This window comes from Theobroma cacao, chromosome 3 (genome assembly GCF_053813885.1).
Source record: "Theobroma cacao isolate CCN51 chromosome 3, ASM5381388v1, whole genome shotgun sequence".
Taxonomy (NCBI): domain Eukaryota; kingdom Viridiplantae; phylum Streptophyta; class Magnoliopsida; order Malvales; family Malvaceae; genus Theobroma; species Theobroma cacao.
The window spans coordinates 2,396,391-2,539,204 of record NC_142641.1 but is presented as its reverse complement, the minus strand read 5'-3'; the positions used below and the strand labels follow the sequence as shown (position 1 = coordinate 2,539,204).

The following is a 142,814-nucleotide window of genomic DNA, read 5'->3' as shown; positions in this document are numbered from 1 at the left end:
ACTTATTTTCTCCTCAAAACTCTCAAGGAAGAAGGAAAGAGATGGTCCTTTCTTCCTTGTTGCTGCTTCCTTAAATACAACTTGCCCTCCTTCAAAAAGGTTTTTGTCTGATACCAAGTCAAGGGCCCTTGACAGAGAGCATGCATTCGGGGGAATCTTCCCATTTTCTTTCCAGACCCAGTTAAATCATATGGGTTTCCAAGAGCTTTTGTCCTCATTCAGCTTTTTCATCTCATTCGAGGATTCTATTGTTTTTTCAACACTTTTAACAATTAATCAAAGTTAAAAATGCAACACATTATAAGGGAAACCATCCCATATGAAAACTAATAGATCTGTAAATTATTAACAAGTCTTGATCGTGGAATTATTCCACAAAGTGAGGCACAGTTCAACAAAGGACATACTTGAAACTGTCCAAAACAAAAAAATTTACCCTATGACCCAATCTCCATCTGCATCAGATATTTATTTACCATACAAAAGCAATGCATCATCCTGATGCATGCCCCTTTAATTTCAGTCCTGTTTGTGGTTTATGACTGATGTTTCATTTGTGTGGATTTTTCTCCTTTCTTTTCAATAGGTATTGGTCAATTATTTAGCAAAATTGCTGTCATTCTGTCAATCACATTGTGAAAAGGAATTTTAAATAAAAATAAATTTACCTATTCTTGAAATGACTTTAAACTACATTTACCGTCATCCTCGTTAAATTTTAAATAAATATTTAATTTAAAATCAATTAATATTTTTATAAAAATTATTATCACCTAAATACTTTCAGTAACGTATAAAGATAAAATTTTATAGAGTGGCATGAGAAAAGCTTGACGAAGGAACCAATAAATAAGAATAATGTCACTGATGTCACGTTAAAACAAATATTCAATTTAATAACTGTTTTTTCTTTTTATAATTGGAATCATGCTTTTTAAATAGAAAATTATGTATCCACTAATGAATTAAGTGCTAACAACCGCCTTACCACTTACAGCAAAATGTTTAATTTTTAAACAAAGAATTAATGATTCTGTCATGGAGCTGTTCGCCACTTCAATAACAACAATCCAAACAAATACAAAAGCAAGGTCTTTGCTCTCCTAGCATGTAGCCTACGTTGCTGTCTGAGGTTCATGAAATCTTTGAAGAGATTCAGCCGTACCATATTATCTTCATTAGATTCACAGTTGCAGCGCTGGAAAACAAAAAGATTTCTCAGCCTTTTTCCTTCTTTTTCATGCAAGAAGACAACCGAGACAGTTATCAAAGCCCAAAAGGGTTTTCCCTGATACACCCTTTGTCCACAGCATTGAGCCAAACCACCCCCAAATGAAACCCCAGCCGTTTGATTCCCTCCCCAACATTGGTTCAATATGGATGGTCTTCCTCTCGTTTTGAAACCTCAAAGTATTGGTGTTGGTTTTGTCTCTTCTCCGTCCCTGGGGTTTTGTGAAGTGTTGGAGACTTAAAAAAATGTTTCCCATGTTTGGAAGGGAGGAAAGGGAAGGGAAAGATGACTGGAAAAGATGTTGCCTTTTGAGTGACATGACTTTGTTTGAGTTACGAGAAGGCTTAGGGTTAGGGGTACGGCTGTGAGTTGTGAAGGTTTTAGCATTTGTCCTTCTCCTAGGTGCTTGGATTCGGATTCTCTCTTCTAAAGAGGTGCATGCATGCTCATGATTTCACCCTCATTATCCCTTCGGGGTATTTCATGGCTTTTTCTTTCTCTCCATTTTCATTTATTAACTAAGTAAATTTCACCTCTCAATGCCTATAACATACTTAAAAAGGGAGGTCTTAAATGGGGTTCCTCCCTTAACCACGTTCGCTTTGAAAGAGTGCTTAGAAAGATTAAATAATATTTTCAAAAAGAGTCTTAAATTGCTCATATGAATTGTAAAGATATGAACTCTGTATGAACTGCATATGTGAGTGTCTTATATTTGACTTATATGCAACGTTTGAGTCATACTCTAATTTAACTAAACAAGCTTCTCCATTTGCAATTCCTTTTTTCCATCTGTCATTACATGTGAGGTTTATAAGTTTAAGTTTAGTCTTATTGGTATTTTTATTATTTACATTTTGTATATGTTATTTTGTTGTATCATTGCAAGAATTTTATCGAGGTGGCATATTTCATGTTCCATGATATCAATTTTGGAGTTCTCTTAAAATTAGTTGTTTCAATCTCGAAACCAATTAACAAGTGAGATCTTTGAGTTAAATTTACGCTCTTGATATGCTATAATATAATTTTTATGAGAGATGTATATTTCATATTCCATGATCTTTGAGTTAAAAACACAAGTGTAAAAGGGTATTCTCAAAATATAAGTTTGTGTCTCAATTCAAGCTTCTAATTAATGAGAAATGTATTTTCAAGCATTGCACGGTATTGTTTTCGCTCATGTTCTTAACAAAATTAATAATTAACTCAATGCTAATTTTAACAAAATTAAATAATGAGTGAATTCTTACTATTTAATAATTTAGAGTGATTCTTGAAATGCAATACGTTAAGTTTTAAATCCTCATAACATTCTGTATAGGTTGAGAATTTCGTATTTCATGTACTGAAAGCTTAAAATTTCATTAAAAAAGTGACAAATCTGACATATTTCTCAAAATATTAATAATTTAGTAGATAGGTTTACTAAAATCGATATTCAGTATATATATATATATGATGTTAATGTTTAGGTCATCTTTTGCTGTGAATTGAATGATTGTGTTTTCCATTAAGTTTGAAAAAATATGTAGCATTGAAAAGGAAAGATGAAATTCCCCATTTGGATGGTTTCCTCGCCGAGTCAAGACCTTTGGCCAGAAAGAATGTGGGCTGGCTCCGGGAAATCTGCCATGAATGCAGTTGCAATCGCCTGGCCCGTATTTACACTGAGAGCTGTGGTGCCAAATGAGCCTCAGGCTGGGCAGAATTGAACCCTTCGCTGCAACCACGATTTGTTGGATAAGGTCTGACCCAGCTAGGTAACCCGTCCAAAAGAAGAGAAAAGAGGGCAACAACAGTTTTATTGCCTTCCTTGTTTCTTTCCTTTTTCTCTTTGGCACAAAAATGATAAAAAAAAAAAAAATAAAGAGTATAATATCTAAAAAAACCTCTAAATTATTTTAAAAAATTTAAATAAGTATTTTTATTTTTATTTCGTTCAATTAAGTTTTTATATTTTTATTTTAAATCAAATAAATTCTTATAATTAATGTGTGAATTTGTCAAAATGTCACTTATCATTTTATACTACGTAATGCTTATATAGAATTAACATGATAATCTTAACATATTATAATGGATCATAACATGGTATGTTGATGTGACAGAATAACATAATCATATTACATTTTTCACTCTCTATATTAGTACCACGTCAGCACCACATGGATATAAAATGATAATTAGCATTTTGATTGGTGACAATTAATTATCCATTAGTCATAAGAGTTTATTTAAATCAAAATAAAAATATAAAGATTTGATTGAACACAATAGAAAAATAAAGATTTATTTAAAATTTTTTAAATAATTTAAAAACTTTTTTAAGTATCATACTAAAATAAAATGAAGTACAAAAATATGAAGAAAGAAAAATCAAAGGGACAAAACAATATTGAGGTTGACAAGTCGAAATTTTATTTCCACAAGGAGTTGAACCTTCTCCAGACCATATTATATAAATGCCAAAATTAGTAGGACATACGTATGCATATGTATTTATATATTTATATTATATTATGTCATTCTCACTGAAATTGACTTAAGATTTTAATTTTTCTGACAAAAATGAGTTTTTGGACCACTAGGAATGTGGACGGAGGGCTCACTTGTTTGTGAAAAGATTTATTTTACCTTAAATGGCGAAAAATTTAAATTATATTCTTTAAAAGATATATGCATGTATCATTACGTGTGGCTATTACCCTAACCAAACTAAAACTCATCAAACATAAATACATAAATATGTAAATATATATATATATATATATACTTTTTTGGTTGAAAAAGGAAATGAGAAATTGGCAAGCAAGGATTGTCCAGAGACTATGCAATTGACAAGTCCATCTCACATATACAAGTGAATGATTAAAATAGGAAGAGGGTTGAAACTTGAAACCAACCACATGTGATGCAACAATAATATTTATGGCCTACAATTTGGAAAGGATGATTTTCTTACATTTGTGTTTGAATTTTGATGATTGGTCACCTTCATCTTTTGACAAGGCATATTTAATTGGTTTTTCTTTTTTAATTTAAGAAAAGGTGGAAAGAAAAAAGGGGAAGGGAAAAAGGAAACCTATATGCTAAAGGTTTGGTGCTCTAATTCTTGGTTTTACTTTTCCCAGCAATTTGAATGTGAGGCTTAATGGGTGCAAATGATCAGTAACATACTTCATCTATTGAATGCAATAATATAATATAACTATACCAAAATTTTTCCTTCAATAATGGAAATGAATGGTAATAAGCAAAATTTAATAACAAAATTATTGTTTATTTGGCACTGACATGCACTTCCAATAGACTAATGGACCAAGAATAGAGTGAGAATTAAGAATTTTGATTACATTTTTTGAAGTTTAGGTTGATATTAACTTCAAGAGTTAGCTATATGGGTCTTTCTTTTTTAAAAAAAAATATTTTTAGGATTCATTTTTAATAAATTGTTCATTAATTAGCCAAAACACTTAATTTTGAGTAAAGGGTTTTTTTTCTCAATCAAAATAAAATTTTATTAATATTAAAAATTAATACATGTTAATAATCCTCATGACGAAGATCAATCACAATAATACATAATAACAGTTAGGGTTGTCAATAAGTAGGGTATTCGTTAATTTTGAGGTATCCGAACTATAACCCTATAAAAAATAAAGCACCCGAACCCTATTTATTACCTTAATATTTTTAAAAATTACTACCTTAACCCTAACCCTAATACATCCCCACTACCTTATAATTACTCTAATCCGTTTAAAAACCTGATTATGTAAAAAAATTATTAAAATTCTATTCATGATACCCAATTACCCGAATCCGAATCCGTACCTGTATCCATATACAATAATATTTCTCTTACATATTTCATATAATTTACTAATAATTAAATGAATAAAAACACACAAATAACAAAATTTAAATTTAAATAATCAAAAATAAATATCTCAAACATAATTAATAATTTTATAAGTTATAATTTTTGTAATGTTAATACAAAATAGAAAGTAAGTATGTTTATATTTAAAGTGTACATATACTAAAAGTATTTTAGTATGTATATAATAGTAATTATATTTTTTATAAATGAACTCAATGTATATAAAGTATATATATTAAAAGATATTACAAGTCAATTAATAATCATAGTTTCATTAATTAATTTAATTAACTATATGGGTTTGTCCTTAATTTCATGAAATTAAAAAAAAATAACTAGGTTTCAAAACTATTCTAATCTCACAACTTCCCTTTAAATTTATATATTATAATATATAAACAAAGCTATATATATATATTGTAATTAATAATTTTTGAAGTTATAACTTTTATAATGCTAACATAAAATAGAAAATAAATATGTTTATATTTAAAGTACATATATATACACTAAAAGTATTTTAATATATATAATAGTAATTATATTCTTTATAAATGAACCTAATATACATAAAGTATATATATTAAAAGACATTAAAAGTTAATTAATAATTATAGTTTTATGAATTAATTTAATTAACTATATAGATTTGTTCTTAATTATATAAAATTAAAAAAATAATTAAGTTTCAAAACTATTCTAATCTCACAACTTCTCTTTAGATTTATATATTATATGTTTATATAAACAAAGATATATATATTATATTTAATAATTTTATAAGTGATAATTTTTGTAATGTTAACACAAAATAGAAAGTAAATATGTTTATATTTAAAGTATATATATACTAAAATATTTTTAGTATATATATAATAGTAATTATATTTCTTATAAATTAACACTATACATAAACTATATATATTAAAAGACATTACAAGTTAATTAATAATTGTAGTTCATGAATTAATTTAATTAACTATATAGATTTGTCTTTAATTTTATGAAATTAAAAAAAAAGTTAAGTTTTAAAACTATTCTAATCTCAAAAACTTTCTTTAAATATATATTATAAGTTTATATAAACAATGGTATATATATTATAATTAATAATTTTATAAGTTATAGTTTTTGTAATGTTAAAATAAAATAGAAAGTAAATATATTTATTTTAAAAGTATATATTTAATAGTAATTATATTCTTTTATAATATTATATGATATTTATATTGTTTGAACATAATTAATAATCTAATAATTTTTTAATTTAAATATATTGATGTCATCACATAAATAATTAGAATAACCTATTTTTCATATATCTATTAGTTTTTAATAAAAAAAATTACTTATAAAGTTAGTAAAAATGGTATATTTTTAATTTAATTATTAAAATAATAATTAAAATATTTTTAAAAAACAATCGGATTCGGATAGTAGGTACTCAAGAGGAGGTATCCAAACCCTAAACCTAATACGAGTAGGGAAATCACTATCCGAATCTATCTTAAACCCAGTTATAGGTAACGTAATCTTATATAATCAGATTGGATATCCACAAGTATCCTATAATAGAGTACCCATTTCCATCCCTACTATCAGTTGAATATGAATTGAAAGCAATCTTCAAAAATTCTTATTTTCACCTCATATTACCATGAAATGTAAAACATTTTTGCTCTATCAACTCTAAACTTAGCAAGAGAATCAACAAAGGCATTACACCAAATTGATTATATGGACTTGTTATCAGAATTCCACTGTACACCAAATTGAGTAATGGACTTGTTATCTGAATTCCATTCCAATTCCACTTTACAAACAAATAAACTTTCCTCCTGTGTAGATGTGGCAAAAAAAAAAAAAGAGAAGGCTAATTCTATGCTCTACAAATATGCATAATTACATGCATGATAATTCCATTGTAGTTTTACCCCAAAGTTATTTTGCAGTGGAAAGATTTTAGCAATGTTACCAGCAATTTGCTGAGCCCTTTTGGGGGAATTAGATTCATGTTGATGGGTATAATACATTTAACCCTTTTGAATGAGAACCACATTTTTTCTTTATTTTTCTTATTCCAGTGCAAAGTTCAAGCATTGTTCAATTGTTGAATTCCAGTCCAAAGTTGAATCAAATTAATTGAATTGTCAAAGTGAGGCAACAATCATGGTCAGTTGGTCACAGATTTTACCCAAGTAGCAGAAGTTGTTCTTCCTCGTCTACTGCATAACTAAGTTGAATCAAATGTTTACAGAAACCAACCTGTTTATAAAGAATAAAGCTGTTTAACATATCTGGTCTCGTATATATGGAGAAATGAAACAAAATTCTTCATTCGTCCAAGGCAGAAAGATGGAAACAGACCAGGACCTTGACTACTTTACAGCGTTTTCGGTTAATTAACATCAAAGCTTCAAGCGTTAGAAAGATTTTTAGTACTGTTAGAGAAGGTCTAACAGTGATCAGCTACCCTAATCCATTTACTAATTGGAAGCTTAGCCAATTATATGTATAGCCTGGCTATTGGCTAAGCAACTCTCCTGCCAATTCTTGCAGAGAAACAAACAGCAAGATTTGGCAGTTTAAACAGTTATTAATTGATATAAGTAAAAGCAGTCCCCACAAAGGAAGTCCTCTTAACGAACCTGCCTTTCATTCTGGGCCTTTTCTCCGCATTCAGCTTCCTCACTTCATACCTTATCTTCTTCGAGAACAGCCTCGTTCTTCTCTTCTCTCTGTACCTTGATACCCTTGCTTCTCTTTCTCCATCTGTGTTCCCTCTTCCCTGCAGGCTGTATATTCCCCCTATGCCTCCGCTCAGGTGATGGCCCTCTTTAAGATTTGAGCCCTGGATTGAAAGTAAATGATTAGCTACATGAATTCAAAGTTTAGATTTATAGACGAATGATTGCTGGTGCAAGTATATAAGGTTAAGAAGTTAAAGAAAAGGAGAGGGGTATATAGTACCATGAAGTCATCAGGGTTGAATTCTGGTCGACTTCCTGCTGTCCAAGGAGACCCTTGTCTGGCCCAAGCAGTGATGACTGACTCATAATTCAGCCGCAACAGCATGTTCCTCTTCATCTCCGCCTTGCTTTCACCATTCATTGTTGTTGTCTCTGTCGCAGGCAACACCTTCTCCTCTTCCTCCTCACCAATCGTGGGTGACTCATAATCATAGCTCCAGTTTAAGGATTCTCTTGTCACATCAAAAGCAGAATCAAAGCAACAAGCTGTTATACCTTCCACTTCTTCTTCATCTTTAACTTTCACTATTTTGCCTTCATGTAGAACATTACTTCCGTCTTCTTCCTTGCTATGTAACAATTCAATTCCTTTGGTGTCACAACAAGCATCATCATCAAGTCCAACTCCTAGTAAGTTCTCAACATCAGCAGCAAAATCAGCAAGATCCATATCCGATGGTAAAAAGCCATGTAATCCATCATCCAACTCGCATGTTCCTTCACGTTCATAATCATCAATCACAAAATTCCCATCTTCATTTACCATAGCAACTTCATCACCATCACTCGTTACCATATTACATAGCTCTGCAGCAAAAGGATTCAATACCGGAACTCTGCAAAGCAGCTGCTCTTCGTTCTCATCAACTGACCCGTCTTCACTACCAATCTCAGGAACAACAGGATCAAGCGGATTCAAACTGAAAACTTTTCCCTCATCTTTTTGTTGCCCCAACATGGACTTGTTTTGCCTTGGTGTTCTTGCCTTTCGAGTGAAACCTTGGTGCCATGCTGGTGGGGCATCTTGATTAGTTCGGTTCGTAACCGAAGCACTGAACTTAGAAAATGATGCAGTTTCAAGCCTAACCCTTTCATGCCTGCTGGCTAACTGATTAGCAGAGTGGACTGATGTATCACAGCCTTGGCAAAGAAAGGCATCATCTGCTGCACAATACCAACGTGCACGCTTCCGCAAACAACCATCGCAGGCTCTAGCCGTCTTGCCTCCCATGGCATTCGCTGCTTTCTTGTCAGTGGTCATTAGATAGAGAGGAAAATGATTATGAAGTTGATACAAGGATCAAACACGCTTTCAGCTAAAGTTAAGAACTAACTCAGCAAAAGAAACAAGCTCAAAATGAAAAGTGTCTTTACAGAGGAATATTGGGGTACCTTGCATCTATTTATTTTGAGGAGCCCATGGTTCAATAATTGGTGTTGGGAGGTAGTATGTTTTCTAGTGAGACCAACCTCAACACTTTTGGTTTTTCCCTTGCAGTGGGCAGTGGGATGCTGCGAGAGTATGTAGGCCATGCGCTTTGTTGTGGCTTGCCAAAGGAAAGGGTCAGTTACGCTTTTTGGGACCCAGAAATTTGGCTTATCTCAGTGTTCATTGGCTGAAATTTTCATGTCCATCCTAAACCCTGGATTCCCATTGGTCATTTGTCAAATTGAAGGATTCCTCATGACCCTACAAAAGGGAAGGGGGGATGTGGGCAAAGGGGTATCTTTCATCTCTGTCAAAAATCTTGAGCAAGACTGTTTTGTAGATTTGTCTCCCTATATTTCCAATAATTCTGTTAAAACCTGAAAGACTGTCAAGGCTGCGGTCCCCCGCCCCTGGAAGTTGCTTTCCATGCCTTATGTGGTGGCCATCAACCCTCTCTTTCACACTCTCTCGCACACACACGCAGCGTCACATGCCTCGACCATTCTCCTCCGGTTGGTGCATCGATAGGCAGACAATGAACTATCCACGTAAACCTGCAGCTTGGCTTGAGCCATATTGTTTTAATTGTCCTGACAGTTTACTTGTACCTGCACTCTGAATTTTTAAAGAAACCTGAGCCATATGCATATATAACCACAAAATCTACTTCATTTCAAAACTTAGTGATCGATGTGAAAGTGCAATCAAATCAGCATAAGAAAACCATACTTTTTTTCAAGCACAGTCCGAACATGGTAGTAATATTTTCCATAGGTGTAGCCATCAATGAAGAAAAATTCTATCGTACTATAAGGATAAATACAAATAAATTCAGTAACTATGCTTTTAATGCATTTCATTGTTATAGAGACGTCACTCTCTTTTTTTATAAATATATTCTATTTCGATAAAATAACGAGATGTAAAGATATTAAGAAATATATTGATTATAAATTATTTTGAAAAATCATCATCAGAAGGATGAGAATTTTTAAATTATTACTTTGAAAACTCTTAATAATTCATTCTAAATTATAGTGTGAGTATTTGAGTTTTTATTATCGAGCATTTCTATTTTGTCCTATACATTATATACAACATTACTATCTAAGTAGACATAATGACATAACTTATAAATTAATCAAATCCACTTTAATATTTTTCCCTATAAATGATGAGGATGGTTACTATATGATGAGTTCTTGATTTACATATTAATTACTTTTTGGTTTGTACTTTAATTCAAAACACACATGCAATGAAACTTAAAGAATCAACCTTTTCTTTTAGAAAATTAAGTTAGAGATTGTGAACTAGAAATTACAAGACAGGGAGAGGTCCAGTACTTGCTTTTGTTTACTTGTTTTTTTGCTATTTAGTTTTTGTTTTTTCATGGAAATAATTCAGCAAGCAAAAGCAAAAACATAAATTCTGGACTTGGAAAAGCTTCCAAATTTATCATATTAATTGAAAAGGAAACAGAAAATCATATGTAACACTGCTTAGAAAAAGAATTAAAGAGAATCAAGTTAATAATGAGGTTTAAACTAAAAGGTTAATAAATTTATTTTATTAATGTACAAATTCTATAAAAGGGGGCCAAAAAAAGAATTTTACTCTTTGTTGTGTATAACAAAAGGTTGGATTCATTGGATTTGCAATGGCCTGCCAGCCCCCCTTACATCTGTAAAATAACATATATAATTAATTAGCTTATAATTATATATATAAGTTGAGTTGTAAATATTTTTCCTTATGTATAGCAGTGGCCTTGTCAGTAACGAGCATCTAGACAGGTTTCAAGGAAATCCAGACACGAAATGTCTACTCGGAACTTCATACAAACTATGTCTGATATGGTTCATAAATAAGGATATATAGCAAGCTAGCTGCTGCCATAAATCTTGCTGTAGAACCTGCTTTGTCTGATTGAAGAACATGATCGAATCTACAACATCTTTGTTCCTCTTCTTCTCCAAATTCTCCCCTTGATTATTCATTGTCAGGGATTGTGTTCTGACACACTAGGTAGAGTCCGGGGGTTGCTGCGAAGTTACCAAGATACGCATCATTTGGTCTGGTAAGTCTGGGTACTACCTGCGGATATGTCTGAAGCAATTATGGAATCATGGTACATGAAGTTGTTGTCAACTTCATGACGATGTTCTAATATCTAACACAAACTGTTGGAACAGCATATATGTCTGAATGCACTTATCTGGTAAAGCCGGTGCATTTCCATGAATCACCTAAACTTATTTTGGTAGTATATTCAGATAATTTCGGATTCCAATCATAGACGAGGCTAGCTGATACATTAACAGCTAGGCCTCGACCCTTTTACAATTCCTTCATGAAAGAGAAATAACTTCATATATATATCAACAGTCGACTAGTTTCCCTGGATTATTTTCCTTGTGATTGGGTTTCCTCTTCTGGCAAAGTCTCTTTGCTATTGATTATGAGTTTTGATAATTATTTTCAGTAGGTGCTCTCCAATTACTTATTTTTTGTTTAATTTTGAAGGATTTCCTATTATGTTAAACTAAATATTTTCAACATAAATTTGTAATTTTTATCAGTTAGGATTTGTAACTTAATTTAAGGAGTTTGTGTAAAAAACTCTTTATAATTGAAATTTTAATTAAAATGAAAAAAAAGTGAATATAGTGTTCAATAAGTTTAATATCCATTCAATTACTTTCATATATGGTACATTCTCAAGTGTGCATTTCAATGATTAGAATTTAAGAGTTTGTCTTGAGAGCCTCGAATTCATATTATAATATAAACGAGATGAGATTTATGAGATGGAAGAGAACTACCTCTTATTATATAGTCCAATATCACATTGAAAAAATTGCTTTCATATATAGTTTAAATAAAAATTATAATTATAGTGGTTAATTTCTCATGCCTTTCTATAAGTCATACAAATAGATGTTTACCAAGTAAAAAGTATTTAGAATATTTCTATTAATAGGACTTCATTTTGACTAGTATAACCTAATTAAAAACACTTAAAACTAAGAAAATAAAAAATCACATATATATATATTCAGAAAATATAAAATAATTATAAAAAAAATGAAATACATTTGATACAAATAATTTAATCCAAGAGATGTAATTTCATATCATGGTTAAATATGTGCAATTTGTTTTTGTCATGTCACCTAATCTAAGCACAAAATAATAGAAGTAAATTATTTTAAATATGAGGCAAAATATTCTTTTTCTGTACCAAAATAAAGAAAATGCACTATTGCAGTACATGCATTTGAATTTCTGATACTTATTGATATTGTCACTGTCACTGCCTCCATCAACGTAAAAGGCATCTCTATTACTACTGCCCAAGCAACAAGTTCATTAATTATCACAATTACGTTAGCTTAATTATTCTACAAGCTTATTATTCTAATTAATTCTTTTATACACACAATTTATTTGAATACTTATGATTTCACTTAATATTAACGTACTCAATGCATCTTAAAACTCGAACACGTTGCTTTCCTATGATTGTCAATATCTTGTGGGGACAAAATTATCAAGATTATTCCGTTAAATATATTCAAAAAAACCATAAAAAAATTTAAAAGAAAGATTACACTAATTAGCAAAAATAAATAAAAAAATAAATGCCAAGAATCACAAGAAAAATGAAAGTTCTAGCCCCAACCCCAAGGGCAGCAAAGTGTAGAAGAAAGCTCCATGAGTTAGCAATAATAATGTTCCTTGGCTAGACAAGTTGAAGTTTTGTTTGGTTGTAGTATTAGAATTAGGGGCAATGGTCCCAGCAGTTGGATTAGACGGTGGGGAGGATGATGGAGATGGAGATATTGTAAGAATGAATGGAGATGGGGCTGGACTTGGTGATGCCATGTTGTAACATTGATTACCTGAAATCAAAAGTCAGATTTTCACTAGGAAATTAAACAATATGAAACTGCTTTATAATTATTATATAAAAAATCCTATTCCAAAACCTTGCTTACCTGGGCAAGGAGCCTGCCAAGAATAAGCTAAACTGCAATAATCAAGGATACCAATTGCATTAACCCCATTGTGTTTACTTTTTAGATACACAATTGTCATTTTTAAAAGGTGATTATTTAATTTATCGATTAATGTTAATTTCCAAAATGAGATAGTAAATTTTACATATTCTGTTATAAATTAATAATGCATCACATATCATAAAAGAAGTATCAAATAACAAAATAAAAGGTGAAAACAACCGGCGAAATAGCCGATTATGGAATGCGAAAGGGGGTCTTAACATCTAAAATGAGTCACTAAATCCAAAAGCTAAATATTTGTCTCAATGTTACGTATTTCTAAAATAATTTAAGAATATTAAGAATAAATCTTGACTCTTTGAATAAAAATATATTTATTGTTAAATTAAATGTTTAAATCTAAATTTATACATATAATCTCTATTTTTAATGATTAAAAAATTTAAAACGTAATTCATGTTCTAATTTTTTTAAATAAAAAAAGGGTTTATTACCTTCTATAAATTTTGCCTCCATTATGACCGCGATAGATACAAGTAGTAACTTTGCAACCAAATGGGGTATTGTTCACAACAGAGTCGCCTATGAAAAGATCAGAGTCCTTGCACTGCAATTGAGAGCATGAAGGTGCAATACCAGATGGCCAACATCTCAAACTGTTTGCCAAATAACAAAGCCAATCAAGAAGAGAATTATGAAACCATGCATTAATATTCCTGCAAAAAGAAACTCAAAGCTTTGTTTCAGCTTACTTGAGATCCTCGGTTCCACAAACACATTTGATGCAGTTACTGGCAGTCAAAGCAAAGGAACCCTTTGCAACTATTAAGCTCTCGTTATACCACTTCAAGTTAGCAGATGAACAAGCTGCATATTGGAAGATTACAAAATACATTTCGAAATAATGGAAGAGATGCTGCAGTCAAATTATGATTCGATCTATTTTTCAAAAAAGATATTTGAATCGGGTTTTTTGAATAAAGAGATACGTGCATCTTTTGTTGAATCAAATGTTTGTATGCATTTATATGATCTTTTTAACTTTCACTCACTAGGTTATATAATGTTGGAAAGGTTTAGAACACTTGTGACCTTCCTTTTTGTTCCTTATCTTGCAAGTTACTGTTTGAACTCTATCATGCCGGGATTTTTTTGGCATTCAACACACAAGGAGAAGCCAGAAACTCTGAGCACAAAGCTAAATTTGTTGGATATGTGTTCAATTGTTACCTTGTACTGCTTTGGCGGCTTCTGTTGGGGGGACTATGGATATTTTTTGGATGAAAGGGACTGATTAAAATGCCATCATGGGCATGGAGAACTTACCAATAGCTATATACCTTCAAAGCGACAATGAAAGGGAAGCATTTAAATGCTTCCAAGACATGGAGTAGGTATGGGGGGCAGTTCTCGGCATTCATCAGTATAATGACAACCCAAACCCATAATCTTATGTTAGCCAGCCTTGGACCATTATGAACAACACTATCTGACTATCTGCCATGATTCACCCAAAGATCAAAGTGTTCTCAACTGTAAAATTTCCAGTGGAGAACTCTAAAGACTAAAGAAAATCATGTAATAACTAATTAAGTCTAATTTATGAAAGCGAAAATAACATAAATATTACATTAATTAAATTGATAGTAGTTTATGTATATAAATACAATTAGAATATTTCACTTATTGGGTGTTGAAGTAAGTTGTATCTTTTTTTTACACGCAAAGTTCATGTCACCTTATAATAAGAATCGTTTTACTTATCTTAAAATTTAATATATACTCTTACCAATTAATCTAAGAGTTTATCTCTTATTAATTTTTTTCCTAATGAATATAGATCTAGCAAAATTCTCTAAGGATAAAACTAATGTATACTTTAGTAATCACATCAAGACTACTCAGATGGGCCAAGATAAAGGTCGTTCACATGCTATATATGAGACAAAGGAGTATAACATTGTTCCTTTCCTGGAGTTTACCTTGAATGTCGACTTAATTCCAAGCTGATCATCTAGATTCACCTTCTACTAAATAGTTGTAAAAAATCTTCAAGTAGTCTAGAAAATAAGTCAACAAACCTGAAATTGGAATAAAGAGAACATCTCCAGAATTAACCACTGCTTGTCCAAGCCCATTGACAGCCTCCAACTCCATGGCAGTGGTGCCAAATTCTGATGCAATACTAGACAAACTCTCTCCACTTTTTACCACGTACGACATGTAGACTGCAGGGATCCCATTGCTAACATTGCCAAAACATGTGCATGGCAATGGAATCACAAGGCTCTGCCCACTTGTTAAAGGATTCGTGGCATTAATTCCATTCCTGCTCCTAATCTGTTCTGCACTAACAAACCCACCAAAACCTTCTGATATTGAAGCAGCTGTGTCAGCTGGGCGGACAGTGTAAGTTGGCGGCATGCACCTTCGGATTCCATCCACACATGAGCATGGAATAGGGACTTTGACAACGGATTCGGCCTTGAAAATTTCGTCACCTAGAGTTTTGGGGCTAATGGAGTTAGCACCTAAGATATCAAAGGGGTTCACTCCAAAGCGGTAGGCTATCTCGGAGAGCTTTGAGTCGTAAGGTAGGATGTAATAGAGAAGAGAGACGCATGAATCAGAAGAGTTGCAGGGTTCAATGGTGGATTTCGAATGGGTTACCGGAATGAGACTGATTAGGAGAAGAATGGGCAGAGGAACTCCTACAGTAACTTCCATTGGTGCTGGAAAAGTACAAAGAAAACCATTAAAGACTTCGACAGTGAAGAAATCTTATCTCTTTTATTTCAATCAAAGCAGATGGATGTGTTAGGTGTGCATTGAATTAATGTGATAGTAATGGACGATTGGTCTTGCTTCTGCATATCTGCCCCTACACTTTGAAAAGAAGGTATGTGTTAAATGATTTAAACCCCAAAAGTAAAGAGAGAAAAGTAATTTTTCAAAATTTTTAACATTTTTTTTTTGGTATGATCGATTGTAGCCCTCAACAACCACCAACCAACCTGTCAATGGCGAAAATAAGCTAGTCCTTGAAGCTAAAAAAAACTGGATTATGGAGAATTAATATCATTATATTTAGCTTTTGTTTAGTTGATATTTTTATTTTTTTTGCAAAAAAATAAATAATAAAAGTTGTAATATTTAAAAAATTTCTTCATAAAAATAATACTCGAGAAAGTTTCTGAATTATTTAAAAAATTTTAAAAAAAATTTATTTTTTATTATTTAATTAAATTATATATTTTTATTTTAAATAAAAAAAATTCTTATAACTAACCGTTGACTTATTATCATTAGTCCAGATGTAATTTATCAATTTATATGCACATGATATTGATGTTGAGGGTGAAAAATGCTATTAAGTTATATTATTATGTTACATCAACATTCATTATGACATGTTTACGTCACGTAGTATAAAATAATAAATAATATTTTTATTAGTGATCAAAACTCATTTGATTCAAAATAAAATATAAAGATTTGATTGAATATGATAAAAAAATAAAATTTTATTTAAATTTTTAAAATTATTTAGAAATTTTTTTAGATATTATATTGTAATTAAAGTTATTAACTTAACACTTGTATGTTATCACAAATCTCGCATCAGTAAGAGATAGAGTGGGTTTCGAGAATATAAACATGGATCTTTCACTACTTATTATACATACCTTCTGGGTTGAGAAAGTGGACCTGTAATTTAAGTTTATTTAAATTCTATTTTAAAGTTTAAGATTAGGCTATAATTTTGACTCGTGACATTTAGTATTATAGTAGATTTGAATTTTTACTGATGTGAAATCCTGTAAGAGATATAAGAGTTGAAGTAGACTTGGTCTAATGTAAGAGTCTATCGCCTTTACAAGTAAAAAGTCAGTGCAACGAAGACATTGTACAATTTAGTGAAGTAAAATATTACGGAATATCACGGATCTTATATCAATAATAGATGGGTGGATCTTGAGAATATAAACTTGAGTCTTTCATCATTTATTAGATATTTTTTTTTGGATTGAGTATATAGACTTACGATTTATAAGTTTACTTAAACTTTATTTTTAAAATTTAGAGTTAAATTTTTTTAAGAAAAAGAACATTCTTATTAATTTTATTTATGAATATGTAAATTATAATGGTGTTTTAGGGCAGGCCACCCATAGAAGTCGAAAGCCCGAATAGGTCGAACTTAGGTTAAAATTTTTAAGTCCACTTAACTTGGTCCTGCCCAACATTGTTATTTTATTAAGTAAATATCACATAAATATTTTTAAATGATTTAATAAAATCATAATTATTTTATTCAAACTTCATTTAGATATACAGATGAAAAATATTAGCAAAACACAAATATAAAAATTTTAAATTAATATAAAAATATTTTTAATATAATTTTTTGTTGAAATAAATATCGCATAATGTACCCAAAAATATATATTTTTATATTTTTATATAATTAGTAGTACCCGGTAGCAACATGTTCTATTTTTCATAAAAGAAAGAAACATGAGAAAGAAGGGCCGCCGGCAACTTCCGGAGGAGCAGTCATGCGCCACCGTTAAGCGGAAGCATACTCACTTTGAACAATTTCATTATAACAAACAAACCAAGAGGCTAAAATGGGTGTCAACCGAAACCAAAACCGCCACGTTGAAACCCGACCCGGTTCGAAACCTGCCGGTTTCGAATAACGGTTTCGAAGCCATCCGTCCATGCACTTCTTCGTCTCGGAGGCACAATAAGAGGCGAAAGAGAAGCAATTGCAGCAGTTTAGAAGGTTCTCGCAAGTGGGTCTTCTCTTCCCGCAATTGTTCTAATTATAAAGGTATCAAATTCTTACTGTTTATATTCATAAAACGAAAATTTTGATGATAGTTGAATTTGGGTTAGTGTATTTTGGTTAATTAAAGAGTTTGACATTAGCCAAAATTATTCTTTTTTGTTTTATTTGGAGTTTAGAACTGAATTTCTGGTTTTCAGTTTGGTTGTTAATTGTGTTGAAGATTATAGTTGCTTGAATTACTTGATTGCAACATTTTGATTGAGAAGTTTATGTGTTGGATCATATTCCTTTTGATTTATATTCAGGCTCTTTTGTTTGTGGCTTTTGTTATTTGCTATTTGCTTATTAAATTGTTGCTCTAAAATAAACTATCATCATCCTATACAGTGACGGTGCCATTTTTGAATCCCACAGGCAGATTTAAATAATTGACATGTGTTCATTCAAGTGGTTATACTAATTTAATGATTTCCTTATTTAAAGTTTAGTGAGCATATGTTTCTCATTTGAACCTGCCAACTCCACTGCCAGTGTATAAGATAATAATCCTACAAAATGAAATGCAAAAAGAAAAATCCTAATTGATTAAAATTGAAAAATGATTAACATGTAACACCAATTGTAACTGGATTACTCTTTATGAAAATAAAATCATGCATTTTGGCATCTAGAAAATTACCATTTTATTTTTAATTCTATAAAAATATTGTTTACTTTTGTATCCAAATGCATTTTTCTTTGTTGTCTGCACGTAGTAAAAGCCACAATCAAATGTTACCTTAATGTGACAGCTGTTAGAAGCATGGCTATTTTATGTTGACATGCTGATTGAAAGCTGTAGAACATAGCCATCAGTGAGGATGTTGGGAATGACCATTAATGATGTATGGATTACTCTTTAGCTTTCCATACCAATTACCATTGATTACTATTCTCTGCTCCATATATTCTTGGCTGGAAGTTTAAGAATGTTTTTGAGTCTCAAATGTTGGAATGTGGGTAGCTTTGGACATCAAATGGGAAGATGAGGTTTTCGCTTTATTTTATTTAATTTCATTTAGAAAGCATACCTTTTCCGTTCAGTGGTTGGAGGGAGCATAAGCTTGAGAGACTTGCACTAAAAATGGATATCTTGATGCATTAATAGTCTAACCCTGTATCTTGTCAGTGAGACATCTAAAGGGTAATCTTTTGAGGTATTGTTGGATCATTTAACTCTCCTCTGCATAGCTTGCTGTTAAGTAGTGGTGGGAGATCTTATTCGTCTTATCTATGTCTAAATCTTTTAACTTTTGTTCTGCAGATAAACTTGTCATTGTTTCATATAATATACTTGGTGCGGAAAATGTGGCAAAGCATCCCGACTTGTATCTTGATGTTCCACCAAAGTTCTTGGAGTGGAGCAGACGTAAAGACCTAATATCTGAGGAGGTCAATCGTTACAATGCAAGCATCCTGTGCTTTCAGGTGAGTTTAAGGGTCTTTTAATATGAATCCAATTTTGCAGGTTGTATTAGGCTGAGGGACTGGCTTATAGTACATGAGAAGCCTTCTTTTGTCATATATGTTTCGAATTATATAAATTCACCTATTATTGAAATCAGCACATGTGGCAAATTATTTGTTTGTTAGCTACATTCTTATAGCCCATTCTTGCTGCTGTAGGAGGTTGACCGCTTTAAGGATTTAGATGATCTTCTTCAGAAAGATGGCTTTAAAGGTGTTTACAAGGTATACTAAATTGTTCTATGTGCTTTCCCTTGGTCCAGCAACTCCACTGTCAAATATCTTTTGTTAACCCACACCTGTAATTACAAATGATTCCAGGCTCGCACAGGTAATGGATGTGATGGTTGTGCTCTATTCTGGAAAGATAAAATGTAAGTTTACACAGCACCCTTGGTGATTGAAAATTCTTTCTTATCCCGATAAGTTTGTGTATCTATAATTGCTATCTTTTCATATGCAGCATTTATTTGCTATGGTAGTAAAAAAACACCTAGATGCTTCTACTCTTTATACACTGAAGAAAAATATTGGCTATATTATTGTTATTATTTATTTGACATGACAATCTACTGTCAATTCAATTGTCTAATACAAATAAAAGAGATGTAGCACGTGGTTTTCTACACTTCTGGCTATCATTTGTCAAAGACTTGACCAGTTCAAATTTGTTTCACAGCTTTTGAGCTCATCATTTGTTATTAGAATCATTTTATTCTTTTTCCTCATTTTCTTTTCAATTTTCATCTTGGTTATATCCAACTTTTAGAAAGTCATACTCTGAACACAGATTTACCCTTTTGCAAGAAGAAAATATAGAGTTCCAGGATTTTGGCCTTCGTAACAATGTTGCTCAACTTTGTGTCCTGAAGGTATGTAGGGGTTGGTTTATTGATGTATAGCTCATATCTCACCCTCTTGTTTTAGGATTTTGTACTGTGCAGTTTATCCAATTAGTTATATCACATGTTTAATCCCATTTTTTAAATTGGTTGATTTTCTTGAGCTTCTACTAAGTTATGTTTTTTGTTATTTGCCTTCAGACATTTCCTGATTTTGGTGATTTCTAAATGATGTTTGGGAAGTTTATCAGTAGCAGTTATTTGGTTTTCTGGTTCTACCTACGTTTCGAGTTATTTTTTATATGTTTGACTTAGTTGTTTTCCTGCTAAAGATATTAGGTTTTCTTCTACCTTTTTTATGTCTTTAAAGTAATTGATATGCAGAAGAGCAAGGAGAGATACTTATATTGTTTTCTGAATAGAATTTTTTCATTCAATGAAAATGTTTCAAGTGTAGCTTTCTTGCATCAACATTAGTAATGATGGTCCTAATGAAAGTTTTTTCTCAGACAATAGTAGTGTATGTTCTCAGTCATTATTTGATTGCATTCTTTTTCTTTTTTTCCTAATCTTTGAAGGATTGTAAAGGCTCATTCTATGAAAATAGTTTTCTTGTCTGCTTAGTTATCTATCTTTTGTTGGGTATTTACTTCATTCTTGGTTGATTGATGTTGTAACACTGACTGAAGCAAGTTAATATGACAACAAATAAATTCACTAGAAAAATGATCAAACACATTTCAAGAGTAATATGCTAAAATAATAACCTATAAGAACACAAGGATTGACGTGGTTCAGCTTTAAGCCTGTGTTCATGGGCAGAGGTGATGAGAAATTTTTATTATAATTGAAACAAGATGGAGATTAGATAGAGTTTTAATACTCAAAACTCGCTGCACTCACCCTCCCCAAAATAAACCCAGCTATTTCTCCTTTTTTTTTTCTCTCAAAAGAAACTCTTTCTTCATCTCTAGAAAGCTTAGCTGAGACACTGCAAGCTTTCATTTTATATTTTCTAACATTTTCTTCCCATTGCCAAAATCTCCACCTTGACATACAAATTCCTCCAAGCGGACATTACAACAAATTTCTTGAAACTAGATGACTTTCTCCAAATGCCTACTGGGGCATTCACCATTTGCAGATACCACCCAAGTCCAAGCATTTGCAATGTTTTTCAACATGTCTGTGGGATTCTCCTCAATAGCAACCCTACTAATCACAATATCACCATGCAAATCATGATCCTAAAATAATTGAAATCTGATTTTAACGCATTTGTTCCATTCATGAAACATCTAATTTTTGGTAAGATGAATACCATTCTGGTTATTGCAAAATACAACAGTGAAATCCTGTCGCAAACTCAAACTGCTTACCAGACTTTTAACCACAAGGCTTTCATTGCTTCTGGCCCCACCACATATTACAATTTCCTTTTGTTTATTCTCAAAGATAAGCATGTGTTCAGCTGTCTCCTTAATGCCAAAGTAATGTACAACCTACTCCTTCAGGATGCTGTTCACCACAGATCTATCACCACCTCAAACCTTCTCCCTATCAATGGCCAAGATTAAAGCCAGATTCCTTACCACACTTTTTAACCACAAAGCTTTCATTGCTTTGTCAATCTTGTCTTAAGAAATTTGCTATAATGTTGGCTTGGAGGAATTTTAAGCCAAGGTTGAAATTTGTTATGGAATGGCTGAAAATTGCAGCTCTTTTGGAGTCAAAGCTCCGGCCCTCTATATTCATTGCTTCTTTCTTCTTCCTCGTCTCCCCTATATATCCTTTATTCGTTGCTTCTTTATTTTTTGATCTTTTGGTTGACGGGCAATATCGGAAGGGAAAGGTAATATGGGGAAGGGAAAAAGTGTTCAAAATATAAAAAAGAGCTTGGTGTTTCTTGGTGATGAAGGCAGAGAATAAAAGGAGAGTCTTTTATAGAGAAATGAAGTAGTTCATGTGTGGTTTGGGGAGAAGGTGAGTGTACGAGTTGAGTGTTAAAACACTGTAACTTCAACTTGTTTCGATTATAGTGAAATTTTGTCACCTCTGCCCATGGACATGGGTGTAAGCTTAACTCTAAATCACCTAAATTCTTGTGTTCTTATTGGTTATTATTTCTTGGTGTGTTTGGTTATTATTCTATTCTTTTGTTGTCATATTGACTTGCTTGGCTTGGTGTTACAACAGTTGAGATGCATACCTTTGTATTCTTCAAGAATGGCATTCCCTTTCTGCTCCCTTTAATTATTTACATATCCATTACTACCCTGTATACTTGTTTTTGTAAAGATGGGTTACTCTGCAACTGTTTAACTTCTTGTGGTTTTGATACTGACGTTTAATAATTTTCTCATACAGATAAATCAACATCAATTAGAGTCTGATTCATGTAGAAAACAATCAAAGTAAGTTTAAACTTTTTGTGACATTCTTCTTTGTATAGATTTCAGTAAAAATTAGTTATGTTTGGTGACAACTAGGTAAGCTTTTGGATTCAATATACGTTTAATTGTTTAAATCAACAAAGATTAGCTCTTACGTTGTTATCACTATAATATATTTGTATTAAATATATTGTAAAATATTTTAAGGGGCTAATTTTGGTTCAAAGATTGTACTCCTAGAACCCTATGTCTGAAAGCCTAAAATCATTTACATGACATAGAGCGTTAAACTTTCTGTTTCAGATATGCATTTACTAACAACTAGAATGAGGCATCTTGTTAATTTTCTTTTTTTGAAATCCTTATGAATAAACCATCTAACATAGAGAATAAAAGTAGTTTTGAAGTCAATCTATGTAGAATAAATTTCTTTCATAATTGATTATGCTGAGATAGTGTTGCATACAAATAACAAGTTTGAGTCATAGACGGCAGAGAGGAGAATGGACAATCCTAGTAAGTTAATGTGAGGGGAGAATGTGGAAACTGAAATGATGGTGCTACAATAAATCCTGTTATACTAGGGAGCACAAAATGATTTGTAAAAATAAATCACTTTGCAACATGCAAGCATGACAGAAGGAGAAAATGTGTGAGATAGTGAAGGAGATGAAGGGGGTCTTTAATTTGTAGAGAGACTCTAGAGAGAAGTTTTAGAGCAAATTGAGGGTCAAAACTATCCTTATATGATTAGTGTAAAGGGGCATTTACAATCTTAGAATGGCAGGTTTCAATCAATAAGCTGCTTCCATGAGTGTCTCAACCTATCTAAGCGCTTGTAGTTTGACTAAGTTATCATGAGTATCTGATTAATTGTAGAGAAAGTTCTAATTAATGGAGTCCTAATCATCATTTATTAAACATGGCAAATTTTTGAGTATTCCTAAGAAGGTTTAAACAAATACAAGCTACTTTTTGGCCAAGCATATGAAGCCAAAAATGACACTCTTTACCTTGATACAATTCAAGAATCAGTCAGGCAGTCGGGTTCATAACCTTTTCCGCCCAAGCAATGCATCTTGAGTGATAATTGATGGCATTTAGGTTGAATTTTGCCATAAAATATGGTATTAGTTGCATCGTTTAGAAAGTCACATCTATTTTTTGTGGCTTAAAAGGAAATTTTTCAAAGTTAAGTAGTCGGATGAATTTGCTTCTTTTTTTAAAGCTTTTTCCTGTAAAACTGAATATATAGGATAACACCCATGCAAAGTCGAAGTTTATTGGTTGGAAATATACATGCACTGTTCAACCCAAACCGTGGAGATATCAAGCTAGGCCAGGTACTGACTGCTTAGCATGATGTTTGCTATCTTGCAATGTCGTACAATTAATGCTGAATCCTGTTAACCATTATCTTCCATGTGCTTTTTTCCCTCCTTTTTATATGGAGGATGGGGGATCTTTCTAGACTACAATCTCTTTGTCTTCTATTATTGAAACTGGTTTAGAAATATAACATGCAACGCTATAGGTGCGGCTATTTCTTGAGAAGGCTTACAAGCTATCACAAGAATGGGGCAGCATCCCTGTTATACTTGTTGGAGATTTTAATAGCATTCCTCAGGTGAGGTCTTGCAACCTAATGACTAGTTGAATATTTGCAGATTCAATTTACAGTTGCTATCTGGCTTCTGCTGCCTCATTTGTAATTTGAATTTTGTTTTCATCTTGTCTGCAGAGTGCTATTTATCAATTTCTGGCATCATCTGAGGTGAGTTTTGGTTCATGTAGACTATCAAGTCCATATCTTTAATATTTTCTTTTACTGAGTGATTATTATAGAATCTCTGCCTGTATGATTGTATTCTGATAATATTTTGCAGCTTAATATCCAACTCCATGATCGCCGAAGGATTTCTGGGCAGCTTGAATATCCATCACAGGGCAGAGAAATCAGAGCTCAAAATAAGTATACTGCAAGGTCTTTCAAAAATTATTAGGAAATTTTTAAAAGCAATTTTATTAGGCAACTCAAATGTATAATGACTCAGTTTCCCTGCACAATTTCTGAACTGTCAACTAAAGTATGAATTAAGTCGGGGTAGTTAATAGTGTTATTTTATATCCATTGATATAGAATGAAGAACTGAGATTGTTTCCATAGAGTTGGTTGAGAGCAATTCAGTTTTGAATTGATCATAAAGTTGAATAATATGAGAACAAGACATTGTCAAATTGTGAGTAGGTTGGTTATTTAGGTCAAATTCGAGTTTTATCTCTACTTAAAACTCTATTTATCTACTTTTCTATTCTTTTATATTAAACAAACAAGTTGTGTAGCAGTAAATACTCCTGATTTTTCTCCCTTTTTTCTGCTTTGAACTCTCTTTTGAGCTACTTGTTATTGTACACTTATCTAAGTGAGTGTGAAGAGGTTAGTTTCAAAATGAATAATTTTTAAGATCCTATAAAATGGCATAACTTTCATTTGTTTTATTTGCTTTGACTGGATGTGGTATATCAGGCGCCATGTTTGGATGCCTGTCTCCAGGCAGTTATCACATAGGTGGAGTGATGAAGAATTAGTGCTTGCAACTGGCGATGAAGGTGTCACTCATCTGCAGCACAAATTGAAACTTTGCAGTGCTTATGCCGGGATTCCTGTAAGTTTTTTGAAGCTTCTTGTGCTCTCTGCTATAGTTTTTGGTAGCATGATAAATAGCTGGGCCTCAAAGAAGCCATGATAACTTTCAAGAAAAGAAGCCATGATGGTTTTTGTTTTGCCCCTTTTTGGGGCAGGGGAGAGGGGTAGGATGTGTTGTATGCTTCAGTTGGCAGCTTCTATGGGAACCTGTTTTATGATGTATGATCTCTGTATGTAATTGGAAGATCGACAGATTGAGAAATATGGTTCTTCTTGTCATTGGTGGCAGTTTTCTTTCTTTCTTTTTTTTTTTTTAATTAACTTGGATATGTGCAATAGTGTATAGAAATGTTTTTCTTTATGATTCAATTAATTATTTTGAATCTGAACTTTTATTTCTGTTCACTTGTCTGATAAATAGTGATTATACTTTTTCTAGGGGAGCAGCAGAACAAGAGATAGTCATGGGGAGCCCTTGGCAACTTCATACCACTCTAAGTTTATGGGAACTGTAGATTATATATGGTATATTGATTGCATTGTAAAATTGAGTATTTGTTCTTGAAACTTTTAGTTTCTGATTGCAGTGTTGATACAGGCATACTGGTGAACTTGTTCCTGTGAGAGTTCTTGAAACATTACCCATTGATATATTGAGAAGAAATGCCAGCCTTCCCAATGAGGTACCTTTGCATCAATTTAGTGAGCTTGATCAAGCATATAATTTTATATTAACATCCCATGTCCAGAATCCAAATTCACGCAAGTGTAATTGCCTAGCATTAAATATTTAGGTTCTAAATAAAATTAATAAATTGGCATCTTCATCACTTTAATTATAAGCTTGTCATGTTCCCTCAAATAAAGTAGCTTCTTGTTTCCATAATCTATAAGTTGATAGACTCAGTATAGTGTGAGCTAGTTTTCTCCATTTTCTCCTGAATCTTGGTATATTAATCAGGAATTTGTGACTTTGCAGAGATTGGGTAGCGACCATCTTGCTCTTGTATGTGAACTGGCCTTTGCTGATGATCACAAGGGAGCCTGATTGTTCTGTTCATAGACTCAATACTTCTTAAGGTTATGGTTTCTTGGTGATCTGAAAACTATGCAGAAACATCCTCTTTGACATGCATAAAGGCAATAAATTATCAAGCAAGGCTAACCGGATCAATGAGGAAGGCTCCCATTGAGTCATTTTGCTGATTTACAAAGAATTATGAAGGTCAGCTTGTGGCAGTCTGAGATGAAGCATCCCCACACAAGAAAATGTTCATTTATATGTACACAACTATAACAAGAATGCAAAATTTTAGTTCTGTTTCCGGATGAAAGAACAATGGCTTCTGATTTTCTTTTTTTCATTTAAAAGAAAACTCACCTTTAATCCTGATAGAGATAAGTCTTTAGAAAACTATGACTTTTTTCATATGACAGATTTGAGTTGCAGCTCAAGCCACTGACTATGATTTGATTAAACCAACAAATTTATTGTTTCATTTAGGGCTTTGCCGGTAGATCGAGACAGAGAAGTCTGACTCTTGAAAATGTTGAAACCCCGTTGTTCATTGATTGCAGCTGATGATGATTTTGCACCTAACATCTTCAATCAAAACATAAAAAAGGGAAAAAGTCTTTGGAGATGTTCAATACCTGAAAAGTTGAAAGGGAAAGCCATGAATCAGACTGCTACTTTGGTTAAGAAAAACACTGAAACAAAGTGAAGTCGGTGGAAAGCTAAGAATAGAAAAAGAGTGTTTCCAAAGTCAAATGAAGGGTGATAGTGGAGAGGAAGGCCCAGTAATTCTGCAAGGCAAAGCAATCTCCTTTCAGCGGCCTACAACTTGGCACCAAGTTGTACACCATGGATTGTTTGTTCCCATCTTTTTCTTTATTTAATTCTCTCTTTGTAAATGGATATGTTTCATATTTTAATAAAAAAAAATGGGATTCTTGTGATAAGGTTAGGAAGTGTTATAAATAAGTAAAAGATGTAACGGAGGTCACTTGTTCGAGTTAGGAATCGGTTGTGTCTAGTTGTTCTCATTATTTTTCGAATTAAAATCAAGTATTTACTATAAGCAATCAAGTTAGTATAAATTTTTATAATAAAAAAACTCATTTAACTCGATAACAAGTACATGTATCTTTCTATTCAAAAAATTACATCTGAATTTTTTTTTTAATCATAATCATATTTATCTATTAAAGTGATTTCAATAATTAGAATTTAAAACCCCGAGTAAGGCGTAACCTTACACAAGATTAAGCATTCAATTTCACTCGAAAAAAGATTATCCGTGAATGTTTAATATTAAAAAAAATGCAACAAAAATGTGAGTCCTCTTCATGAAAAGTATGATGATTTTGGGACCAGAAAAGTACATTTAACAACCACTTACAAAGATTTTTCGAGGTTTGCTTGTAATTCAAGTGAAAGCTAATTTCTCAGGAATAGTCTTTTTCTCTTCCATTTGTATGAGTCCCAACTCCTACAGCAAAAGCAATCCAAGCTTTAACATTTTTGCCATGTCCATTTTTTATTTTTAAATAATGATTATATATAACATACAAATACTTTTAAACTATAAAGTTTGAAATATAAAATAATTAAATCTTTTAATGTTGATAATTTAGAAATTATTCAATACTATTATTTATATTTTTTAAAATAGATTATGATAAAGTAAAAAATATTAACCAAATGGAGCTTTACTTTAATTTATTAAGTGCACAAGAAGTGTGTTCTAATGGGATGCTTATTCATTGAAATTGTATGAGAAGAAGGATAGTTTCTGAATGTAGCTTGAAAAAAAAAATTGTACCCATATTGTCTATTTTAAAATTGGGAGAAGAAAAAAGAAAAGTTTCAGTAATAGCACCTTCAATAAATCAATTTTGCGTTGGATGATATATTGGAGGAAATTAAAATTAAAGGTGATGTTACTAATATCATAACATTAATTTGTAATTGATAATAGATTTATATTTAATCCACTGTGATTATTAATTTACCTCATTGATTATCACTATGCATCTGAATATGTATTTTTTTATATAATAATTGTATATAAATATAAATATTTCTAAAATATAAAATTTTACAATATTAATTTATATATTATTTTAATATTATTAGAATTAAAAGATATATTTTTTTTAGTGATAGTAATTTAATATAAACAGACTTCTTATTTACCATAACAATATTTAAAAATATAATAAACAAATAACATTATTTTTAAAAATATAGTAACACTAGGAATTATAATAGGATCCTAGTATCGGTGAGTAATTGGGTAGTTCGGCCAGTTTGGTCCGTCATATCTAAAGATTAAATGGATCAAATACTTTTTGAAAATCGACCAAAATTGACCAAACATAAAAGATGACCAATTTAACCAAACATCGAATTGGTTTGGTTGGTTCGGTTTTATATCGATCACAAGAGAATCAAATTTTTATTTGTTTATTTTTGTACATATTACAATAGTAAAATTTACAAACTTATCCATAATTATAAAATATGAAACAAAAATTAGTAATAAAATTATATTTTTTATATAAATTTAAAAATAATATATATAATTTTTTATATTAATATAATATATATATATATAATATTAGTTTAGTCTTTTGGTTGATTCAGTCCAAAAATTTTAAAATAAAAAACTGATCAAATAAACCAATTAGATCAAACTTTTTAGATCAATAAACCAATTGAATCAAAACCATTTTATTCAAATCGCATTCGATTTAGTTGAATCATTAATCCGGTCTAATTTTACTCACCCTTAAATACTAAGATTAATGTAGCCTGTTGATTAACTTTATTTTCCCTATTTTAGCTTCTTTGATCATGATATATGATTGGTTGAAGCTTTTGAAACATGGTGTATTAGACCGATAACTGTCTTATCAAACAAGCTCATCTTTGCTTGTTTTCAACCTAGTGGTTCTTCCAGACTCGTTTGTGACTTGCACTAGGGTTAAGAAGAGTAACAGACTGATAAATGATTTGTGTAGCTTTGTCTGTAGACAATTTAATGATCAATTGGGTTGATTTGTCTAGTTGTTCTTCCTAACTTAATAAAAAAAAAAGTACAAAGAAAATAAAAAATTTAGCATAACAATGGTAAGCCTTTTTTTTTTACCATTGTTATGGTTAAAACTCGTAAAACTCTTTATTTTGGTTCATTAAATTTTATTTAGAATCTTGAACATGAACAAATTACTGACTGGTAATTGAGGATTTCAAGTTTTAGTTGAATTTGTAAAGTATAAACTAAAATTGAAATAATCAAAATTAAACTCAATACAAAATTGCACATATAATTTCCAATAGCCCTTGTGCGATAGAAATTACATATGCAAGAATACAGATACAGAAGCCGCCGCAGGAGAGTAACAAAACTTTGGATGTCTCCTAACAACATAGAGGCAAACCAAAACTCTCCCCTGCTGTAAGACAAGCTCAAGCTTGAAGAACAATTTCATCCAGCCAAGCCGTATTTTTATTATCTAAGGCAATGTCAGGCGGGTTAATAAACTTATCCTTGGCATTCTCTACCAGGGGTTGCTGATAATTGGCAGCATTATCATTCAACCAAAAATTCATGTAACTCTCAAGGACAGATGAGCAAAGATTCATATAATTTTCAACAGCACCCGACTCGAAAAGCTCATTCCATGACTCAGAAGCTGATGGAGGTTCCCACAAATCCTTAACGGAATTCTCATCTTTCCATAAATCTTTCACTGATGCCGGCTCGAATGTCTCTGATGGAGGTTCGCACAAATTCATAACGAAAGCCTCATCTTTCCATAAATCTTTAACCGATGCCGGTTCGAACGTCTTCTTCCATGAGTCTGATGGAGGTTCCCACAAATTTGCAACGGAAGCCTCATCTTTCCATAAATCTTTAGCCGATACCGGCTTGAAGGTCTCCTCCCATGAGTCAGATGGAAGTTCCCACAAATCCATAACAGAAGCCTCATCTTTCCATAAATCGGCAGAGACATCTTTAATGGATGCCGATTGTTCGACAGTTTTGTGTTCTTGAAAAATTTTGTATTCTTTTACCACTTTCTTCACCACGTGTTCTTTCATGACTGGATTGACTGAAACATCATCAAGCACAGAGGAAGGAGACAGTTGCGAGTAATTAGTATCTTCAGATTTAACTGTGAACGAGTTGTTATTCTCCTGTTCAGCTGTCATCATAACTTCAAACTCGCGTTTCTTTGTCTGATAAACAGCAGCAGCCTCCTCTTCAGTAGTGTAAGTACCAAGCCATAGCCGCTTCTTTCTGAAAGGATCTCTGATTTCTGAAGCGAATTTACCCCAAGGCCTTCTACGAACACCCTTGGACATAGAAGAAAACTTTCGAGCTCTTTTAGATTCAGAAACATCATCTTCTTTTGTAAATTCGCATGGCACAGCTGAATGTGAAATCTCCTTGACAACACGCTTAGTACCCAAAATTTTATTCTTCAGTTTAATCTCTTCTTCATCACTCGATGAATCTGTAACATCTGGATCATTGTATACAATTCGAAGCTTCTTCGGCAAATTCAAACTTGGCTCCATGTTTTCCTTGTCAGAGTTCTTCATTCGACTCAAATTTCGTGCTTGAAGGCCTGGCATTGTGCTATTTATACACAGTTAAATCCTTCTTAAACTAGAAAATTCCTTTGAACATAGTCAATTTAAACAAGGATAGAGAAGGAAAGAAGATACATAACGTATCCTAGTCCTACTTGATCTTGAAGAAACCCAAAAATCCTTAGACCTCATAAACCCTATTAAAACCCCAAATAATAAAATCCTAAATAATTAAACACAGAAGCAGAAAAACGATGGTATCTTGATGACAAAGCAAGAGAAAAATCGAAGTAACTAGAATTTGCATTACCGTTGAAGAGAAAGAGATTGCATGGAAACGGTGCTGCTGAAGAAGCAGAGTTTGATAAGCAGAGAATGAAAAAGAGTTGCAGAGCTTCCTTGAAGCACCAATGATCCCTTCACCAAATCCTGACGACATATATACTCTGTTTCTTTCTCTCTTCCACCTCTGTTTTTTTTTTTCTCGAGGACATCGTCTAGCTCTTTAAAGGGCGAGGAGAAATTGAATCTAATAAAAATCAGGGCACTTTAGAAGATTGTGATGCAAAAAAATAGGAATTCAATTTCAACGTATTTTGTTTATTTACCAAAGGAAAGAAAATCTAAAACAATCAATGAAACGAAGAAAATAACACCAAATAAACATGGAAAGAAAAGAAAAATTAATTGATAATGACCGCGTAAATGATTGTAAACAGTATCCAAATTTACGGGGGCGTGTCTTTTTCTTACTGAAATCAATTAATGAATGCCATTTACTCTGTTTCCCATCTCTCTGTTTCCTTTCTCTCTGTTTCATCCCCTGTTTCCGAATTCTACTGTATCTGGCTCTCGCCTTGGATTTTATATGTTCTTCACTCTGTACAATAAGGTTTCAGTGTGGTCCATTTTAAGCCTACATGCGCCACAACACCCAACAAAACATCCTTTCTCACCCAATAGCATCTCGACAACTGTGAATCACTTTTCGGGGCCACATGTGGACCCCCTCAAATCTCTTTTAAATGTAAGTTTTAAATAGAGTACACGTGTCAATAACTTGAATTTAACTTGCTTAGTATAAAATAAAGCCGAGTTTAACTTACATCATCACGTGAGTGATTTAAGAGCCTAATTGAGTTTAACGTTTTTATAATATGACTTCCGTTAACTAGCATCTATAAACCTTTTACAAGGTTAATTAAATTATTATTTTATAATTTTATTTTAAATTTTAAAATTAAATTCGAGATTTGGGCTTTCTGAATTTAAACTTAAATTGATTTAACTTAAAGTAGAGTAATTCAAATACTTAGTTTTATCTAATTTTGAATACAAGGGATAAGCATCAATGAGCACACATTAAGATAGTGTTTTGAGTTGTGTAATCCAGTCATTTTAATTGTCGATCACTTCTAAATACTGATGAAGTCAAAGCGGTGGCGAGTGGTGACAACTGCTACTCTTTAATTTTTAATTTTCTTTATTATATATATAAAACTTTATATATATATATATATACATTATAATTACTTTTATAATTACTCTTTAATCACTTCTCATGCAAAACCCTGGATTCACCACTACTTCTAGAGATGAATGAAAATTTGAATTGAATAATGTGTTTGTTGGAAATAAGTGTTTTTAAAACATATAATTAAATGAGGTACTAATTATTCCTATCATTTATGGTGTCACCCTAATGATATGAACTGGCATGTTTGATTTTTGGCTTAAAAAAGGATGGTAATTGTAATTAAAAAATGTAAAAAAAGAGAAATTATTAAATTGACTTTGGTATTACATCATTTTAGATGTTTGATTCTAACTAATAACACATTCTCGATACAATACAAATAAAACTATCTTACAAGAAATTATATCACTCCATACAATGATAAAAGTAATGTAGAAACTGTAGACACTGTAAATTTTCTTAGATAAACAAAAAAAAAAGAAATAAAAATTAAAAATTAATTAATTAAAAAAAAAGTAGTACGTTTGGCAAGGTGCGTTCGCACCCTGCCAGGCACCATCCTTCTTGCCAGACGCGAAAAAATCACGTCTGGCAAAGTAGTGGAAGCACTACACTCGGCCAAAGAAGCCAAGTGTATAAAATGGCACTGTAGCAACAGAAAGCAAGGAACGAAGCAATCAAAAAAATCCAAAAAAAAAGAGCAAAAATCAAAGAAAAACCCAGCAATAGACAATCCTAAAAAAATCCTTAGGCAACCAAGAAACCACAAAAACAGCAACCAGAGGAAATCCTAGTTTTCTAGCAGCCACAATAATCCACAAATCAGAAAAAATGCATCCAAAAAATACAAAAAAAATCAATCAAAAATACACAATAAAATGAGAGTAACCGGATTTTGGGGGGGGATTTTTTTTATTTTGGATTTTTGGGGGTACTTGCACCGCCGTTGGTGGGTAGTCAAGGGCCTTAGCTACCGACGGAAGGAAGGGAGCGACCCCAGCAATGTTGAGCAACTACAAGGAGGACAGATCTGGAGCTAAAGTCGATCGGCGGTAAGAGAAGGCGAAGAGGGAGAGCCGACCGACGGTAGAAGAAGGCGAGGAGAGGTCTGGTCTTGGTAGCCGGTATCGATAGGAGAGGAAAGATTCGACTGCCAATAGGAGATCCGGTTGGTGAGCTTGTCGTCGATCAAAGAACGGTGAAGGAGAAACAAGGAGTACCAACCGGTGGTTAGGAGAGAGATTAGAGTGGTACCGATAAAAAGGGAATCTTGGGTCGTCGATCGGCGACAGGAGAGGAAAAGGTAGCCGGAGGGGTCGTCGGTTAGGGAGGTCTGATTTGGGGCGGACAGTGAGGGAGAGAGGGAAAGATTTCACCGTCGGTCAAGGGGAAAAGAGTTAGGTTTGCCACCGATTAAGAGGAGCTTTGGGTCCCGTTGCCGATGGGTATAAAGAGAGAGAAGAGAGGAGCCGTCGTCGGTGAGAAAGAAGAGAGGAGAAAAGTGATTTTTTTTAAAGAGAGAAAAGAGAATCCGGCGGGTAGAGAGAGAATGTGAGAGGAGAAAATGAGAAGAAAGGTAAAAAAAAGAGGTTTAAATAGTTAGGGTTGGTGTATGTGAAATGGCATCGTTTTGGGCATTTGCAGGCTGCTGGACAGGGACCAGACGGTAGGCTTTGAGAGGCAGACCAGTTGGGCCAGACTAATCGTGTTGGGCTACTGTCAACCCACTGAAGGTATACATTTTTTGTTTGGTTTTGATTTTGTGGTTGTGCTGGGCCCAATGTTTAGGTATAAAGACAAATCAGTTTTAGTAGATTATTAGGTAGAATAAAAAAGATAAGAAACATATAAAAATGATTAAATGTTAAGAGAGAACAGAAATTAAAAATTAAAAAATAGATGAGAATAAATTAGGAAGAATTAGAATTAAAATGTAATGAAACAAAAATATGAAATATATTAAAAAAAAGGGTTTTATATAAAATGAAGAGGGATATAGATGAAGAGAGAATGAAATTAGGATAAGATAAAGAATTATCAACAAAATTGTTTAATTTAATACCGATAATGGGATGATCGGTTGGGACGCGAGAAGTCACAATCTTGGGCTAATTTTTCCTAGATTCGGGATCCGAATTAAGGCTCCACCAGTATGATGGGAAAGCCTTGATTTTGAGGTTTCGAGATTTTTAATTTTAAATAAATAAAAAAATATATAATAAAAAAATAAAAAATATAATAAAAATAATAAAATAAAAATAAACTTCAAAGGCATATCATATATTTCTATTGCATTATGCATATCATTGCATAAAGATATTTTTGTTTGCGAGCATAAGTCCCGATGATGGGATTTTTCGAAGATCTTACGAAGGCGAGTTTCTCTCGAAAAACTCCCTAGGTGAAAAGATGTCCCCGGGTCTCACCAGTATGATGGGAGGGCTCGAGAAACATCTTTAATAGAAAGGCTTTTGCTCGTAATAAGTTCATATTCACGAAAACATTATTTTTAAATAAAAACATACGATAACCCCGATGATGGGATTTATTCATCGAATTTGCGAAGGCGAATTTCTCAGATAATTCCCTAGGTAAGAGAACACCCCAGATCCCACCAGTATGATGGGCGGATCTGGGAGAACGTCCTCGATAAAAGGTTATTCGTCCGATATATTTTTATCTCACGCCATGCATTTCATCTTGCCTCACATTTGCATTCCATTTTAGGTGAAGTAGGAGATAAAATAAAAGAATAATAACTAAAGAAATATAGTGAACTTAAAAAAATTAAAGCCTAATCGGATAATCTAAAAAATGGTACCGTTCATGGAACGGGCGTCCCAGGGGTGCTAATCCTTCCCCAGACATAACCGTACTCCCTAGCCTAGATTTAGAAAATCGTAGATCAGTTTAAGGTTCTCTTCGGCGGACTTAAAATTAATTTAAGGCTTTGTCGATTAGAATCAAGTCAATAGGTGGTCAATCGCACCTAGTAAAAAGATTGATGGCGACTCCTAGTTTTAGAGTTTTCACTCGCGTCTGGCGATCGGGTTCCCGAACCCGCAAGTTACGACAGAAACAAGTAATAAGTTACGTTGAAAATAATAAGGAATGAGTGGCAAGATTACTTCATCATAAAAAAAATAGTGAAAGTAATTTCGAAACTACTTTAAGGATATTCTAAATAATCCAACTTTGATTTAAATATAAAAATAATTAAGTTGATGGTCCAAATAGGGTTTAGATGGAATTCAAAGAACCGGCAAAATTGATTTCAAAGCGAGCCTTTCAATAAATGTTATCTTTACGACTTATTTTGCCCCCACCATTTAATATATAAAGAAAAATAATGCGAATAGTTTTAAAGATACAATGAAACCAACATCTACCTTCATCTTACACTTTACGAAAGTAAACTTCTAGATACACTCTAGGGTTTGCAAAGTTGTTCGGCCTCAAAGCCTACTTTCTGCAGCAAGTAAATTATAAGGAATTTTGATTCCTTTGATAGATAATGAGAACTAAAGTGTTTATGTTTATTTTCAAAAAATAACACTTTTATCTCTCTTGATTTTTCTGCACTTGTCTTATTTGTTTTGGTGTATCAACACAGTCATTGGATAAAGGTATTGTTCCAATAATCACCTTATGAAAAGACAATCATTCATTCCATAAGACAAAACTTTTGAGCTATAATATGAAAAGATAACTTTTCATATCCAAACTTTTGAATTTTGGTGTTTTTTAATTGTCTCATAACCTTTGGATTTATAAGTGTTTTTCCAATATGTCACTTTACCAATAGACATAACTATTCATAAGAAAAGCCCCACCTACAATCTAATAATTATACTATATCACTTTATATGATATAACCTTTGAGTTAAAATAACTTTTCATATAAAGAGACAATCATTTATTTTGAAAATATCTATAACATATTTAAAATGAAGCCCCAAAGGGGCTTCCAAGTATGGCTACGTTGTGGCTTTCTTTGAATGACATGTGTTCGAGATATGTTTGGAATTATTTGATTTGTTGAGGATGCATGTGTGGTATTTTCTTTTTATGCCAACTAAAACCAACGAATGCTTTGACTTTGATTCAATTAAGTCTTACTCTAGAAAACATCAACAGGTTAGGAAGCAAAGTAAAAACCACTCAAAAAAAAAAACAGACAACAAAGTCTTCAACTCTCGATAATGTGAAGCTAGAGTCTATCTAATCCCTTCAAAATCACCACCCATTGAACCTTAATCTAACCCATTTTGAAAGAATAAAAAGGCCCAGATCAAAACTAGCACATTAAATACAAAATAAATCAATTTCAAATTCAATTTAGCAAAGATTATTTATTTTTCAAATCACTCATTGTAGAAGAAAAAAACACGAATGCATAAAGAATACAAACAAAACTAAAATTAAATGAGAATTACTAAATAAAATTACCGGATAATAAAAGAGAGAAAGAAAGTAAAATATGTTTTTTTTTTTTTGGGAAGAGATGAATGATACTGATAAGATAGATTTTGAGGTATTTATACAGTTTTTAGAGTGAATGAGACCTTGCACTTTAAGAAGAATGGTGACTAGGTTTTTTTAGAAAGAGAAAAAATTTGTGGCAAAAAGAAAGGGGAAAGGGAAAGAAAGAGGGAGTCGTTATAAGAAATGCCTAGGTCGACAAAGGCAAAGGCACCATGAGCCAACTAAAGGAGCGAAGGTTTAAAGAAACGGGTTGGTTGCTGGGGTCAATAGTAGGTGTTCAAATAAGTAATGGTTTGAAAACTATTTCAAATGTGTTTTATGCTCTCGAGGTTAGCCAAGATCCTCTTAATGTTGGTCAACTTGTGGATGATGGTTATAAGTTAACCTTCAGGGACAGAGCTTGCACTATGAAGGATTCTGTTGGAATTGAATTGTTGACAGTTGGCATGAGGAACAAGTGTTTTCCCCTGGATTGGATGAAAGTGAATCATGCAACTTATAAATGCACCTTGACTAATGCAGCACTATGGCACAACAGGTTTGGCTATGTGAGCTATGGTTCACTTATGCAAATGGCTTCAAATGACATGGTTGTTAGCTTACCAAGGATCACCAAGTCAAATAAGGTCTATGATATCTCTCAGTTTGGTAGGCAAAAACGTGAGCCATTTCCCAAAACTGGAAGTTGGTATGCAATACAAAAGCTGCAGCTGCTTCACACTGATCTTTGGAGGACCAATGAAGACTGCATCTCTCAATGGTAGCAGGCATTCTATTTTCTTTATTGATGACTTTACTAGATTTAGTTAGGCATAGTTTCTCAAGCAAAAATCTGTTGCATTAGGGGTGTTTATAAAGTTTAAAACACTGGTAGAAAATTAGATGAGCTTGAGAATAAAGATTTTGAGGAGTGATAATGGGACTGATATACAGCAAAGGAGTTTAAAATGAATTTGAGTAAATTTGGGATTGTGCATTAACTAACAGTCAACTATAGTTCTCAGTAAAATAGGGTGTCAAAAAGGAAAAACAAGACTCTAATGGCAATGGCAAGGTGTCTACTATATGAAAAAGGCTTACCAAAGACTCTATGGGCAGAAGCAGTTAACACTTTCAATTATTTACTTAACTTAGCATTAACCAAAGCTTTGTCAAGTAAAACTCCTTATGAAGCCTTACTGGATGTCAAACTAACTGTGGATCATTTGAAGGTGTTTAGGTGTATTTACTATGCAAAGGTACCATATATAAGGAGAACAAAGCTAGATGATAAATCAGTCGCTACAATACATGTGGGGTACAATGAAACTTCAAAGGGGTATAGGCTACTGAATGTTAAAACTTTGAAGCCATTTATTTGTAGGGATGTTGTGCTTGATGAAAATATGAAGTGGAACTAGGATTCTAACACTGTTGAAAACATAAAAAATCTAGCACCTACTGCTAATAATCTTTCTGAGCCTTAAGTGATTGTAGAATGGGATGATAATGTTGATTAACCTCTTGTAAGAGGAACTAGGTCCCTACAGGACATTTATTCCAAGTGTTATGCTACAATTACAAAACCTGGATCTTATGCTGAAGCTGCTACAGTTAACAAGTAGAGATAGGCTATGAAGGTTGAAATGTCAATGATAAAGAAAAATCAAACTTGGATCCTTGTTGACAGACCACCAGAGCAGAAGGTTATTGGTGTCAAATGGGTGTTCAAAACCAAACACAATTCTGATGGAACAATAAACAAGTTCAAAGCCAAGTTAGTAGTGAAAGGTTTCTCTCAAACTTATGGTATAGATTACTTTGAGACGTTTGCACCAGTTGATAAACACGACACTATAAGATTGCTTATAGCTATTGCTGTTAGCTATTGCTGTAAAAGAAAACTGGGGTATTTGGCATATAAATATAAAATATGCTTTTTTAAATGGACTTATCTCAGAAGACATATTCATAAAACAAAGAAAAAGTTTTGTGGAACCTGGACAGGAAGACGAGGTGTGTAAGCTGACTAAGGCACTCTATGGCTTGAAACAAGCTCCGAGAGCCTAGTATGAAAAGATAGATGGCTTTCTTAGAAATGAGAAGTTCATACGCAATGAAAGTCATCATACTTTATATGTAAAGAGCTCTAATGGTGCTATGCAATTGATTATTTCTTTATATGTAGATGATTTATTGATTACTGGACCTGATAATGGTGTTGTGACTAAATTCAAGACCAAGCTTAAGGCTGAATTTGATATGAGTGATGATGGTAAGATGACCTACTTCCTTGGTTTGCAAATTAGTTAGAAAACTAATTATATACTGGTGCATCAGAAGAAATATGCCTCAAAATTGTCAAAGAAGTTCAAAATGGAGAATTGTAAGGCTACTACAACTCTTTTAGTCTTTGGGAGCAAATTAAGCAAACCTGATATAGGTGCTGAAATAGATGCTGCTTTATACAGAAAACTTATTGGAATTTTTTCCTATCTCTCTACAACCAGACCAGACATCATGTATGCAATTAGCTTTTTAGCAAGGTTCATGTAAAAGCCATCAGAGAATCATCTAGTTGCAGCTAAAACGGTACTCATGTACATTAGAGGAACTCTAAGTTTTGGTTTGAAATTTTGCAAGTCTGATAAACAAGATCTTCAAGGGTTTTGTGAAAGTGATTATGGTGGGAGTATAGAAGATTCCAAGAGTACCACTAGATATTTTTTTCCTTTGGTGGTGCTATTTTTGCTTGAACTCAAAGAAGCAGGAAACTGTAGCTCAATCTTCTACAAAGGCAGAATACATTATAGTAGCATCTGCTGCAAATCAAGGTTTGTGGCTTAGAAAGATTTTACTAAATTTGAAGATTAATATTAAAGACTCAACCACACTTTGGGTGGAGAACAAGTCTACTATTACTATGGCTCACAATCCTATCTATCATGGGAGAACTAAACATATCATAATCAAGTTTCATGTTATTAAAGATGTTGTTAAAAATGGTGAGAGATCTATAGAGTACTGCTGCACTACTGACCAACTAGCTGACTTATTTACCAAAGGGTTTAATAGAGAAAGGTTTGAAGAACTGAGATCCAAGATTGGGATTTGCAATACAAATCTTTAGGAAGTGTGTTAGAATGAAGACTTGTGTTACTGAGTTTGGCACGACAGATGTTTTATTTCTGTTGGTAAAGTGATAGGGCATGTGCCTATCACATGCTTGTTTTTTCATTTTTGTTTTGAGTCATGTTAGACACGTGCTTGCTATGTCATTTGCTTTATTTTCCAACTATGGTTGTTTTTTTCTTTCTTGCCTTGAGATTGTAAATGCCAAGTGGCCTCAAACCACTAGTTTGTTGAATGTTGGAAATAGCAATATTCTAGCAGCTATTTTCACGTTCTATTTCTATTTTTAATGTAGATTGTTATCTTGCTACTATGTCGTTTTTGCTCCTGCAAATTGGCTTACATATAAAAAGGCATTTTTTTTGTTATAAAAGTTATCTCCTTTCCAAAAAAATCCTCTCTGGCTCTTCTCTAGTTCTTCTTCTTTGATGAAAGTTTCATTCCTTTATTAAATTTTAATATATTTTATCATGGTATCAAAGCTTCTCAATGGTGTTAAGGGATTGTAAAATGCTTTAGTATGAATTTTTTATCTATTCTGGGTCTCATCTCACTGTTGTGTTTTCTTTGCTCTGTTTATTTCTTCAATGGTGTCTTCAAGCTTCAATGTTACTGCTCCTCCAATTTTTTCAGGTCAAAATTATCCCATTTGGGTGATCAAGATGCTAGCTTATCTGAGAGCTTGACTTATAGGAGATCATCAATCTGGTGGAGATCCCCCTGTGTTAAGGGTAACTAATCCAACCATCACTCAGCTCAAGCAATATAATGAGGAGGTTGCTAAAAGGTACAAATCCTTTTCATGTTTTCATTCAGCTGTTTCAGATTCCATTTTTACTAGAATCATGAACTATAAAGCCTTGAGATAAATTGAAAGAAAAATTTCATGGGAGTGATAGAACTAGACACTTTCAAGCTCTGAATCTCTAAGGGAGTTTGAACTGAAAATGGGGGATGATGAACTAGTCCAAGATTGTTCTAAAAAAGTTTTTAAGGTTGTGAATAGGTTAAGGCTTTTTGGTGAGAATGTGTCTGAGAAAATGATAGTAAATAAGCTGCTAATTAGTTTGCCAGAGAAATTTAAAGGGAAAATATCTTCCCTAAAGGATTTTAGTGATCTAGGAGCTATTTCTACAACTGAGTTGTTGAATGCCCTTCAAGCTCAAGAACAAAGAAGGGCATTAAGGCAAGAAACTCATGTTGAGGCAGCCTTAGTGACCAAGTATGCAGACAAAAAAAAATAGTGGTGGCCAGAAGAAATCTGGAAATGACAAAAAAGAAAAAAAGAAGAAAAATAGGGATAGGAAAAAAAGGGAACAAAAAATAGAGTTTCCTCTTTGTTCATATTGCAAGAAAACAAATCACATAAAGTGATACTACTTGTACAAGCCAAACGTTAAGTGTAAGGCCTGTAACCAACAGGGTCATGTTGAGAAAAAGGGGTGGCCCGCTAAGGTTAGGTTAAGATTTTATAAGAAAACCCAAGCTATGTCATTTTATGGATACAAAAAGAAGAAAAAGAAGAGGTGGGTCAGATTCACTTAAGCCTAAACCGATTCAACTTTAGGCTTAGCCAATTTATTTTACTTATATAAATTTTTTTATGCATGAATTAAATTTATGAAATTACTTTAAAAAGGATAAGAATAAAAAAAATGAAACTATTTTTTTATAAGTAATAAAAAAATAAAACAATTAATTGAATAAAATTAGTAATGACTTACTAAAATTATTGGGGGATCCCAAAATTTTTTTCACAAGGTAGATTAATTCTAAATAATTACAAAGTCATAACTTAAAAAGGTAGTAATTAAAATTGAAGATAATTTACAAAACTTCATCCTTAAAATTAAGAAAATTTTAATAAGTGTAATTAATATTCATTTTATTTTGACTTTAAAAAAATATTCATTTATTTTAATAATTTTATTATATAAATTATGTAGCTTTTTTTTTATTTGGCTACCCATATAAATTATGTAGCTTATGAATAATGATTTTCAATATACTAAATTTTCTTAATTTTAATTTTATTTCACTATTAGAATCATCCTAATTAACAAAATATCATTAATTAATATTAACATTGATTAAGATATAAAAATCAATGTTTTTAAAAACTAAAAATTATTTAAATAAAAAGTTTTACTTAGTAAGACATGGGAAAATATTTTTAAAATATCGATATTTTAAAATAATTATCTTTAATTTATTATTATTACTATTATAGATAATTTTTTTAAATTTAAAAATACTCTTTTATTATTTTTGTTTTTATTTATAATATTATATTATTTAAAATTATTGTTTTATAAAAAAAACGACACCCATGCAAAGCATGGCACCGCTCTAGTACCAAACTACCAATAATTAGTCTCTCTCCCGCTTCTATATTGGGCAACTTGACGAAGCTTTGCAAACCAAAGCGTTAAGGCTTTTGTTTTCCTTTAGCCCATTGACTTCCAAGTTCTAACTCCAATTTTGGGGTCCAATGGTAATTGAACCTAATTGACCGTCAAATTTTTAATACTAAGCCCAATTTCCACGGACTACTTATTTTACACGTGACTTTTATCACAAGTCAACCTCTCTCCACTACAACCTCAATAAAGCCAGCCAGTTTCTTCCACACAAATTAATTATTATATTTTATAAATTCCATGGCTGTCAATGGAAGATTGTCGGTTGACCTTTGCATGATTAAAATTTATAAAATTTTCCATTCAAGGAATTATGAATTTTTAGAGAAATCCTCACATATCAATAATTATGTTTTAAGTTAATGATTTGTTTTATATAATTCAATTAACATGTGTTTATTATTTAAATTTGTTTATGTATTGATAGTGTATAATTTTTTAAATAATTTAATTTTTTTATATTAATATTAATATTTTTTTCATAATTCAAAGGGTTCATACGGTCTTTATCTAATCATGTGAAACTCTTGTTATTAACTCCAATATACACGGGATAAATTAAATATTTTGAAGATCAAACATATCATATACGATGCCGTGTTTTTCATCTAACTCATCTTCTTTTCATCATAGTAGTTTCTTTCTAGATATCTTGGTTTGATCGATTTAATGTTTATTCTAATAAATCGATGAAATACTTATGGTTTTTTTTCTCAAAAAGGAAATACTAATATGCACCCAAAAGGAAAATTATATTTGCAAGGTATAGTTCTTAAACATAGATTTTCAAACTATTTAGAAATATTCAAATCAATTTTAATTTTTTTATTGCATTCAATCAAATCTTTATATTTTTATTTTGAATTAAATAAGTCTTTATAGCTAACGATTGATTAATTATCATTAATTAAAACATTATTTATCATTTTATGTCACATGATGTTAATGTGACATGTTGACATGTCATAATGGATAATAACTTAATATACTAATGTGGTATAGTAACATAACACGTAGTATTTTTTACTATTCATATCAATATCACATGAATATAAAATGAGAATTGGTATTTTAATTGTTAACAAGTAGTCAACTCTTAATTATAAACTTATTTAATTCAAAATAAAAATATAAAAATTTAACTAATATAACAAAAAATAAAAATTATTTAAATTTGTTTTCACAACTTAGTAGTTTTTTTAAATATTATGTCTATTTTCAAGAACAAAGTGTCTATCATTTATCACGTGTGAGAGTTGAGAAGTCTGAGATGTACTAATTAATGAGAAATTCAATCATTTTGACTACCATTTTTTTTTGTTTATTTTGACCAATAACTTGATTTTTTTTTAATAATTGAATGAAAAAGATTCGAACCCTACGCGTTAAGTAAAAGATCATATATTAATCAATGAGTCATATGCTCAAGTGTAACCAACAATTTGATTAGTGTTTCTCATTATTGAAAAAAATAAAGACAATGCTTTGTTAATTTATATCATGGTAAACAATTAAAACTTAGAATATGATTGCTCCAATATCTGTCGAGAATCTATGAAACATCACTAGGTTTTTTAAATCAAATGGTCAAATGCGATTTGCCTTCTTGCTATTTTAGACCGAAGTTTTTCCAGTCTTCCCTTCTACTTCTAAGAAAATATGATTTCCATGGAAGTGTGACTCTCGTGTTGGAAATACATAGTTGGGAAAGTGATGAGCAAACAATTTAGATTGTTACTTTTGCTTTCCACACTTTCTTGGTTGTTGTATTTAAATTGTTATAAATTAAGTAATTTTCAAGTTAGGTTGTTGAGACGAAAGTTATCGTCAATAAGGGCAGATCGAAAGTGGAGGTAGGGTGATGGTTGTTATTTTTTAATTTAAATATTAATTTTTTTATTATTATATATATAAATTTATTTTTGTTTAAAATCTTGTATCAATCATTAATCGCTAATTAAATTGTAACTAGTTATTTTAATTTTATGAACGAAAAATCATTATAAAAATTATTTTAAAATGAATTAAGACGAATTACAAAATATAATATAAATAAATCAATAATTTTGGGAACCAACAAACACTTCCATTTCACATTGGATAACATTTTTAATTTAGACTTAATTTTGATTCTTTCTTTTTGGTTGGAACAAAAATCGTGGCTTGATGGAATCATAGTTGAGAGTTGAGAGAGCAATTTGATGGTCAAAGGAAGCTTTAAAGATGGGGCCCAACCAGCATGGGAAATTGAAAGCTACTGGTTCAAGTGGCGGGCCGAATGTCTGCTCTTTGGTGCTCATGACGAGACTCTTGGTAGCTCCCACCAGCCACCCATCGGTTGTGGTTGATCATCATCGTCATCAACAAATCAAAATTAAATACAAATAATAAGCATCTTAAAACAGCATGGTACATTAGAATATTTAATTTATTAATTAATACATAATTTTTTTATTTAAAAAATAATATCTAAATATTTCTTGTTCAAAATTTAAAAAAAAAATCTAAAACAGCATGATGACTGTAATTGCTTCTTCTTTTTTTTTTTTGTCCCTTTTTAAGTTAAACTAAATAATAGAATTCGGTAGAGGTTGATAAGACAATCTTTAAATCAAAAACATTGATTTATAAAGAGCATAGATTGATCATGTCAAAATTTCGTATAGTTTGATAAGATAATCATAAAGTCAAGTTCACATATTGTGAATCGATTGATATTTTTCCAACACCAATTTTATGATTTGGTGTAATTCAAGATTGACTTTAAATTTTATAATTTTTTAAACATAATAATTAAAACAATAATATTTTATTATCATGTATATAAATTTTGCTCAACTAATCCGTATACTAAATTTATAAATACTAATAAAAAAATTTATATATCCACGTTAGAATTCATTTACTCATCCTTAAGTTTTACTACTTTTAAAGTTTTAACTTTTGCTTAGTTTTATTTATTTAGTTATTCTCTCTATTGAATATAAACACTTTAAGTAAGTAATTTTTAGCTTAATGGTAAAGATTCTTTTAAAAAAAAACAAAGGCATTTATTTTTTATGGATTCAAGCTCTTACAATTAACAAATGATTATTAACTTAAAAAAAGTCTAGCTTTCAAGTGTAGGCTTTGACTCTTTAATTCAAAGCAGATGGGTAAGTGTTTAAGATTATGAATCATTTTAAAAGTATCCGTTTTAAAAAATTTAGACCTTTTGTTACTTAGAAAGTTACAAAAGCATCGTAAAATTGATTCAAATCCATTGACTTATATTTAATCGCGACAACATTCAATTTCAAAAGTTAAAAACAAAATTTTCAAATTTTAACGATTGTTGGGAACGCGTGTACTTATTTCTTAATTATTATAAAAAATACCAATTTACCATTTTGCTTGGTGAAGGCATGATCTCTCTTAAATATTCCAATCTTGATTCTCAAAGCACAATTAGAAGAAAAAAGGGTACTATGAAGCGTAAAAAGTGAGTCATAGGAATAACAGTGCCATTTTCTTTCACAAAGAATGGTATGGAAGCTTAAACAACCTAACTTATTCGCACTGTCACCTGTCCACAATCTTTATACAGTTATACATTCCACAAAACTTCAATGCTATCATCAAAAGACATAAATTGAAAATGTAAACAGAAAATAGGAAATAAAAACCATGCCAAATAACACCTAAATTGTTGGTGTAGATGACAATAGTATGCATAATAGTTTAAACAATTTAGTTGTGAAAATTTAAATAAATTTTTATATTTTTATTATATTAAATAAAGTTTTTATATTTTTATTTTGGATTAAATGAATTTTTATAACTAACGATTTATTAACTGTTATTAATCAAAATATCACTTTTTTTATATCACATGACATTAATGTAAATTGTAAAAAAAGTCACATGATTATGTCAGCATATTATATGATATTATGATATATCATGTCAGCACCATGTGACATAAAATCATAATTGACATTTTTACTAACAATAATTAATTAACTATTAATTATAAAAATTTATTTGATTCAAAATAAAATTATAGTTATTTAATTTAACGTAATAAAAGAACAAAAACTTATTTAAATTTTTTTATAATAATACTTTGATTAAATTATGCAATTTAAAGTATTAATATTAATCCCAAATTCTCAATAAAATTTCTTGATCATAGGTACACTAAAAAATCTTGCACTTGAGTTACACCTTAATATGTCCCTTTTTTCACCAATAAAAAATCTCACCCACTGCGGGCGAAGGGTTCAGTCTTCCACGAATCATCGCAGAAAAGAAACACAAACATTGCCATTTCTTCAGCGCCACATTATACCATCCCTCCTCCTCGCTTGTCCATCACTCGCGCATCAGCGGCACCCTATTCCACTGGGCCCACCAATAACCCTTTCACAGATCAAACGCGTTACCGACATAACGCGTCATGTAACATCCCGATCTTTTTTTTAAACTTTCAAGCATCTCATGAAACCCCTATAACGTGTGCTTACATAATTCTAATGACGTCACCCACGTAACGTCCTCAAAATCGAACGGCTGAAAACGACCGTCCTCCATATGAGATGGAGCCATATACGTATACAAACAACCAAGAAATTAATTAAAAAAACCACACACAATGGTGCAATTGGAAAACCTATGATTAAACATACAAGACTTTATATATAAAATTTTCACGGATGCATCTCAGCCGTTAAAAATATGGAAATTTTAATTCAAAAATATTTTTTTATAAAATAAGTTTATTATAAAACAATAAAATGTCACTTTTTATCACATTAAAAAAATTAAAATTTGTATTTAATCATTGTCAATATATAAATTTTTAATGAAATGGTAACCAATAATATATTAAATATAAATAAGAAAGAATTGTATTAATTATTTTTAAACTAAACATCTATGATGACAATGATACATGCGTCATTCATCAACGCCACGAATATCATCCATGAAAATGAAAAGAAAAATCAAACCAATTACCAACAAATAAAAGACAAAAAAAAGTATATAAAAAAGGAGAGAGAATCAAACCATATTAAAGTATGACTTTGGGTTGTGTTAGTCATGGCGTTGTAGACACTAAGGCAGTTTTAATATAAGAAATCACTCTCAAAATCAGAGAAAATTCTTGGGGTTTTTTTTTTTTTTTGTGTTTTGTTTAGCATTAGAAAGAAGAAGTAGAAGAGGAGGAAGAAGAAGAAGAAGAAGAAGCAGAAGAAGTTTGTATGTGAAAGTTTTAGGAGTATGGAGAAGGAGAAAAGGAAAAGGAGTGAGAAGGAAAGCATGGAGGGAGTAGTAATTGAGAAGAAGAATAAGGTAAGGAAGGAGGAGGACGCAAGCGAGGAAGAGGTGGAGGAGTTTTTCGCAATATTGAGGAGGATGAGGGTGGTGGTTAAATATTTCGAGAAAGGTAGTGGGGAAGGGTGGAGGGCGGCGGTGGAGGCTGAAAGAGCAGTGGTGCTGGCCGACGACGATGCTGACGCCAAGGATGGCATCGCTGATGATAATGATAATAAGACAAAGGAAGCCGTGGAGGAGAGTGGCGTTTTGGACTTGAATGCGGCGCCAGAGGAGGAGGAGGAGGAGGAGGAGGAGGAGTAGAATCCGATTAGTTGACCTTGGAAGCCTAATTCCATACATGAAGGTTCTTAGATTTTTTTTCTCTTTTTTTTTTTTCCATGAAGCTTGTTCTTCACGTTGTAATATGGTGAATTTACTTGAGAAAAAAAACACTAATTTTATTTTTCAGTAGTTTTAATCTGATCTGATTATCATTATTACGTACACTAAATTAGCTTAAAATTAAAAAAGAATATTCAGAATTTTTTTTTTTTGTGCTTTAAAGCAAATATTCTCTAATTTTTATTAGCTGTTTTAGATATGTGTCAGAGTTAGCTTAAAAAATTAAATTTTCTTAAAGACTAAGGTATCATGAAATTATGAAGATATCGAAGGAATTTTCTTTTTTTAATGCAATTAATTAACTGGCTCAAAAAATAAGAAAGAATGACGCAAAATAAAAATTAAGTTAATTATGGAAAAACGCGAGGAGAAAAAAGAAAAAAAAAGCAAAAAATTAGACAAAAAAAAGGCTAGAAAATCATATAATTTAAGGGTAGATTAATAATTAAGAATTTCTTATTCCCAATTATCAAGTTTTGATATCCTTTTCAATAAATATATTTCCTTCATGGTAGCAAACTCTAATAATTCTTTATGTTCTACTTGCACGAGGATTCAAAAGTTAAAAAGAAAAAGTTTGATGTGCTAATTCATCCTTATCTTAATCTTTGTTATTTGATAAAACATATAAAAATTAGAAGAAATATAAAAGAATTTTATAGAAAAATAAATTAACATATAAATGTCTTTTAAAAAAATAAATCAATAAATCAACGTCGAAGAGTCGAAAAAATCCAATGAACATAAAATTAGAAAATACTTATATAAAATGAAATTTGAACTTAAAATGGAATAATTTACATAATTCTTTATCGGTCCGGGTGAGTTTTTTTTTTTTGTTTTAATGCTAACTCAATAAAAAATAATTATATGTTGTTGAGAATTTCTAAATTGGCTTTTTATTAAATGTAATTGAAATAAAAATACAAAAACAATCATATAGCTGGGTGATATTATTTACTGGAATTACTTTTAAATCTTATATAAAATCTTGAAATGTAAAATGGGTAAAGCAAAATAATGATTTATTTTAATTTCTCAATCAATTAATATATAATACTGTTAGTTTAGTTATTATTAAAGCCTTTTGTAAATACGAAAAAATTTTAAAAAAAATAACAAACTTTTTATTATAAAAAAATAAAATATTTAAATTACAACAAAATAGTACGTGAGAATGAAATTATCATAACATCACTTAAGAGAATAGAAGTACTGCTCCTAGGAAGAATCTTGAAAATTATCGTGTCCATAGAATATTAAAAGATCAAATTTAAAAGAAAATTTATCAATAGATTGGATTCTCGATATATATACGTGTTTACAGGATATTGAAAAGTCCAATTTGTAAAAAAAAATCTACCAACCGGTTGGATTCACTTGTCGTTCTTTTTTTAAAGGACTTTTTCTAATAGTTGAGATCAAATCGAAATGAATTACTTGTGATATGTAAAAACGAAATTAAATAAAAATCATGTGAGTTGTTCAAAGCAGAAGATAAACTTTAGAAATTTATTCCTCATTTGTCACCCTTTCATGTCAATCATCAATCTAAACGAGTTGAAAGTGTGCATAGAAAGGTTCATATTATTCTTTTACACGTCACTAATGGATATCTTTCACTACTTTTATTATTTTTTTAAGTATTTTTTAGAATATTTTATTAATAAGTTTCAAAACGAGTTACCAAAGACGTTGAAGAAAAAAAATCATTGAAAATTAATTTCAATGATTTATCTAAGTTTTGTCCTATGTAAATGGCATTGCAAGTTATTTCTATTGTACTATAAATTATCACAAAATATATAAAAATGCATGACTATATATATATATATATATATATTAAAGTTTAATCTTTGACTTTGAATTCCTATAATATTTCTCAAATGGAAATATAATTAAATCTCTATAAATTACCTTAGCGACCATGAAATTTTATTAATTAATCAAGATTTTATTTAATTGATAAATTAATAATTTATTAATTTATACATCAATTAAGCTTTTTTTATGTTTAATTCATGTATAAATCATTCGTTTGTCATCATCTTTGGTATTGGAGCTTGTCTCGTGCAAACATACAGTCAATGCAATAATTACAGCAATCACATTGTATATTTTTTTTTTACAATACGAGAACACTACATCAGAGCATTTTAATGCATTAAGAAAAGTTGAGGTGTAAAGAAACATAAATTTTTAAAAATAAGTAATGTTGAAGTCATATTTTACAAAAACCTTCTAAATGAGTTATGTATATATAATTTTGATATATAAAGAGATTATTAATTTATATATCAAATTAGACGTATGTGTTTTTTTAAAATGTATTATCTTATAAATTTAGTAAATTATTAATTTTTCACACTGATCTCATAAGATCAGTCAAAATTTAAACAAAATTTATTTATATATATATATGTTCAAGACCTTCAATAACTTCCTATTAAAAGTCCTTTTCTAGAATTAAATCAATGTGCAATTTGCCAATTTCTTGGATTTGTATGTTCAAAAATAGGGAAAAAACGAAAAATGGAAGATAAAGGCGAATAATACATAACTATAAAAGCTAAAACAAAACAAAAATATGTATCAAAAGGAAAACATAAAAAAAAAAATTATGTATGTATGTATGTATGTATGTATGTATTAATAAGAGAGAAAAATGACTCTACATGACTGCAAGTATTCTTAGTATTATTGTTTAATTATGAGATTCAAAACTCACTTAATGATAAATAATTATAAAATTAATGAGTCGAGTTTCACATATGTTTTGATTTTTTTAATGTAAATATTATTGATATTTTAATATTAGTAAATGTAACTGATTTACATGAAAAAAGAAAAAGAATGTGCGAAAATAAAGTCCTCCACAAATTAATACTTGTTTTGCCTTATAAAAATTATCACAATTTCACTTTTTTTTTATCTTTATTATTTTAAATATTTTACTAAAAATAATTTTAAAATATATATATCTCTCTCTCGATATATATAAAGTACTAAATTCAAATTTTTTAAGAAGTGTTTTTTATATTTTAATCAGTATTATAATTTAAAGTAAAAAGGTCAATTTTTTTTTATAATAAATTGATCTGAAAATATTGTTATAATAATCTGAATGCAAAAGAGAACATAATGTTTGTGGTTATCTAAGAAGTTTTTATAATTTAATCTCAACCATTTAAAATAAATTAATATAGACCTGTATCCTTACGTTAAGAAATACTTACACACTTATCTCTAAATCAAATTTTCGGATCTCTCTAAAATTTTCACAAATCAAAACTTAAATGTCAAAAAAATCATAAGCTTGTTAGTTTTTTTTTTGTCACAAAAATATATAAATGATAGTCCTCACATAATATGTGCATAATATATAACTTAAAACAAATGGTACCATCTACGCTATTCTTTGTTCTTAAATCAATAGAGAAAAACAAAGAAATCTCCACTGTCTAAATTTAAATTTGTTTTGATTTTTGTAAATATTATCATTATTTCTATGGATAAATATCAAATTTCCCATATTGTTCTGTGATTTAATACTGAATTTTATTACTATACTTGAATTGATTTGAACTTTGTCATTGTAAATTTACTTTGGATCAAATTTGGAACAAAATTAACAAAATAGTGCATGTAAAAATCACATTAACTTTATCTCAAGTATTCATGATGCTAACAGAAAAATAATGGAAAAAATGATTTGGAAAAAAAATTAATTTATCAATAATTTTCATATGTACATTTTTGTTTATGAAATTTCACATCATAATTTATGTTTCTTGAAATTCTATTAAACTGGGTAAATAATATTCCTTCATCATTAATTATTTTTTAAAAAATCAACAAAAACAAAACTATGGTGAAAAAAAATCAACACAGTTAAATTACAAATGATATAATTCAACATTAAATCATAGTATAATGAAAAATTCGTATTTATCTCTAATTATTAATAAATGAAAAAAAGGTTACCTTTTTATTCATAAACTGTTAAATTACATGAATATGTGGCATGCATTTAATTTCTTTTTGTCCAGTTAAAGGGCACCGTAACCCTGTAAAGCCTGAGTCAAAGGGCCAGAGGCTGTAGGCTGGGCAATGGTTGCGCTGCTGGGCTCTAGGGCATTAAACACTCCAAGTTATTTAGCCCCAAAATTAAATTCCAATATGCACAAAGCTCGGGTCCAATACAACCCGTTGACATAATTATTTCGAAATAATTAAGTAATGTATTATTCATCGTCTCAAAAGTCTAAAATCTTTATCTAAATTTGGTCTCATTTTTATCATTCCAGTTAAATGAAAATTTTTTACTGGAAATTATGTTAGGAAAATTGGGTTTGAGTTAATTTTTTTATTAAATTTGCAAAAAGATAATTTATCCTGACATTGCAAAGAGTGACATCCTTGATAAGAGTAGGTGTAGCTTGATTCTTAAGCTAATAGCTTTTTCCATCACCCTAAACTTCTCATTGAAACAAAAAAGGTAGAATTAGCATCTTAAGTGGGTTTCATATTCATATTTTGGAAAACAAGAGATGATATGGATGACTTAGGCCTTTACAATTTGATTCTTAAATCTTATTAATTTGATTGGAAAAACCCTTTGAGAGACAATGTGGATCATTACCCTTAAAACCAAGTTCCTCCACTCACTAACAAAATGATTCCTCTCTTTTTTTTAACTTTTACAGTCTCAGCTTGCCAACCACACATTATTATTTTCTTTCTTTGGATTTGTTCAATAAACTAAAAAAGAAAAAAGAAGAAGAAGACAATGAATGGAAGAGAGAAGGAAAAAGGGGAAAAAGAGAAAACAAAGAATCATGATTTAGCTTTGCATTAGGTACCATCTGGGGCGTGTCATAGGCTGAAAGTCAATTCAATTTGATGGCTTGTCTTGTTTTCTGAATTATGTGGGTTGCACTGTTTCAATAATTTGCTAAACAGTCTTAAGAGAACAGAACAACCTGCAATCTTTTTTATGGGTCCAATTCTCTTTTCTTCTTTTTTTTTTCCTTTTATTTGGCTTGATTATATGTGATTGATTAAGCCAGTAGGGCTGCATGAAACACAACATTATCTTAGGACTGTACTCACTTTCACACTCACATACACTCAAAGCAAATTATAAGCAAAATTAAAAAAAAAAAAAAACCCACACACACAAAATATAGAGGCAAACTAGAAAGGAATGGAGTTAATGAGATAACATGCATTAAGCCCTCTGCCTTATGTAAGATATGATTTCTTTTTTTTTGCATGCTAAACAGGAATATAGAAGAGGTTGTATAAAATTAATAAATCAGATATGTTTTATACTTTGATGATAGTATAGACCGAAGACAGGTGTTTATTTTAAGTGTTCTATGCTGACATTTTGCTTTATTTTTTAAAAAAATGGATTAATATTCCCTTTTACATTGAAATATCAGTAAAGTATAATTATCTGATATTAACAAAATTCTTTTGTATTTATATAAGAATCTTTTCAGTGCAAACAATGGATTGCATGTTCAATCATATAACAAGGAAGATGGATGTCATCATAGGCACTCTTTCATCCATGTATTACTTTTGAGTTTTGTCTTAAACTAATCCATCATATCCAACTAGTTGTAGAGCTCAAAATCTTGGCCATCCTCATATATATATAAATTAAAATTATAAAATTGATTAGGTGGAAAGAAATTTTAATTTATCATGATGGCATGGCAATCTTTCTTTTTTTTTTTTTTGAATTTAAAAACTAATTTATGTAAAGTTTAAGTGGTTGACCATTCTCCAAAACCCAAATTTTGAAGCCTAATTTCAGAGGCAAAACAACATCAATCTAGACATCTGTCATACCAACAGGCAAACCCTGGATGGAATAAAATTAAGCAATTAATTAATTAATCAATAGCATGCGTGCTTTTAACTAGAATATCTAAGGTGAGATGACCCTTTTCATGCCAACAATTAAAATCAGCCATGTAGAAAAAAAAATTCCTATATTCAAACAAATTAAACAAACCATCACTTCTATTTTCTTATGTTATAATGCAATATTGTATAGTCCACCACAAGAGGATGGCACTCAAATTTCCATTAAAACGCAGTTCAATATTGCAAGTTTGATCTCATTCCAAATAAGTCCAAGTATATATATTATAATTAAGCATCCATCTAAAGATGTAGTTTTTTATAGCGATAATCAAAGGGTTAACCTAACATTACACGTCTAAATTAAGTGAAATTAGTACGCGTTATAATACTAATTTGGATCGATATACTTTAATTAGAAAACGTCAGTCAACCGTGGCCTACTCCATTGGAAAAAAAGAAAAAGGGTTTTGTGTACGAAGTTAGATTGACATTATTCTTACCAAGAATTTGGTTCTTGAAAAGAATAAATCTTGCCCAACTTTTATTGTGGGGATGACTTTGATAATGTACTAGAAATCCATTTCTTTCTTAAAGTTTGCGAGAACAATTCCACCTTCAAGGTTTTTGGTTGTCTTTTCTTGGAGTAATTTCGAATTTTCTACATAGAAATGGATATATATTGGGTATATACTCATTGATAAGAAACATGCCATGACTAGCTAGCGGCCATAAAGATCAAATTTGGAACAATAGAAAAGGAGCATCATTTGAAAATTTTGTGATAAATTATATTCTTCCTTGGGAACATGATGTTGAATCTAATTTTTCACATGAAAAACGACAGGTTACACATTAAAGCAAATCCAAATGGCTAGAAGTCTCAAGGGCAGTTGTCAATAAAGGGAAAAATTTTGCAAGTTGGAATCAATCTCAAGCTGTTTAATATTAATTAACTAGAAATAGGAATTAATATAACAAATTTTTATAAATAAAATATATTCAAAAAATCAATCAAAAGGAATTTCAGTGTTAACATACAAATCAAAATTATCTTTCAAAAGAAAAAACATACAAATCAAAATGACAATCCTGTGGCTCCTAAGACGGGTGGAGCCAACCATTTAGGATAAAAAGGAGATGAAAATAGGGGGAAAGGAAAACCGAAAGTGGTGGGAAACTTCCACTTATATAATTAGAATCTTCTATATTCACATGTCCTGAAGACAAAAATGACTAGATGTATACTTCATTTAAATATATTGATCATAATGAGTTCTGAAACTTCTAGGTTACTTCCCATAAATTAATTATATTTTTTTATATTTTCATAATATCTTTTATTTGAAAAAAATAAGATTTTAACCTAACTTTACACATAAAGATACATGCATCCATCATTAAATCAAAACCTAATTTAAGAGACCTGAAAACTTTAACTTTCACTTCTTCATTAAATGAAATAATTAATTACATTTTTTTGTACAGATTAAATTCTTTAATTTGGTTTTCTTTTGTTTACTTAGGTATTTGTGTTTTTTTTTTTTTGGTACCGCCTTCCCCTTTTTCATATATTGACATTAATCAGAACCCAATCCTTAATTATTAAAAACATTTTAAAGTTTCGACTTTGGTTAATTGGTTCAAGAATTAAAGCCTTTAACAATATAATAAAAAGTCTATTAAAAAAACCATACAATAAAAAGTACCAACTCCATCATTTTTATCTATATGTTTTCATTAACATAGCTTTTGTATAATTTCCAAGGTCACTTTCTTTATTATCGTTTTAATAATTTTCAAGCTCAGGTTTGCCCTTAATGCAGGGAAAAGAATCAAGGAAAATTACTCAATCCACAGACTGAAGATCTAGGCTCATCTTGATAAAGCTTATATTTTAAATACTTATGATCTTATTGGAATATTGATTTGTGTTTTAAACTTGTACTTATTATTATTATTAGAGTGAGCACTCAATCAATCAGTTCGATTAGATCAATATTAAAATTTCAAAAATTAAATTAATCAAATCAAAAAAATTAAGACATAAAAAAAACACCAACCAATCGTACGATCTGCTAAAAATGAAATAATCTAAATTAATTTATATTCAGTTAATTTATCAGCTTTTATCATATAACCTTGATAGCCCTAGTTTTATATTCTTTTCTTGGTAAGCATGTCTGGTTTGGCTTCCACTTTCCATGTGTTGTGGCAAACACAGCTTAAAGCTATCATCCTTTTTTCCGCCATTGGGTGATGTTTTCTTTGGGAATAATTAAATGTTAAACCGACGGGGGGTAAGGGTAGGCTTACTCATGAAAAATTCGTCTCCTTTTTTTCTCAACCGTCACTATGTATAGATTCAAACCCACATTTACACGTCAAATGCTACAAAAGTTAGACCAAATCAACTAGAATGGGTATCTTGATTTGTTTCCTGGTATCATTTCAATATTAAACACAAAGCACCTTTATCAGCTGCATTATTGCTGTTCTCTTTTCATTGAAGAGACAACCTTTCAAGCACAATTGTGTGTGTGTGTTTTTTTTTTAATATATAGTTCTATCACTTGTCAATAAAGAATTAGAAAAAAATGAAAAAGTCTAGCATCTTGAGAATCTGGAGCAATTAGAATTAGACATGATTGTTCCGAATCCAAATTTTTAAAAATTAAAATCTTGACTTTTGTAAGATAATATAGTTTTTTTTTTTTTTATATCTACGTGTGCATAAAATTGTGTGCAGCTAATCTTGTTGTTGAATTTTGAGTTGATTAGAATTCAAAATTTTATTTGATTAGTCTTCATGCTTGTATACAATATTGAGTAATTTACGGTTTTAAACTTCTTGCTCTATATTGAGTGCTAATCTTATTCTACTTTGAACTTTAGAAGAGTGGGTAGTGTTTTTGAGAGCCGAGGGAACAGTTTATAACTTTCTCTTTTAATCTAGGTAGAGTTAGGGTAGATTGGATAAGTATTCTTGTGAGGCTATTTAGAGAGGTTATACAAGGAGTTTTTGGATTGATTTGGGAAATCATTGAGAGAGATTTATCATATTTTAATTTTTAATAGTAGAAGAATTATTTTACTCTGTGCGTGAAGTTGAATCACATAAATTTTCATTTTTAAAAAAATTATTTTTATATTTATTTATATTAAAAACTACGAAACATCAAGTTTATAAAAAAAATAACATTTTAATATAAAACACATCAAAATTAGAATTTTATTTTGAACTCCATGGTATTTAAACATAGACAAATAAAAATAAGATGAAGGGACTCATAATTAGTATCAAAATTTAAAAAATTAAACAATTGAATTGAAATATTTGTCACATATTTATTTGATGAAAAATATGTTAACTTAAAGTAGCAAAAAGGAAAATAACTTATTAGTTTAATACTGATTTTCTTTATTAATTGTTGAATTAACATGTAGTAGTGGATGAATTATATATATGTATTTGTACTTACTAAAAGGTCGTAAATTTCATGTCTTCGTCATCAATATATATACCATAAAAGATCCATACTTTTAATCCATTACTCGTTAGCAATTTTTTATTGTAAAAAAAAAGTTATTAACATAAAGTTAATTGGATAGTATTTTTTTTCATTTTTCTCAAATTTTAGATTAATAATATTCAAGGCATGCCATGTTGGATGGAAATCATAAGTATAATACATATTCGATTCCCATTTCCATATAAATTTATGCTGCAAAACATGAATCAAAATCAGGGTGGCTACTATAATTTTCAATGAATCTTACTAATCAAATTGTAATTATAATTAATTCTTTTAGGTAATGAGCTGTTATATTTATTTCAACATACATGTATTTGATTGATTGATTGATTGATTGATCATACTGACCCAAACTTTAAACTGGTGGGATTCTCTCTGTTCCATTTCTTGGTGTTTTATAATTTAATTTAGCATCTTATGTTATTTTGAATTACAAATGATTTTGATTCATATATTTTCCCCCAAAGCTGGAATGGAATCAATCCTAAAAATATACCCATTATACATGCAAAGATACTTTATATTATTCATTTGTTCTATCGTGCACGTATGTTAGTGAAGAATTCCTTCTCCAGTGTCTTCTTCTTCCTTTTTCTTAAATAGATTATAAAAAATAATTTAAATATATCAATATAAAATTAAATTAATTTACGTATAATGAAATTTAAATATATTATCGAAAGATAAGTTTTGACTTTTTTTTTTCTGTTATATATTACAAATTTTCCATCAATTAATTAAGTATTTTGCATCAATTTCAAAAGCAATATTGGAATCTCTAAGTGTAAGATTAGATCCCTTTCTCTTTGTTTTCTCAAACCAGGCCGCCCCATGTTGTTTTGAACTTTTGCAGCACACCCTATGGCCTCTACATCAAGGAACTATTGAAAGATTATTTAATTAATCAATTCATTGATTGATTGATACCATATTTAGATGATAAGATAAAAGAGAAAAATATGTATCATGTTTGAACATGTTCACTTAATGTGTGAGATTTGATGAGAAAGGATCCTCCTTCCACGCAAAGCTTATTTTAAGTTTAAATCCCTTTCTCTTTCTTTTCGTTTCTTTTTCTATGTAATTACCCACTGTAGCCATATGCCAAAAGGTTTACAAATGAATTAGAACACGAGATTTTGTTGGGCAAAGTGCTTTATTGACCTTGCTGGCTTCCATGATGACTTGTGAAAATTCTAAAATGACAAAGAAAAACGAAAAAGAAAAGAGGAGCATATCTTCTACTTGAAGTTCAATGTTTCACCCTTGTTTTTTTAGAGGTTCCAAAATAAATTAATATATATCCACTTATTTCTTGAAAAATTAATTTATTGTTATTTGGCATAATACTTTAAAAAATCTCAAAATTATTTAAAAAATTTTAAATAAACTCTTATTATTTTATTACTTTCAAGTTTTTATATTTTTATTTTGAACAAAATAAGCTGATTAATTGTTTTCAAATAAAATCTCACTTGTCATTTTACGTCGCATGATGTGGATGTATTATAATGAATGATAGTGTGGTATGTTAATATGATATTTCACCTTTCGTGTCAACGTAATGTCAATACCACTTGAATATAAAATGATAAGTGATATTTTAACTAATTTTAATTAACTATAAGTCATATGAGCTTATTTGGTCAAAAATAAAAATATAAAAACTTGATTAAATGCGGTAAAAAAATTAAAGCTTATGTAAATTTTCTTCAATAGTTCATGGGTTTTTTTAAATATTATGCCTTGTTATTTTTTGTTTTATTTGTAATTTCTTATAGTATCTTTTTCAACAATATAAATTATGAAACTTTGATTTTGAATTGGATTATATAAAAATTCCTTTTCTCAAGAGCAATGGAATTGGAGATATCTATAATTAAACCCAATTTAAATTGTCAAAGAAATTTTGAGACTAACATCTTTAATTCCCATTGATTAAAGGTGGAGACTGCTTGTCTCATGTGTTACTAAATGCTTGACTTTTCTTCGGAAAAACCATACCCCATGGTATAAGGCAACCTTATATGGTGGTTAGGTTTGAATAATTAAACCCTCCCTAGACAATAACTTTAGAGCATGATTAAGGCAAATTAATTGCCTTTCAAAAGAGAAAAAGAGAAAGAAAAAGCTTTCATAAATTAAAGTAATGAAAAATTTTATTTTCTTGGGTGAAGAAACATTTAATTTGAACGAAGATAGAGGCAAGGATGGTCCACCTCCTGCTCAAAAACATTGATAATTATATGAATGTGATTCCTTGAAAGCGAAGGAACATCACAAAAAAAGGTGTGAATGTAGGCAAGTGTTCTTAAGTACTTGTGAATGTGGTCACCCACGAGGTTTCCATTTTGGAAATAATTTTCTAAGAAAAGGAGATTAGGTGGGGTCAAGGAGAAAAGATGTTCCCACTCACAGGGGTCCAATTAATAGAGAAAACCTTTTTAAATATATATAAATATAACAATTCACTGTTTTTATTTCATTTTTGACAATAAAAAAAGTTTTATTTATTTATTTATTTTCAGCAAAGAAAGTTTCCAGCTTGAATATGACATCGAATTTAATTCAACAGGACGAATTTAATTTAATCATAAATAAAATAAAATAATAATAATAAAGTTTTCACTTACACTTGAAAGGATTCAAATTTTCTATCACATAATTTCTTTTTCTCTTTTCAAATCACCATGTCTTTTCTATTCCAAATCATTAATTTTTTTTTTCTCTTTCACCCCGGACAATACATGTGTCGAAATTTATTAATAATATTAATTTTATATTTAATATATTATCAATGTATAAATTTTATATATTATTAATATATCAAATATCATCGTTTTGTTAGTACTTATAATTTTATTAATATTTATTTTTAAAAAAATTAATTTATAATTAGTTAATAATGTATAAATACTATATATGGATACTACTTGAAACGAAAGGAATTATGAGATCTAAAATCGTGTGGTGAAAGAGGTGCCAAGTGGAGATTGGCATAACCGTTGGAGACAAAGAGCAATTATTCTAGCAAAACACAGTCATTCGTTTGAGAAGATTGGGTGTGACAGGGTTCATGAAGAAACAATAAACAAGTAGAAGAAGAAGAAGAAGAAGAAGTAGATGGCAAGGAATCTGCGGTCCTGATTGGATGTTTAGGTCAAGAGATCTGAGATTCTAGTGCTCTTGGGCCATGTGATTTTTTTACAAGTACATCTTGTCACTTCCCCTCCCTAAGATGCCTTTGGTCCTCTCATTTTTCCACGCTGAATCATCATTCTCTCTTCCTACACGGCATGGACTCTCAAACCTTTGTCCATACGACCTTTAATCAAACAAGATCACGAAGTTATATTTCAAAATTTGTAATTTATATTAATAAAAAATAACGTTCATCAATATTTTAATATTTAATTTATTAATTAGTATATAATTTTTTTATTTAAAAAACAAAATTCAAATCCTCTATTCTCCAATTCTAATAAAAAAAAAATAATATTCATCACCACCTAACACCATCTTAGCTTTGCCAGTGCCTTTCACCCTTCTTGTCTTTTTTGGTCATGAAACTTTTTTATTTATGTGACTTTCTTTTTTTTATATATTTATATTTAATACTCACTATTTAAATTTATATTTAGAAAGGGTTATGTTGTTAATTTTATTTGTTCAATAAAATTGTTTAAATATTATTTTATTCATATTTAAAGATATTTTTCATATAATTTTTAAATGAAATTATCAATGTTGAGTTAGATAATTTGGAATCATGTGGATGTAAATGTAATTTACTTATTTTTTTCTTTTTACTAAAAAAAAGACAATTAACTTTTAAATTTGTCTGCCTCAAAATAGTTGATTTTAACTTCAAGTATTTGAAATATACGACTCTAATAAGATACAACATTTTACTCTGATCTGATGGATTGAACCATCTATCTACCTCGAATAATATGTATAAAAAATATATATGCATTCATATATTCAAATATTTAAGCTGTTTTGTAATTTACCCAAAAAATTTCTAATTGTACTAAAAAATCTCCGTCAAGAAGGTGCAGTACATTTTAACATATAGTGTCTCTATTATCTCAAATAGGCATTGATGTCCTTGTCAAGTCTTTATGTTGAGAACAAAATGTTTGCTGGAGTACCAAAATTTCAATATTATGATTGCATATGTGTGAGCTAAGGACAGGATAAGAATGTACACCCATGGTCTCATCCACACCTTTGCTCTTTGGTGCCCATCCATTACAATGCCATTCACAAAGTAGTAATAACCAGTCACATGATGATCACATACCCAAAAATATGGTACTTTTGTAATAAGACTAGCTTAGGGTACATCTCTTGTTCTTGGGTCAAAATCATGTTCTTATTTTGGTGCGATTTTCCAAGTACCCATTTTTAATTTTTAGTTGATATTATTTTACTTTTTTAATAATATGGTTGGAATTTTTTATATGCATATTTTTTATGTTATTTATTATTATACGTTTTAAAATATCGAAGCAATTAAAATTTGAGATTTCAAAAGAGAAAAATTATTTAAGTATAATATTTAAAAAATCTTGAAATTTTTAGAAAAATTCAAATAAATACTTATTTCTTATTATATTCAATCAAGTTTTTATATTTTTATTTTAAATCAAATAAATTCTTATTATTAATAGTTGACTAATTGTTGTTAATAAAAAATATTACTTATCATTATATATCATATGATATTGACGTGATATATTAATATATAATAATAAATTATGACGTGTCATGTTAATGAGACATGATGCTATACCTATTTAACTTTTTATTTTCTATGCTAACGTTATGTGTTTATAAAATAATCAGTAATATTTTAATTAATAATAATTTATCAATAATTAGTAACAAGAGTTTATTTTATTTAAAATAAAAAATAAATATTTTTAAGATATTTAAATACTTTTTAAAACATTACGTCATGTATTTAACTAAAAAGCATATATATCAAAAAAAAATCTTCTGGAACCTTCCACAGAATTTGAAATCACATGACCATGAGACGAAAAATATCGTGTTAAATGTTTTTATGAAAAGTATATAACCAAAGGTCAAAAAAGCAGAACATCTTAATCCAAAATGGGAACAAAGTATTCTCGTCAACCAAACACAAGGCAAAAGGGTACGTGTCAGTTGTGGAATTCAGCCTTCAAGTACAAGGATATTTATGAAAATCTAGAAAAGTCGGAAGAAAAATATCTAAAGGAAGTTAATTGATAAGCTCACCTGCCCCATCGTGAAACCCACGCAACACAAAAATGAAAAATAAACCGGACACGACTGACATTTCAACTTTTATGTACTAAACCCCTTCTCCCTAACTGACAACAACAATAAAAACTCCTCGCACATGTGACCTGTTCTCGTGCTACTTACTCCACGTGTCGCTTTTTCAATCGCCCTCACGATTCCCTAGGAATAAAAGTTTGATATTACCGGAAGAGCCGGTCCACTGAAAACATGGGCGGTGTCTGTACACGTGAGAAGCAGTCGGTAACGTCCCGGTTTCGAGCTTGACTAAGATGGCGTCAAAAACACGTGGCTATGGTGATGAACGACGTGGCGCTGTGCATGAAATCGGTGAACGAGGAGGTTGGCTCGGCTTGGAAAATCCGGCTCCTAAGAAAAGTTGTACTTGGAATTGCGTACGTGGCGAAAGATGGGAGAGGTGGGACCCACAGAAGAGATAAGGTTTGGGGGGGGTTGAGTAGGTCTAGATTTTAAATTTTTAAGGATTAATTAATTAATTAAGGGACGGTTACAGGGTTTTATATTTTTATGGTAAATTAAAAAAATATAAATTTAGAATTTGCTTCAAGTAGAATAAATTTTATTGTCTTTAATTATTTTCAATAAAGTAAAAGATATTTTTGTTATTTTATTTTTTAGTGGTTTTAAAAAATATTAACAGAAAAATATAAAATTTTTACAAAATTTTAAATATTTTTTATTTTATTTTTATTTAAGTGGTGTAGGGTCATTTGGTGGTTATTTTATTATGGATGATGATGATGATGATGATGGCGTAGAGATGGACCCCACTACCACTATTTGCAGATCTAGGGATGGACCCATCTGAGGTGGATCGCACGTAATTCTCCAACTCTCTCTCTCTCTTTTGTCCTCTAAAAATTAATTAAAATGTTAGAAAGAAACTTCCAGTAACTAACTTCTACCATTGCCATAACTTTCATACCTACTGAAAAAAATTATTTCTTGTTTATATTTTTTTATTTTTCAAATTAAATATTATTTTATTATTTTAAAATAATTTTTTTCGATACTAATTTTATTAAAATACTATTTTTGCAGGCGCTCTCCAAAATTTTTAATTGGTCTTTAAAAACAGAAAGGTTACTATAAATATGTTTTTATTCGTCTTTATCAGACATTTTAATGAATAAAACTTTAGGGAAAGAGTTGAGATTTATGGAATGAACACACTCCTTTATGTTATACAAGCAAACTATAAATTTATATGTACTAACAAAATAAATTAATCTTTCCACAAACTTTGGGTTTTCCATTTATTTGAAGATATATATACATATATATGTATATATGATCAATAAGATGTGAAAATAATTGAATTTGAAAAAAAATAGAGAAGGAAGGTTTTCAAAATATAGTTCAAAAAAGTTGTCAATGAATAATATGTAATATTTTTTTAATTTTTTAAAAATTAGAAAAATAAGGATTTACGAATTTATAATTATACCTTTGTTCCCTTTGATAATTTATTTGTAATTGAAAACTATAGTCTATACTTTTTTTTAAGTCCTAGGAAAATCGTACTTGGGTTGCTAAGGGGTTTCTTTTTGAGTCTAGACAATACAGAGACGTGGGAAATTGTAATACGTTTTTGTGGTTGAGAAACGAAGTTTGAATGAAGATCCATGACATTGATGTGTGTTTATTACCTTACCGATATGATTTAATGATAAGTGTATGATTTTTTATTTAAAAATTTTAAATTTTTAATAATTTTTTTATTAAAAAATCTAACTTTTAATTAATAGAGAATAATAGCTTTTCAATTTTATATTTGACTTTGATTAAATCGTACTTAAGTAATAACTAACATAAACAATTGCAAATATGAAGCTGAAACATTGTTGGAAAAAAAAAAACTTAACCTATAAAGTTAAAAGCTTTGCAATTCTTTTACTCTATCATAATTGTTACTACGTTGGATGTCTTTAATTCATATTTAATAGTTATTCATCTATTTATTACAGTTAACAGGGATAGATTTAAAATTTTGTATAAAGAGTGGTTAATGAGTAATCGTATAAAATCATAAATCTATATATTGTAAATTTTATACATATAATAATTAAAAAATAAAAAACTATAGAATGAATTGTAAATTACAATATGTCCACCACTAAATTAAATATACCAACTATCACGATCCGCACTAATATTAATTTACAATAAATTGTTTGTTTTGGGTGTGCTAGTCTTATGGTTTTATTTTATAAAAGACACATCATAAATTGAAAGTGGTATAAACCTTTAAATACTTATTATCACTCAAGTATACAGTTGATGTGAGATTTATAACTTCCCTCTAAGAGTTTATTTTTGCTGTGAGATTTATGGCTCTTTTTTGGAACCATGTATTCTCTCTAAAGTGGGATTTAAGACTTCCTATTTGGACTGAGACATCTACCCCACTTCAATAAGGATCCATAGTTTAGTGACAATTCGCTAGTACCCTAGAGTTCACTTTGATACTAATTGTTACAATCCACCTAAACATAACTTGTAAGGTATTGTTCACTTTGACTTGCTAATTTTATGATTTTATCTCACAAAAAGTACCTTACAAAATAAAGATAAATAAGAACTTGTTGTCATAAATGAGATACTTGTGACAAAGAGTGTTTTTGATGAAGTAAAATAGATAGTGTAATTAAGGTTTTTCTTACCGTGAATAAGAGAATGTCATAAAATTTTTAAAATTTCTATTTAAATTAAAAGTTAATAAATTAGTAATTTGAATATAATATTATGAATATAATTTGTAAAATATTAATATTTTATTCGTTAAATACGTTCTAATTTATCATATATATATTTGATAACTTAACTATTAACATTTTAAATTAAATGACAAATTTTTGAGTGGAAAAATGAATTTGGTATTTAAACAAAGATTATTTACATAAGCAAGAAAAAAGTTTGAGGAAAAATATGTGCTATCATTTGAGTTCCCTAGAAAAAAAATATGAAAATGTAAGACTTATTATGTTTTTCTTTGAAATTGAAGGAAAGGGTATTCAAATTATACTCTTTAAGTAAAAAAATAATGCACCAATCAATAAGTCAAATACTCAGATATTATAAAATTTATTATATTATATATATATATATATAAAGATAAAAATTACCTGTACTTTATTTTATTGATCACTATGAAAATTTTTTTCTTCTTTTTCTTAAGATAATGATTTAATCATTCTCGAAAATCTAAAATCACTATAATATATAATTATCCAAGTTCCCACAGTAATCTAATCATTGAGCGCAGGCCACTATCATATCAAATTTCACTTTTAACAAATATTATAACTTTTAAATTAAAATTTTTTGATAATTTTATTAGAGAAAATAAACAAGATAACTCTCAATGAAAACAAAGAAAAACTATTATATGAAAAAAATTGAAACAAGAGAGAATATAGGTAGAGTTTATCCTAAATTATTTAAAGAAAAACCACCTTTTTCTATTGCTACTTAATATCAACAAATGAGTAGACCTTACCTTATATTACCTAAATGGGAATTTGAAGCTTTGATCAATGTCAAACCAACCTCCTCCAAAATTTGGTAAATTGGACAAAAAGATGCCAGCCACTTATTAAAACCTCCAAAAAAAAGTGGTTGGAAATTTGGAATAAAGAAAAATCAAAGCTAAATTTATAAAATAAAAAAAAGGGGGGCGCTGCAAAAACAAACGAAGACGGGCACCACTGGATCCTTTCCCCCTCCCCTTCAAATTCGGTGGGCCCCACGCAACGGACTTCAAAGTCCTAGATTTAAATTTAGTTAATTTGACAGAAAAGCAACTGCCAAAAAAAAAAAAAGAGGGACAAATACTGGGAAGAAGAGACAGAGAAAAAAAGGCAGTGAAGTCCCGTGAATGACTCATCAAAGGGAACCTGACCTTTTTTGCCTCCGCTCTACACGCGCCTGTCTTTATCCTTTATTTAATTAATTGAATATTAAATAATAAAAAAAGGTAAAATCAAAATTTGCCCCATGTTGGCGACCATTATATATACCCATTCCGTTTCTCTTTCCCTCTCACCCAATGCTCCGCATTTTCTCTCTCTACACTCTCGCTTTCTCTCTCTAGAACACCCCCACCCACGCCTTGCGCTTCTTTTCATTTGCTTTCTCTTTCTTAGTCTTTTTCTCGTCAGCCAAACGCATTCTCTCACACAGCCTTTTGCCCCCTTATCAAATCCTCCCCTTCCCTCTCTTGTGTTTTCTGCTTATTTAACAACGGCTTACTGCATTGAACACTTTTAAGGTTGTTTTGTTTGTAATTTTCGAGACTGAAGACGTTTTCCAATGGCAATGGAGGATAACAAAGCCAACAAGAAGAGAGCCCGGGAAGAGTCTGAGGGTAATCAGTTGGAGGCTAACTCCGTCTCCAATTTAAAACTCCCTCGAGTCGACTCGGCCGACACGGGCTTCGACTCGCCCGAGTCTACTATCGTGGAACCCCACCTGGATGACGGGAATGTTCAGTCGCCGGAGGTAAAGCGTATCCAGGAGGATTTGTTGAACCTCCTCGACGATTCCGACCCGGTCATTGGACCAGACCCAGCGATTCAGGGACTGGAATCGGTCATCAAAAGCTTCGAAGAAGAAATCTTAGTTCCGACTCAGGCACCGGCACCGGCAATGACGTCGGATTCCGGTGAGTTTCGACCGGTGCTAGGGTTTCTTTTAGAGGCTTCGGATGATGAACTGGGTTTGCCGCCGAGTTTTTCGTCTGTTGAGGAGGAGCTGAATTTAGGCACCGTTGCTTTGGAGGAAAGTGTAGGGTCAGGAGCCGTCGGAATTGGGGAGATGATGGGGTACGAGTTTCCGATTCCGAGTTTCGAACCTTACGAGTTCGGAATCGGCGGCGTTTCCGATACGAACAACAATAATTATAGTAACAGCAGTGATTTTGTAGCGTTAGGCAGTTTGTTTGAACCGGCAACGGATATTTCGGAGCTGACATGGCGTCCTGAATCGCTTTCCGCATTGTAATATTATATATATAAAAAAAAGAACAGAAACAAATCGAAACGTTTCGGTGCCGTTTCGAATCGTTGACAAGGACACATACTCCTTTTATTTAAAAAAAAAAATTGTTTAGGCTTGTAAATTTTGTAAAATGGTAAAGTAAAGAAAGAAGAACAATAGTTAGATTTGAAAATGTGAATGGAAGGTAGCAGCTGTTTATGTTTGACAAAATTGCTAGCCAATTTGTTTGATATATATATATATATATATATATATATTTATATATGCATTTTAATTGACCTATTCTTAATTAGTATAAAAATAATGAAATTAAATACTAAATAAATAGAAAGTTAAAATAAAAATGAAATGGATTGGATTGGATTCTGTGATCAATTACTTCTTGTTATACATTGTTAGATTTGATTTTTTTAATCATTTAAGTTATTATTTAATTTTTAGATTTTATTTATTTAATTAAATCGAGTAAAAAATTAATAAATATAATTAATAAGATTAACAATTGGTCTGTAATCATCCGTTACTCTATTTTCTTTAAATTTAGTTTTATTAATGATAAATTTTAAATTTTTATCATCAAAATTTTTTAATTAGAGAATATCGGGAAGGTTTTATTTTAATTTGAATCAGATTGATTCCTTGAAATAAAAATAAAATAAAAATACGAATGCAATAACCTGTCAATGAGGCCTTTAAATTGATGTTAATTTCATTAGATCTAATTTTTATTAAAAATAATATACATATATTTAATTTAAATTTAACATATATTTGTGGATTAATTAATTGATATTAAAAAATATTAAAAAAATGATTGGGCCGGTCCAGGTTCAGAAGAGCCCATGGATTAAAATTTGGAAGAAATATTAAACATAATAATAAAACACAAATCATAAAATCTTATCCTGCTCACCAATCTCCTCCACTCAAATGGCGCTAACCATGACCATCAGCCATGGTAGCAGTACTGGTGGCGGTAATGGAGTCCGAATCCTCTGCGGTAACCCCACCAAACAATCATACACCCGCCTCCCTCCTCGACGACGCGTCCTCTTCCCCACCTCCCCCAGAATTCTTCACTTAACGACCTTCGCAGCCAAAAAGTTCTCCCCCCGAACCGGACGCTTCGACAGCAAGAACCGGAGGAGCGCTCTCACGACGAAAGAACAAGATGAGGAACAAGAGCAGAAACAAAGGACGGCTGAGATTGAAGAACAGAATGTTGTTGTCGGGGTTGGGTTTGATAACGTTGGTGGGAGTTCTTCCGAGGTTTCGGCTGATGGGAAACCGTTTCCGGAACTTCCTGGTCTTCAACCTGCTTTGTGGGAAGGTCCTCAGTGGGATGTTCTTGGTTTCCTTGTTCAGTATTTGTGGGCTTTTGGCATTGTTTTCGCGGTATCTCTCAGTGCTCTTTATCACTGCCTTTTTAGCCTTTTGTTTTTGTTATGATAATGCCTGAAATGATCGATATTTGAATTCATATAAGCATATGAAGGACTAGAATTAGTTGGTTTTAATAAGAGTAATGAAATTTTTGCTTCAATATGAAGATGGCACGATACTGGTAATGGAAAAATGACACTCAAGTGGTTAGAACTTTACTTTGAGTTTGGAGAGTTTAGGTTCAAAGTTCAATTCTTGAAGAGTTTATGAGATGAGAGATGTGGTGAAGAAAAAAAAAAAATCCTGCTTGTGAACAGTGTTTTTCCTAATCTTCCGGAGTAGCTATTATCATGGCAGGGGTTGGGGATAGCTATTCCCCTTGGTTAGGAATAAGGCCAGAACGCCATTCTAGCCAACCGAACCTTGTCTTGCCAAGGAATAAGGGGGGAAAACAGTAGCCATTGCATACAACAAAACATTCTGAAATTAAGTACTGGACACAATTGAGATCTAATATGCAGTCTTAATGAGCAAAAATTGCTGAAGGTTGAAAGTTATATGACAACTTTGTAACGTTACATTTTAGCTTTCTTTTTGTCGTAACACGTCTAATTGGATAAGGCGCTATTTCATGATCAATGTAGACAGTGTGTAAATTCTTCTCTGGATTACTTGAAGGATGGTTTGAGAAGTTAGGTGGATCTAAGTATCTTTGTCATTACTAGTTGCAGACCAAATTATGTGTTTTTCTTTGAAGACAATTGGTTGAGAAAGGTCATTTTCATATGGTTGAAAAAACAGGAAAGCATTGATACCTAGAGAATTAGGTGGAGAAAAATTCCGTTAAAAATTTTACTAGTTATCTATTTCAGAAGCCATTTTTGAAAAAATAGTGGGAGAATTTATTCAGCCCAACAAAATCTATTTCCATGCTTGTTAGATTGTGATTGCTGAAAAAGCCTTCATATTGTTTGATGAATGACAAAGTGAAGAATCCTACTTTTCATAATGATGCTGGAAAATTCTAACCTGTCGGTACATGTGAAATACTTTGCTGGTTTTCTGCTTTTTATAGAAATTTGCTTTCAAAAGGCACTATCTTGATGATTCTTCAATCTGATTACTTGGATTCTATTTTATCAGTTAATTGCGTGTGGGATTGCTGTGTCTACTTACAATGAAGGGGCAACAGATTTTAAGGAGACTCCTGCATACAAAGAGTCTATCCAATCTCAAGAGCTTTTAGAAGAACCTGAGGCCTCTAATTCAGATGTATTTGAATTAAACCCTACTGAAGTTGCACCTAGTTTGGAGTAGTTGCTGTAAAATGAACCCAAAAAGTCTTCATATCTGGATTGATAAACAAATCACTTGAAGTCAAGCTTTTTCCTTGATTTGTAAGGCAATGTCTGTAATTTACCTTTGCAAATATTGTATCTTAATGATTTTGAGATGATGTTACAAATTATGTGATAGTCGGCATAAATTAAAGGCACAGTTGACACGTCCATCGATTGTAGTCTCTTGCTTTTTCTGAAATAGTTCTTCTTACCAAGGTCTTAAAATTTCGGTTTCGGAGTGACATTTCTCTTTACGGGTAATACACTTGCTTGGGGGCATAGTAAACCTTTTTATGAACGTGAAGGGTTTCGAATCAATTTCAAAGTAAAGGTTTGGCAGATTAAGAATTTGTGGGAAAAATTAAAACAAATTATATTTATTTGTGTAAGATAGATTTGTTTCTGATGTTCCAATTGTGCTGGTTGCTACCCTTCTTTGAGATAACATACATTCAACTGCCCCCCCTCCTGTCTAGTCCCCTGTTCTCCCCTGCTTCTGCCTATAGCTCTTCTAATTATTGTAGAAAATTTACAGAATCATCTATAATTTTCATTGTATAACAATTTTTACTTGGTAACATCTGTTTAAAAAAACGGATTGAGGATTCTGCTGCAGTGTGGTATGGAAGAACAAGGAGTCAAGGAGGGATTTGCTATTGGAAAATTATGATAGTGTAGATTTTTGGGTGCACATTCTCCTTTTTAGTACTGATACTGCTTTCTTTTCATTTTTGTTTCCGCTCAATGAAGTACTATGTCGAAGCTGAGTAGGGTATGGCAGTGAGTGCAGACATGAATTGATTTTTGGAAGATCATGGTTTAATGTATTAAAGATTAAGCAACTTAATTTGACAATGCTTCTGGTGTACTTGGATCAAACAGCCATGAGAAGCTACTGCATATCATTCCAAAACAGATAAATTGCTGTTCCAATACATTCTACATTGATATATAGGTATTAACCATCGAAACACAACGAATAATACGTAAATCTAAATAACAATATAACTGATCCTAAATGTCTCGAACTGGTCTCTATAATCAGATAACATAAACAAGCAACACACCAAAGCCATAAACACCCCATAAATCAAACTCCGTTATCTAGACTTAATATAGCAGTGCCAGTTTTGAAAGCAGAATTGCAGCAAAAGTCACCATTGTTGAGAGACCTTTTGTCTTCAGTCTCCCAGCATTGCTCCGGCTGAACCCTAGCCCCATGATGCTTGGTCTTGGTGCCACTGGAACAGTTGGGTGCACCATGGGGGAAGCTGGGGAAAACACAGCAAATTTAATCAATTTCTGGTCTTGGAGGTCACAGAAGAAAGGGCATATTTAATGAAAAAAGGTATGAATGGGCCAGAAGATAATGCGAAAAATTGTATGATTACCAGCGACAGAAGAGTTGTGCTGTGCCCCTAGAGAAACCTCAGAACCAGGAGGGGAAGGCACCCCTTAAAGAAAAGAATGCAATATTATTAATTAATCAAACATTTATAAGACCAACATGAATGGAAGGCGGTTGATTGAGAATATCTGAGTGGTACCTGAGCAAGCAGAGGCGTTAGCTTGGAGCTTGCAAAGAACAGGTAACTGCAGAGCACGTGTCCTGTTAATAGGAAAATCACTCAAGGTGGTATCATTGAGCAAGAGGCAAAGACAGCCAGGTTGTAGGGTGTAGAGCTGATTGAGGTTGTCACAGCACGACTGCGCCGGCATCTGTGCTGTGCCCTGCACAAACGGTGCACATGGCATCAGTGCCACCAGGCGTGGGCTGCAGTCAGCAATGGTTGGACCTGGCGTGATGGGGTCCTGAGAAAGGGCAGTGGGATGAGTGGCAACGAAGAGCAGCAGCGTAACAATGGATGTGAAGGGAATGTGAGAAAGAGAGTTCAAAGCTGCCATGGTGCTAGTTTCTTGGTGCAGAAACTGGGGTTCACTAGGTAACTATTTAAGATGGGAATGCATGGATTGAGTGTGAGTTGCTACATGCATGGTGTGTGTTACTTATTCCCACATGCAAATTTTGTTCTCTCCCTGTGGGACATAACTGTACTTCCCAGCTCAAAACATATGACACCTCTTTTTGGAAATTCAATTTATATATATATTTAGTCTATAAATAACTGCACCATCGGAAAATTTTTGATGAATTCATGTGTGAAGCATAATAATAATTTTTAATTAAACTATAAAATTTTTTACTTGGAGTCTCAATCAATTTAGGACATGTAAATAGAAGAAAAAAATAAACAGACTTTATTTTATTTAACATAGAAGCTGGGTATTTTACACTACAATGAGCAGCTCACCTAAACCTAATAACACATGGAAAAGGAATACTCCAAGCCCCAAATGGAATCCAACAAGCATTCACCTTCAATCCCTTCAACTATATATACCACTCTTGCCGTTGCTTCCTTCACTTTTCATCTTCATAAACTCGACGATCGTATTTCATTAATATTTGGAAGCTTTTCCTTGTGATCTCCGATTCATCCATTGTTTCTCCTGTCAATGGAGCCGTCTGATCTTGAAGCTGTTGCTGCAGCCATGAGGCTTGATCATTCTTTCCAACATACCTATCGCTGTTCTTCATCGAGGTTTGAGTTTGGTAACAGAATTCTGATGCCCCTTTCTGCTTTCGACTCTCTTGTTGATAAAGGTGTGGAGTCTCCATGGCTTTTCGAGCTGTACAATCATGTAACAGGCAAAACTTCTTATTGTGGAGTTCTTGAGTTTACTTCAGATGAGGGTTTCGTGTTGTTACCGAGGCAGATGATGGAGTCCATGGAGCTAGAGGAAGGAGAGCTTGTAACACTAACGAGTGCTTCTCTTGACAAAGGAACCTTCTTGAAGCTTCAACCACATACCAAGAATTTCATGCAACTCTCGAACCCTAGGGCGGTGTTGGAAATAGCTTTCAGAGATTTTTGTTGCTTGACGACCGGAGATACCATCATGATCATGTATAACAACATCAAGTTTTACATCGATATTGTTGAAACAAAGCCCTCATTGGCCGTCAATATCATTGATACAGATTGTGAAGTTGATTTTGCTCTCCCATTGGATTACGAACCACCCCAAGAAGAACAGAAAAAGCCCAAAGTACTTCAAAAACAAAAGCAGCCAATCGAGGAAGTAACAGTCAAGTTCAAAGCGTTCAACGGTATAGCAAGGCGCCTTGATGGAGAACCTGTGACAGAACACGTTGCGGTTGATGATGATGATGATGATGATTGGATGATGAATGCTGAAAGAAAGCCATGCGGATCAAACAAAGTTGTGCTTGGTTCCAATGTTATTCAATCTCAAGAAGACTCAACGGGTGAACCATCGAGAAAGGGTCGGCAAGAGGAAACCAATATGAAGAAAGAAGAAGAAAAGTTCCAGCCATTCACCGGAAGAAGTTATAGGTTGACTTAGGATAACAGTTTCTGAATTTGAATGTTTACTTTAGTTTTTATTGTTTATTTTTTCTGATACAATTCTAGCTTTAGCTTAGCTTTGTTTGTGACCAATTCATATGTGCAAACATTCAATCAATTGGAATCAGCTAGCTAGTCTTACTCCTACTCAAACATTTCCACTTTGCAACATCCAAATCAATTTGATTTCCACGAGGATTCTTCCTCAATCCAAACTCTCACAGCATTCATCCAGATTGAAACAAAATCTCCACCTTACATAATAACGAGATTTTGTATGAGAAGTGATTAGAGGGTAGTGACGGTTACTAGCACCTTGACTCCATCAATGACCTTACAGTGCATTAAACATTCATTCTTATGCTAAGATAGAACAAACAAGCATGGATGATATAAAATAAGTATAGGGAAGAGCTACAAATATGTTGCTAAGGTTAGCACTGACATTTAGTTGTCAAATGTTTTATTGATATTGATTCAAATTTATAACATGATTACACTTTATTATTACTATATATATATATATATATATATATATATACACACATTCAAATTTTGCAGGGAAAAAGGGGTGATTTTATTATTATATTTGATGGTATCTAGCATTTTCCTAAAATTTATTGTTTACTTGCCAACAAACAGCCATCCATTTATGATGGGCACTGAATTTTCCTGTCCCCTACTTTTAAAAGGAAACAAAGGAAGGAACAAAAAGGGGGATGAAAGTAGAAATGAAGGGAAGGGAAATGTTTGTCATCTGATTAAGATGATATTTATATAAAATTTTAAAATTAATACACGGTCTCTTTCTTATTTTGATGTGACTAATATATATTGAATAAAAAATATTTTAACAAATTAATACCTGTTAATTCGATATTTTAAATAAAAATCACACATTAATCATTAAATTAAATATTCAGAGACTACTTGTGTCATATTTAATAAGAAGTAAAAGATGTATGGCAAAAATAGAGATTGCTTCCAAAGCAGGTAATCTCTGACGAGTGAAGTCTGATATGAATGATGCAAAGGGGGATACGCCTTTCATAGAATTTAATTACAACTAACAGAAATGAGGATGACTGATGCCTAAATATATTCCCATGCCATAATTAATATATAAAAAGTTTGAGAGATTCATTGGAAAAATGTTAATGAAGATAAATGAGGGCTCTGCTATCAGTGTCAGGGTTAGCTACACAAACGATTATCCAAATTTATGATGCTGTCACATGCTTCATCTCCATCATTCTGCTGTTAGCCACAACTTTCGAAAAGATGGGATTTCTCAATCGAAATGGTCCAACAATTGGCATAAAAGCTGGGCAGCTTCATGTCTATTCGTATAGGCCATGAACCCAACAGAGACTGGTATCTGCAGCTTTGCATAGATTTGTGCTATAAATACAACATAACTAACTACTAGAAAGTAAGAAAGACGGCAATGGCTTCTTGGGTTAAAAAACTTAGTCGACCTAGAGTCACCAACTGCCGGTTCAGGCTGCGATTTTCTTCTCCAGCTTCTATCAGCTGCCCTCCAAAGCCTCTGGTAATTGCTTCTCTCTCTCTCTCTCTCTCAATCTCTATAACATTTTTTTACAGATACTAAAAGTATGATCTTGTCCATATATATTCATGCAGGAAGTGGTTTTGGCTGCAAATTTAGGATGTACAAGATGCCAGAAAAGAGTAGCTGATGCAATTTCAAGAATCGATGGTAAGCTTTCTTCAAGGCTTAATTACTTGGGAGTACATGGATATTCGAAGTGATCAAAACAAAATGGAATAAAAAAAGGTTTTAAGACCTTTTCTCCTGTTTGGTTCATGGAAAAATTTCCAAAAAAAAAAAAGAAAATTGAATCCAAAAAAGAAAAACATGAAGAATATGTATTAATTATTATCATCTCTGAATGTTTTGATGTTGCATGGTACTACATAATTAATTTGCAGATGTGGAATCCGTCGTGGTGCATGTATTGCAGAGAAAAGTGACTGTCACACGTCAACCTTTCCGCCATGGATCTTCCGGAAAAAGAACTTAGCTCATTGGTGCCAAACTATATATATATAATCTCTTAGTCATGCAAGTCAAAATTGGAGGAATTGAATCCAACCCTTTTTCCATATCTTTAGGTACATTTATGCTAATATGTTATTGTTCTTTTTGTAATTAATATTATTAATATATCACCAGAACGTCTAAAACTGATGAATTTGTTAGAAAAAGAATTCGTATCCGAATTTTAATATATAATATAATTAAATTACGAGTACCCTTTTATTTAAAATTAAATATATATATATATATATTTCATATTAGACAGATTAAATTTTAGGATTTATCTTTAAGTACTTGTTTAATGTTAAGAGGATCAATTTTATATATACTTTTTCTTCCTCATCTTGGGATTTGCTAGGAACCGGAAAAACAACAGGGGAAGGCAGAGATCGAGTCTGAAATCTGGTCTGAGGATTCAGAGATAAAAAAAAAAAAAAAAGGGAGACTGTGGAAGGATTAGGAAAAAGAAAGATGAAGATAGGGGTAATAAGACCCGAATTCAGCTCCCTTTCTTTACTTTTTTATTCATTATTTTTCAATAAATTTATAAATATTATTCATTTATAAGTATAAAATTCATTTATGAATTATGAAATTCTCGAATTAAAGATGTTTTCAAGAATAAGAAAGAAGAACCCTCTGCTAAAACATGTTGGTGCCTGGTGGGTTTGACTGGATAATTGCATACTGAATTGTTTCTTTTCATGCTTACTACTGAATTATCTTATTGACTAGAAGAAAAAAAAAAAACACTAGACTAATACAATTCTTGTATATACTTGGAAATACGAGTAAACTTGCTTTTGATCCGCTTAGTTTAGACAATAGATTTAGATTTGTATCAATTCTTTAATATATAATTAAATAAATTTATTTGATTAAGTGAAAAAAATATAAGTCTAATTATTATTAAAGGAAAAATGGTAAGCAATATAGAAATGTAAGGGTAGGAAACAAGTCATAATAAAATATACTTTCAATTAAAGCTAAAAATGTCACCAACATTCTTTCAGGATAACAAAAGTAATTAAAAATTAACAAGGGGAATATAATTACATGGGCAGAGTCAATGTCAAATCTTCAAGGTCAGCCATTAAATGTAGAATATGATGAAATGAACCACAATTTTAATTTGTTATTTTATGTTAACATAGAAGAAAATCATTGATTTTTCATCATATAATCTTTAGGTGAGCCATTAAGAAAACAAGACCACACACAAGAATTTTTAATTACCCTATTTTATTACTAATTATTAGTTTATTAGCTTCAAAACTTTTTTTTAATTTCTTCTTTACACATGATTACTTTAAATTTTTTATTTTGATTTAATTATTTTTACTAGAAAAAGTTCATGACATTGCAAATGTCAAATATATGGTAATATGGGGAGAAAATAAGCCCTTTGACCTGATGGAACAAAAAAAAAAAAAGAAAACGAAGGAAATCACAAGGCAGGTAGGTAGGTGAGAGAGTGAGAAATTATGCCATGTGTAAAGCAAAATTCCTAACATCTCATGACTCATTAAAACTATTGTAGTTACTTTAGGCTTACAACTCATTGAATTGAGGTTAAAATAATTAAAAAAAATGGTTTTTTAATTAAGTTTTTGTATTTTTATCATATTAACTAAAGGTTTTTATCTTTTATTTTTATTGAATTGAGTTTTTATTCTTTTATTTAACTCAATTCAGTATTTCATTTTATAATTAAAATGTATCAGACATTATTTTCCATGATAATTGTCATTTACTATGTACATGAAATTTAACAAGCACAATAAAAGTAAATAATATAAAAATATTTTTATGATGTGACATGTTACATTATGTCAAATTCTACGTATATAAAAATAACAATTATTATTGAAAATAACATATGTTACATTTTTATTATGAAATACGAGTTTAATTAAATAAACAAAATAACATGAGCTCAATTAGATACAAATAAAAAAAAACTTTAATTAGGTACTATAAAAATATAAGAATTCAACTGTAAAGCAAACATAATTCAATAATATTTTTTATTATTTAAGTCTTGCATTGATTGTTGTGGTTTATATGAAAAGCAGCAGTAAAATGAAAACAATTATAAAAGGAACAAGCATCTCATACCGAGTTGACAAAGGATATATAAAGATTTATTCTAAAATTTTCTTTTCTTTAATTGGATTTGGAACATACATATAAAGTTATGCCTTCCTGTTTGAAAGAATAAGCCTCTGGAAGGAAGAAATGGATGCTTTTCTCCCCCCAACATACATGAAACTTACAAAGCCAACACAAAGAGGTCAAGAATAATGGGCAACAAGCTACACCTACACCAACCCCCCATGGCAGAATCAGATTCCAAAATTAACATAGAACAATTCCAATAAACCAGCTCAGTCATGATTCCTTTTCATTCTCAAAAAATTCCCATCATTTGCCCTTTAACATCAACTTTTCTGCATTGTTCAAACACCCATTGCTGGATTCTTTGCAGGCTTCATGACAGAAAGGGCAAGTTCCATTTCCACCTAATAACACCTTTCATTGATGATAAGTTCTTTTGCTGTTTCATTTTTTTTTTTTACTTGTAATTAATTTCTCTGCATATTTACATGCATGGCAGTTTTGCTGCATGGTAATGAAGATCAACATTGACTGCAACGGGTGTTACAGAAAAGTAAGAAGAGCCCTTCTTGACATCCAAGGTGAGATCAAATCTTCATCGTCAAACTTGCTTTTCAAACGCTTTTTTCCCCATCATCTTTTGATTTGATTCCTGCTATAACTCTGATGAATGTAGAGTTGGACACGCATTTGATAGAGAAGAAGCAGTGCAGGGTAAGCGTTTGTGGCAGGTTTATCCCTCAAGACATCGCCATCAAAATAAGGAAGAAGACCAACCGCAGGGTGGAGATACTGGAAATACAGGAATTCAACATCGACAATGAACAGATCAGTCATGAAGAGAAGGCATTGATCAGTTCCTGGAATCCGGAATCCAACCAAAACCATGTCGCAACCTGTGTAACATGTACATGAATTTCTACACATATATATAGAAATTAAGATGATTTGCTAGCTGCATCAAGTGAATATATGTAAAACCCTTATTTGTTAACTGTATATAGCTGTAACTATATCTGGTTATCATCATCATCATCTTTTATTTTTTTCTTGGGTGGGGGCAAGGGGAAAGGGAAAGTGGGGTTGATGGTATAAGAAGGAGCTGATCAATTTCAACTTGATTAAGGCCTAAGAAGGAAAAAGAAGTACCAAATTTGATGGGAAAGGTCAGCTCTGTCATTGTTCTTCAGGTGTTCTAGATTGGAAAGGGAGACCCTTCAAACACGTTGATACATGTGCTTGATCAATATGACATTTTATTCTGCACATACATACGAGAAAGTCTTAGAGAGTGTTCTATTAGGCATTTACATTTTTTTAATAATTTTTAATAATAACTTTACAATATATTTATATAATAGTATATATATGTGTGTGATTGTTTGTAAGAAGGAAGAGAATGAATAAAGAATAAAGATTTGAATTTTGTCTCTTAGAGTAAATTAGTTGATGGGTTAGTTGATTAAGCAAGGAGTTAATTTTTGAGAAATACAAATTAGTCGATTGTTATGAATGTTTAATCGAACTAAACGGGAATAGATATATAAAAAAAAGAATCAAACAGTTAAAGTAACTTTTTATTCTTAAAAGTCATAATTTTTTGAAAATTCAACATATTCATTTGGTGAATGAATGTTTAGAATTTTATTCAAAGTCTATAAATACTTTATAAAATCTTTAGCAACATCTAATAATTAAACCCTTCTAAAATTGAGTAACAATTGTCAAACATAATTAATTGCACATAGACACATATATACAATAGATTAACTTAATTTTGGAACAATCAAAAGTTTTATTTATTTATTTATTAAGAAATTAGTTTACACAAAAGAAATTAAGATTTGGAAACACTGTCTAATAATTTCTTAAAAGAACATGAAATGTAAAGTCTATCACAAAGTGGTTACTTTAATAATGATTAATTGATAATCAAGACTATATATGGCATGATCAACTTGTTTAATTAAACAAGATTAATCAATTATATAATATATATATATATATATATATAAATTAAATGGTAATAGTTTAATAAATTTATTTAAATGGATTATATCTATGTACGGAAATATATGTGGGTTCCAAGTTGTTATAAGCCATAAGGTCCCTTACCGGCTATCATGTTGGACGGTTTGAATGGTTCGGTCTGCTCCGTTGCGGGTCCCGCTATTTCGTACTTCGTGATTAATACCGTACGTCCCTAGCCGAGGCGCCTTGTCTTACTTCGCTACTTCCATCGTCAATCCTCATACTTCATCTCTCATCTAATCTTTCTTCACGTACCTGATTTCTACGCATTCTCTTCCAGTTTTAAATGGAAAAGGATTAGAATTCTCGAGATTCCTGGTTCTCGTTTCTCAATGGCTGCCAAGTTGGGTTCGTTTAGGTACTCTCTGCTAGAGAAAAGGGAGAGAACAAAGGGGTATCCAGTGTTGGGATTCACCTACGAAGAAGGAGAAGAAGAGCAAGGGCAAGGATGGAGATGCTTTTCTTACCGATTTATAAGCGACAAAATAACTGGGTTCTGGAAAGATGTTCAAGATGTTGCAGGCGAGGCATGGCAGATGGGGAAATCGGACCCCAGAAAGATTATTTTCTCAGCCAAGATGGGTCTTGCCTTAATGCTTATTTCGTTTCTTATTTTCTTAAAAGAACCCTTCAAGGAGCTTAGCCAGTACTCTGTTTGGGCTATTCTCACTGTCGTCGTCGTCTTTGAATTCAGTATAGGTAATTTGGTTGGTCTTATTTTTGGGTTTTTTTTTTAATAGTAGTTTCCTTATGTGGGTCATAAATCATATAACTCATAATTGTAAATTCCTGTCATTCTACTATTTATTTATTGTATTGCTGTTCAATATGTTTGACTGCAGCTTTTTCTTTAAGAATTTTCTTTTGTTTTTGGGATTGTTTAGAGGTTTTGATTTGGATTGTTGCTTTTATTATTTGTTTTTGCTTGTTAAAAAATGAGACACAATCATAATTGATAAATAATAAACAAAGAGTAGTAATTATATGTAACATCGATTCTGATATGAATTTTTTATATATTTTGTTCTAAGAAATTTTTAATTACATTTTTTTAATTCTTCAAAAATATTACTCCTATGTGCTTTTGCATCCAAAATAAAGAATCAGCAAACAAAAAGAGACTTAATGTTATCTTGAGGTAGTCTTTGTTATACTATTGTATTAACATGTTAGTACCTCTCAGAAGAAATTTGGTTCTTGTGAGAATTGATCTTGTATTGGTTTTGTTTTGTTCTTTCTTTTCTGGCTGAGCTCATCTTCATTTGTATGTTCACGTGTGTATTTATAAATGTGTTGTGTAATGTATGTAATAATTACTGTGGCTAAGTAAATAAAACCTATTCATTGTTTGGTTGCATTCTAATAAATTCAAGAATATTTTCTTTTTCTGGAGGCCTGAACTGATTAGATGGTCTTATTCTGTCAAACCGGGAATCACGAAATACTGTTTGAGCTGTCAAGCTTCATTTGATTTGACCAGATTTTAGTTAATTTTTTTGTTTGTTCATTGTTTCTTTCCTGTTTACATTTACTCTTATTAGCATAAAGGAATACGTGTTTTGTTTTCTTTACAACTTTTGTGGTCACCCTTTTTTCTGCAGGAGCAACTCTTAGCAAAGGATTTAACCGTGGGCTGGGGACATTATCGGCAGGAGGGCTTGCTCTGGGTATGGCAGAATTGTCAGAGTTGGCTGGAGAGTGGGAAGAAGTTGTTATAGTTATTAGCATCTTTATCATAGGTCTGGTTTTCTGGTCATCATTGTTATGCCATATATTTATGCTATTAGTTGTAAGAGTTGTTACCTGGGTTCTCTGACATGCTGTCTCTTGCCAGGATTCTTTGCAACTTATGCAAAACTATACCCAACAATGAAGCCTTACGAGTATGGATTTCGAGTGTTCTTGTTGACATATTGTTTCATAACAGTTTCTGGGTATAGGACAGGGGATTTCTTGCATACAGCTGTGACACGATTTTTGCTAATAGCACTTGGTGCCAGTGTTTGTTTGGTTGTTAATATATGCATTTACCCCATCTGGGCTGGTGAGGATCTACACAATGTGGTGGCAAAAAACTTTATGAGTGTGGCAACTTCTTTAGAAGGTTAATATGCACAAAATGTTTTCTAATTATCTCATCAAATTTTGTAAGTACTGGCTCATTTCTCATTCTTGTCTTCTTCCACTTTTGATCAGGATGTGTTAAAGGTTACCTTAACTGTGTTGAATATGAAAGAGTCCCTTCCAAAATTCTAACTTATCAAGCATCAGATGACCCAGTTTACAATGGCTACAGATCAGCTGTACAATCTTCCAGTCAGGAGGAAGCTCTGGTATTATTGCACTTATGTTACGTTTTTCCACCTGTTACCTGAAAGGATAGTATTCTCATCTTTATTCCCTTTTTTCTTTTTCAATGCCAAGATGGGTTTTGCCATCTGGGAGCCACCTCATGGTCGTTATAGGTCATTTGGTTATCCATGGAAGAATTATGCCAAAGTAAGTGGAGCACTGAGGCATTGTGCATTCATGGTCATGGCATTGCATGGCTGTATACTTTCAGAAATACAGGTAGTTATTCTTTCCTATCTCTAAGTTATGCGATTGGTTACCCAATATGATTATAAGTGCCTTCCATTCTCAGGGTTTATTTGTTCCACAGCAGTGTGGCGCTAGGATCCTCAAGTTATTGGTTTTCCCTTTTTCAGTTGGCAGTGGTTACATGTGAATTTTTATTTGTGCTTAGCACTGGAAAAAAAATTACTATTTATTATCATCCAAAATTTCATTTTTAGCTGTTCTTTTGGAAGAACAGCGTTTTTTTTTTTTTTTGAAAAGCAGAACAACAGTCTTATTTTTCCAATAACAATATTCTACTGGGTTCTTGTGGTGCTTTTGTTTGTTTGGACACTGAGAACAATACTCCTCTATGGCCTTAGTAAAGTGTGCTCGTGATGCAACTTGATTAGTAACTTTCATCTGATCTAAATCTCTTTATGGCCATCATGCACAATTTTGCTAAATGCTTCTGCTCTGTTCATAATTGTACCATAGATTTGGTTTAAACCATGGCTAAAAACCCCCTTATCAAACTTTTTAGAAGATATATTTGAGAAAAGGATTTTGTGAATTCAAATATTGAATCGTAGAAATAACCTTCTTGGAAGTGACAACATGCCACATTGAAATTGTTCTGCGAGGAATCATGATTGGCAATTAGAATTTTCTGATTGATAATTATCCATTCAAATGCTACCCAATTGAAATGTGCTTATCATTGCGTGTCACTTTTTTTTTTAAGAGTTGGGCTTGTAATTTTCCTTAAACTTCATGTATTTTAAATTATAACATTTGTATGTGTAGGCTCCACCTGAACGGAGACAAGTCTTTCGTCTTGAACTTCAGAGGGTAGGTGCTGAAGGTGCTAGAGTGTTGCGTGAGCTAGGGAACAAAGTTAAAATGATGGAGAAATTAGGTCTTATTGACATACTATATGAAGTACATGACGCTGCAGAAGAGTTGCAAAACAAAGTTGACCGAAAATCATACCTTCTTGTCAATGCTGAGAGTTGGGAAATTGGAAATCGACCAGAGAGTCCGGCAGAGCCTCAAGATTTACTGAACTTGGATAGTGAAGAACACAAAGTCCTGGGTTATAAGTCCCTCAGTGAAGCAGTACTTGATCTCAGATCAGTTACTATACCAAATAATTGGGATGGCCAGAAGACCCATGTGGGTGTCAACCCCACTGTGCCTCCAGGTGCATCATCATCTGAAGACTTATTTAAGAAACAGATATCAATGCCTGCACGCACTTCATTCATTGCTGATACAGTGCCATTGGAAGAGTCAAAAACATATGAGAATGCAAGTGCATTGTCATTGGCAACATTTACTTCACTTTTGATTGAATTTGTTGCAAGGCTGCAAAATGTTGTCGATGCATTTGAAGAGTTGAGTGAGAAAGCAAACTTTAAGGAACCTGATGAGCTACCAGCAGCTGCAAGACAGCCCATTGGCCTTTGTTCCAGATTGTTTAGATGTCTGAAGTTTTAGAATTGGCATATAACACCTTAGTTAAAGATTAGAAAAGATAGATACGGAATTGGTCAGTGCCTAAATCAGGAATTACAACTTAAGATGTGGGCCTCAACAGTTCAGGATTTTATTAGTCTAAGTTCTGAAAGTTGTGGACACTGATTTCTGGTGCCAGGATGTAACAACATGTCTGCATTTATGCTGAAGAAGTGTCTCCTTCAGATGATGTTTTATATGTTGATGACAATGGATCTGATGGAATGGGAAGGCAAAATTGCTGTCACAGCAGAACTGAAACCAAACCAACAATATACATGGCTGTTGGGTAAATATTTGACCTCTAGTATATATATATATATATTAACTGCTTTAGTCTCAACTTAAAATTAGTCCCCTATTAAATCATGGGAGATGGTTTTTGTTTTACTAATTTGAATAACTCAAACCTGAAACTGTCATCCTTTCAAGGTTGTGGCTTCAATTATGATTCGATTTCCATTGTCATTGATCCCATTCCTCTGATATCTGTTTTATCATATGTTTTGGTAGATGAAAAGAGTTGGCTTTTGGTTGATTAGCAGTAGTAGTTAATAACATTCTCTTATGCATCAATGTGCCAATGTTCAGCTCATGTTTATTGCTTTATCAGTCTCTTCTTACATGGAAACATAACTGCTAGAGAAGAACATGGATGCAAAAGTCCTTGGTTCTCTCCTGTAAAAGTTCTGAAGCAATAGGATTCCTATTGGGGTCTGCTGAATAGGAGAAGCATCAACGATTGGAATGAGATGCAATAGCAGGCTTGGGCTTGGCTGGTGCTTGTCTGCTTGATTATGTTATACACACACACACATATACAAATATGTACACATGTATACATGGTTGATGTTTGCTTGATAATGTGTTATATATAAATATATATATATATATATATATATATATATATATATATATATATGTGTGTGTGTGTGTGTGTGTGTGTGTGCACGTGCGCCTGCGTGTACATGTATACATATATATAAATATGGGCTTGTGTAAGATTGATGGAGCACCTACTATATTTATTAATTTTATGATAGTCAATCTTTAATATAAACATGGTTGGTGCATAATCCTTTTGTATAAAGGGTAGGGTTCGAATCTCTCCTCATTCAATTACAAAAAAAAAAAAAAACCTTTAATATAAACATAAGAACATGATATCATAGTTTACATTAATTAATTGGAATATCAAAATCAACAACATTTAAAAAAAAAAAGTTTAGGAAAATATATATAGTTTACATTGACTACAAATATTATTAATCTAAAATAGTAAAATTTGTATAATTCATATTATTATGTGGGAAGAAAAGAAAAATAAGTTTTATTATATAACTATTTTATGTTAAAAACTCATTCATTGTATTATTTTCTTTTTTAATTTATATATGTACATAATAGTCTTGTCTTAAATACAATTAATACGATGAATTTTAATATATTAAAAAAGTATTTAATATGATATTGTAATAAAAAATATCATAAAGGCATTTCTTGGAAAAATTTTTGTTACAAATATTGTTCTTTATGCGATAGTTATATAATTATATAATAAAACTTAAAAATTTATGCATATACTAGTAATTTAATAGTAAAATATATATATTTTTATTTAAAAAATTAGATTAGACTCTCCTCTTTCTAAATGAAAAAACTTATACATAAAATTTATGACAAAAGTTTAATTTGATTGTAAATATTTTTAAAATAAATTAATACGTAATATTATGTGCATTGTGTCACAGGTTAAAACTTAAACCTAACTTCATGCGATTTTAAACTTTGAAAATAGAGTTTAAATAAATTTATAAATTACCAATCACGTTCTTAATTCAAAAGACATGCTTGATAGATGGTGGTAGGTCAATATTTATATATTTACTCTTAACTCTTATTAATGTGAGATTCATGACATTTTACTCCATCTAATTATGTAACGTCCTGTTGTATTGGTTTTCTTTTACTCATAGAGAAAAAGGACTTTTACATTAGTATAGGTTTAGTTGGACCTTTGTATCTCTCATGAAGATCTCATATCAGTGAATATTTAAGTCTACTCTGAAATCAAATGTTACAGATCGAAACTTAAGCCCAACTTTATACAACCTTAAACTTTGATCTTTATATCTTTTACAAGGAATTCACATCAGTGAAGATTCAGATCTGTTTTGATATAAATGACAAGCTTACATTCTCAATCCAAAAAATATATCTAATAGATGGCGAAAGACTCATATTTATATACTCAAGACAAACTCATCTCTTACTTATGTGATATCATAGTACATTACGTGTGAATTTTTTTAAGTGTAAAATTAATTAGTTACAAATACATGATAATTAAAATAGAAAGATAATTATATATATTAAACATAGTGAATATTTCAATTATATACAATTAAAAATTTGTAATATTTAATTTATAAATTATTAATTATCATTAGAATTAAATAAATTATTTTTGATGAAAGTCAATTAGTGCAAATAAAATTTTTAGTTACAAATTGAATTAATTTTATTAGCATTAATAATAAGTATATTTAAATTATAATGAATAAAAATGGTCATCTTTGTCAATATATTTTTTGAATTCGCACTTATATATATATATATATATTATTGTATCCTACTAAAAAAACAGAAAGAAAGAAATGGTAAAGCAAAACAAAACATATCGGGTCGGGTAAATAGACCCGTCTTAATATTGATGTAATTACTTTATTAGCCTGTCGAGATAATTTTACACAAAATTCAATCACAAAAATAAAAAATTAAAGAAAAAGAAAAAACGAAATTTAAGAAATCTACTAAGCTTTTACAGATCGTTCCCTCTTGTCTTTGTCTCTCTTTCTTTCTCCGCTTACAGATCAGATCGAGCTTCCAACACGCCCGCACTTGACTTTCGAACCCTCGAAAGGTACTTGGATTTTTCTTGTTTTCTTTTTTCACTGTTGGAAGAAAATTATTTTCTGAACTATAGATCTCATCTCTGGTCGTTTTCACCTCTTGCAATTTTAAGTTACAAAGATTTTTCATGTCTTTTTCGGTTTGTTTATTGATTTAGATCACTTTCATTAGGCATTTATTGAAGTTTCTTTGATCCATTTTTTTTTTTTTGCTATTAATGCGTGGTTAATTTCTCTTCCTGTCTAACGCTCCTGTTTGGTTGCTTAGGAAATGAAGGGAAAGGTGTAAGATTAACTTGGGTGTTGTTAGGGTTTCTTAACTTTAATTTTACTTTTCAGAATTTTGAATTCTGAAATGGAATTAGATAATTATTTTTTGAGTTTATTGTTTTATTCTCAGTTGTAAGATCTTGTGAGGTAACATGGCAATGATTGATGAGCCTTTGTATCCCATCGCGGTGTTGATCGATGAGCTCAAGAATGAAGACATCCAGCTGCGTTTGAACTCGATCCGTAGGCTCTCTACCATTGCACGTGCGCTAGGGGAAGAAAGGACACGGAAGGAATTGATTCCATTTCTGAGTGAGAACAATGACGATGATGATGAAGTTCTCCTTGCCATGGCTGAAGAATTGGGGGTTTTTATTCCTTATGTTGGAGGTCTGGAATATGCTAATGTTTTGTTACCCCCATTGGAGACTCTTTGCACTGTTGAGGAAACTTGTGTTAGGGATAAGGCTGTGGAGTCGTTGTGTAGAATTGGTGCTCAGATGAGGGAGCAGGACTTGGTTGAGTCATTTATCCCACTAGTGAAGGTTCGTTTCTGTTTTCTTTTCTTTATGTAAATTTATTGTAGATTTGAATTTGAATAGTTTTATGTGGTTGTTGAGATACAATGGGGAAGTTGAATCCTTGAAATGTGGAAGCATGACATAGCATTTCTATTGCCTTGTCTATTTCTTAGGAAAGAGGAGATAAAATATTGCAACAAGTAACTACAAGAATTTGATATGGAAATTGATTTTTGCTTTAATGTTTGTTTGGTGAAAAGATTGTTAGTGGAAGAAAATCATTCTCAAGTTATGCTTGAAAACACTATAAACCAGACAGTGCTTTAAAGTCCACTTGCATCATTCATGTGATTTGTGTCTCTAATTAGTATTATTATGCTGGTTTGTCAAACTACTAACATACACAGCCCTCTTTACTGGCTTGTTATCATTCGGATAAGGTGCCATATATAATATGATCATTCCTATGACCCAGTGACCAGAGCATGGTGTTATCCTTAGTATATGCTCAAATTTATTTGTAGTTGTAATCCTAATTAATACTTGATTTAGTTTTACCTCACTACAAATAGAATGACTTTGTTGTTTCTTTTGAATGTTATTGTCTCAAACATAAAGAGATTGGCTGCTGGTGAGTGGTTTACAGCTCGAGTTTCCTCGTGTGGCTTGTTTCATATTGCATACCCAAGTGCTCCGGATGCATTAAAAACTGAACTGAGAGCGATATACAGTCAGCTTTGCCAAGATGACATGCCCATGGTTAGGAGATCTGCTGCAACAAATCTAGGAAAATTTGCTGCCACTGTAGAAGCACCTCATTTGAAGGTGGACATCATGTCTATGTTTGATGATCTGACACAGGATGGTATGTAGACTACGTAATGTATATTTTTTATTTAAATATTGATTGTACTATTTTTCTGATAAAATGATTGTTGACTATATGCTTTAAATTGTATTACGTTAATGAACATAAGTGATTTGGCTTAATCAATTCTGGTAGAAAAGATTCTCATGATGGGGAGAGTTTAGTAGCCTTATGGTGCTTTTCTTCCCTTTAGAGGGGGTGGTTGTAGGTTTAAACTTGTAGGAAGGAAGAGGAATTGGGAAAATGGTAGCACGCTGCTCCTTTCTATTTCTAAGGAAAGTTTGTGTTTTTTTTTTTTTTAAAAGAGAGAGTTTTGTAAAATTCATGGGAAGTCACCCAAAAAACTAGATCATTGTATATTTTGAGCAGTCTTGCTTACCAGCAGAGATGTTTTACCTTTAATCTTTCTACTCTAATCTTTTAAAACAATTATATCAGAGAATCTGTGAAATTTATTCTAGTGTTTCATGTTTAAAGCACAACTAAGGTTAATAATGTACTTCATGAGGTTTAGATCTTATTTTTATAAAGAATAAATGAATCCCTTGTCTATGGTTGTTCATTCTTACGTATGCATTGTATAATGCATGTTTAGTTTTCCATTATTATTGTTAAGTTCATACTTTATAGTAGGGTTTGAATGCTTATTTTTCTCCTATATTTCCATCCCTGCAGATCAAGATTCTGTTCGATTATTGGCCGTTGAGGGTTGTGCAGCTCTTGGCAAGTTGTTGGAATCCCAAGATTGTGTGGCACATATTCTCCCTGTCATAGTTAATTTCTCACAGGTAGGCTATGTGTGATCAATATTATGATACAAATATGTTAGGATCTCTAGGATTGCTCCATCCTTGTTGTATTTTGTTATTGTTTCCCCATCTTTTTGAGTAGGTTGGGGCAAACTTTGTTTTATGGTCTTGTTCTGCTTTGAGTTCTACATTTTCAGCACATGTTGTTTAAGCTCTTTGCAATTAGAAAACTTATGAACGGCCCTTTTTCCCCCTTGTCTATCTGAAACTAGCCATTGAGGAGGTTGGGGATTTCTTTCACGCTTTTACACTGAGGTTGAAGATGAAACTTAGCTACTCTTTTTCTGGACGCATAGCATTCCTCGGTCCCAGCTGTATTCAAAAGCACTAGTGTGTCCAATGTTTTGCCATCCTGCTGGCAGAGTACCATTTGCATCTGTAAAAATTTGCAGCATACTCTGAATGAAATGGATTATCACTGTTTGTGATTCCATCTCAAACTGCATCTTGTCCATTTTGTTATGAGGGCCTTCAATTTGTGTTGTACTGCTCGATCGGGATGTCTCATATGTTTAGTTTTTACCAGGTTCTTGAAAACTAATGGTTTGATTCACCCTACTAGAAATTGATTAACCTCTAACTCTAAGGTTATAGATGTTATATTTTTCACAAGTTTTGTTTTTATTGTTCACTTTTTTAAGTATATCTTGTATTTGTGTTTGATGCAAACTTTTTGCATGGTTTCTAGTTAATTTTCAGCAAAAGTATTTAGCTCTTCTTGCTTCTTGATATGAAATGAAACCGGAAATTATTATTCTTTAAGTTCACTTTTTTCCCTTTGCCTTTTTCTCTCATTTCCATTCTGCTATTAGGTAAATTATTTTGAGTGATTTGTTTTCAAATGGTATTACTTTGGCTTCTAGGATAAGTCTTGGCGTGTCCGATACATGGTTGCAAATCAATTGTATGAGCTGTGTGAAGCTGTTGGTCCAGAGCCTACTAGGTAATCTCTATAATCAGGTGGCTTAAATCATTATATTTGTTGCCTTCCTAACATCTATTGCTATACCTGTTTTCCCTCTCCTCTATTTTACCTTTTTCCTGTTTCTCCTGATCTCTATTGATGAATTGCTTGTTTCCTTCTTTATATATCTGAAATTCATGCAATTGGTTTAGGTTGTTTATCCTTCTTCAGCCACTCAAAACTGATTTTGGTTACATTCTTACATTTACTTTGAATGTTGTTTTTCTTTTAGTGATGGTGCTTATCATTAAATGACATTATAAGGTTTACATGTTTAGGTCGGACCTAGTTCCTGCATATGTTCGCTTACTTCGTGATAATGAAGCTGAAGTACGAATAGCTGCTGCTGGAAAAGTAACTAAGTTTTGCCGAATTCTGAGTCCAGAACTAGCAATTCAGCATATTCTTCCTTGTGTCAAGGTAAAAATGCTCATGGAATATTGCCTACTTCATCCAAGGTTTTTCTACATTTATGGCAGTGATCTAGCTATCATGCTCTAGCTATGTCCTGTCTAAATTCGTTAATATTGCCCACTATAGGAACTATCAACAGATTCATCCCAGCATGTTCGTTCTGCTTTGGCTTCAGTTATAATGGGAATGGCACCTGTTTTAGGGAAGGTAAACATTCTGTGGCTTGTGCTTGGGTAGTCCACCTTTAATGAAATTTATTTGTTTATGTGGAAGTGGCATACGTTATGCGATGTTTGTTGGCATGGACAACTGTTTAATTTGTTGAATAAATGTTTATCTTCTGTTCTGACAACCTTTTCTGGTTTGCCATCCTTATGTTAGCTGCAAGTATGTAAGTTAGTATAATGTGGATTTGTCAATTTCTTTGACTGAGGACTCTATTATTGTTCCACCTGGGGGCCTGGGTACCTAATTAGTGGAAAAACATTTCCTACAGCTTGGTGTTTTTTTTAATAACAAGCTCTATTCAGACTTATGTGGGACATTGGCTTTTCATTCTTTCCGTCAATTGCACGGTAGATGCATGAACAATTGTCCGTTTGGGAAAAATATTATCATTTCATGTTGTCTGGATAAGTTTAGAGGTCTTGTTGATTTTTTATTGTTGGGTCTCTTATCGATTCTAGAAGTCACTGCTTCCTATTTTTCTGTGGCATTATAATTGAAATCACATTCGTGCTATACATGTTTCAAACTATATTTTCCTTTTGTTTTGTTTAAAGAACTTTTTTTATTTTTTTTCCTTGCATATAATGTAATTTCCACTGATTGTTGTTAGGATGCGACCATAGAGCAATTGCTTCCCATATTTCTTTCTCTTCTGAAAGATGAATTTCCGGATGTCAGACTGAATATCATTAGCAAGCTCGATCAAGTTAACCAGGTTTGTTATAATTTTTAAGTTCTCAGTTAAGATTTATTAAGAAAAGTAATGACGTTTTTGCTCATTTTCTATTTCTATTTTTTCCCATCTTTCGGTAATATTGTCCAACAGTTTCTATCAAACTACTAGCTTGGAAATTGATGGTGGATGAAAGGTTTTTTTATATTTTCTATGTTCAATTGAGAAGTGAAAGGAGACCTGTGACTGGACTAACTGCTAACTCAATCTCAGACTCTCCTTTTTTGAAACTAAAGTTTGAGAGTTTGATTTTATTTTACTTGCCGGAGGAAGCACCACAAAGTGACTATTCCGTCTCACTGCAATAATTATGAAGTTACTTGTCTGACCATACTGGGGCAATTGGTGAAAGTTGTTTGCCAAAAACCTATGTTTTAAGGGATTCAGATTGTCAACATTTCAGTCAATTTGAACAGTTTAAAATGTATCAAAGCAAAGACAAGCCTTTTAGATTGATTGACTGACTAAATAAGGCCATTACACTATGTTTATGCATCTTTCTTTGTGTATACATGTTCGTCAATCTCAAATGAGTATGGTGGAAATTCCTCCATACTCAGTCAATCCTCTTGAATAAAGATGTTCATTTCTTGTTGCTGTTGCATTATGCAAGTTTCTTCCCAGCTAACATATCTCCAAGGTTTGGATTTGGTTATGTGCCATGGATTATGCTTTTGGTGCAAATGAGAGCATTGAGGCTTGAACCTAGGATCTCTACTGAAACTCCACCCTGCCCCACCCTTAGCAATTGAGCTAAGTTGAAGTGGCAATGTGACATTGATTACATTAATACTTGACTTGCAGTTATCACCTGCAGTTTCCTTAAATAATTGTCTTGCTATTTTAATCATTTGATTTGGTGCGGTGGTCGGACAAACTACTTACTATGAGCAAGTTAGTGAATATCTCTCTCATATATCCAAATGCCGCGTGGTTAATATGCCTATCATTGCAGGTAATTGGAATTGATCTGCTGTCCCAGTCCCTATTGCCAGCAATAGTGGAGCTTGCAGAGGATAGGCACTGGAGGGTTCGGCTTGCAATAATAGAATACATACCTTTATTGGCAAGTCAGTTGGGTGTTGGCTTTTTTGATGACAAACTTGGTGCACTCTGCATGCAATGGTTAAAAGATAAGGTGCAAAGAACTTTAATATTGGGGAAAAAAAGCGATGGAGTTTATGTGCCTCTTTCTTTATGATTCTATCCCAGTTTAATTGTCTCATAATGAAATATATGTGAATGTCTATCTGGAATTGCTCCCTTCATATTTGAGAATTCACAATTAGATTTTGGCCTTACTGATTTTGTGTTCTAAGCAGTTTGTGTTTTCCCCTAGTTGTTAGGTTCATGTACATGAAGTATTATGCTTGTGCAATTTGTATAAGCTTTTTTCTTCTCTGATACTATGATTTTTGTTGGAATATTAGAAAAAACCAATATCTAACAGCTGTTCTGTTTGCTTTGGGTTTTGTTTATGTGTTAACAGTAAAGAGGTGATACTAGGAACCAAATATTGTAATATTACAGAAAAAACTTTGCTAACTGCATTGGTATTCATTGTAGGTATATTCGATTCGTGATGCTGCTGCTAATAATGTGAAGCGCCTTGCAGAAGAATTTGGACCACAATGGGCAATGCAGCACATAGTTCCGCAGGTTAGTTTGCTTATGTGTAACAATAATTTCGTTCCTGTTTTTTATAATTCTAATTGAATAGATAAGGAGATATCTGAAGATGTTTTTTCAATGTCTTTTTCTGGAAATCTGTTTACAGGTTTTGGACATGATTAACAACCCTCATTATCTGTATCGGATGACCATTTTACATGCAATTTCTCTACTTGCCCCTGTAATGGGCCCAGAGATTATTTGTTCCAATCTTCTGCCTTTGGTTATTAATGCTTCAAAAGATAGGTAATGCTGATGCATCCTGATGTTTGATTTGAAAGGTTATTTGTTTGAATTCTTTGACTTGGATTATGAGACTAAAAATTGCATGATACAGGGTACCTAACATCAAATTTAATGTCGCCAAGGTGTTGCAGTCACTAATTCCGATTGTTGATCAATCTGTGAGTAAATTTATTCTCATTTTAGTAATTTCTATGTGGTAGAGTTCTAATAATTGATTTTTTTTAATAAAACCATTTTGTCAAGTGCTTAGTGTAATATCTATCCTCAGTGCTGAGAAGTGGTAGGTGTTTCACAGCACCTTAATTGTGATTACGCCGGATTTCTTTCTAATAAAGAAAATGTTATCTTAAGAAAGTGAAAGAAAAGTCAAACGAAAATCGAAAATGAAACAAATATGGAAAAGAAAAGAAAAAGGGAAAACATGTCTTGTTTACGTCTTAAGGTAAATTTTGTGGGTTTCCTCCTACTTTCCTCCGCATTTTTCTTTTCTTTTTCCCTATCCAAATATACTAGTATAGCACATAAAGAATAAAAATGTGGTCCGGATGGAAATCATGTAATGTTAATAGGGATGCCACCTTTTGTTTTGTTTCATTTATTTTCCTCCTGTCTTGCTTCTTTTTTCTCGTCTGTGAGTTCGTTTTAATCGGTTGATGTTTCCTCAAATGCAATTTGTCTAAAATGATGCCTTATTGTCTCATTAGAAGTCCTGCAATGGGAGAAGCCAGTTATCGTCATAACTGATTTACTTTGTTACTGGATAATTTGATATTGTTCTTGAACAATTACAGGTGGTGGAGAAGACAATCCGGCCATGCTTGGTTGAATTGAGCGAGGACCCCGATGTTGATGTCAGGTTTTTCGCAGGCCAAGCCCTAGAATCAAGTGATCAGGTCATGATGTCTAGCTAGATTATGTCGTTAGTCTTTTCCTTTTTTTTTCCTCCTCCAGGTTTTTTTTTTTTTAAATTTTATTTTTACCCTTTAAAAATTTGAAAACTCACTTGCAGATATATGTAATTTTCTTGTTTGAGGTGCTGAGTCTCCTTTTGTCAAACAGTCTTTATATTTTGTTATGATGCTCTTCTTGCTTGCAAAAGAGAATGGTTCGGTATACTGTCTCATACTTCATAATCACAATTAACCAAAATTTCTTGATGCATACATACTGGATTAAAGAACAAATATAACGAATTAAATTAACCAGCTAACCTAAATTGGGGAACATTCATATCAGCTTAAACTGGGATCTGAGACCACTGGAACACTTGTGTGCTTGAAAAGTAGTGACTTCGTATGCCAATATCACTAGGGAACTAATTCAAAGTCTGGGAAAATCTCGGAAAGCCTTGATTCCCAAAGAACCATAATAACCATCGAGGGCCTTTTTTCTTTTTGGAGTAAAGATGGGGTTCAGTCTCATGGTTTGGCTTATTGCTATAGCTAAAAGTATCAATGATGATGAAATTTACAATTATTTGATGTCGTTGATACATTAACTTGTAAAATATTATTCAAAAAAAACTTTATAAGTTGAAAAATATGTAAATATTCAAATATTTAATTGTACTCTAATACATAATCGATGTGAGATTTATGACTGCTCTTTGAACTTGTGACACTTGGCATATTTTAAAATGAATAGATAGAATTGTGATTTGATGACTATAAGTTGGACACTAAAGGGCTCATATTCTATCCTACGGCTAAGAAACATATGAAGATGTGCAGCTTTGGTCTAGAAGAAGAAGAAGAAGAAGCATTAAGTGAAAAAAATTTACAAAGGGCAAATGTGTATACTTAGAATGTACAGATATGAGTATAGTAGTTGTGGTATTATAATGCAGTAATGCAGCCAAACTATCCTTCAACGAATGGAAGGCTCTTGAATCTTCTTGGGTGGGCACAATCTGATTGTGTCCACCCAATCTTCAGTTTCTCATTATCATAGACGACCAATTGCCCCCGTAGCGATATGTCTGTAAAGGTCAAAAATAAGAAAAAAGAAAGAAAGAAAGAAAAAGTAACAAACAAAGAAAAGGAAATTCTAACAAGAAGTGGGTTTTATACAAAAATACAACAAAAAACTATGCCTGCCCATAACTACAGTTTATGTTCTTTAACAAGAGGGAATGGCAATGCATATATACAGACACATTCCCAAATCAGATTTACAAGTTCCCCATGTTAATTACTAAGGAGGAAAAGAATGAAGGTGCCCTTCATTTGTCTGATAGAGAAACTGACAAAGAAACTCCGATAGTTTCGGTGGTTGGAATAGATATTGATAGATTAAGTTTGAACTTTGAAGTGAGACTTGACCGATGTAACACATTTTGTACATTAGAAGGCATTGGATTTCAAAGATTAGGCTAGGATCTCATGGAATTGAAACATTCTCAAAACAAGGACTGGGCTTACAGAGAACTCATGAACCAAAATAATATGAAGAATTAAAAGGTTTTGATGTACCAAACTTACCTCCAAGTATAATTGTTGATCCATCATGTACTTTGCTTCCATCCAGGATGCCTAAGCAGACATTACCTTTTTTCTGCAAAACAGGAAATTACATCAAAATGGGCTTCCATCTTCCAGAGTACACTAACCTGTACACTGATGATCAAGTTGTTGGGGAAGTCCTTACACTAATGATCAAGTAGCCTTCTGGAGGAATATGAAACCTCTTGGAAATAATCCACCATTTACTCCCAAATTGAAGGGTTAAAGTCTTGAAGAACTGCTTAACATCCTTGATAGATCTGCATCCACAGAGAAGCAACTTTTAGCAGATGGTTAATTTCTTTAAAGTAATGACACATTAGAAACAGTATCTTGCTAACATATGTGCTGGGAATCAGGTGCCCCCAAACAGGCAACTTAATGAAACAGCTGTTTTTCACTAAACTCATGCAATTAATTTATTGACCAAGCTTGCCGGAGAGTTTTGACTACAACGGTCTTTAAATATTTGAAAAAACTACTTTCAAGAATAAGTTTTAGAGCCACGGAGAGCAAATTATATTTCTTCCACAACTATTCATGCTACATAACAAAACACAAATCAAAAGCATCCTTAGAATTGGAAGACTATTGAGCCAAACATAAAAAACCTCCTGCATCCCCTTGCTTTGTCACATAGTATCTAAACAAGCATGTTAGTATCACGGGAATGTTAGATGTTAAATTGTTTCTTTGGTGTGTCCCATTGCTTTTAAGTGGTTGTGATGAAAGGTTAAAATGGGAAAATTAAACAAATATGTTACCTTTCAGTAGTGACAGTCAAGTTGGAACAATGTTAAATGGAAAAGGGACAACTATGAGTAACAGAGAATGGGCAGAGCTCCACAGAAAGGAGATGAGTATCAAATACAATATCAACTGCTTTTAGTCCAAGGAGGGCCGATAGAACCTATCTAGCTGCTAAATGGGGTAGATTTGAGTGTTTATAAGTGAGGTTAGAAGAGAGCGAATCCAGTGAGCAAAATGATACAATTATTGCCACCCAAAAAATGCTCATTATTGTATTTTTTTTTTCTTCTCTTTCTCAGTCAGAAACTCATGTGCGTACAAATTCCAATCTACTAGGCAAAAGAATCTACAGCTTTAACCTGGATTAATAAGAATAAAATGATGAAATAACTCTATGAATATGTATGGAGAGACAAAATTTTGTGCAAACAGATTAATCTCTCAAAACTAAAATGATTTATCTCTATGTAACAACTGGAAGCATTAAAAGGTCAATGCATGGAGAAAGTCATAAAAGAGTTAGAATGACCATTTCCAAAGATGATAATCATGTTCAGATGGTAGTCCATGTGATGTGATTGTGGTGGTAGTGGCAAATGCAAGTGCAAACTTTTTAGCTTGATAAAATCAATAGTTTAAGTACTAAATAAAAGAAAAAAATCCGTCTCTCCATTTCATCTCTATACAAAAGAGAACCAATTGCCACCTTTCTTACGCAAGCATTTCAAATACAAGTGCAATGATATAGTAGTACTGTCGAAATTTTTGAGCAAAGCCCCCTAAATACAGGAAAATCAATAAAAATATAAGTTGTGGGAACCAAAATGCGTTTCTTTGCTTCTATCCTTAGAAAAAGAAATAGAAATAGCCTATGTTAAAATTTTCTCCACAGCAAGGAAAATATGATGAGAAAAATGTACCTAACTAAAACAACAACAGATATGCTACCTGATAGGAAATGGAGCTTGCCAGCACATTGGCAGTGTTGTATCTGCTACATCTTGGATAAATCCCACCTCGGAAACCTCGCTAAGCTGCATCAAGCATCAAATAGTTGATATCATCAGTTGGCAATCCTTTCTAAAAAAAACGACTATATAACTTTCAATCAAGCTCAAGATGGAAATGCATACAGAAGCAACCAATTCGGCATATGCTTGTTTCATGAAGTACGTATAAGAACTGCCACTGTCAAACACAACTCTTCCAATGCTGCTATGTTGTCTGCCTAAACTGAGGGAGCTACTTCCATAATTGAGTTTCACAATTTGTGTGTGGTAAAATTCTCTGAAGGTAAGATAAAATCAAGAAATAGAAGTAAGAAGTCAAAGCTGAAGTGGACCTAAACAGCAGGATGAGGAATTGCAGAAAACAAATGGAGAAGGGAGGGGCAATGATTGGCAAATATACATGATGCAAAAATTTAGGAGAAGAGAATAAATGAAGGAAGGAGGGGCAATGATTGGCAAACATACATGATGCAGAAATTGTTAAATCAAGTGACTGCACAAAGCTTTTCCAAGAAACTGGTCAAAACTAGGGCAGAAGCTGATTTTGACATGTATATTAAATAGCATCTATCATTGTAAGGATATATATATCCAAAAATAACCTTTCTTACTAAGTACTGAAGAGTGGAATAGTTAAGGTGGATAGGCTTTTGTAGATTAGGTTGAAATTTAGCATCAACTTCTGCCCTTTGTTTTTTTGGCCTTGTCAAAAAACATTGAATTAAATCATTTCTGCAAAAAATTACAAATCAAAAGATCATTCTGTACTATCTGAATCCTTCAGATATGAATTTCCCATGTCGACATTGAAAACTAGTAAATGCCTCAAGGAATCACAAACAAGAAGCAAATTTCCAGAGATTTCTACTTACGTTGAAGGGCTTCCAAGCATAGGGACCCATGACATGCCCCAGTTTGGTACAAAATCATCACCTAAGAACATATATCCAGAAGCACCAACATCTGTTGCAAGGCAATGACCGACCACATTGTTAATGATTCCCTTGCTTGCCAATTGAGAAGGCAGACTAACTTTAGCCCTGCTTAGTCCAAGAATTCCATCTGTCTTTGACAGAGTGTTCAAAAGTATGCCTTGCTGATCATATGCACACCTGAAGACAAATAAATAAAAAATTTATTCACACATTGGCTGGAAGAATTGATAGATAAAATACTCAGCAGTCCAGTACGTATAGGAAGTTTTGTGAGAATTGTTACCCAAAAACAACATCTAAGTTGGTAGTTGATCCATTTGCAGTCACTAGGTGAAGTTCATCTCTTGCAAGAACCCCCAGGGAGGAGCTACGATCAGCATATTCAATCTCGTAGTCACACTGTTGACAGGTTTCACAATTTTGAGGCTTTTGATTCTTCTGTACCTCAGTGCACATCAAGTCCTTGGACGCTACAATATTTACTCTTGTGGGTTTGTATAGAGGATTTGCTCCCTACATCAACTGTATCCGTTAGAGTATAGATGATCCCTATCGCCAGAATGATAAAAAAAAAGAAAAGGCTGAATTACATCATTTACAGGGTCTGTTCTTCTCTGATGGCATTATATTAATAAAAGCTTATTTTCCCTCCATCTAAAATTTGTTTTAAGTGTTTTCTTTGCTCAATGTAGTGACGGTACACTTTTAATAATAAAATTGACAGAAATCGCTAACACTTCCATTTTGTTAATATATTGCAATACTTGCCTTCTAGCCCTATGGTCAATTAAAGGAAAATTCAAGAAATACAATCATGTAAGATACCATTTTGAGATGAGTGGGGGATTTGGTAGAGGTCCTAAGTGTGAAGCTTAACATTCCCCTCTTGTAGTAAAAGAGATATTAAAGAGATTTTTAACACTGTTAACCAAACCAAACAAACTAAAAGCCCTGACAAAAAAAGGGAAAGGAGAGGTGAAAGAGGGAAAAGCAGGATAAATATATTTCTTTGGTATATCTGCTCAATAAACAAAAGGAAGGATGAAAATTTGTGAAAGAGTTTAAAAATACTATTAGACTCAATAAGCCAAGGAGCAATGAGGCATTTGTTTATCAGCTAGCAATATGCTTCTAGAATGATTACTAATGGTCACTTACAGATCCCATCAGTATATTCACAACCATAAAGACTAGTAAGTAGTGAGAAATGTGTTACCTTGGCACAACTGGAGCAAGGAGCATCGCATTGTATCCATGTTAAGTCACTTCCAGTATCAATATCAAGAAAATAACGTCTTTGCGGATTCCCAACAAGCATGTATGTGAAGTACAATCTGTAACATTATTAAAATCCTAGTTAAGAAAATGAAACATTAAGCATATGATACAAGTTACTTCTAACATTGGGTAGTTGACAACATATTACAAAACCCACAATCACCCCCATTTTGTATCTCTGTAGTCAATCTTTGATGGAACTACACAAGCACTATCATTGCAGAAATATTTTCTTTTCTAATCTTTCAGTGAATGGTAACTCTTCAAGACAAGCATTATCTCTGAACTGCAGGATCTATTACTAATGCCACTGTTTCTATCTTTGCAACAGAAATGCCCAAACATGCTCTGCAATTGGTTTGAGCACTTATATAACCATCTTTCTAAATTGTAGTTGCAGAAGACAGGTTAAAACAAATGGTAAAGAGTTTATGCAGGAAATTTTAAAAAGAGAAAGCATGTCAACATTACTTCTATTTAGTGTTGAAAATGCAAAATACTGCTTATCAAAACAGTGAATAATTATTATAGATATGGAAGGAGGAAGCATTCTTACAATTCCCCTAATGACTGAATCCAACAAAAGTAATCTAATGATATGGAGTAAGGCAATTACATTGGTATCCATGGCTCTCAAATGAAAAACAAAGTAACATATAAAGTTGTCTGCAATTATCCAACACAGATTCTAAGGCTTCACAATTTGCACCTTACCACAAGTAGCACAACAAGCAAAAACTTGAATTGCTATAAAATGGACATCTATCTCTCAAGTTTCTAAGACAAAAACATAAAGAAATAAGTTAGAGAAGTAGCAAGAGTTACACAATGCATACCCGTCCGGATAAACATTGCCCCTAACAGGCAAAATAGTACCGGATGAATCAATTACAGCAGCATTAGAAGCCACCAATTTGTTGATCTTCTGAGTTCCTGTTGCACCACCTTCAACTGAAGCTACCAAATTCTCCTTATCAACATCCACAAATCTCCCCAACTTGAGCTCCAAATCAGCCCCCAGTTTATGATACAAAGGGAAGATAAAAGACTGTGGCTTTTCATCATCATCATTGTTGGAATTCCTTAATTCTACAAAAGTATTAGAGAAAGCAGAACTGTAAAGAAGAAGAGCGAAAAGGGAGATACCCAGAAAGCCTAATAGCTTTCTTGGGTTATCAGAAAAGAGTCCCAAGAATGAGAATCCACGTTGAGGGTTTTGTGCTGAAGGTGGAGCTGGTGTTAGAATCTGGGTTGTTGGCAAAGTCTGTTCTTCTTCTTGTTGTTGGCGTTGTTGGGTTTGGTGAGATTGAGGAAAAACATCATTAGTAAGAGTAAAAGCTGTGATTGTTTTGCCTAAAGAAGGGTTGTCAGATGGTGGAAGAGTTATTATAACTACCCCTGTTACTTGCTGTGGCCTTTCATCAGAATCCATCTCTCTCTCTCTCTCTCTCCCTCCCCCTCTATGATTAGATGAGAAATTGAGAGTTTGGGGTGCTGGGATTTCAAGATACAACTATCTATCTGCTATGAAGGATGAATCTTCTCCATGGGGTTGAATTTGGAGATGTAGGAATACTTCAAAGAAAGTCACTCTCTATGCTAACAACAAGTCAATGTAAAATTACGTTAAGACGCGTGGAAATGGAAGGGGACTGAAATAATCGTAGTAACAACAATGAAAGTTCCGTGGAAGACCATTTAAGCTTTGACTTATATTACTTCATTTCATTCATTGGAAACAGTTTCTTTCCTTCTGTTGTTTACAAGTAATTGTGACAGATGCAAGAACACAGATTATTGAGGTTCATCTATTTCAAAAAATATGATTTTTTTTTTTATAATTTCACTTTGTTATCATAATTTTGAAATTGTATCATTTTCCATTTGGATTATTTTGGCTTTGAGTTTCAAACTTGGATTATTGTCTTTTTAATTGAGATCAAGTGTGAGTTTAATTCACTTCTAATAATAATTTTATTTTAATTTAAGTGAAATGTAAAATGAAAAGAATAAATATTTTGCTCAATTTAAGTTTTAATTTAACTTAATTTAAATTTGGGCTATCTTGAATCATAATCATATTGAGTTTCAATCAATTTAGATTTGGGTTGTGCTTTGGATTTTGTGTTAATTACTAGGTTTTAATTCTTGACTTTGTAAAGTGAATTTTGATTTTGTATGGTTAGATTTTCGATACATATATAGGAGTATATTTTCTTTTTTTTTTCTGATACCTAATATTTTTTTAAATATTTCAAAATTATTTTTCTTGATTTGTTTTTACTTTTTAATAATAAAAACTATTAAAAATCATTTTTATAAAAAATTTATAATTTTAATATACCCTAAAATCAATATAATTTTTTTTTTAAACTTTCATTAAAGTTGGAAAGAGTAATACAAAACCTTAACTTCATAGTCCTTGGATGCATTAAGTTTTAATCACTTCATATTTCTTGGTAATTTTTCTCTTTAAATTTTCTTCTACGAAATGGAAATTTTTTGTTCATACTTGATGTCTCTTCTTATAATTTTACATTATATATCTAATTTTACACTTTCAACCAAAAAGCCTTTTATTTTTAAAACTTTATATTTTAAACTCTGAATCATAAATTATAAACTTTAAATTCTAAATTCTAAATCTTAAAGGTATAGAATTTCTGATTTCTACCGGGCTTCTCTCAAGCCCCTCTCTTATTCTTCATCTGCAGAGGCATCCAAGAAGAAACTCAATTGGCCATATGTGCTTTCGAGTTGGTGCTGTACTTCACATACTTTTCTCAAGCAGGCGATAGATTGGTTTGGCATAGAGGTGACTGCTTCTCGGCAATGAAAGACCAAATTTCTCACTGGTGTCCAGTTCTTCAGGCAACATGCCATCAGGCAGCTCCCAATCAAAACAATGCACCAATTGAGCTAGAACAAATTTCACAGTAGTTAGGCCTAATTTCATTCCTGGGCACATCCTACGGCCTGCTCCAAATGGGATGAGCTCAAAATCAAGTCCTCGAAGGTCTATATTACTATCAATGAACCTTTCTGGAAAGAATTCTTCAACATTGTTGGACCAAACATCAGGGTCTCGCCCGATTGCCCAAACATTCACTAAGATCCTCGACTTTTTTGGTATGTAATATCCATCAATGGTTGTATCCTCCATGGACTCATGTGGAACTAACAAAGGTGCAACTGGATGAAGCCTTAGAGTTTCCTTCACAACCATGTCCAAGTATGTTAGTTTTGGCAAATCAATTTCCTCCACCGTTCTATAAATCCCAACAAAGCTTTGTAACTCTCGTTGGAGGTGTTGCATTGCCCTGGGGTTCCTTATGAGTTCCGTTACTGCCCACTCGATTGTGGTGGTTGTAGTGTCCAAGCCACCTGTAATTAGGTCTACTATGATAGCTTTGATGGTTGTTCGATCAACTATATACATTGGATCATCATGGGGATTCATTGGTTGATTTAACATGGTAAGCATCAGATCGACGAAATCCCTCTGTTGCTTTTGCTGTTCATGAATATTCTTCAGCTCATGCTCGTCAATGATGTTCTCGAGGGCTTTGTCGAGTGCTCCACTGGCTGCCTTTATTCGTGGTCTGAGTCCCTACATAATAGACAATGATTATCAAGAGCATTCAGTTTCATGAGTTTTTTAGTTCAATGAAAGCCCCATAGCTAAGTAATTTTGTTTGCTTGTTTTTATGGTTTAAAATTTTTGATTGCAGTGAAAACAAAGAATGACACTAACAGCTGGCCTTTTGATGGAACTAGGTTTATACTGAACCTGGCATGCAGAGTATAGCATTCTCATGTCTTCGGGGTTAGGCAGAATTATATGGAAGAAGGAAGAAAGGAATGGTTCGAGTGAAAAGGCATGTGATGCAAAGGGAAAAAGTAAAAAGTTGTTTACTTTCAATAAGCCGTACTTTGCAAAAACAAATAGTGATTCATAGGAGCCTTGGTTGATATCATTACGGGTAAAATCCTATACCTGTAGGTCGAGAGCACCAAGAAAAGGTACATAATCTGCTAGATTGAAAGCTCCTGCTAAGCTCGTAACCTCTTGGACAAGCTCTTTGAGGTTGAATTGGTCATACTTAATATGCCCTATGACCATTCTCAGAGTCATGTCTTCAATTAGCGCTCCCAACTTTTCACTGAGGTTAACCACTTTCTGTGCTGCTGCGTCTTTCTTCAAAGATTCAACCAACAAACTCACCATCTCCCTCCTCATCGGTGCCAATGATTCAATTTTCGATATACTAAGAAGTTGGACATTACACAACTTCCTGACACTGCGCCAGTACGATCCATATCCTGCGAAAGCCATGCCCTTGAAACCATATGAAAATACTTGCGCGACTTGGATTCTTGGCCTGCTTGCGAAAATGGTGTCATGTGTCTTGAGGAAAAGCTCGGCGACTCGAGGGGATGATATCACAACGGCTGGTACGGTGCCTAGCCTTATTGACATCATGGGACCATATACTTTGGCCAAGTGATAAAGGGCTTGGTGAGGAAGCTTCCCTAACATGTGTAGGTTACCGATGATCGGTAAGCCTCGTGGAGCAGGAGGCAGTCTCCGTTTTCCTCTTCCATCTAGCCGTGATGAGATGTAAGATAGAATGTAAAAGAATGAGCAGAGAAATCCAAGGACTTGGACAAGAGCTGCTGCTGAAGGAGACATTGTTGTTCAGGTAAAGGATATGCATGTCCTTACCCTGCATCTACACATTCCATGTATATAAATAGGGATGGAATGAGGATAAGTTAAAAGTCTAGAGATGAAACTAGTTGGGGAAAATCTTGACTTCTGCAACCAAATACACTAGAGTTAGGGCTGCCAAACAGCTAGTCCAAGCAATTGCGCCATAAACCAACTTGCTTAGTGTCCGCGTGAGTTGCATGCATGGTGTAATTATTAATTTTAAAATAATCTTGGACAGAATTTATTTTTTTTGGAATTTTTCCTTAATTTTTTATATTATTTATACTCTAAGCAAGTCTAATTAGAATATTTCTTTATGTGCTATTTATTTGTACACTAAATAAATTTGTGTTTAGTTGGCTATTATAAATAACTCTCTATGTTGTTCTTTATTTTCATCGAACAATTTAAATTTTTGTTTAAATCTTAGATATTTTCTACTTAATATCAAAGTCAAGTTCTAATCCTAAAAAAACTCTTTAACACAAATATCGTATTTTGAAATCATATCCGAAAAATTCACCACCACAATTTTTTTCGTTTTATTCATTTGAAACTACTTTTGCAACGTTATTATTGTTCTTTCTTAAATTTGATAAAATTTCTTTAATTTAGAAAAAAAAATTCATCATCGTCTTAAAATGAAACGTAGCTACAGACATAAATTGTGGTATAACCCATGAACTCTTTCAAAGAAGTCATTTAATAGTTAAGAGTACCAAGAATTATTTTAGAAAAAAAAAGAAAATAATGGAATAACATTATTTTATAATTATAATTATCAATCTCTTAAGTGTATATGTGGACTCATGAATATAATTGTAAAATTGTAATATTTTTCTTTTTCTTTTTTCTATTATGAATATTCTTTAATAAAAGAAAAGAAATAGGATTCCTTTTTCTTCTGTTATAAATGTGACATTAATTCTACATAACTCTTACCATTATTAAAAAAGTTAATTACTAGTTAGAAAGTTAATATATAAAAATTAAACATTATGCCTTCAGAAATTATTCTTGCAGTCGTGTCCTAGCTAGCTAACTAGGGCTGCCGACCACCAGGCAAACTAATAGAATAAAGAAGGGAAAACAAATTAAAAAGATTATCGTGGCAAAAAGGGGAAGGAAAATTGACAAGAAAATTCACTCACTTAATTTCTTTCCCACGAAACCCATAGAATTATGACAAAAAGGAGAGATATAACATCGTACGTGAAATGGCAAATAACAAATCCGTTATTTAACATTTAATGCATTAATCAATAATTGCTTCAAATGCCAACAATCAGTCTCCTCAAATAATTAAGCCACAATAGTACCTCCCATCAAATCTTTCGATTAAAATAGCATATAAAATAACTAAGGTTAAGAAAGTTAATTTAATGTTATGAATTTAAAATTTTATTTTAAATAGATAAAAAATAAAATTAATTTTTTTCATTGTGAATAAGAAATTCATGATTAATATAAAATTATTTATTAAATACCTTTAATGGTAATTTTAATTAAAATTAAAATTTATATAGATTATTTTATCAAACCGTTTATCTATAAAAAAGAGTTTATAAAAAATAAATTTATTAAAAAATTTAAACTTAATTTTAAAAATTATTATTTTTAATAAAAATTTTATAATAGCTTTTAAGTTAAATAAAATTAAGTCAAACAAACTGTAAATACATTTTAAATTCAAATTCAAGTTTTATTATACATGAATTTGGTTAACTATATATTGATTTATCTGTTATTTTTTTTATATCATTATTTGTTACGTGTCAGACGTATAAATTGTGATTATAATTTTAAATTATACTTATAATTTCATTTAAAAAATAAACAAGGCTGCCTCTTGCTTAAGAAAGTATGGTCTTTAATAGGTCTAGGTGGGGTGTGATGTTTGTCTTGTGCTGAGGGATGATGTTTTTCAAGGGGATCGGGTGGAGGGATATGGCTTTAGGGTACCTTGTGAGTGTGGGTTAAGGTAAGGAAAATCATGGTTTTCTGTAGTGGAAAAAAAAAGGGGGGGATGGGGGAGAAAGAAAGAGCGAAAAAAGAGATTAATATTTTAGTATATAACTTAGAGATAGGTATATACTTGTTTCTCGTATTTTTGTGGTGAGAAAAAAGAAAGGCTTGACTTATATGAGAAAAGAAAAGAAAAATACAAAAATAAAAAAGGGAGAAGAATGTAAAGTAGGGAAGGTGGAAACTTTGTCTTGCTTTCATGTCTATAAGCATGTGTTTTTAGCTTGGCCTCTGTAGTGAGGTTTGAGATTAAGTTGATGCTTGCTACAAGCATGTGCTTCGGCCTGGTCTTTGTATCGGGGTTGTGATTGAGTTGGTATTTGTATTGGTGCTTTGATACAAGCATATGCTTTGGTTTTTTGGAGCTGAACCTGATGCTGCTGCTGCTGTCAAGAAGGTGTTGTTTTATTGGTTTATGGGCAAAGATAGGAGCAAGAGAGGGGGTGTTGTTTCGACACCCCTCGTGCTCACATTGACCTATTCTGCTTTTCTGTGATATGGTTCCTCATGACAGATGTAGTAACATGTGAATCTAGAAAGTTAACCGATCGACATATAACAAGAGTGGTCAATAATATTTTTTAAGTATAATTAATCAGCTAAGTGAATTTATTTTTTCTAATAATATTCTAGGCTCATCATTAAAAAGAATAGATTTCAGTATATGAAGCAGATTAAGTTTGGAAGTATAATTATGTGTAAAGAAATATTAGCACTCTCACAACGCCCATTTAAGTTGATATCTAATTAATCATGTGTCATCTTTTAGCCTTATAAAATTCTAATTTCATATTTATTTTTATTTTACCTAATTGCTTTCATTAATGTGTATTTTTTTTTAAATATTGGTAACCATGAAAATTCAAACAGGTAGAAAAGAAAACTTATCTCGATTTTCTCAACATGTTGGTGAAAATCGAGAAATTTTATGAAATTTCTTTTTCTAAGTTTTGTCAACGCTCTGATAAGAATCTAAAAATTTTTTAAAAATCTAAAAGTAAATAAATTAATTATTATATAATTAATATAAAAATTATTTCAGAGTAGACACATAAAACATTTAGTTACGAGTTTTAAGTAACATTAAGAATGGCCATCCATACGGAATCGGATCTGTTTTTTGTCTTATTCATTTTACATTCTTTTATCAAGTAAACGATAAGTTGCCTTCACTAACAAAGGATTCGCCCTTGGCATTGAGTGGCCAAATTTTTCGCTCATGTCCAATTCAACAGGCAACTCCCAGTCAAAGCAATGTACCAATTGAGCTAAAATTAGATGAACAGTGATTGGGCCTAATTGCATTCCAGGGCATCCTCTACGGCTTGATCCAAATGGGGTGAGTTGGAATTCATGTCCTCGAAGGTCGATATTGTTATCGATGAATCTCTCTGGAAAGAACTCTTCAGCATTGTTTGACCATACATCTGGGTCTCGCCCTATCGACCAAGTATTTACTATGATTTGTGACTTCTTTGGTATGAAATATCCATCAATCATAATATCTTCCATGGACTCATGGGGGACTAGGAATGGTGCAACTGGATGCAACCTTAGACTTTCCTTGACGACCATATCCAAATAAGTTAATTTTGGTAAATCCGACTCTTCTACCATTTTACTCCTTCCGACCACAGTTTCCAACTCTTGTTGAAGACCAAACATCACTCGAGGATGCCTTAAGAGTTCTGATAATGCCCACTCAATGGTTGTAGTTGAAGTGTCTAATGCAGCCACAATCATATCTAACATTATGGCTTTGATGTTTGTTCTGCCAATTATGAATTTTTGCTCTTTGTCATGGGGATTCATGGGTTTATTCAACAATGAAACTATCACATGAACGAAATTTCTATGAGGTTTTTGCTCCTCACTATTACTCCCAAGTGCTTGTTCATGTTCATCAATTATTTTCTCCAAGAACTTGTCAAGGATCTTACTCAACCTCTTTAGCTTTCGTGCTAATCCCTGAGAATGGAAGTAGTTAATTATATTGACTCACCATTACAATTAATTTTCAGAGTGAAAGCAGAACGCTGATGTCATTTTTTCTATTTAATTGGTTTTGTTTTTGTAAACGATGAAATATATATCCAGACATGTACATGCGTTTCATATAACACAAAATTCATATAAAATAAGTAAAAGAAGAAAAAGATAACCAATTCTCTAATTCAAAACAAAATATTTCAAATTTTGTATATTTTACCTATAAACTTAGATCTTTTTATATATCAGTTTAGATTTTCAAATTTAATTTTTATTTTTTTTTTGTTTTTAATAAAAAACTTCACGAATTTGACTTAAAAAATTTAACTTTATTTAGATTTCATAACTGAATGCACATTTATTTATGTTTTTGTCTATGGTGTTCATGAGACAGACTAGGTGTGGTTATACCTTGAATATCTTAACTCAAACTTGAATTTTTTATTATTAAAATATTAAAATTAAAATTTTAATATTTTAAACTAAAATTAATAAAAATATTATTTATTAATAATATAATTATATTTCTAAACTTGAGCTGCATTCGAGCATCTACTCCTTTGATTGGTGCATAATCTCTTACCTTAAAAGTAGGGCTCGAATCTTTTTTATGCAATTACAAAAAATATTTCAAAGCTTGAGTTTAAAAAATGTCCAAACCTAACTTGAATCAATCAAGTTGGGCCCACGGGCCTAGAAGAGAAGCCCGTCTCGTGAATACTTTTAGTTTAGATTATTCATTTTTTTCATTTCAATTTTTTTTTCTAAGTCAAACAGCTTTTTAGGATGAAGTTAGTTTAAGATTTTAAGTTGTAAAAAAAATGAGTAGTGATTTTTTTCCCATTTTCTTAGAAAGAAAAATTGTAATAGAATAATAGCTATTAACATTAATGACAAAGGTTTACAACCAGGTCTTGCAGCAACAGGTGGTATTGTTAGAGATGAAAATGGTTTCTAATTAGTTGGGTTTATATACAAAATAGGAATTTCCTTTTCTCTAGTAGCAGAACTATGGGCTTTATATCAAGGGTTAGAAATATGTTGGAACCGAGGTTATAGAAAGATATTAGTAGAAACTGATTCTTTGCTGGTATTCTAGAAAATTTCAAAAGAAATTTCTAACTTGGACCCTTATGCTAATTTATTGCAAAAAATCAAGGATTTGCTACAAAGAAGCTGAGATTGCTTTGTAACTCACGTACATCGTGAAGCCAATTAGTGTGCACATTGGATGGCAACATACCACGATAATCTTTCTTTAGGCTTACATGTTTTTGATAGGCCCCCTTCTAGTATTCTTACTCTTTTATTTGAAGATATGTTTGGTATTATTTGGCCAAGGATGATGTAGTTTTGATTTAAGTTAATATATTTCCTTTATATAAAAAAAAATCAAAATTGAACATTTGATTTATTAGTTGGTGTCATATAAACCATTATTAAATTGAAAAAAATATATCATTTATTTAATTTAGTATTAAAAATTAATGGACCTCAGACATTGCATCTAATAGAGGGGACTTCGATTAATTTTTGAAATTGTATGGGGTAATTTTGACAAATCATTTTTTTTAATTCTCAAGTGTCCGTGATAGTCATTATCGAGAGTAAGGGTAGATGGATATAGAATGGACTGATGCCGGATGACACTACTGAAGTGTCAAAAATCTTTGCTAATTATACTACTTATGTTAAAATTTTATATAATTAATGATGCTAATGAATTCACAATTTTTTTATAATTTTGTAAAGAGTGAAGTTAAAGATTTCAAGTCAAAATACATTTAGTTATGATATCACTTAAAAAAATTCATCCAGTCCTAATTGAGGGATTAGATAAAACTTAACTTTCAATGAGTAACCATTTCTCAAAATGATTATTCCATGAATCAAATGTCAATACCCTCAAGGAATGACTATTTCTCGAAATGATTATTCCGTTAATTAAAATGTCAATTTGATAAGTAGCAAATAATGATGATGGGGAAAAGAATAGAGATTACCTGAAGGTCAACTGCAGCAAGACAAGTCACGTAATCCGATATGTTGAAAGCTCCCGCTAAACGCATGGCCTCTTTAACCAGCGGTTTCAAGTTGAAATTCTCATCCTTGGAGTTGTAGGGGCGCCCAACAATCATCTTGTACATGATGTCTTCAATAAGCTCACCTACCTTTCCGTTAATGTCCAACGTCTCACCTGTTGGCGTTGCCTTCTTTACCGTTTCAACCATCGACCCCAGCTCCACCTTCCTTATTGGGGCAAAGTATTCAACTTTCGAACCACTGAGAAGGTGTAGAGTACACCATTTTCGAACAGTTCGCTAGTAGGAACCGTACTCGGTGAAAGCCATGCCTTTCGCACCGTATGACATGTATTCCGAGGCTTGGACTTTGGGCCTGCTTGCGAAAACAACATCATGGGTCTTGAGGAATAGTTCTGCGGCTTGAGGTGATGATACCACGATTATGGGTACATACCCTGTCACGACCCGGTACTCCCCTCGAGCCCGTGACAACCGCCGCGGTGTCCCGGTAGACACTTATTGCCCGAAATGTCAACCCGAAACCCCGTAAGGCTTTACTATCAGTTTCTTTGTTCCCTTGTGAGCAACCATTGTCAAATATCGTGTTCTAAAAGATTTTAAGCTGTTTCCAACTTTAAACAAATAAAATATTAATTTTTCGTCTCAAAGGGGTATTTTGGTCATTTTTCTCAAAAATTTCGAAACTGGCTAAAACGTAATATACAAGTACAAAACACATAATTCATATTCAAAATGAGTTTAAAAGTCTAAAATCTTCATTTAAAACGAAATTATGGTTATTTGAATATAATAAGAGAATAAAAGAAATATTAAGTAAAATATCCTATTTTCTTATAAAATAATATTTATAGAGTTATACGTGAATAATTTTTATAGCGTAAAAGCTAAATAAATTTATACATACTTAAATACAGTAAGCCAAAATATTTAATTTAATTTACAATAACAAGAGTGCCCCCGAATAAACAAAAGTAAAGAGGACTGTGAACCTACGGTTTGGAAAATGCAGATCTTACTGTAGTCCTCGATAAGATCAGCTATCTACAGTCTATACTGAACCTGAAATGGGTGGAAAGGAGGGTGGTGAGATTATAAAATCCCAATGAGTAAACAAACATCATCATAAACATCTAGAGTTGAGTACATGGAGACAATAAAGTAAATCATCATAAATTGGGTTATAGCATTAGAACACATTTTGTTCAAAACACGTAAAGAGGCTTATGAATCTCATAAAAATCTAGGCTTGTGCCATAAATCCATTCTCGGGGACACCTTGGCCGAGACATCCTATCGAGACCGCCAAGGCTATTAAAATTCACATTTCACATAAATCATGTTTTTGTTTTGAAAACATAACCGTTCCTTGGCGTTGGCTGAGTTCCCCCTCACGTGGTGGTTTAGCGTGAAGTGAACCCTAAACTTTACCCCAGGAGATACCCTACGCGCCTCTCCGTTCGAGGTAAGAATATAATGGGGTTTACCGTGCCCCTCTAAAAGGCTGGTCCACAGAAACCCCCTACTGCAGTGATTAATTAATAAATAATCCACCATATAATAAAATTCAATAACATGATATGACAATTTTGTAATTCGCAGTTTTTTTTTCAAGGCAACCAAACAATTCGCATTTCAATACAATTGCCAACTAGCCAATCATGCTCGATTTATCATAAGCCAGTCAATTTAAACAATCAAATTGTCACAATTAACAGTCTCCGTGTACTCTATTTTTCAAAATCATTATTAATTCCAAAACAATTTATAAATTAATTTCATTGAAACTCATTTATTCATAAAACATGAAAATTTACCTTTTTAAATTCTTTTTTTCATAGAATTCATGAAACATCTAAAAACCACCCTAGATAATTAAAATGACAGTAAGTTTACTCACAATGTCTAGAATGCAGACTTTCGAAGCACTTTGTCTACTGGTCCTTAGATGCAATTTCCTTGCCTTTATCGGAGGACTCACCACCTTGACACAGTACAAAATCGAGAGTTTCACCAAGTTGGTACTAAATCAAAATTAAACTAATTTAGACTACCAATGCATGATATGGAATGCAAAAATGCACTGGTAACTATCTAAACCCGGTATTGGCCTAATTCGTCTTATCACCCGATTAAATTCCTAACGGGTCCGTTTAAACTCCAATTTAATTCTTTTCAGTTTCTATACCTCAATTGCACCCAAATTAACTTAATGTCCCTCAGTGTGGTGCAAATTATCAGTCCCAATAGCAAATTACGAAAATACCCCTAGTGGGTAAAAATTCATATTTTTGCTCCGAAAATTCTCATTATTTTTCTAGGCTCATAATTCATCATTCCTTAACCAATTCTCCTAGAATAAAATCAAACTCATCCTCACTCACTACAAGGTAAATTCAACCATTAATGGTTGGGGAAGAAAATAAATTCTTTTCTTGTTGTTTTGTTTCTAAATATGCTAAACTAACTAAAAACACTAACATAAATAAAAATCAAATAAATCCAACAACTTTCTCTCTCCTAACCCATTTTTTCAGAATTGAATTCATCATGAAAACATGTAATTTAATCATGGAAAATAAAGAGAAATGCTTGGGAATAAGAAAACTCAAGCTTAATAGAAAAAATCTCACCTTTTTCACTTAATTTCCTTGAAAAATTCACACTTTTTCTTTGATTTTCTCTCTCTAGGGTTTTGTTTTTATTTTCTCTCTCTTCTTGCTGGTTTGGCCGGCCATGGGGTGGAAGATGGGCTGATTTTGTGCCTTTTAAAAAGGAAAATAATAAATTAATAAAGGCATGACACATGGCATTATGTCATTGGCCCGTTTTTAAAATTTTAAAAATTTAAACATTTTATCTCCACCACATATTTAGTCAAGGGTCAAAGATGAAGACAAAGGAAGACCATGTGCTGGAAAAAATATCCTGGTGGTGGAAAATTACAATTTTGCCCCTGAGGTGGTAAAATTACCATTTTACCCCTATACTCCAAATTATACCGAAATTAAAATTTTTCACTTCTAAACCTCAAATCATACTTAAATAAGTCAAATTATACTCCAATAAGTCAAATGGGGTCAAAAAAATCTTTTCTAAAATTCCCATTTTGTCCCCAAGTGGCAAATGACCATTTTGCCCCTAGTTAGTGAAAATTCCGATTCGACTCCAAATTGATCCTCAAACTCCAAATTACCATTTTAAGTCATCCATGAACTGTGAAACTCTTAATCTCACCTTAAAATTCCTATTTGATCTAGTTCGAGGATTAAATAAACTTTGTTGTACCTTTAGGTACAATACCGACTTTTGTAAATTTTTCGGGACTCTCCTAGCATGCAATTATGCTATCATCACATGTATGTCATGAATAGTATTTTATAAGGTCGGGCTTTACATACCCTAGCCTTAGTAACATGATGGGGCCATATCTTTTGGCTAGATGGTGAAGACTTAGGTGTGGAAGCTTTCCTAGCAGATGGAGGTTACCAATTATCTGCAGGGGGCGGGGATCGGGAGGAAGTTTTCGGTCACTTTTGAGTTGTTTTGGTCGAGAGATGTAGATAAAGGAACAGAGAGTTTCGAGGAGTATAAGAAGTACGACTAATGTTGACGGAGACGTGGGTAGGGGACTCGTCAGTGTGTGGTTGGGAAAGGGCAATACTTAAAGCTTGGAAAGCATGTGGCACTAGGGCAACTCAATAATCTTAAAGGCTTAAAATGCTTAATTATTCGAATGAGACTTTTTTGATTGAAATTTAAAAAAATTATGACAAAATACCCACATCTCTAAGTTTTAATCGAAATTTTAAAAAAGCCTATTAGTTTTTAAAATGAACACTCCGTCTAAAAAGTGTAAACACTGCTAACAAAAATTATGAAATGATTAAAATATATTTTTTAATTAATTTAAAAATTATTATTATATTTTTTAAAAAATAAAAAATACGGTGCTCCCTAGCTCCCCAAGAAAGGGGAGCATCGATCTCCCTCCTATTTTTTAAATTAATAAAAAAAATAAATTAATAAAATTATATAATAATAATTTTTAAAATTAATAAAGAGTAAAATTATCATTTCAATATGACTACGTCATCAATCTAATAGAAAAACTAACGGTTGATTAACGGCTGGACCTATGTGTTCAGCGAACAATATTTTTCTGAGACAAAGTGTCCATTTTGAAAACTAATGGACCCATTTGAAATTTCGATTAAAATTTAAGAGCTAAGGGTATTTTACCCAAAAATTTATTGTTAGTTGGAAATTATTAATTACATATTACCATTGATTGAAAATATGAAAAATAATTAAAAATTAATAGCATTGTAGGAATTGGAAAGTGATCAAAAATAGAGATTTATTAGACACAATTAAAAAAGTGAGAGAATATATCATTTGATTAATTATCTTAAATTTTACATATTTTTAATAGGAAATGAGATAAATAGTAGATAATTAATAAGATGTGCGAAGTGAGAGAAAACAGATATTTGTTAGGTACTTAATTTAAAAAATATTTTATTAATTATTTTAATTTTTATATATTTTTAATATAATTATTTATATTATTATAAAATTATGAGGTCCATAAAAAATTGAGATTTAAAACAAAGGCTATGGTGGCTTTATGGTAAAGCTAGGGTAGCACCACATTATGCCCTAATAATGTATGAAAACTATAGGCTATTGGTGTATCAAATATAAATCCATACTTTGATACCAAAAATCTATTGAGTTTTTTTACTGGTAGTGCTCGATTAAGTTTCACAGATTGTTATCAAATTTATATCTCTTTTCTCGTTTGGTTTATCAAATTTTAATTTACCTTAATTTAATTATTAAATTTTTTAAAAGTGTAACTAATCATCATATGTGATTTCATTTAAATAAATAATAAAATAATAATACAAAATTCACTTAAATGACATATCATTTTAAAAGTATTTATGTTAATTTTTGTAACCCATTTTTTTCTCATCATTTTTGTTATTGGTTTTGTTAGAATGAAAATTCTATGAAAATAGAAAAAAAAAAAAAAAGAAAATTGAAAAACAGCAAAACTCCTTGCTCGCAGACTGCCACAACATGCTCAAAGACTGCAAACATTGAGAGGCCTGATTTCAACACAATGTTGTATTCTCACCCTCGGAGATTTTGTGTTGATAATGTTCGCTTGTGAATGTATTCTGTATATTCTTTTAATGCATGTGCCGTTGATATATCGATGAGGGAATGTTTTAATGGTTGTACATTCACATAGATGCTACTGTCGATCTTTTGTCCAGACGATGTGTAACCCTTACCTGTTCTAGTGACTCTGTTTTTTCGCCCGACTGGACATTGATTTTTGGGTGCTTTCAAGTGACTTTCTTTTATTCCAATTTAACCATTTGAACTAGGAGGCTTGTAGCCATTAATTTTATCATTATTAATAAAATAAACTTGTTTGAGGAAAAAAAAACTTAATAAGTTAGATTCTTTTTTTCCTATTTAGTTTACAGTCTATTATCAAGTAAACGATAAGTTGCCTTCACTAACAAAGGATTCGCCCTTGACATTGAGAGGCCAAAATTTTCGCTCATGTCCAATTGAACAGGCAACATGCCATCTGGCAACTCCCAGTCAAAGCAATGTACGAATTGAGCTAAAACTAGGCGAATTGTGATTAGGCCTAACTGCATTCCAGGGCATCCTCTACGACCTGATCCGAATGGGATGAGTTGGAAATCTTGTCCTCGAAGGTCGATATTGCTATCGATGAATCTCTCTGGAAAGAACTCTTCAGCATTGTTTGACCATACATCAGGGTCTCGCCCCATCGACCAAGCATTTACTATGATTCGTGACTTCTTTGGTATAAAATATCCATCAATCGTGATATCTTCCATGGACTCATGGGGGATTAGGAGCGGCCCAACCGGATGCAGCCTTAGACTTTCTTTGACAACCATATCCAAATAAGTTAATTGTGGTAGATCCGACTCTTCTACCATTCTATTCCTTCCGACCACAGTTTCCAACTCTTGTTGAAGGCTAAACATCACTCGAGGATGCTTTAGGAGTTCTGATAATGCCCACTCAATGGCTGCAGCTGAACTTTCTAATCCAGCTGCAATCATTTCTAGCATTATGGCTTTGATGTTTGTTCTATCAATTATGTATTCTTGCTCTTCATCATGGGGATTCATGGGTTTATTCAACAATGAAACCATCACATGAACGAAATTTCTATGAGGTTTTTGCTCCTCAGGATTACTCCCAACTGCTTGCTCATGTTCATCAATTATTTTCTCCAAGAATTTGTCAAGGATCTTACTTATCCTCTTCTGCTTTTGTGCTAATCCCTGAGAATGGATGTAGTTAATTATATTAATTCATCATTACAATTAATTTTCAAAGTGAAAGCAGAACACTGATGTCATTTTTTCTTTCTAATTGGTTTTTTTTTTTTGTAAACAATGAAAAATATATCAACACACGTACTTGCATCTCATATAAGACAATATCCGTATAAAATAAGTAAAAGAAGAAAAAGATAATCTATTCTTTAATTCAAAAAAACATACTTCAAATTTTGTATATTTTACCTATATAATTAGATCTTTCAATCTATCTATTTAGATTTTCAAATTTAATTTAATTTTTTTTGTTTTTAATAAAGAACTTCACAAATTTAACTTAAAATATTTTACCTTATCTAGATTTCATAATCGGATGCACATTTATTTATGTTTTTGTGTGTGTGTGTTTGTTCTAATTCCATAAGGAGAGTTGTCCTAAAAAGGTGTTCATGAATCGCACTAGTTATAGTTATACCTTGAAAATCTAAACTCAAACTTGAATTTTTTATTATTAATATAAATATTAATATTTTGATATTTTAAATTAAAATGAAATAAAAATATTATGTATTAATAATATAATAATATTCCTAAGCTTACGCCTAAAAAATATGTTTAGACCTGACTTGAGTCAAGCAAGTCTACAGGCTCATTTTTTTTTCATTTTAATTTTTTTCCAAGTCAAATATTTTTTTGGGATGAAGATTAGTTTAAAACTTTAAGGTTACGTTTGGTTAGCGAAATAGATAGAAATAAAATAGAATAGTTATTACATGAAAATAGAATAAAATGAGAACATAATAAAATAATTATTATGTAGGTTGGTACGACGAATAGAATAGGTTAGGAATAGTTATTATGGCTTATTGTAGTGTTTGATTGGTAAAAATAACTTTGAAATAAAAAAAGAATAGACGACAAAAAGGTAAAAATATCTTTTATTATATATATGATTATTTATTTTTATTTTATATTATTTTTAAATATTAATAATTTATAATTTATTTAAAATATTAATACTTGAGAATTTAAATATTAATATTTTATTTATAATTTAATGTTATTATGATTATTTATTTTTATTTTATTTTAAAATATTATTTTTTAATAATTTATTTAAAATATTTATAATTTATAATTTAAATACTAATCTTTTATTTAAACATTAATAATTTATAATTAATTTGAATTATTAATAATTGATCATTTAAATGTTAATATTTTACTTATAATATAAATGATATTATGATTAAAATATTAATAATTGTAATTAATTTTTAAATAAAAAATATATTTTTATAATATATTATTATAAATTTAAACTTTTTTATAATAATATTAATAATTGATAATTTAAATATTAATATTTTATATATAATTTAATTATTAATATTTTAAAATAGTAATATTTTATTTATAATTTAAATATTATTATGGTTCAAATATTAACAATTTTAATTAATTTTTAAATTTTAAATATTATTTTTTTATAATATATAATATGTAATTTTTTAAACTTATAAATGATATTTTAATCTTTGTAATTTTTTGAAGCTATTTCTTAAGTAAGGAATAACTAATACTATGAGGAGTGTTGGTTTTAACTATTCTTTAATTTTAACTTAGTTTAGGGAATAACTATTCTAAAAGTATGATTATTCCTTGAAGCACGTAGGAACCAAACAAAAGAATATATGTTCTTAAGGAATAGAGGGGGAACGGCAACTAAACATGCTATAAGTCGTAAAAAAAATGACTAATGCTTTTTTTATAAAAATAATAGAATAATAACCAAGTTGCAGATATATTAAAATTGAGTATTTTATTTAATAGTTGATGTGACATGAATTAATGGTTGACACCGGGCAATCCATCTTATGGACTAATTTTTGAAATTGTGTGGTGTAATTTTGTCAAATCATTTTTCTTATTCTTATCTGTTCGGAATAGTCATTATCAGAAGCTCGATAATACCTAACTGTTCCAGATAATATCTAACCACCCCCTCAAATTGACCATTTCTCGAAATGACTATTCCATTATCAAGTGTCAATACGAATGAAAGAGCCATTGAGAAAATAATAGTAAACAATAATGGAGAAAAGAATAGAGATTACCTGAAGGTCAAGTGGAGCAAGACAAGGTACGAAATCCGACAAATTGAAAGCTCCCGCTAAGCGCGAGATCTCTTTAATCAGCAGTTTCAAGTTGATATTGTCATCCTCAGAATTGGAGGGGCGCCCAAAAATCATCTTATACATGATGTCTTCGATAACCTCACCTACCTTTCCGCTAATGTCCACCGTCTCACCTGCTGCCGCTGCCTTCTTTACCGTTTCAACCATCGACCCCAGCTCCGCCTTCCTTAATGGGGCAAAGTATTCAACTTTCGAACCACTGAGAAGGTGTAGAGTACACCATTTCCGAACAGTTCGCCAGTAGGAACCGTACTCGGTGAAGCCCATGCCTTTCCCACCGTAAGACAAGTATTCACAGGCTTGGACTTTGGGCCTGCTTGCAAAAACAACGTCATGGGTCTTGAGGAATAGTTCGGCGGCTTGAGGTGATGATACCACGATTGTAGGTACATAGCCTAGCCTTAATAACATGATGTGGCCATATCTTTTGGCTAGATGGTGAAGATTTAGGTGTGGAAGCTTTCCTAGCAGATGGAGGTTACCGATTACCGGCAAGGGCCGGGGACCGGGAGGATGTTTCCGGCCATTTTTGAGTTGTTTTGGCCGAGAGATGTAGATAAAGGAACAGAGAGTTCCGAGGAGGATAAGAAGTAAGGCTAATGTTGAAGGAGACATGTGGGTAGGGGAATCGTCAGTGTGTGGTTGGGAAAGGGCAGTACCTAAAAGCTTGAAAAGCATGTGTCAATATTAGATTTATCCAGTAAATTAATGAACTTCTGCTTTCGGGCACTAATTAATAAGACTAGAGTGGTGCCCCGCTTTGCATGGGGTTAATTTTTTTAATAAAGAATAATTTTAAATTTCATAATATTATAAATAAAATAATAATAATTAAAAAGTAATTTTAAATTTGAAAAAAATTATAAATAATAGTAATCATAATAAATTAAAGCTTATTATTTTAAAAAATTGATATTTTAAAAAGATTTTCCTATGTCTTACTAAGTAAAAATTTTTATTTAAATAATTTTTAAAAATATTTATTTTTTATATCTTAATATATATTAATATTAATATAATCATATTTTGTTAATTATGATGATTCCAATAGTAAAATAAAATTAAAATTAAGAAAATTTAATTTATTGAAAGTTATTATTCATAAGCTACATAATTTATATGGGTAGCAAAAAAAAAGCTACATAAGTTATATAATAAAATGATTAAAATAAAATGAATATTTCTTTTGAAAGTCAAAATAAAATGCATATTAATAACTCATATTAAAATTTTTTAATTTTAATTATGAAATTTTATGAATTTTCTTTAATTTTAATTATTATTTTTTTATCTTATACTTTTATATTTATTTAGAATTAATCCACCTTGTGAAAATAATTTTGGGATCCCCGATAATTTTAATGAGTCATTGTTAACTTCATTCAATAAACTGTTTTATTTTTTATTACTCATAAAAAAATAGTTTAATTTTTTTTATCCGTAATTTTATAAATTTAATTTATAGATAAAAAAGAATTATATAAATAAAATAAATTGACTAAATCTAAAATTGCATCGGTTAGGGCTTGAGTGAATCCAACCCACTTCTTCTTTTTCTTCTTCTTGTATCCATAAAACGACGTGGTTTTGATTTTCCCTAAACGTAGCTGGCAACCCCTTTCCCTTTTCTTCGTTTTTGCTCTCTTCTTCTTCTTCTCCCACTGACCCTAGCAACCAACCCGTTTCTCTAAACCCTTTCTCCCGAACTTGGCCCCTGATGCCGTCGCCTATGCCGAACTGGGCATTTTCGGCAACAACTCCCTCTTTCTTTCCCTTTCCCATTTTCTTCTTTTCTTCTCTTCCCCTTCTTTCTACCGCCAATTTCCTCTCTTTCTAACAAGACCTAGCCACCGTTCCTCTGGAGGTGCAAGTTTTTTTCACTTTTTTTGGGCTTTTTCTTTTGGAGTGGCTTTTATTTTGCTTCCTTGCCTATTGATGTTTTCTGGAGTAGGACTCAATTGAATGAAAGCCAGAGTGTGAGTTGGTTTTAGTGAGCATAAAAAGAAAATACCACACATGCATCCTCTACAAATCAAATAATACTAAGATGATATGGAGTCTTTTGAATGAGATGCTGTGATTACTTGTAAAGACGTGTGATCTAGATTTCAGAATTTTAGATTGGATTGCAACCTGTTTTTTATTGATCTAGAATGAATTACTGAGCAGGGGGATTTTGGTATGACTTTATGGCTTTATGCTGGGGTTGAATCTTCTTCTGTCTATAAATTGATGATAGGGATGTTTGTTTTTGGTGATCTATTTTTTGATGGCTTCTCTTGGGCAGGTTGTCAACATAATTTTGAGATGATATGATGATCAAGGCATAGTGTGCTTTGTTTTTGTATCTAAGGAACTTATCTTTGTTTTTCTATTAATGAAATTCATCAACTTTAAAAAAAAAAACAAATAAAATAATATTAAATATATTCTGAACAGATGTCATCCAAAAAAAGTCACAACGTGGCTAAACTTGGAAGCCCTTTTTAAGGATTTCTTTTACTTGTGTTATAGATGATTTTGTTATTTATTCTTTTTATTTAGAGAAGATGAGATGAACCCATGTGGTTAATGTTAAGAAGCATTCGAAAAATGTTTCAAATGATGTCTTGACAGTGTTTATATATATATTTAATGCACTGCTAGAGTATATTTTCTATACACTGTTAAGATATCAAATGATGCTATCTCATTAAAAAATAAATTTATAATTTTAAGGAGTTTAAAAATAAATATTACTAATTATTTTTAAAAATTAAAAAAATATCAATCTCAATCTCCTTTTCTCAACCATTTTTCAAGGCAAGCCATTGTTGAACAAACTGACATGAAAGTATTAAATCCATTTTCATTTTTTAGAAGTAATTTAAAAAAGAAGAGTGAAATAAATATTAAGAATTAAACTAAGAAGAAGAGTGAAATAAATATTATCTTCAAGACTCAAAATTAAAAATTTGGGGTTTTGGATTCATTATTGTTAAAATTTATAAATTTATAAAAATTATATATTTTATAATTATGAATAAAATTTATAAATTTTACCGATCTCCCTCTTATTTTTTAAATTAATTAAAAAATAATAACAAATTAATAAAAATTATATAATAGTAATTTTTATAATTAGTAAAGGGTAAAATTATCATTTCAATATGACCACATCATCAATCTAACGAAAAAACTAACGGTTGACTAACAGTTGAATTTATGTATCCAGTGGAAGATATTTTTCTGAAATGAAGTATCTATTTTAAAAACTAATAGATTTATTTGAAATTTCGATTAAAATTTAGGAGGTGGGGGTATTTTACTCAAAAATTCATTATTAGTTGGAGATTATTAAATACATATTACCGTTGATTGAAAATATGAAAAATAATTGAGCATTGATAGCATTGTAAAAATTGAAAAGTGATAAAAAATAAAGATTTATTAGACACATAATTAAAGAAGTGAGAGAATATATCATTTTATTAATTGTTTTAACTTTTACATATTTTTAATAGAAAATGAGATAAATAGTTGATAATTAATAAGATGTGCGAAGCGAGAGAATATAGATATTTGTTAGGCACTTAATTTAAGAAATATTTTATTAATTATTTTAATTTTTATATATCTTTAATATAATTAATTATATTATTATAAAATTATGAGATCCATAAAAAATTGAGATTTAAAACAAAGGCTATGGTGGCTTTATGGTAAAGCCGGCTTTGGGTTGCACCATATTATGCCTTGACAGTTTATGAAAACTATAGGCTATTGGTGTATCAAATATAAATCCATGCTTTGATACCAACAATCTATTGAGTTTTTGTATCGGTAGTGCTCAATTAAGTTTCATAGATTGTTATCAAATTTATATCTCTTTTCTCGTTTTGCTTATCAAATTTTAATTTATCTTAATTTAATTACTAAATTTTTAAAAGTGTAACTGATCATCATATCTGATTTCATTTAAATAAATAATAAAATAATAATATAAAAACCACTTAAATGACCACATCATTTTAAAAATATCTACACCACTGAGAAGGTGTAGAGTACACCATTTCCGAACAGTTCGCCAGTAGGAACCGTACTCGGTAAAACCCATGCCTTTCCCACCGAACGACAAGTATTCCGAGGCTTGGACTTTGGGCCTGCTTGCAAAAACAACGTCATGGGTCTTGAGGAATAGTTCGGCGGCTTGAGGTGATGATACCACGATTGTGGGTACATAGCCTAGCCTTAATAACATGATGGGGCCATATCTTTTGGCTAGATGGTGAAGATTTAGGTGTGGAAGCTTTCCTAGCAGATGGAGGTTACCGATTACCGGCAGGGGGCGCGGACCGGGAGGAAGTTTCCGGCCATTTTTGAGGCGTTTTGGTCGAGAGACGTAGATAAAGGAACAGAGAGTTCCGAGGAGGATAAGAAGTAAGGCTAATGCTGAAGGAGACATGTGGGCAGGGGACTCGTCAATGTGTGGTTGGGAAAGGGCAGTACCTAGAAGCTTGAAAAGCATGTGTCAAAATCAGATTTATCCAGTAAATTAACGAGCTTATGCTTTCGGGCACTAATTAATAAGATGATTTTGTTATTTTTTCTTTTTATTTAGAGAAGATGAGATGAACCCACGTGGTTAATGTTAAGAAGCATTCAAAAAATGTTTCAAATGATGTCTTGACAGTGTTTATATATATTTGATGTATTGATAGTGTATATTTTTTATACACTGTTAAAATATCAAATGATGTTATTTTATTAAAAAAATAAATTTATAATGTTAAGATATTTAAAAATAAATATTATTAATTACTTTTAAAAATTAAAAAAAAATATCAATCTCAATTTCCTTCTCTCCTTCCCTCAACCATAGATCCAAAACCCTAAATTTTTTTTATTTTTTAACACAATTGATTTTTTGATTAAACCTATCAAATGAATTGGTTACACGAGTATGATACCTACAATATCCTCGTGCCACAACAACCAATCATTGCATTAGCAAATCCTAATTGATTAGTATTCATATGTACAAATTGATCTATTTCTTGCTTGGATTCAAAGATGAAGACACGTGAAATTTTTGTATGACTTGTTAACTTTATATCTTTCATAAGACAATTATATTTCTTTAGAATTTTTAGTTGTTTTTCTTTTTACTTTTTCCAATTGCCTTCAATATATTTATCCATTTTATTCAACATATTTCAAGGCAAGCCATTATTGAACAAACTGAGATGAAAGTATTAAATCCAGTTTTATTTTTTGGAAGTAATTTAAAAAAGAAGAGTGAAATAAATATCAAGAATCAAAATTAAAAATTTACGGTTTTGGACTCATTATTGTTAAGGGAGGAAGAATAGGAGAAAAAAGAACAAGGGAAGGGGAGGAAGAGATTGGATGTAAGGGAGTTTAAGAGAGAATTTTTTTTCTTATTTTTTTAAAATAATAATATTTATTTTGAAATCCTTTAAAGTTATAAATTTATTTCTTAGTGATGTGCACTAGGGCAACTCAATAATCTTAAAGGCTTAAAATGTCTAAATATTCAAATGAGACTTTTTTAATTGAAATTAAAAAAAATAAGGGCAAAATACCTCACATCCTTAAGTTTTAATCGAAATTCTAAAAAAATCCATTAGTTTTTGAAATGAACACTCACCTAGAAAGTGTAAACACTATTAACAAAGGCTATGAAATGACTAAAATGTTCTTTTTTCTTTATTAATTTAAAAAATTATTATTATATTTAAAAATATATATAAAAAAATACGGTGCTCCCTAACTCTCCAAGAAAAGAGAGTACCGATCTCCCTCCTATTTTTTAAATTAATATATAATAATAATAATAATAAATTAATAAAATTATATAATAATAATTTTTAAAATTAGTAAAAGGTAAAATTATCATTTTAATATGACCACGTCATCAATCTAATGAAAAAACTAACCGTTGACTAACGACTAGACCTATGTGTCTAGCGGACAATATTTTTCTAGGACAAAGTGTCCATTTTAAAAACTAATAGACCCATTGAAATTTTGATAAAAAATTAAAGGGTGAGGGTATTTTATCCAAAAATTTATTGTTAGTTGGAGATTATTAAATACATATTACCGTTGATTGAAAATATGAAAAATAATTGAGAATTAATAGTATTGTAGGAATTGAAAAATGATAAAAAATAGAGATTTATTAGACATATAATTAGATAAGTGAGAGAATATATCATTTTATTAATTATCTTAACTTTTAAATATTTTTAATAGAAAATGAGATAAATAGTTGATAATTGATAAGATGTGTGAAGCAAGAGAAAATAGATATTAGTTAGGCACTTAATTTAAGAAATATATTATTAATTATTTTAATTTTTATATATTTTTAATATAATTAATTATATTATTATAAAACTATGAGGTCCATAAAAAATTGAGATTTAAAACAAGGGCTATGGTAGCTTTATGGTAAAGCTGACTTTTGGTAGCACCATATTATGCCCTGACAGTGTATAAAAGCTATAGGCTGTTTGTGTATCAAATATAAATCCATCCTTTGATACCCAAAATCTATTGAGTTTTTTTACTAGTAGTGCACGATTAAATTTCATAGATTGTTATCAAATTTATATCTCTTTTCTCGTTTTGTTTATCAAATTTTAATTTATCTTAATTTAATTATTAAATTTATTAAAAGTGTAATTGATCATCATATGTGATTTCATTTAAATAAATAATAAAATAATAATATAAAAACCACTTAAATGACCACATCATTTTAAAAATATTTATGTTAATTTTTGTAACCCATTTTTTTCTCATCAATTTTGTTATTGGTTTTGTTAGAATGAAAATTCTATGAAAATACAAAAAAAAAAAAAAAGAAGTTGCAAAACAGCAAACCTCCTTGCTCGCAGACTGCCACAGCATGCTCGAAGACTGCAAGTGTTGGGAGGCCTAATTTCGACACTGATGTTGTATTCTCACCCTCAGAGATTTTGTGTTGATAATGTTCTCTTGTGAATGTGTTCTGTAAATTCTTCTAATGCATGTGCCGTTGATATATCGATGAGGGGATGTTTTAATGATTGTACATTCTCATTGTTGCTACTGTTGATCTTTTGTCTAGAGGGATGTGTCACCCTTACCTGTTCTAGTGACTCTGTTTTTTTGCCCGACTGGACATTGACTTTTGGGTGCTTTCAAGTGACTTTCTTTTATTCCAATTAAACCATTTGAACTCTGAGGCTTGTAGCCATTAATTTTATCATTATTAATAAAATGAACTTGTTTAGGCAAAAAAAAGAACATATACAGTTAGATTCTTTTTTTCCTATTTATTTTACATTCTATTATCAAGTAACGATAAGTTGCCTTCACTAAAAAAGGATTCGCCCTTGGCATTGAGAGGCCAAATTTTTCGCTCATGTCCAGTTCAACAGGCAACTCCCAGTCAAAGCAATGTACCAATTGCGCTGACACTAGGCGAATTGTGATTAGGCCTAATTGCATTCCAGGGCATCCTCTACGACCTGATCCGAATGGGATGAGTTGGAAATCTTGTCCTCGAAGGTCGATATTGCTATCGATGAATCTCTCTGGAAAGAACTCTTCAGCATTGTTTGACCATACATCAGGGTCTCGCCCTATCGACCAAGTATTTACTATGATTCGTGACTTCTTTGGTATAAAATATCCATCAATCATAATATCTTCCATGGACTTATGGGGGATTAGGAGCGGCCCAATGGGATGCAGCCTTAGACTTTCTTTGACAACCATAGCCAAATAAGTTAACGGTGGTAGATCCGACTCTTCTACCATCCTACTCCTGCCGACCACAATTTTCAACTCTTGTTGGAGACCAAACATCACTCGAGGATGCCTAAGGAGTTCTGATAATGCCCACTCAATGGCTATAGCTGAAGTCTCTAATGCACCTGAAATCATGTCTAACATTATGGCTTTGATGTTTGTTTTGTCAATTATGAAATCTTGCTCTTTTTCATGGGGATTCATGGGTTTATCCAACAATGAAACCATCACATGAACGAAAATTCTATGAGGTTTTTGCTCCTCAGGATTACTCCCAGCTGCTTGTTCATGTTCATCAATTATTTTCTCCATGAATTTGTCGAGTATCTTACTCACCTTCTTTAGCTTTCATGCTAATCCTTGAGAATGGAAGTAATTAATTATATTAATTCATCATTACATTTAATTTTCAAAGTGAAAGTAAAACACATTTGTTATTTTTTCTATTTAATTGGGTTTTTTTTTAAACAATGAAAAATATATCAACACACGTACATGCATCTCATATAAGACAGTATTCATATAAACTAGGCAAAAGAAGAAAAAGATAATCTATTCTTTAAGTCAAAAAAAACTTCAAATTTTGTATATTTTACCTATATAATTAGATCTTTTAATCTATCTATTTAGATTTTCAAATTTAATTTAATTTTTTTGTTTATTAATAAAGAACTTCACGAATTTGTCCTAAAAATTTTGACCTTATCTAGATTTTATAATCGGATGCACATTTATTTATGTTTTTGTGTGTATTTGTTCTAATTCCATAAGGAGAGTTGTCCTAAAAAGGTGTTCATGAATCGCACTAGTTGTGGTTATGCCTTGAATATCTAAACTCAAATTTAAATTTATTATTATTAATATTAATATTAATATTAATATTTTGATATTTTAAATTAAAATAAAATAAAAATATTATGTATTAATAATATAATAATATTCCTAAGCTTGAGCCTAAAAAATATGTCTACACCTGACTTGAGTCAAGTAGGTGTACGTGCTCATTTTTTTTTCATTTCAAAATTTTTCCAAGTCAAATATTTTTTCAGGATGAAGGTTAGTTTAAGACTTTAAGTCGTAATAAATATGAGTAATGAATTTTTTTAAAAATAGAATAATAACAAAATTTCACAAATATTAAAATTGAACATTTTTTTAATAGTTGATGTGACATGAACCATTAGTGGACCCCGGACAATCCATCTTATCTGCTCGGAATAGTCATCATCGAGAAGCTCGATAATATCTAACTCTTCCAGATAATATCTAACCCGCTCAAATTGACCATTTCTCGAAATGAGTATTCCATTATCAAGTGTCAATACGAATGAAAGAGACATTGAGAAAATAATAGTAAACAATAATGGAGAAAAGAATAGAGATTACCTGAAGGTCAAGTGGAGCAAGACAAGGTACGAAATCCGACAAATTGAAAGCTCCCGCTAAGCGCGAGATCTCTTTAATCAGCAGTTTCAAGTTCAAATTGTCATCCTCAGAATTGGAGGGGCGCCCAAAAATCATCTTATACATGATGTCTTCGATAACCTCACCTACCTTTCCGCTAATGTCCAACGTCTCACCTGCTGCCGCTGCCTTCTTCACCGTTTCAACCATCGACCCCAGCTCCGCCTTCCTTATTGGGGCAAAGTATTCAACTTTCGAACCAATGAGAAGGTGTAGAGTACACCATTTCGGAGCAGTTCTCCAATAGGAACCGTACTCGGTAAAAGTAAAGCCCTTCGCACCGTACGACAAGAGGATTGGACTTTGGGCCTGCTTGCAAAACCAACGTCATGGGTCTTAAGGAATAGTTCGGCTGCTTGAGGTGATGATGCCACGATTGTGGGTTACATAGCCTAGCCTTATTGACATGATGGGGTCATATCTTTAGGCTAGATGGTGAAGGCTTTGGAGTGGAAACAGGGTAGGATTAGTCAAATTTTATTAAAAGAGTCAAATACAATTGAATAAGAATTAAAAATTTTAAAATATTAAAATATTAAATTTAATTAATAATAAAAATATTAACAATAAAAAGATAAAATTAAATATAAAATTATAATTTGTTAAAATATAAATAATTAAAAATAATATATAAAATTAATAATTTTTGTATATAATAAAAATTATTTAATATTATATATTTAAGAGAATTTTATTTTAACTAAACATATAATATAAAGTATATAAAAAAAATACTCCAGTTAATTTTTTTTTACATAATCAAAATTAATAAAAAAAATGATACGTTAATGAAATTTTAAGTAACAATATTATACTATAACATATATTTGAAAATTATATAATAATTTATTAATTTTTAAAAATTAAAATCATAAAAAATAAAATTTATGTAATATAAAAAAGAAAAACATCATAAATAGAAGATAAATATAAAAGATTACATAACAAAAAAAAATAATATAGTTAATGGTTTGTAAAAATTTAGAAAATAATATTTATAGAAACTTATAACATATGAACAAATAGAATAAAAATGAAATAAATAAATAAATATAAATATAAATAATAATAATATAAATTAAAAAAATTTAAAATTGAGTGAGATAAGTGAAATTATTTTATTATTTATTATTTATATTAATTATTAAATAAAATATTATTTTGAAGGAGTTAGTAATAAAATATATAAAAAGATTTAAAAAATTTTATATATTATGAAAAAAATTTTAAAAGTTTATGGCCCCCCATCACATAAGGAGGCTCCGCCCCTGTGTGGAAGCTTTCCTTGTAGATGGAGGTTACCGATTACCGGCAAGGGCGGGGACCAGGAGGAAGTTTCCGGCCATTTTTGAGTTGGTTTGATCGAGAGATGTAGATAAAGGAACAGAGAGTTCCGAGGAGGATAAGAAGTAAGGCTAATGTTGAAGGAGACATGTGGGTGGGGTACTCGTTGGTAGTGTGGCCGGGAAAGGGCCAGGGGCAGAGCCTCCTTACGTGATGGTTTGGGGTGGGGGGCGGGGGGGGGCTTTTTAAAATTTTTGCAGAACATATAATAATTTTTAAATTTTTTTATATATTCTATTAATGACCTTTTCAGAATAATTTTTATTTAATAATTAATATAAATTAATAATAATAAAATAATTTTACATATCTCACTTCATTTTAATTTTTTTTAATTTATAGTACTATTATTATTATTTATTTTTATTTTATTTGTTTGTATGTTATAAGTTTTTATAAAATTTCTTTTTTAAATTTCTACAAATCATTAACTATATTCTTTTTCTTTCTTTTTGGTTATGTAATATATGGTATCTACCTTTTACTTGTCATGTTTTTTTTTTATTTTTATGTTACGTAGATTTTATTTTTTATGATTTTAATTTTTAAAAATTAATAAATTATTATATAGTTCTTAATATAAGTTATAGTATTATATCATTATTTAAAATTTCATAAATATATCATTTTTTATTAATCTTGATTATGTAAGAAGAAATTAACTTGATTATATTTTTTTTGTATGTTTTACGTTTTATATTTAATTGAAATAAAATTATTTTGAATATATAATATTTAAATAATTTTGATTATATAAGTAAAAATTATTAATCTTATATATCATTTTTAACTATTTATATTTTACAAATTATAATTTTATATTTCTATTATCAATATTTTTATTATTAATTGAATTTAACATATTAAACTTTTAAAATTTTTAATCTTCATTTTTCCGTATTTGGCTCCTCCAATAAAGTTTGATTAGCTCTGTCCTTGGAAAAGCCAATACCTAAAAAGCTTGAAATGCATGTGTCAACAATAGATTCATCCAGCAAATTAATGAATTGGAACGTGGCCATGCTAAGCAGCATGGTTTCGGGCATTAATAATAAGATGATTTTGTTTTTTTTTTCTTTTTATTTGGAGAAGATGAGATGAACCCCTTGTGGGTTGTGGCCACTATTAAGAAGCATGAAATTGGTTTGATTTGATCTTTAGTGGCTGGCTGAAATGGCAAGCAAATTCTTGAATGATGGACAATTAATGATTCCAGGACTTTTTGATTTGCTTGATTTTTGTTTGGTTTCTTATACCCTTTGTGTGTGGTTCTGTTTGTATTTGGAACTGTCCTTGAGTAAAGACAGCTATGTTTTTCCGGGGAACGCCATAGGTCTTTAGGATAAGGGTTAGAGAGTTTTTGTTAACTCAGGCTAGGAAAGGAAATTGCAAAGAACACTATGAAGTTTTTGTTAGCTCAGGCTAGGAAAGGAAATTGCAAAGAACACTACGAAGCAGTTTCCCTTGGTTTGCAATATTTTTTTCTTCTCTTCTTGCACAAGCTGATATCTCATGTCAGTTGAAATCTTTAGCACACACTTAAAAGACTTTGGATGGCATGTTGCTTATTGATAATAAATATACTTTAAAAAAAAGCATTAAATTGGAGTCAAAAAATGTTTTAAAGATTTATATTTGATGTACTATAGTGTATATGTTTTATACAAAGTCAAAACATCAAATGATATCACTTTATTAAAAAAATAGATATTATTAATTTAAAAAAAAAAACAAATTTTTTATCTCTCTCCAAATCTCTTTTACCCAATCTCCTCTTCTCCTTTCCTTAACAACTATAGATCCAAAACCCTAAATTCTTTTTTTTTTTTTTTGCACAAGTATGATACTTCCAACTAATCACGCCATTAGCAAATCCAAATCAGATAGGATTCATATGTCTAGATTGATCTATTTCTTGCTTGGATTCAAATGTGAAGACTCATATGAAAAATTTTGTATGGCTTACTGATTTTATATCTTCCATGAAGACAATTATATTTCTTTAGGTTTTTCAATTGTTTTTCTTTCTACCATTTCCAATTTTCCTCCATATATTTATCCATTTCATTCAACATACTTCAAGGCAAGCCCTTACGTAGCAAATCAAGATGAAAATATTAAATCCTTTTTCAGTTTTTGGAAGTAATTTAAAAAAGAGGAGTGAAATAAATATTAAGAATTAAACCAAGAAGAAAGTAAAATAAATACTATCTTCAAGAATCAAAATTAAAAATTTATGGTTTTGGACTTATTATTGTTAAGGGAGGAAGAATAGGAGAAGAAAAAACAAGGGAAGAAAGGGAGGAGATTCGGTGACAGAGACTTGGAGAGAGAAAAAAATTGTTTTTTTATTTTTTAAAAATAGTGATATTATTTTTAAATCTTTTAAAGTTTTAAATTTATTTCTTAGTGAGGTGACAATAGAGGTGGCTCAATAATTTCAAAAGCTTAAAACGAATAAATATTTAAATGAGGTCTTTTTTATTAAAATTAAGAAAAAAAGTTTGTTGTTAATTGGAGATCATTAAATACATATTACCATTGATTTAAAATAAGAGAATTGAGAAGTGATAAAAAAACTAGAGATTTATTAGACACATCATTAGGGAAGTGAGAGAATATATTATTTTATTAATTATTTTTACTTTTACATCTTTTTTATGTGAAATGAGATAAACAGTTGAAAATTAATAAGATGTGAGAAGTGAGAGAAAATACATATTTGTTAGACACTTAATTTAAGAAATATTTTATTAATTATTTTAATTTTTATATATTTGAATATAATTAAATATATTATTATAAAATTATAGAGTCGATGAAAAATTGAGATCTAATGCAAGGGTTTTGGTGGCTTTATGGTAAAGCTAGATTATTATGCCATGACAGTGTATAGAAACTATACACTGTTAATATACCAATTATAAATTCATGCTTTAATACCAAAAGTCTATTGAGTATTTTTACTTGCGGTGCACGACTAAATTTTATAGATAGTTATCAAATTTAGATATTTTTTCTCGTTTTGTTTATTGAATTTTAATGTATCTTAATTTCATAATTAAATTTCTTAAAAAGTGTAATTATCATCATAAGTGATTTCATCTAAATAAATGATAAAATAACAATATAAAAACCACTTAAACAGCCACATCATTTTAAAAATATTTATGTTAATTTTTGTAACCCATTTTTTTCTCATCATTTTTGTTCTAGGTTTTGTTAGAATGAAAATTCTAAGAAAATAGAGAAAAAGGAAATTGAGACAGACAAAAAAAAAAGGGGGAAGGTTGTTGTATTTTTTTTAGATAACATAAGATTTGAAAAGTTTATGTCATTATTATATAATTAATTTCAATTGAATCTGTCAAGATGATCATATTGGGTATAATTTAAAAACTTTAGTGACCAAATTGAGATAAATTGAAATTTGGGGAGTAAAATGGAAAAAAATATAAATTTGTGAAGAAATCTCAAATCCATACAACAAGGCACCCCCAAAGAAAAAATACAAGAAAAGTAAGAGAAATGAAAGGACCTGAGTGAGGGCATATATTAAAATTTAAATTTCATCCTCCTACTATCTAAATTTAATAGTTTTAGTCTTTTAACTTCAATCCTGAGATGAATTCAGTCCATAACTTTTATTAAAATTCGATTTAGGGATAATTGATAAGTGGTGTTAAGATTTTCCCTTTAACTTGAATAATATGACAATTCGGTGATGGCTTAGCGTTCTTAGGTGTAATAATTCTTTTTCCTATGTGGCGCTTAGCAATCTAAAAAGTATCATATTCTATTTTCATCAAACAATAATTGATTTTTTAATTTAAAAAAATTAGTGTTTTTTATTAAAAATAAAGTTTTTGGTACTAATTAATATGTGCCACATGGTAAAAAAAGTTTAAGTTAGTATGTCATGTGATCAATAAAAAAATCATGCGACATTAAATTTAAATGTAGGAATTTAATCTCGTTATCAATTTAAAATCTGACTTTTAATTTAAGTGTAAGATTAAATTTATTAAAATTAGAATATAGAGACTAAAATTGCAGAATTACAATAGAAGAAAGATCAAATTAAGACTTTAACATTTCTGAGTATATATAACTGTATACAATAAGTTTTAATTATATTTAAGAGTATAAAAGATCTAATATCAGAGTGATTTTGCCCAACAGTATTAATTTTTCCAATGCATGCAATGGTATTTAATATACTAAGAGCACTCTTTAAAATTATAATAATTTATGATTTGTTGTAATATTTTTATATTAGATGCAGTAATTAATAGTTATTTAAAAATAATATTTAATATGATAACTTTGAAAAATGTTCCTAGAATACAGTCTTTAGAATCTTTTAATATTTATACCAACAAATTAGTAGTTTACATATAGCCTTAAATAGCTTGAACCAAAAGGTCAAAAGAAACCATAAACCAAGAGGTCAAGGTCTCTTTCATGGAAAAGTGAGCATCAAATTCGGAAAATGTTATCCTAAGTCAACCTATAACTTCTTCCGGTGAATGGCTGGAACTTTTCTTCTTCTGTCTTCATATTGGTTTCCTCTTGCCGACCCTTTCTCGATGGTTCATCCGTTGAGTCTTCTTGAGATTGAATAACATTGGAACCAAGCACAACTTTCTTTGATCCGCATGGCTTTCTTTCAGCATTCATCATCCAATCGTGATCATCATCAACTGCAACCTGTTCTGTCACAGGTTCTCCATCCAGGCGCCTTGCTATGCCGTTGAACGCTTTGAACTTGACTGTTTCTACCTCGATTGGTTGCTCTTGTTTTTGAAGTACTTTAGCCTTTTTCTGTTTCTTTTGGGGTGGTTCATAATCCAATGGGAGAGCAAAATCAACTTCACAATCTGTATCAATGATATTGACGGCCAAAGAGGGTTTTGCTTCAACGATATCGATGTAAAACTTGATGTCGTTATGCATGATCATGATGGTATCTCCGGTAGTCAAGCAACAGAAATCTCTGAAAGCTTTTTCCAACACCGCCTTGGGGTCAGAGAGTTGCATGAAATTCTTGGTGTGTGGTTGAAGCTTCAAGAAGGTTCCTTTGTCAAGAGAAGCACTCTTCAGTGTTACAAGCTCTCCTTCCTCTAGCTCCATGGACTCCATCATAGGCGCCGGTAACAACACGAAACCCTCATCTGAAGTAAACTCAAGAACTCCGCAATGAGAAGTTTTGCCTGTTACAGGATTGCACAGCTCGAAAAGCCACGCAGACTCCACACGTTTATCAACAAGAGAGTCGAAGCAGAAAGGGGCATCAGAATTCTGTTACCAAACTCAACCCTTGATGCTGAACACCGGTAGGTAAGTTGGAAAGAACTATCAAGCTCCATGGCTGCAGCAGCAGCGGCGGCAACAGCTTCAAGATCAGACCGCTCCATTGACAGGAAAAACAACGGATAAATCGGAGATCACAAGGAAAAGCTTCTAAATATTAATGCAATACGATCGTCGAGATTACGAAGATGAAAAGTGTGGGAAGCAAAGGCAATAGTGGTACATATAGTTGAAGAGACTGAAGAATCCTTGTTGCATTCAATTTGAGGTTTGGAGTATTTCTTTTCCATGTGTTATTATTATTAGGTGGGCTGCTCTTTCTTGCTTTATCAAGACAGATTGTAGTGTAAAATACCCTGCTTCTATGTCAAATAAAATAAAGTCGGTTTATTTTTTTCTTCTAATTACATGGCCTAAATCCTTTTAGTTTTATATTTCTTGATATCATCCTAATGTAATTAACAATTAATGGATCAAATAATCACCAAAAAAATGAAGAATTAAGGGTTATATTTCTTGAAACCTATCACGTCATTTCCTTAATTGAGTCTAACTTTGTTGTTCACTTACGTGCCTAGATTCCCCAAAAAATAAAAACAAAATGCAAGCGTCTAGGACTCTTTCATACTTCTTGATTATGTTTTCCCCATGCAAATTTTACAGTCTTTTATCAGGTAGACGGTAAACTGGCCTGGCAAGCAAGTGTTCGGCCCTTGGAGCCGAAAGCCCAAATTTCTCGCTCATGCTCAAGTCATTAGGCAACATGCCATTGGGCAGCTCCCACTCAAAACAGTGCACCAACTGAGCCAGAGCAAGGCGAACAGTCGTCAACCCTAGTTGCAGTCCTGGACATCCCCTACGACCCGATCCGAATGGGATGAGCTGAAAATCATGTCCTCGAAGGTCTACGTTGCTACCAACAAACCTCTCTGGCAAAAAGTCTTCAACATTGTCCGACCATACATTGGGATCTCGCCCAATTGCCCAAATATTTATTAAGATCCGTGACTTCTTCGGTATGTGATATCCATTGATGGTAACGTCCTCCATGGATTCATGTGGAATCAGCAATGGTGCAACTGGATGCAACCTTAAGCTTTCTTTTATAACCATGTCCAAGTATGTTAAGTTTGCTAAATCTGCCTCTTCTACCATTCTATTCATCCCAACAACAGCTTCTAACTCCTTTTGGAGACGAGATTTTACTCGCGGGTGCCTTATGATCTCTGCTAGTGCCCACTCAATGACTACTGCCGAAGTTTCCAGTGCAGCTGCAATCATGTCAAGAATTATGGCTTTGATATTTGTTCGATCGATTATGTATGTTTGCTCTTCATCGTTAGGATTCATGGGCTGATTTAAATATGAAAGCATGAAATCCACGAAATCCCTGTGCTGTTTTTGCTGCCCTTTGTTCAGTTTTTCATGCTCATCAATTATCTCCTCCAAGAATTTGTCACAGGCCTTTCTTACTGACTCAAAGCGTTGTCTCAGACCCTGGGGATCAAGCTTGTGGGGTTAGATCTTACTTCGACAGAGAAAAAAATTTCTTTAGACCGTGTAGAACTTGATTGAAATCACGGAAAGACAAGCAAGAAGAGATCAGTTGTGTATGTGAAGACATACCTGAAGATCAAGTGGAGCAAGGAAAGGCACAAAATCAGCCAAGTTGAAAGTTCCTAATAACCTGATGCCCTCATGAATAAGCGGCTTCAAGTCGAACTTATCATCTTTACAGCGACCTAAGATCATCCTATACATGATATCCTCTATAAGTTCTCCCACCTTGGCGCTGAGGTCGACCACCTCGCTTGCTGCCGCGGCATTCTTCAGCAACTTAACCAAAGACTGTAGCTCCGTCCTCCTTTTCGGAGCGAAGAATTCGACTTTTGATGCACTGAGAAGTTGCAGAGTACACCATTTCCTAACAGTGCGCCAATATGACCCGTATTGTGCAAAAGCCAAGCCCTTGGTACCGTATGACAAATACTCAGAGCCTTGGACCTTAGGCCTGCTATCAAAAATGGTATCATGGGTCTTGAGGAATAGCTCAGCTGCTTGAGGTGATGATACCACGATTGTCGGTACATACCCTAGCCTTATTGACATTATGGAACCATATTTTTGGGCTAAGTGGTGAAGGGTTCGGTGTGGGAGCTTGCCAAGCATGTGGAGGTTGCCTATAATTGGTAGTGCCCAAGGCCCCGGAGGAAGTTTTCGGTCATTTTTAGAGTGTTTTGGTTGCGAGGTGGAACGTAGGATGTAAAGTACAGAAATTAGAGTTGCAAGGAAGGCTAAGAGAAGGGCATACGTTGAAGGGCACATAGTAGCTTGAGAAGGAGCTGCTTGGGTTGAATGGTAAGAGATTATATTTAAATATAACTAGACTATGGCCGGTGCGTTGCAGAAGGGCCTCAATATTCCTCTCTTTCTGCTTCAAAATTTTATCTCTTTTCTGTGGAGATAAGCTCTCCACATGGCTAAATGAGGGTAAGAAATAAGAGCGCAATTGAATATTCATGAAATGGAGATAAAAACAAAGAATAATATTGAAAAAATACAAAAACAAAGATAAATTTTTTAGACAAAACATTAGGGAATATCGATTTAGTAGTGAAGTGAACAATGAAAGTGTTGATGGACTCATGTATTTGTAAACTTAGGATCGAAGCCGGTGGTGAGGAGATTGAATAAAAAAAATAAACAATTAAATCAATGGATCTCCTATCATTCAAAGGTCCAAAAGGAAAAGGTTCGAAACCAAATTTAGAGATAAGGCAAGCCAAGATGTTTCAAAAAACGGGGCCTAAATATAATTTTTTTTTGTTTGCATATGTCTATTTGATTAAATATATTAACTCGACTAATTACTTAAATTCGATAAAAGAACATGTGATCAAATTATGTAGTAAAGTTTTTTAAATTAAGATAATTAAAATCATTAATAGTGTTTAAAATAATAACAATAAGATAACCAATTACATAAATATTCAACCTATCATCTTTTCCATGCAATGCAATTAACCAACAATCAATTTTCAAGAGGGAATGAAAGAAAAAAAATTTGAAAAATAATAATAATTGAAGAAACTTAAGGCAAGATAGAACATACTATACAAGAGATTCTAATAATCTTGAGTAAACAAATTCATATTTTTACACAGAGAAAATTATGAGGAATAACCTTTCTTGATAAAGACATTTCAAAAATAACCATCAAAATAAATTTAATTGTTTTTAGCCATATTTAGCTCTTATTCAATAAAAATACCTTAGAAACTATTTCAAATAAATTAAATCATTTATCATATTTTTTTCCCATTTGTGCTTTCAATTTCTCTTTCTCACCAACTCACTCTTTCTAATTTTATCGATTTCTCTCTTCGGCATTCGTCTATTATGCTCACGATTTCTCTCTCGCGCGTTTTTAGATTTATCTTTCCTGCGCTTTCAAGACACCAAGTGATGGTTTTGATATGTTTGGGTGGGTAACTATTTGATGAATTTGATTTTTAAGTATTTTGGATAAAACTAAAATGATAGAAATGATTACAGATGTTTGAAATAGCTTTTAATTGGATCAATTAAGGACCTAGACACCAATAAACTCAAAATTTTGAAATTTATAAATCTAGGTTTTCAAAAGAAACTTTTTTTGGTTTTTAGTCAAAATATATGTTTTAGATAAGAAAATTTGTGTTTTGATTTATGAAAACATGTTAGAAACACTTTATTCGGTGCCAAAATTGTCAAAAAAAAAAACAAAAAAAAATGAAGAGAGTTTAGAAGATTTAAAGTTTTGGTTTATAAGTAACAACAACATTGTAAGTTTTAAAGTGTAATAAAATGTTTTTGAATTTGGTGTGTAACAATAATATTTTTTTCACATGGCGTGTAATAATAATATTTTTTCCACATGGCGTATAACAACAATATTTTTTTTTCAATATAGCATGTAACAACTTAACTATGGTGTGTCACATGTTTTTGTACATAGAATGTAACAACCTAACTGTGGCATATCACATGTTTTTGTACATGGCGTGTAACAATCTAATCAAGACGTGTCACATGTTTTTGTTCATGACGTGTAACATGTTTTTGTACATGACGTGTAACAATCTAACCATGAGGTGTCACATGTTTTTGTACATGATGTGTAACATGTTTTTGTACATGATGTGTAACAACCTAACCATGGGATGTCACATGTTTTTGTATATGATGCATAACAACCTAACCGTGGCGTGTCACATGTTTTTATACATGGCGTGTAACAACCTAACCAAAATGTGTCACATGTTTTTGTTCATGATGTGTAACATATTTTTGTGCATGACATGTAACAACCTAACTATGGGGTGTCACATATTTTTGTACATGACGTGTAACATGTTTTTGTACATGGCGTGTAATTTTATTAAGGGTAATTTTATCCAACTTAGATAAAAATAGTTAAAATTATAAGGAGGGTTATTTTTGAAAACGTTTTATCTATAAGGGTTGTTTTTAAAAATACCCTTTTTACATATTTTTACCAAATAAGTGATAGGTTGGCTTGGCAAACAAAGGATTAGCTCTTGGCATAGATAGGCTAGGTTTATTGTGCATGTCTACGGATTCATCCAAAGAAGGTGGTGAAAGAGCTAACTTTGCAAAAAAAAAAAAAAATGTGTTGTTGATGGTCTGTCTTGCCAAGGAATAAACTCACAAGAATTTATGGTATCTAAACACAAGCTGCAACAATCATATGTTTAGAGAAAAGTCTTGTATTTTCTTATTTGGATGAATCCTACAGTGAGACGGTAAAGTTCAGAGACAACTCCAAGGTATTCGTGATGAGGAAAGGCAAGGTAACTATCTAAACTGAAGAAAATCTATTCACTGTATCGCTAATGTTTTCTTTATTTCCGAATTACAACAAACTTGTTTAGTGTAGGCTAACTTCAAGAAAAAGGGATATGTAATCTTTATAAAAAATGGAGTTTGCAAATTTGAAGATGAAAAGTTAGGCTTAATAGTCAGGTTAGCATGACAGCCAATCGCATGTTTCCACTTTATCTTCACAACACCTTTCATTCTTACTTCAATGCAAGATTGAAGAAGGAAGCTTGGTTGTGGCATTTTCGCTATGGACATTTGAATTTTGGTGGATTGAAGATACTTCATCAAAGAATATGGTGACTAGTCTCCTTCAAATAGCAACTCTCCTTCAAGTTCGTGAAGAATGTGTTGTTAGTAAAAAACACCGTGCTTAATTTCCACAAGGAAAATCATGGAGAGCAAGAAAGCCTTTTGAGTTAGTCCATTCAAACATTTGTAGGCTAATCAATCCAACTTCTAATGGAGGTAACAAGTATTTGATTACTTTTATTAATGACTATAGCTAGAAAATTTGGATTTATTTTTTGAAAGAAAAATTTAAAGCTTTTTTGACCTTTAAGAATTGTAAAGTGCTTGTTGAAAAAAAAAGTTAGTAAGTCAATAAAGGTTCTTTGCATTAATCGTGGTGGAGAATACAACTCACATGAATTTGTAATTTTTTGTGAGACTTATGGCATCCAAAGGCAACTTGCAATAGCTTATACACCACAACAAAATGGTGTTTATGAAAGAAAAAATCATACCATCCTTAATATGGTGCGAAGTCCCTTGTTAAAGAGTGCAGCTCCAAAAACATTCTAGCTTGAAATAGTTAATTAGAGTGTGCATATTTTGAATAGAAGCCCCACACTTGATGTTCAAAATATGACACTAGAAAAGGCATGGAGCGAACATAGAGCAACTGTTGATCATTTGAAGGTTTTCGACTATATTATATATGCCCACATTTTAGATCAAAGGAGGAGTAAGCTTGACGACAAAGGAGAAAATGTGTTTTTCTTGGTGTTAGTGAGCAATCAAAAGCTTACAAGTTCTATAATCCCAACACCAAGAAACTCATTGTTAGTCATGACGTTGTGTTTGATGAAGAAAGGACCTAGCCTTGGAATGAAACAAGTGTTGGATGAAGTTTAGGTATCCCAACAGATTTTGATGATGAAGATCAAATATAGAAGCTTGCGGGGAATATGCAACCATCAACAAATTTGCAAACTCATTTAAGAGATGTTTTGCACATACTAATGGCAATAGCAGAAAAAAAAAAAAAGATGATCACAACGCATTAGGAGAAGATTAGCATGGATGACTGACTATAAGGTACTTGAATCTTATCAGTTTAATGATTCACTTGCACATTTTGCTTTATTTTCAAATTGCGATTCTATAGTTTTTAAAGATGCTATTGAAGAACCAAAGTGGCATAAAGCAATGAATGACAAAATTTCAGCCGTAAAGAGAAACAACACTTTTGGCTACCATGAGCTAGCGTGTAGCCTGTGAAGGAAATACAAACATAAAGATTCAAGGAGGACTAGTAGGAAGGTTAAGGTTGAATGAGACATTTTAGGTGCTCCCTTGAGATAGTAAAAAAATAAAATGACAAAATTGTTTTAGAAATAATATAGCATTTTTTTAATCTATAACATAAGTAAAAGGAAACCCCAAAGGGGCTTCCACACTTGGTCACGTTTGTGGCTTCTTCTATTGACATGTGGTTAATTTAAAATAGTTGATTTAAAAAGAATTTTGATATGATTTTTGTGGAGCTGGTTGCATTAGGATTATCAATAGGAGATTTTTTTCTTTTTAGCTTCAGAAGAGGTTTTTCCCTATTGAGTGATGGTGTTGTGGTTCACAAGAAATTGAGGCTAACAGTGCTTCAATGTATTAAGAAATATATATTTTTTTTATAAAATATAATATAAAAATAAAATTTTTTGATGGATATTTATGGATTTCATCTAAGTTTGACGTGAAATAAATTTTTAATTTTTAATGAGGCATGATAGGAATCACAAGTTGGATTAATTTTAAATAATTTTTAAAGTATGAGATAAAAAGTATTAATTAAAATTGAAGATCATTTAGAAAATTTCATCATTAAAGCTAAAAAAAATTT

General features: G+C 31.5%; 15 protein-coding genes, 1 long non-coding RNA gene and 4 pseudogenes across 22 annotated transcripts; 9 read left to right on the top strand and 11 right to left on the bottom strand.

The window, feature by feature from the left end:
- Positions 1-7,367: 7,367 nt before the first annotated feature.
- On the bottom strand, positions 7,368-9,357 carry BBX16 (B-box type zinc finger protein with CCT domain-containing protein). Its single transcript, XM_007036457.3, has 2 exons — positions 8,088-9,357; positions 7,368-7,968 (listed from the first exon to the last, which is right to left on the bottom strand). The coding sequence occupies exons 1-2, from the start codon at positions 9,126-9,128 to the stop codon at positions 7,714-7,716; spliced, it is 1,296 nt and encodes a 431-aa protein (XP_007036519.3). The 5' UTR covers positions 9,129-9,357; the 3' UTR covers positions 7,368-7,713.
- Positions 9,358-12,791: 3,434 nt separating this feature from the next.
- On the bottom strand, positions 12,792-16,174 carry LOC18604118 (lysM domain-containing GPI-anchored protein 1-like). 2 transcript variants are annotated; one of them, XM_018116811.2, is made up of 5 exons: positions 15,403-16,174; positions 14,074-14,188; positions 13,816-13,977; positions 13,298-13,329; positions 12,792-13,201 (listed from the first exon to the last, which is right to left on the bottom strand). In XM_018116811.2, exons 1-5 carry the CDS (start codon positions 16,046-16,048, stop codon positions 12,951-12,953), a joined length of 1,206 nt encoding a protein of 401 aa, XP_017972300.2. In that variant the 5' UTR covers positions 16,049-16,174; the 3' UTR covers positions 12,792-12,950. The 2 variants fall into 2 exon arrangements, with proteins under 2 accessions (XP_017972300.2, XP_017972301.2); XM_018116812.2 differs by lacking the exon at positions 13,298-13,329 and having other exon boundaries at positions 13,065-13,201.
- Positions 16,175-17,788: 1,614 nt separating this feature from the next.
- LOC18604117 (DNAse I-like superfamily protein) lies at positions 17,789-27,466 on the top strand. Of its 2 annotated transcripts, none has more exons than XM_088804760.1 (14): positions 17,789-18,158; positions 19,420-19,583; positions 19,782-19,847; positions 19,944-19,996; positions 20,413-20,494; positions 22,832-22,878; positions 24,113-24,200; positions 24,392-24,484; positions 24,599-24,631; positions 24,744-24,829; positions 25,385-25,523; positions 25,944-26,029; positions 26,103-26,187; positions 26,484-27,466. In XM_088804760.1, exons 1-14 carry the CDS (start codon positions 17,840-17,842, stop codon positions 26,550-26,552), a joined length of 1,410 nt encoding a protein of 469 aa, XP_088660886.1. In that variant the 5' UTR covers positions 17,789-17,839; the 3' UTR covers positions 26,553-27,466. The 2 variants fall into 2 exon arrangements, with proteins under 2 accessions (XP_088660886.1, XP_007036514.3); XM_007036452.3 differs by having other exon boundaries at positions 17,790-18,158; positions 24,744-24,841.
- A 2,329-nt stretch (positions 27,467-29,795) lies between these two features.
- On the bottom strand, positions 29,796-31,981 carry LOC18604116 (uncharacterized). Of its 3 annotated transcripts, none has more exons than XM_018116944.2 (3): positions 31,863-31,981; positions 31,420-31,638; positions 29,796-31,155 (listed from the first exon to the last, which is right to left on the bottom strand). In XM_018116944.2, the coding sequence occupies exons 2-3, from the start codon at positions 31,440-31,442 to the stop codon at positions 29,979-29,981; spliced, it is 1,200 nt and encodes a 399-aa protein (XP_017972433.2). In that variant the 5' UTR covers positions 31,443-31,638; positions 31,863-31,981; the 3' UTR covers positions 29,796-29,978. The 3 variants fall into 3 exon arrangements, with proteins under 3 accessions (XP_017972433.2, XP_088660902.1, XP_088660901.1); XM_088804776.1 differs by having other exon boundaries at positions 29,796-31,144; XM_088804775.1 differs by lacking the exon at positions 31,863-31,981 and having other exon boundaries at positions 31,420-31,802.
- A 15,656-nt stretch (positions 31,982-47,637) lies between these two features.
- LOC148763456 (uncharacterized) lies at positions 47,638-48,378 on the top strand. The gene has a single exon (XM_088804289.1). It carries the CDS (start codon positions 47,865-47,867, stop codon positions 48,219-48,221), a length of 357 nt encoding a protein of 118 aa, XP_088660415.1. The 5' UTR covers positions 47,638-47,864; the 3' UTR covers positions 48,222-48,378.
- An 18,677-nt stretch (positions 48,379-67,055) lies between these two features.
- LOC18604112 (uncharacterized) lies at positions 67,056-68,198 on the top strand. The gene has a single exon (XM_007036447.3). It carries the CDS (start codon positions 67,340-67,342, stop codon positions 68,027-68,029), a length of 690 nt encoding a protein of 229 aa, XP_007036509.3. The 5' UTR covers positions 67,056-67,339; the 3' UTR covers positions 68,030-68,198.
- A 713-nt stretch (positions 68,199-68,911) lies between these two features.
- LOC18604111 (AT-rich interactive domain protein) lies at positions 68,912-70,948 on the top strand. Its single transcript, XM_007036446.3, has 2 exons — positions 68,912-69,421; positions 70,553-70,948. The coding sequence occupies exons 1-2, from the start codon at positions 68,957-68,959 to the stop codon at positions 70,724-70,726; spliced, it is 639 nt and encodes a 212-aa protein (XP_007036508.3). The 5' UTR covers positions 68,912-68,956; the 3' UTR covers positions 70,727-70,948.
- A 770-nt stretch (positions 70,949-71,718) lies between these two features.
- On the bottom strand, positions 71,719-72,654 carry LOC18604110 (Bifunctional inhibitor/lipid-transfer protein/seed storage 2S albumin superfamily protein). Its single transcript, XM_007036445.3, has 3 exons — positions 72,297-72,654; positions 72,141-72,203; positions 71,719-72,020 (listed from the first exon to the last, which is right to left on the bottom strand). Exons 1-3 carry the CDS (start codon positions 72,652-72,654, stop codon positions 71,860-71,862), a joined length of 582 nt encoding a protein of 193 aa, XP_007036507.2. The 3' UTR covers positions 71,719-71,859.
- Positions 72,655-73,105: 451 nt separating this feature from the next.
- On the top strand, positions 73,106-74,264 carry LOC18604109 (ubiquitin fusion degradation protein 1 C pseudogene; annotated as a pseudogene).
- A 1,290-nt stretch (positions 74,265-75,554) lies between these two features.
- LOC148763455 (uncharacterized) lies at positions 75,555-76,837 on the top strand. 2 transcript variants are annotated; one of them, XR_016025021.1, is made up of 4 exons: positions 75,555-75,732; positions 75,825-75,900; positions 76,134-76,316; positions 76,601-76,837. It is a non-coding gene; the product is annotated as an uncharacterized LOC148763455 (long non-coding RNA). The 2 variants fall into 2 exon arrangements; XR_016025022.1 differs by lacking the exon at positions 76,601-76,837 and having other exon boundaries at positions 75,556-75,732; positions 76,134-76,456.
- LOC108661089 (heavy metal-associated isoprenylated plant protein 26-like) lies at positions 76,606-79,389 on the top strand. Of its 2 annotated transcripts, none has more exons than XM_088804133.1 (4): positions 76,606-76,725; positions 78,731-78,747; positions 78,860-78,941; positions 79,037-79,389. In XM_088804133.1, the coding sequence occupies exons 2-4, from the start codon at positions 78,736-78,738 to the stop codon at positions 79,273-79,275; spliced, it is 333 nt and encodes a 110-aa protein (XP_088660259.1). In that variant the 5' UTR covers positions 76,606-76,725; positions 78,731-78,735; the 3' UTR covers positions 79,276-79,389. The 2 variants fall into 2 exon arrangements, with proteins under 2 accessions (XP_088660259.1, XP_088660258.1); XM_088804132.1 differs by having other exon boundaries at positions 76,624-76,725; positions 78,459-78,747.
- A 1,134-nt stretch (positions 79,390-80,523) lies between these two features.
- On the top strand, positions 80,524-84,937 carry LOC18604107 (aluminum-activated malate transporter 9-like). Its single transcript, XM_007036442.3, is given in 7 exon segments — positions 80,524-81,090; positions 81,993-82,130; positions 82,226-82,495; positions 82,588-82,724; positions 82,816-82,962; positions 83,755-84,399; positions 84,402-84,937. Coding segments are annotated over 7 exon segments (1,734 nt in total). The 5' UTR covers positions 80,524-80,723; the 3' UTR covers positions 84,432-84,937.
- A 2,290-nt stretch (positions 84,938-87,227) lies between these two features.
- On the top strand, positions 87,228-95,214 carry LOC18604106 (uncharacterized). Its single transcript, XM_007036440.3, has 13 exons — positions 87,228-87,388; positions 87,778-88,192; positions 88,787-89,033; positions 89,712-89,824; positions 90,709-90,788; positions 91,088-91,229; positions 91,350-91,430; positions 92,062-92,166; positions 93,140-93,322; positions 93,751-93,843; positions 93,962-94,101; positions 94,193-94,259; positions 94,893-95,214. Exons 2-13 carry the CDS (start codon positions 87,800-87,802, stop codon positions 95,010-95,012), a joined length of 1,764 nt encoding a protein of 587 aa, XP_007036502.1. The 5' UTR covers positions 87,228-87,388; positions 87,778-87,799; the 3' UTR covers positions 95,013-95,214.
- A 618-nt stretch (positions 95,215-95,832) lies between these two features.
- LOC18604105 (Eukaryotic aspartyl protease family protein) lies at positions 95,833-102,219 on the bottom strand. Its single transcript, XM_007036438.3, has 9 exons — positions 101,412-102,219; positions 100,514-100,631; positions 99,581-99,810; positions 99,235-99,474; positions 98,486-98,639; positions 98,301-98,386; positions 96,748-96,862; positions 96,582-96,654; positions 95,833-96,079 (listed from the first exon to the last, which is right to left on the bottom strand). The coding sequence occupies exons 1-9, from the start codon at positions 102,005-102,007 to the stop codon at positions 95,961-95,963; spliced, it is 1,731 nt and encodes a 576-aa protein (XP_007036500.3). The 5' UTR covers positions 102,008-102,219; the 3' UTR covers positions 95,833-95,960.
- A 919-nt stretch (positions 102,220-103,138) lies between these two features.
- On the bottom strand, positions 103,139-105,281 carry LOC18604104 (cytochrome P450 CYP736A12-like). Its single transcript, XM_018116962.2, has 2 exons — positions 104,573-105,281; positions 103,139-104,185 (listed from the first exon to the last, which is right to left on the bottom strand). The coding sequence occupies exons 1-2, from the start codon at positions 105,266-105,268 to the stop codon at positions 103,346-103,348; spliced, it is 1,536 nt and encodes a 511-aa protein (XP_017972451.2). The 5' UTR covers positions 105,269-105,281; the 3' UTR covers positions 103,139-103,345.
- Positions 105,282-108,446: 3,165 nt separating this feature from the next.
- On the bottom strand, positions 108,447-109,067 carry LOC148763454 (cytochrome P450 CYP736A12 pseudogene; annotated as a pseudogene).
- Positions 109,068-116,810: 7,743 nt separating this feature from the next.
- On the bottom strand, positions 116,811-120,575 carry LOC18604101 (cytochrome P450 CYP736A12-like). Its single transcript, XM_018118024.2, has 2 exons — positions 119,807-120,575; positions 116,811-117,692 (listed from the first exon to the last, which is right to left on the bottom strand). Exons 1-2 carry the CDS (start codon positions 120,563-120,565, stop codon positions 116,844-116,846), a joined length of 1,608 nt encoding a protein of 535 aa, XP_017973513.2. The 5' UTR covers positions 120,566-120,575; the 3' UTR covers positions 116,811-116,843.
- A 6,598-nt stretch (positions 120,576-127,173) lies between these two features.
- On the bottom strand, positions 127,174-130,500 carry LOC18604100 (cytochrome P450 CYP736A12 pseudogene; annotated as a pseudogene).
- Positions 130,501-134,854: 4,354 nt separating this feature from the next.
- Positions 134,855-136,159, bottom strand: LOC18604099 (ubiquitin fusion degradation protein 1 C pseudogene; annotated as a pseudogene).
- A 145-nt stretch (positions 136,160-136,304) lies between these two features.
- On the bottom strand, positions 136,305-138,181 carry LOC18604098 (cytochrome P450 CYP736A12-like). Its single transcript, XM_007036430.3, has 2 exons — positions 137,438-138,181; positions 136,305-137,308 (listed from the first exon to the last, which is right to left on the bottom strand). The coding sequence occupies exons 1-2, from the start codon at positions 138,134-138,136 to the stop codon at positions 136,469-136,471; spliced, it is 1,539 nt and encodes a 512-aa protein (XP_007036492.3). The 5' UTR covers positions 138,137-138,181; the 3' UTR covers positions 136,305-136,468.
- Between the last annotated feature and the right edge of the window lie 4,633 nt (positions 138,182-142,814).

Coding starts and splice junctions, on each gene's coding strand:
- BBX16 (XM_007036457.3), bottom strand. CDS start 9,128: ATGACCACTGACAAGAAAGCAGCGAATGCCATGGGAGGCAAGACGGCT. Junction 7,969..8,087: donor TCAACCCTGATGACTTCATG/GTACTATATACC, acceptor CTTTCAATCCAG/GGCTCAAATCTTAAAGAGGG.
- LOC18604118 (XM_018116811.2), bottom strand. CDS start 16,048: ATGGAAGTTACTGTAGGAGTTCCTCTGCCCATTCTTCTCCTAATCAGT. Junction 13,978..14,073: donor TGTGGAACCGAGGATCTCAA/GTAAGCTGAAAC, acceptor TTTGGCAAACAG/TTTGAGATGTTGGCCATCTG. Junction 13,330..13,815: donor GGAGGCAAAATTTATAGAAG/GTAATAAACCCT, acceptor TGATTATTGCAG/TTTAGCTTATTCTTGGCAGG.
- LOC18604117 (XM_007036452.3), top strand. CDS start 17,840: ATGAGAAAGAAGGGCCGCCGGCAACTTCCGGAGGAGCAGTCATGCGCC. Junction 18,159..19,419: donor CAATTGTTCTAATTATAAAG/GTATCAAATTCT, acceptor TTTGTTCTGCAG/ATAAACTTGTCATTGTTTCA. Junction 20,495..22,831: donor CTCAACTTTGTGTCCTGAAG/GTATGTAGGGGT, acceptor TTTCTCATACAG/ATAAATCAACATCAATTAGA.
- LOC18604116 (XM_018116944.2), bottom strand. CDS start 31,442: ATGCAATCTCTTTCTCTTCAACG. Junction 31,156..31,419: donor CAATCTCTTTCTCTTCAACG/GTAATGCAAATT, acceptor GTGTATAAATAG/CACAATGCCAGGCCTTCAAG.
- LOC148763456 (XM_088804289.1), top strand. CDS start 47,865: ATGGAGAAGGAGAAAAGGAAAAGGAGTGAGAAGGAAAGCATGGAGGGA.
- LOC18604112 (XM_007036447.3), top strand. CDS start 67,340: ATGGCAATGGAGGATAACAAAGCCAACAAGAAGAGAGCCCGGGAAGAG.
- LOC18604111 (XM_007036446.3), top strand. CDS start 68,957: ATGGCGCTAACCATGACCATCAGCCATGGTAGCAGTACTGGTGGCGGT. Junction 69,422..70,552: donor CTTTTGGCATTGTTTTCGCG/GTATCTCTCAGT, acceptor CTATTTTATCAG/TTAATTGCGTGTGGGATTGC.
- LOC18604110 (XM_007036445.3), bottom strand. CDS start 72,654: ATGGCAGCTTTGAACTCTCTTTCTCACATTCCCTTCACATCCATTGTT. Junction 72,204..72,296: donor TAACGCCTCTGCTTGCTCAG/GTACCACTCAGA, acceptor CTTTTCTTTAAG/GGGTGCCTTCCCCTCCTGGT. Junction 72,021..72,140: donor GCACAACTCTTCTGTCGCTG/GTAATCATACAA, acceptor TGTTTTCCCCAG/CTTCCCCCATGGTGCACCCA.
- LOC108661089 (XM_088804133.1), top strand. Junction 78,942..79,036: donor AGCCCTTCTTGACATCCAAG/GTGAGATCAAAT, acceptor TGATGAATGTAG/AGTTGGACACGCATTTGATA.
- LOC18604106 (XM_007036440.3), top strand. CDS start 87,800: ATGGCAATGATTGATGAGCCTTTGTATCCCATCGCGGTGTTGATCGAT. Junction 91,431..92,061: donor TGGCACCTGTTTTAGGGAAG/GTAAACATTCTG, acceptor GATTGTTGTTAG/GATGCGACCATAGAGCAATT. Junction 94,102..94,192: donor ATTAATGCTTCAAAAGATAG/GTAATGCTGATG, acceptor TGCATGATACAG/GGTACCTAACATCAAATTTA.
- LOC18604105 (XM_007036438.3), bottom strand. CDS start 102,007: ATGGATTCTGATGAAAGGCCACAGCAAGTAACAGGGGTAGTTATAATA. Junction 96,655..96,747: donor AAGGCTACTTGATCATTAGT/GTAAGGACTTCC, acceptor CCTGTTTTGCAG/AAAAAAGGTAATGTCTGCTT. Junction 96,080..96,581: donor ATCAACAATTATACTTGGAG/GTAAGTTTGGTA, acceptor TGACCTTTACAG/ACATATCGCTACGGGGGCAA.
- LOC18604104 (XM_018116962.2), bottom strand. CDS start 105,268: ATGTCTCCTTCAGCAGCAGCTCTTGTCCAAGTCCTTGGATTTCTCTGC. Junction 104,186..104,572: donor TTGGTGCTCTCGACCTACAG/GTATAGGATTTT, acceptor TCTATTATGTAG/GGACTCAGACCACGAATAAA.
- LOC18604101 (XM_018118024.2), bottom strand. CDS start 120,565: ATGCTTTTCAAGCTTTTAGGTACTGCCCTTTCCCAACCACACACTGAC. Junction 117,693..119,806: donor TTGCTCCACTTGACCTTCAG/GTAATCTCTATT, acceptor ATCCATTCTCAG/GGATTAGCACAAAAGCAGAA.
- LOC18604098 (XM_007036430.3), bottom strand. CDS start 138,136: ATGTGCCCTTCAACGTATGCCCTTCTCTTAGCCTTCCTTGCAACTCTA. Junction 137,309..137,437: donor TTGCTCCACTTGATCTTCAG/GTATGTCTTCAC, acceptor CTTGATCCCCAG/GGTCTGAGACAACGCTTTGA.